The sequence below is a fragment of the Anomaloglossus baeobatrachus genome, chromosome 2 (genome assembly GCF_048569485.1).
Source record: "Anomaloglossus baeobatrachus isolate aAnoBae1 chromosome 2, aAnoBae1.hap1, whole genome shotgun sequence".
In the NCBI taxonomy this organism is placed as follows: domain Eukaryota; kingdom Metazoa; phylum Chordata; class Amphibia; order Anura; family Aromobatidae; genus Anomaloglossus; species Anomaloglossus baeobatrachus.
The window spans coordinates 492828739-492972917 of record NC_134354.1 but is presented as its reverse complement, the minus strand read 5'-3'; the positions used below and the strand labels follow the sequence as shown (position 1 = coordinate 492972917).

The window sequence follows — 144179 nt, the reverse complement described above, 5'->3', positions numbered from 1 at the left end:
CATCACCACACCGCTTATCCCGGCACCGCTGCTCGCTCACCGGCCTAGTTCCAGTGCACTCCGACCACGGCAGCCACTCCCGCTCTCCTCCCTCGGCCCCCTCTGTGCCCCCCACTCAGCGGTCCCGGCGTCTCGCTGCAGCCCGGCACTCTGCCTCATCTCTCTTGCATCCTGCACGCTTCTCCAGCTCCCGAATCTTACACATGCGCACTAGGGCGCGGGCGCGCTCTCTCCCCTTCCTCAAAGTGCCAGCGTCTCTGAAACAGGAAATGGCCGATAACAGGTACAGGGTATATAAGACTTCCTCTTCCGTATGGGCGGTGCCTGTTCAACATGTATCAGTAGCCGTGTCTCTTGTGCTAGTGTTCAGGTCCCTCTGTGTCTTGTTCCCAGGATTAACCCTGTCTCTGTCTGCAGATCCCGACTGCTGCCTGTGCGTGTCCGGTCCTCCAGCTTTCCAGTAGAATACCCGGTGTCAGACTGTTGTGGATCCCGTCATCTTTCTCCAGCCTGTACTCGTCACCGATCCTGGATTCCGCCCGGTGTCTCCTGACTGCACCTTCGCTAACCCCGGACTCCATTTGCCAACTCTAGTCATTACCTGTACCCGGTTCTTCTCAGTCCACGTCTACCTTGGAACCATCCTCCATATCCTGTGTGGACATCCTCAGACGCTAACCCGCAACACTCCCGTTTCCCGGCTGCTGCGCATCTAGGCCCTCTGGGGTGATTGCCAGACATCCTCTGTATATGGGGTTCGCTCCTGGTGGTCTCCTTGGAGGAGTCCGGTACGCGGTCCCATGGATCCCCCTCCTTGCACCGAACTTGACACTCTGCCAATTCTTCCTTGCATTAGCTCCCCAAATCTGTCAGATTGAGAGGGCATCTCCTGTGTACAGCTACATTGAGGTTAATACACATATTTTCAATTCTAGGTCTGGGCTCTTACCCATTTCAAAACTTTGATTTTCTTTTGGCTAAGCAATTTTTTAGTGGATTTGAAAGTATGCTTAGAGTTGTTGTCATGCTGAAAGGTAACATTCCTCTTCAGATTTTTAGCACAGGCCTGGGTGTTTTGTTGCAAAATTTACTGATATTTAGAACTATTCATAATTCCATATAACGTAACTAAAGTCCCAGCTCCAGCTGCCAAAAAACAGCCCCAAAGCATATTCCTGACTCTACCATGTTTCCCTGTGCGCATGATGTTCTTTTAGTGATGAATATTGTTGGTTTTGTACAAAAAATATCTTTTGGAATTATGGCCTAAAGGTTCAACCTTGGTTTAATCAGACCATAACATGTTTTCCCACATTAATGTGGCAGATTAATGTGGGTTTTGGCAAAACATAGCATAGCTGGGCTTGAATTTTTTTGTTTAAATGAAAAGGCTTCCTTTTTCCCACCTATCCCACAGGCCAGACATTTGAAGAATATAGGGATTTTTGTCACAATACCAGTATTTACCTGAAATTCCTACAACCCTTTTAATGTCGCTACTGACCTCTTGGCAGTCTTCTGGCCCAATTTTATTGTTGCCTTTTCATTCATTTTTAAAGGACTTCTACTTCTAGATATTGTTACTGTTATTCTATATTTAAATCACTTCTTAATAACTGTCTTCACAGTGTTCTGTGGTATATTTACTACCCTAGAAAAAAAATTTGTAGCCTTCTTCTGGCTGATAACTTTCAACAATGAAATCCCTTTGCTGTGTTGTAAACTGTTTACGGACCATGATGTTTGCTGTAAAATGCAATTAAGAAAATATCATGAAATTTCTACTATAACAGTAAAAACCTTATATTGAGTTAATCAGAATCACTTTAAATGATGGCAGTTGTGTACTGCTTACTATTTAGCACAGGAGTAAATGTGATTTTCTAATTCTGAACAGAACCACATCCCCAAGTATAAAAAGGGATTTACACTTATGCAACCAACTTATTTTAGTTTTGCTATTTTTATTTGTTCCCTCAAAATGATTTTACTTTGTTTCTCTATGGATTTGTACAGATTATGGGTGACATTAAAGGTGGATAAAGTTCTGAAATTATTCTTCTGCAAAGTAAGAATGCTTCCAAAAATAGAAGTGTTAATAGCTAATAGTTATTTTTATCGAACAAAGGGAATGAACAAAAGAGAAATCTAAATTAAATATTACTGTTACTACCGTGTGCATTCAAAACAACATCAAATCATCAATCCTTCCAAGTGCACTTAGACACAGTTTTGAAGGAACTTAGCAAGGAGGCTATTCCAAACAGCTTGGAGAACTAACCAGGTCTTCTGTGGATGTAGGGTTATGCAAATACTTCTGTCTTTTCAGGTAATCCCAGACCTCACTAGATGATGTTGAGATTTTGGCTCTGTGTTGGCCATATCATCACTTTCAGAACATCTTATTTTTCTTTACACTCAAGACAGTTATTAATAAGATTGGCAGTATGTTTGGATTCGTTTTCCTGCTGAAGACACCCCCCTGATCGTATTGTTACACACCTGTCGTGGATCTGAGCTTGTGTCTGCTGAATTCTGCTGTGCTCCGTGTCACGCTTTGCAAGTGGCCCAGTGTGCTCCCATGTGATCATATACCTGGGCCTACATAAGGCCTACCAAGACACACACCTGAGTCTTGGTATTAAGACTTTAAGATTTGCTCTGTCCAGACTCCAGTACTTCTTCTACCTGCTTCTCAGACTCCTGCCTGCCTGCAGTCTCAAGTGCTTTTATTACACCTTTCCAGCGTGTGCCCACACGGACCTTGGGCTTGAAAAATCCATCTCACTAGGTGAGCTAAAGCAGAATACAAAGACCATGGATTTAAATGGTGCAGCAACAACAATACTGTTTTCTTGGGATATGGAAAAATCACCTGGACCTGTGGTGCAACTGGTTGTCAGCCAACGTGAACTAGCCTAGGTTGTGTAAACCCTCACAGCCCATATGGATGCAGTAATTCAGCCTCAGGCAATCTCTTCACCAGAACCTCAACACCTACCACACCTACCACACCCTAATGTGCAACAGCCTTCTTGGGAAACAGCTATGCATGCATGTTTTAATGGTGATCCTAAGGTCTGCCAGGGTTTTGTACACTTTGAACTGTGTCTCAATTTTTTTTTCTGATCAGTGTAAATTGACATACATTTATTTTTATTGTCTATTGATGCTTTAGTGTGGGAATGAGATGATCCCATGATGCATGCTCTACTTTCCTTTCCGACTGCACAGTCAACATTGTACATGATCTAGATTCTGATTCCGATATAGAGTATGAGATAAACCAAATTATGGACTGTAAGAAGGTTTGCAGTACTCTCTTGTACTTGATAGACTAGAAAGGATACTGTCCTGAGGAGAAATGTTGGGTGCCAAAAAGAAGTTAAATGGTCCAATCTTGCTCAAAAAGTTTCACACTAAGCATCCACTTTCTTCTGTTAAGGTCTCATCTGGGAGTAACCCCAAGAGGGGGAGTACTGTTCCACATCTGTCCACGCTTTGCTCCCCTCAACCTACGTAGTTTGTTGTACTCTATTGTGCTCCACTTCAGCCTTTGCATGGTCCCATGTTATCATCTGCCTGGACCCATATAAGGCCTACCAAGACACCCACCTATGTCTTGGTAGTAAGACTTTTAGTTTTCCTGTATCTTCTCTGCTTGAAGCCTCCAATGATTCTTCTACCTGCTTTCCAGTCTCCTGTCAGCCAGCGGTCTCCAGTGCTTCTTCTACCTGCTTTCTGATTTCCAGTCTGCCTGCAGCCTCCAGTACTTCAGCTATCCATTTCCTGCATGCCCCATCTGCCTGATGCACTGACAACCATGACCAGGTGCCTACCCGGACCTTGAGCTTTGAGGATCCAAGGTATTATATGATGGATAAGTATCGGCCTATATTTGTCAGCATTGAGAACAGACATATCAACAAATTTCTATCTCTATTTGTTGAAATATAGGCCCAAACCTTTAAGGAACCTTCACCATGCTTCACTGCTACTGGTTGAGACTCATTATTGTACATTTCTCCTGCCCTTCAGCAAACAAACTGTCTTCTGATACCACCAAATATTTCACATTTTGCCTCATCAGTCCTGAGCACTCGCTGCTGCTCTGAAGGCAATGAGCGGTCACACTAAATACTGATTTCTCCTTTGTTCACTCAATTTGTTAATTGGTAAAAAATAAACTATTAACATTTCTATTTTTGAAGATATTCTAACTTTGTAACACTTTTTCTACACATGCCTAAAACTTTTGCACATGTATATTGTATCAAATGACATAAAGTTATCTTTTAGATCTGAATACTGTTATATACAATGGCACACAATTCCACAAATTTATTCTTTCAACTTACATGTCCGTAGTCCAAAGGGGAGCTATCCGACTTCAATGTCCATAGGCTTATGATGTGCATATAAAGTTGATTTTTGCAGTATACAAAGATTATGGTTGAGTAGGGGATTGACTTGCAGTGCCCTTCAACAGGCCACAAGAAGATTGTACACTCTACATTGGACGGTGGGGCATGGACTCCATGAAAATGACTTATTTAATACTGCAGCCTCAACCTTACCGACTGAGCAGCTCTTAATATGTCAAAAACAATTCCAATCTATTAAAAAGGCATTGTAGCCATGATTGTATCGGTATTAGTCCATGAAGGGAATAAAGACCGAAATAAAATCACATCCACATTACTATCATGTGCTTCTGTGCATTTACTCTTTCATTGATGACAGCCATGGAAATATAAAGAAGGTTCTTTCTTTTGCACCTGTGAATGAGCACGTGCAAGGCACAAGTTGGCCTCATCATTATTATAGCCAATCTACGCCATTGTTTCCATTAGAATTGTGTTTTTTTCAATTAGAAATTATGCCGGTCTACAGTACACAATATTCATACTGCACGATCTGTTATATGGCTGCGCTTTTGTACAGTACTGTACCATTTTCCTATCAATTTAACTTAATTTAGTCAATGTATAAAATTGCTTCACTCGTCATTCTCATTTTTTTCCCCTTGCTTCGAGAAATGGGAGCAACATTACTTTAAATAATAGATCTCTGACTGCGATACTCTATTTACTTACTTTTAGCATGAGATTAATTAGTAATCAGTCAGAGTTGTGCTTTTTATGCCACCTTTGACCTTGATTGCAATAATGATCCAGCGCTAAAGACACAGCTGGCACAGTATTATAAGAATTGAAGCTTTAAAAAATACGAATAAATTACCATTTTTTTTCTTCTTAGAAAGCAAGACCATTTTGTCATTTTCTTTGCAAAAGAGAAAAAAAAAACTGGAAACATTGGTCCCTTTGTTATTCCATTTTGCAGACAGGCGAAGTAGCATAGCAGTGTACATCTGTGTAAGTTTTTTTTTTTTTTTTTTGCAAGTACTCTACACGCATTGCACCGGAATAATTTTTACTACCACTATAGCCCAATACATTGCTATACAATCAAATCAGACCCTAACTAGAAGCAAGTTTTTCACAAAAATGATTCTCAATTTCATTTGCTTTTATCTGTGACAGTACAGCTTTAGTCTAAGTCTGCCTGTTTCATTCAAGGGATAAAAGGATTTAGAGCACTTGCAAGGATATATCATCCACATATGTAATATATTCCCTGTTCATTTTAATTTCAGGTGGTGCTGGTTGATATGCTCATAAAAATTCTTCGCTGCTGAACCATTGCATCTTCCCGCTCAGTGATTACAGTCTTTTTTCATTTTTGCTTCATTTTTTCAGATTTTTATACATTATATCACATAATATAGTAGCACAAAGTACTGCTGTTGAGTATAAACAAGTAATCATTTTTAGAAAATAATCTGTGTGCAGCAAACTGTAGTGACGCTGCGGTATGAATATAGAGAAGGATGTGCAACGTAGCATATGATGATACGGAAGATTTCAGCATTTGAATTAGCGTCAATTTATATATGATGCTGCAAAAAATGACTTGGCTTTTGAAAAAGTTATTCACAGAATTCAAAGTGACACAACATGTGCAGCCATCAAAACATATAGGTACAGAGATAGGCTGGAATCAAACGAGCATATGGCATGTGATGTGTGACGCCCTGGACTAGCCAGGTAGTCACAGACATAACACCATACACAACCCCTTCCCTGGATAGTCACACCAGTCAAACAAAAACCCTTGTTGCCTCCCTCCAGGGTCTGTTGTCCACACCAGGTGGAGGGGAGCCAGGCGGTTGGCCCCACCCACTGAGGAGTTCACAGGCCTGGAGGCGGGAAAAGAGACAGAGATTCAGTTTGGAGTTGAAAGTGAGAGGACAGAAACTGTTGGTGTCTGGGTAGGGGCCCAGACACAAACAGCAAGGTTGGCAGACGGTGGTGGCCATCTGCAGGAGTTACTGGATCTCTGTGGAACCGTAGGACCGGGGTCGGGCGGTGGCCCGCTGGTACCGAACCAGAGAACGGAGTGAAGCTAAGCACAAAGGCAGGGCCATCGGACCCCGACTAGGCTTGGAGTCGCCAACAACGGTCAAATCCGAGTGTGACCGGAACCCCAGGGGTTTCCTAACAACCAAAACCCGACAGAAGGCAACACTCCACACCGTGAGGATATACAGCCACCGCCATAGGCTAGAGATCCAAGGGCCAGCGCCTGCGGGCAAAACGGGCTCCTTCGGTACCTATACGCCGGGGAGCGGACTATTGGTGGGCAACCACAGGAGTCAGAACATTCTAACAAGGTGCAGGGAAAGACAGCCACCAACACACTGTCCGGGGAGAGCACAAACACTGCAGCCGGCTGCGGGACCCATCCATCCAGCCGTTTGGTTTACCAGAGACTCTGTGCATCTGTGTCTGAGTGAGTACAACAGTGCCATCTGGTACCGTGCCGCGCTGCCTCTGCAACCCTGCACCCCAGCCATTCAGCCTCCCCGTTACACCACCGGGCCCAGGGATCACCAACCCCTACCCACAGAGGGGACAACATTCTAGCTGCTTCCTACCATCTCTCCCGGTATCCCCGTCTCCAGCAGTGGTGGTGCCTATAATCACCACGACCCGTGGGTGGCGTCACGAACTATCTCCCAAAACAAACCACCCCCTTTTCACTCGTGGGCAAGGAGCGCTGCTCGAGTCCCCTGGTCCGGCCCACCGCTCGAGCTACCGAGCAGCAGCAGCAGCCGCGGACCCGAGCGTGGCGAGCGCGTCCCCTCCGCCAGCGACAACTTGGCGTATGTGAACAGGATAGAACCGATCTACCTACCGGTAGAAGTGCGCCTTGCAGTGCCCGCCAGCGGCATCTGGCCGAAAAATTTGAAGTGCCGCCATCTTTGCCGCGAAGATTTCCCGCTCGAGCGTCTTCCCCGAGCAGGGAAGGCGCAAAAGTGAAGCCCCACCCCCAAAGAGGAAGTGCTAGAAAGAACCAAGGGGGACGGGAAAAAGATGTCTGCGCCCGACGGAGCCGTTGGAGGAGTGGCGGTCGCAGCCGCAGCGGGGCTCGCAGTTGGAAATGGGGCAGCCCGTGCTCCAGCCGCCAGAGCGGGGGAGGCCGCGGGTCCAGTGGTCGCCCAGGTAATGCCGTTTTCCCTGCCCTATGTGCATGGTGCTACCTGGCTACCGCAGTACGATGGGAAGCCTGATGCTTTGCAGGTGTTCCGGAAAAAGATTAGCCCGGTCCTCGATTTGTATCCCTTGACTGACAGGCAACTGGCAGCGGTAGTGCTAGGGCAGCTAACCGGCGCGGCTGAGCAGGAGATGGAGACCTGGACCGACACGGACCGGGCCTCAGTGACTACCATTTTTGAGAAACTCCAAATCGCTTTTGAGACCCGCACGAAAGCAGAATTGCGGATGTAGTTTTATCAGTGCCGACAACGGCCTGCGGATAATATAAGAGACTACTGCCCTGCGCCTGCAAACAGCCCTCCGTACGCTGAAGCGGGTGGACACTATTAACGATACGGACAGCAATAAGATGCTAGTGGAAAAATTCTTGCAAGGGCTGGGGTCTGCGGAAGACCGCAAGCAACTACGGCTGTGGGCCCTGGAACACCCCAATTTGGACTTTGCAGTACTGAAAGAGCGGGCCATCAAGGCCCTGCAAGCCCCAACACCAGATGTTACTGAGGCGGCCCCATGGCCGGCTGAAACTGCTCCCATCTCAGTGGTACCTCCTCTCCCGGCTCTCCCGGCCCCTGCAGCGCCTGTCGGGATGATGGAGGAGCTGGCTGCCCAGGTCCGCCGCATGGATGGAGACCTAGCCAAGATCCTCGCCGCACTCCAGTTTCCGACAAGAGTCAAGCCCCCAGGGAGGATCCAGCTCACCGACAGCCCGGAGGACGTCCCCTGGATGCAGCGGAGAAGGACCAATGACTCGCGGTATGGGCCTCCTATTTGTTACAGGTGCAGCAAGCCTGGCCACTACTCTAGACGATGCCCGTTAAATGAGCAACCCCTGGGGCCAAGGGCCAATTCTCAGGAGTAGACACCAATGGCCCCCCTGACTGGCGAGACCGGTACGTTGGAGCTCGCCCCATCATCCCTCTGGCAGTGGACGGCATCCTGCTCATGGCCCTATTGGACACAGGATCACAGGTAACCACTATACCATATACATTGTACCAGCAGTATTGGGGTACTGATGAATTTGCCCCCCCTGATGATAGCCTGATCCTTGTCGCGGCCCATGGACTCCCTCTGACCCAGGTGGGATACAAACAAGTGACCCTGACCGTGGGACGTGCGGAGTTAAAGCACCAAGGAATGATTGTGGTGATGAATGAACCCAGTGACCATAACCCAAAAGTAATTCTAGGGACCAATGTGATGGAGCATTGTATGAGTGAGGTGCTGAGTTTGTTGCAGCAGTTGGCCACCACAGCAGGAGGAGGCCGACAAAGGGCTGTGCAGCGTGAGATCTGGGCCCTCCTATATCAGCAACAAGTGAATTCGATGGGTGGAGAGATTGGTGGAGTAAGGGTGATGGATGTGGCCCCCTTGGTAGTGCCACCCAGAAGCGAGATGATGATTTGGTGCAGGGCAGCAGTAGGCCCCCAGGGGCGCGACTACCCGGCGATGGTGAAACCCACGCCTTCTGAACACTGGCCCACGGTGATGGCGGCCAGAGGGGAGGTTGACGTCAAAAAGGGGAGAGTGCCTGTGAGAGTGCTGAATTGTGGAGAGGAGGAAGTTAGGCTTCCCCGTTACGCTACCCTTGCCAAGTTGCTTACCCTAGACCCTCACACCATTCACGAAGCCGCCCCTCCTACCTCAGCACCCCCTGCCAGTAACCATACACCCCCCGAACAGTTAGAGGAGTGGAGCCAGGAACTACATGTAGGCACTGAAGCCACACCCACGCATCACAAAGAGGGGGTATACAGGGTAGTACAGGAGGATGAACAGGTTTTCAGCAAGCACCCACTAGATTTCGGGAGGATTAAAGGGGTTCAACACCATATCCCTACAGACATACATCCACCCATCCAAGAAAGGTATAGGCCCATCCCGCCAGCACATTATCAATGCGCCAAAGACATGTTGAGGAACATGAAGGAGGCAGGGGTCATTCGGGATAGTTGTAGTCCCTGGGCAGCCCCACTGGTGCTGGTGAAGAAGAAGGACGGCACCATGAGAATGTGTGTGGATTACCGGAAGATCAACCAGATAACGCATAAAGATGCCTATCCTCTCCCCCGTATCGAAGAGTCGCTAGCTGCGCTGAGAACTGCTAACTTCTTCTCTACCCTTGACCTTACTAGCGGATACTGGCAGGTGGCGGTCGCACCAGAGGACCGTGAGAAGACTGCATTCGCCACTCCCATGGGACTCTGCGAGTTCAACAGCATGCCGTTTGGGCTGTGCAATGCCCCTGGAACCTTCCAACGGCTCATGGAGTGTTGCCTGGGACATCTCAATTTCAAAACTGTCCTGCTGTATCTAGATAATGTGATCGTATACTCCCAGATGTACGATGCCCACCTGGAACACCTGGCTGAAGTGTTCGCGTCCCTAGCCAAGTATAGGATGAAGCTGAAGCCCTCCAAGTGCCACCTGCTGAAGCCTAGGTTACAGTACCTCGGACATGTGGTGGGCGCAGAGGGTGTCGCCCCAGATCCCGAGAAGATCACTGCTATCCAGGACTGGCCGAGACCGACCACAGTGAGAGAGGTGAGACAGTTCCTGGGCCTGGTGGGCTATTATTGCCACTTCATCAAGGGGTATACGAAGATGGCTGCACCTATGCAAGGCCTCCTTGTGGGACAGACCAAGGGTGGCAGGGCCCCTGGGCCCCCGTTTGTGTGGGAGGAGAAGCATGAAGAGTCCTTTCACCAGCTAAAGACGGCCTTGACAGGAGAAGAAGTCCTGGCGTACCCCGACTACAGCCTCCCGTTCATCCTCTACACCGACGCCAGCAATGTAGGCTTGGGAGCAGTTCTGTACCAGGTCCAGGATGGGAGAGAAAAGGTGATCGCCTATGCCAGCAGAAAACTCCGGCCCACGGAAAGGAACCCCGAAAATTACAGGTCCTTCAAGCTTGAGTTCCTGGTGCTGGTGTGGGCAATCACCGAAAGGTTCCGACATTACCTCGCAGCGGCAAAATTCACTGCCTACATGGACAATAATCCATTGACCCATCTGGACACGGCCAAACTGGGCGCTCTGGAACAACGGTGGGTGGCTAGGTTGTCTAATTATGACTTCACTATCAAATACAGAGCCGGCCACAAGAACACCAACACGGACGCGTTATCCCGGATGCCCCACCTGCCTTATGGGGGGTCGGAAGAGGATGACCTCGAAGAAATTGAGTTGCCCGCGTTCCATCGGCCACCGGTCGAAAAACTATATGTCAAACAACAACAGGTGAACCTGGACCCTCTACCCAGTCAGGGATGGCAAGAAGCCCAAGACCAAGCACCTGTCGTCCAGCTGGTCAAGACCATGATTGAGCAGGGCTCCTCCGGAATGGATCCTGCAGCTCCCTCTGAGGCCCAGCGGCTGTGGAAAGAACGACCCCGGCTGTACCTGCACGAAGGGAAGTTGTATCGAGGGCTGATCAACCCGAAGACGAGAAGGTTCTTCAGCTGGTGGTCCCTCAGGCCAGCGTGCCCAAAGTCCTACAGGCATATCACGATGGCGCCGGGCATTTCGCCTGGAAGAAGCTGGAGATGTTGCTGAGAGAGCGGTTCTATTGGAGTGGGATGCGAGAATCTGTGGAGGCCTGGTGCCAAGAGTGCGGCCCCTGTGCGCTGAGAAGGAAGGATGAAGTAAGCCAAAGAGCTCCTCTACAGCCGATCGTCACTCATCAACCGCTGGAGTTGGTTGCCTAGGACCACGTCAAGCTCACACCCAGCCGGAATGGGTATACCTATGCCTTGACCATCGTGGACCACTACTCCAGATTCATGGTGGTTGTCCAGTCAAAGATTTGACCAGCTGTATCGCAGCTAGGGCATTCCAGGCCTACTTCTGTCAACCGCACGGATACCCAGAGAGGGTGCTTACGGACCAGAGTTCAGCCTTTGAAGCAGAGGTGTTTCAAGAATTTTGCCAATTATACGGCTGCAAGAAGATCAGGACCACGCCATATCATGCCCAGACTAATGGGATGTGTGAGAAGATGAACCACCTGGTCCTGGATCTCCTCAAGGTGTTACCGTTGGAAGAGCGGAACCTGTGGCCAGAAAAGCTGCCTGACCTGGTAGACATGTACAATAACATCCCCTGTAGTTCTACCAAATGCACCCCAGCGTATCTGATGAGAGCCCGACCGGGCCGGCTGCCGGTGAACCTAGAAATGGACATGGAGGCTCCAGAGGCCCTCCCTTCGACTGCTGGCTGGGATACCCGGCAGCAAATCCAATACCGACTGGTCCAGGAGTATGTGGAGAAGAGTCTCGGTCAGAGCTGAGAGAAACAAGCACAACACTTCAACAAACAAGCGCCAGCCATCCCCTTTGAGCCGGGGGATGTAGTGCTGAAACAGAAGAGAAGGACCCATAAGCTTGATGACCAGTGGGAAAAGACCCCGTTTGTCATACAGCCTACTGAATGGGAGAATGAGAAGGCTTATCTGCTCAGTCGCGACCAGGGGAGGACCACAACTACAGTTTCCAGGGACCACCTGAAGAAATGCCCTCACCTCTTGAGAGTGGCAAGTAAGGTTCCGGTTCCCACGCCGAGCGGGGAAAAGGAGAAGGAGGTGATCCACACAGTGATGGGTGATTTTCCAGCAGACTGGCCTATGCAGAACGGTGCGGTGATTGTTCCAGTGATAATGTTCCCACAACACGTGGAAGAAATGGAGACGGAAACACCCGCCAGTGAGCCTATCGAACTAGCGCCCAGGGATGCACCTATACCCCCTCCCCTTGGGTCTCCACTTGCCATATCTGACAGACGGAAAGAGGAAACGGTTGTCTCCTCTATCCCCTTGCCCGCTACTAGCGACATTGTCCTCCGAAGGTCCACACGCCCCAACCTAGGTAGGCCCCCGCTTAGGTATAGGGAAACTACCATCTAGGGGTGCAGTATATTGATTGTATAAATAGCTGAATGAATGAACACCAATCATCCGAGTTTGTCACCTGATTGTCGACAAGTTGATTATACCGGCCGTTAACAACAAGTTGGTCCCGTAGGGACTCTATTTGTTTCCGCTGGCCCTTTAAGAGACAAGGCTGAGAACTTGCAGGCCAACCACGAACTTGTGGCCTTGTAAATAAGTTGTGGGCTGTTTTCCGTTACCGCCTCCGGAGAGGCAGATTGGAGGAAGGATCCGCAGCAGAGCAGGCTGGGGTCCGGCCACCACCAGGACCGGTGCCCATCCTCCGGTGGTTAGGGGTCCCCCTGGACGTGGGGTCCCCTGAAGTGACAGCCGGGTGCGAGACACCGTGCCCGTTCCCGCTTGGGTCACCTGGAACCGAGTTCCTGCTTCCGGACTTGGGAAGAGGGGTGCTGCCCATTTCTTAGGGGCAGCATCAAGGTTTAGGTTGCTTGGGTGGGGAAGCGGATGAACATGAACCCGTCCGTTATTATTAAAAGTGTTTTTACATATGTTTTGAAACGTTAAAGTGTCATGCCTCCCATAAGGGAAGAACTAAAAATATGCTTGTGTTAAATGTTTTCCATGTTAATTTATCTTTTTCAGAAAAATAAAACCGGTGATGGATGGGCAGCCCGCGGATGGTCTGCATTTCACCAAGGGGTAATGTGACGCCCTGGACTAGCCAGGTAGTCACAGACATAACACCATACACACCCCTTTCCCTGGATAGTCACACCAGTCAAACAAAAACCCTTGTTGCCTCCCTCCAGGGTCTGATGTCCACACCAGGTGGGGCGGAGCCAGGCGGTTGGCCCCACCCACCGAGGAGTTCACAGGCCTGGAGGCAGGAAAAGAGACAGAGATTCAGTTTGGAGTTGAAAGTGAGAGGTCAGAAACTGTCGGTGTCTGGGTAGGGGCCCAGACACAAACAGCAAGGTTGGCATACGGTGGTGGCCATCTGCAGGAGTTACTGGATCTCTGTGGAACCGTAGGACCGGGGTCGGGCGGTGGCCCGCCGGTACCGAACCGGGGAACGAAGTGAAGCTAAGCACAAAGGCAGGGCCATCGGACCCCGACCAGGCTTGGAGCCGCCGACAACGGTCAAATCCGAGTGTGACCGGAACCCCAGGGGTTTCCTAACAACCAAGACCCAACAGAAGGCAACAGTCCACACCGTGAGGATATACAGCCACCGCCATAGGCTAGAGATCCAAGGGCCAGTGCCTGCGGGCAAAACGGGCTCCTTCGGTACCTATACGCCGGGAGCGGACTATCGGTGGGCAACCACAGGAGTCAGAACATTCTAACAAGGTGCAGGGAAAGACAGCCACCATCACACTGTCCGGGGAGAGCACAAACACTGCAGCCGGCTGCGGGACTCGTCCATCCAGCCGTTTGGTTTACCAGAGACTCTGTGCATCTGTGTCTGAGTGAGTACAACAGTGCCATCCGGCACCACGCCACACTGCCCCTGCAACCCTGCACCCCAGCCATCCAGCCTCCCCGTTACACCACCAGGCCCCGAGATCACCAACTCCTACCCACGGAGGGGACAACATCCTAGCTTCTCCCTACCATCTGTCCTGGGATCCCCGTCACCAGCAGCGGTGGTGCCTGTAATCACCACGACCCATGGGTGGCGTCATGAACTATCTCCCAAAACAAACCACCCCCTTTTCACTCGTGGGCGAGGAGCGCTGCTCGAGTCCCCGGGTCCGGCCCACAGCTCGAGCCACCGAGCAGCAGCAGCAGCCGCAGCCGCGGACCCGAGCGTGGCGAGTGCATCCCCTCCGCCCGCGACAGATGCGAGTGCATCGGATGTGATATGCTAATCACCCTCGGCTCCCGCTGTGCTGCCAGCGTGAGCCGAGTGTCATTCAACTGTAATCTCCCATCTCTTCCATTGTAAGCTGATGCAATTATCGCACTGCACTCAGATGTCATCTGAGTGCAATCTGATGTTTCACTCGCACCCATAGATTGTATGAGTGCGAGTGACACGTCTCTCGCTGACAATTGCACCATGCTGTGACTTTTTGCTCATCCAGAATCTGGATGAGAAAAAAGCTAACCATCTGCTCTCCCTCATTGAACAACATTGGCCTGAGTGCAATGCGAGATTTTTTCACATTGCAATCGTCCAAATCATATGCTTGTATGAGCGTAGCCTTATTATCAGTATAGGGGATAACTTACTGATCCTTGGTTGTCCCATTGAACAGAGCATCCTCTCAGTTTAATGTCTGTGCCAGAATTCTGGAGATATTCAAGTTCTTCATTTAACTATCATGTGATTTGTATACTGGCTGTCAGGTGCTAACTAAATTCTCTTCTGATTTTCCATATGTTCGACTAAGGAAGAAGATAATATAGTTGCCATGCATATTGCATTGTTACCGTCACTGGATGACCTCTTGCACTGGCTTGCAAAGCTGAATCCTAACAATGTGTATATTACCCAGGAGGAAAAAGATGGCAGTCATGAGGGCTCTCAGCAAATTCCCAACTGCCATGACAACCCATCAGACTCCGCCATCTCTTCGGGGTGGGTGAAATGGGAGACGGTCTTCTGGGGCATGGCAATTGAGCTATTTAAATGATGGCGTTTAACTGGTTAAACAGCAGTGATTAGAGCAAGCTCCAATATTGAAACTCCTGTTACAATGAGATGCCTGCTGTCATGATTCATCCATGGCTCTGCCGTTCCTGAGCCGGGGCATGTATCCTGCTTCTGAGGTTTAGGTCTTTTGGGAGGAAACTGTTCGTTCTGGCCTTGTTCCAAGCATCAAGCCACCATATCTTGGTGCTGCTGCCTTCGGGACACTGCCAGTGATATTTCTGGTACTGCTGTGTGCTCCGTTCCTATGAGTAGTTCTCTGTTTCTAGTCCGGTACTGTTTGTCCTGACCTCCGTTCTCTTTGCCTGACCTGACTTCCGTCCCTCTTGCCCGACCTGACCTCTATTTCCCTGACCTTTCCTGATCTTCATTCCTCCTGCCCATCTGTACCTCCGTCTCTTCTACCCAATCTTTCCTCCATACCTCTCTGTTCTCTGGTCTCCTGTCCTATCCCATGTTCCCCTCATCCTCCCCTGTGCTTACTTGCTCTCCCGGTATCCGACCTCGACTCTGTTCTTTGACTTTGGATAGTTTTCTCCTCAGTACATACATGATATCCCAGCATAGACCATAACTGATCGACTTTCCCTGCTTTTGTGTTAGTGACCGCCAGTGGGCTTCTGTCTAACTACACTCAGGAGCTCTATTCCTACCTCAGTCCCTGCACCCCCTAATGGTAGCTTGACACCTGCTAGATACAGCAGCATTCAACATGTGACATACTTTTGTTACCTGTCAATATAGAGTTAAATGGAGTATCAGGGATTAACTTTTAATTTCCCATAGGTCTGCAAAGCTAGAAAATAACAGACATCAATATCTATAAAAATGTCTACTGTATATAAAATATGGTATAAATCCTAAGTCATATGAAAAGGCTTGTTAAAATGCCACTTTTGACTTTTAGGATTGCTACTTCCAATAGGTGGCGCTAGAGTTGGTCTCCTTCCTGGAGAGACAATTCAGACACCAATAATCACTTTTACCAGCTCCAGTGCTGAATATGCGCTGCTGTCTCGGTCTTTGCTGACAGGCTGCAGTTGTAGTGTCTAGGGATGGGCGAACATGCTTGCCGGTACTCGGTGCTCGCCCAAGCATCTCAGCACTCGAGATACTCAGTGAGCGCCGAGTACCAACGAGATGCTCGGGTACATGCTCAGCTCCCCCTCCCTGCATGTTGGCACTCTTTACAGAGTCAGCCCACATGAAGGGATTGACTGCTACACACTGTAATATCCCATCCATGTTGGTTGTGGCATTACAGTGATTGGCTGGCCGCACTACATCATCAGGTCTATATCAGACCTGACAGCACTATGCTCGTCACGCTGATCCACAGTCAGCTAGTGTAGGGAGAGGTGCTGCTTAGCTAGGAACAGATTTAGTGTGTCCCAAAGCATGGGGGGGGAGAACGCTTCTGTTCCCTGTGCTGTCTAATCACTCAATGAGTAAGCAAAGACTGCGGATTGGTAAGCGGTGATGCCACCGCTTCCACCGTTGCTATATTAACCTAAGAGCAGGTTACTATAGCAATGGTGATCTCCGATCACCTGATTATCGGCGCCGCTATTCAACGACTCCTGCAGGAGCCGCAGGAGTTAACTCCGATTACCTGCACCGCTATTCACCGGCTCATGCAGGAGGGGGTGAATAGCGGTGCCGGGAATCAGGTGATCAGAGATCACCGTTGCTATAGAAACCCGCTTGTTAGGTTACTACAGCAATGGTGATCTCTGATTCCCAGCACCGCTATTCACCCCCTCCTGCATGAGCCGGTGAATAGCGACGCAGGTAAACGGAGTTAACTCCTGTGGCTCCTGCAGGAGTCGCTGAATAGCGGCGCCAGTAATCAGGTGATCGGAGATCACCATTGCTATAGTAACCTGCTCGTTAGGTAAATATAGCAACGGTGGAAGCGGTGACATCACCGCTTACCAACCCGCAGTCTTTGCTTACTCATTGAGCGTCGGTAATCAGGTGATAGGAGATCACCATTGCTATAGTAACCTGCTTGTTAGGTTACTATGGCAATGGTGGCAGCGGTGACGTCACCGCTTACCAAACTGCAGTCCAGGCTCACTCATTGAGTGATTAGACAGCATTGGGAGCAGAAGCATTCTTCCTCCCCTGTACTTTCTGATATACTAGAGCTGCATCAGTTACAGAAGACAGAAGACCAAGATCGTGAAAGGGTGACAGGGAATAATAGAGATGGAGTCCCTAAGTGTGTCAGTCTATTTATTTCTAATAAAGTATTTTTTCTCTGTGTGTTTTTTTTAGCCCTTTATTGGAGATTCTTAATGGCCAAGTCAAACTTGGCCTGACAGTAAAGCCTGCTTTACATAATACGTGACGCACATCCTGCCTCCCGCGGCTCCAGCCGGCAATGTGGAAGGAAAGAGGTGGGCGGGATGTTTACGTCCCGCTCATCTCCGCCCCTCCGCTTCTATTGGCCGGCTGCCGCGTGACGTCGATGTGACGCCGAACGTCCCTCCCACTCCAGGAAGTGGACGTTCGCCGCCCACATCGAGGTCGTATGGACGTAAGTATGTGTGACGGGGGTTAATCGTTTGTGCGGCACGTTCAACAAATTGAACGTGCCACACATACGATGGGGGCGTTGCAAATCGCATACAATATCATATGCGAAATTGCAACGTGTAAAGCAGGCTTAAGAATCTCGGGCTTAATATCAGCTGGTATCAAAATACTGAATAAGATAAGCTCATGCCACACATCGGGGTTAAAGAATATGTAATATTAATTAATTGTGTACTTATAGTAACTGGTGTGTGGGGGCTTACAAGACCGTAAAGATCATTAGGAAAGACTAAATGACCAAAAAAGGGGAGACCGAACAAGGATCTATAATGATTACAAACTTTATTAGTATAAAATCCAATAAAAATTACAAAAGACACCAGCCATTGACTGGAATGAAATAGGACATCACAAACTAAGCCAATATATGCACAGAGAATAACATGATGAAATTGTGACGCCTTCCCCGACGCTCGCATTTCGGCCCCTTGAAGAAGGAAGCGCAGAAACGCGAGCGTCGGGGAAGGCGTCACAATCTATAGCCTGGTGCCCGGTGTCTGGTGCCATTGTAATAATCAGGTAATTATACATTTTTACAGCTTGTACTGAAAGCGCCAGCACCTTGATGGCGTTAGAACTGATCACTGGCTTGTGATCAGGTGTTTATGTGCACTTATATATGACAAGTAATACTATCACTTATGGTTATTTAACCCTCTATTTCACATGACACTGTATATTACTACTTTTTCTTTTATGGCTGCATAATGGATTTCTATTGATCACATATATTGTGTAATACATGATATCCTGCATTGAGAAGCACTTTACTTTATATATACAGTATATATTATTTTTTTCTGAATATTATACATTTATGCGCCATATTTGTTACTTTATGCAGCACAGTTTTATGGTTTTCCATGAAGTTATAACTTTAAAGTAGTCATTTATGATTTCATCATGTTATTCTCTGTGCATATATTGGCTTAGTTTGTGACGTCCTATTTCATTCCAGTCAATGGCTGGTGTCTTTTGTAAATTTTATTGGATTTTAAAATAATAAAGTTTGTAATCATTATAGATCCTTGTTCGGTCTCCCTTTTTTGCTTATTTAATATCAGCTGGTAAAACAAAGCTGGTATTAACCCCTTATTACCCAGCATGTCACCCAGCACCAGGGCCAGTGGAAGAGTTGGATACAACGCCAGAAGATGGCGTTTCTATGAGCGCAGGGTTTTGGGGTTTTTTTTAATGAATTTAAAAAAATTGGGCTTTACCATATTTTTGTGTGCCAGCCAGGTACAGCAGGCAGGTACGGGCTGCCCCTAACCCCCAGCTGCCTATTTGTATCGAGCTGGGAACCAAAAATATAGGGAAGCCCTTTTTTTTTGTTATTTCATGAAATAATTAAAAAAAAAAAAAAAACGACGTGGGCTTTGCCCAATTTTTGTGTCCAGTCAGATACAACTAGGCAGCTGGGACTGGAATCCACAGTACAGAGTGGCCCAAGCTTTCTGCGCTCCCCTGCTGTGAATTGCAGTCCGCAGTTGCCCCAGAAAATGGCATGTTCATATAAATGCCATCTTATGGCGCTGTAACCAACTCTTCCAGCGGCCCTGGTGCCAGGTGGCTCGCTGGGTACAAATGGGGTTAGGGCCAGCTGTGTATTATCAGCTGGCCCTAAGCCCGAAATTGATGGTGTCATGCAATATTAGACATGGCCACCATGAATTTCTGGTAAAGATAAAAAAAACACAACACAGAGAAAAATATTTTATTAGAAATAAAACACAACACAATTAGTGACTGCATCTTTATTGAACTAAAGAACTCCCCCCATTCATTGTAGTCCTAAGTCAAGGGTCCCGTGATGTCCAATCCGGATCCAATATTGTTACGCCCGGGTGGTGGATCCTCTGGACCGTGCCCCTGTCACCTCCGGCGAAGCAGCTAGAGCTAACCCTAGACTGAGATAGTCCTGCAAGCCTACCAGAGGGACCAGGGACACGGTTGCCGGACCAGAAGGCGGGGCAAGGGCAGAGTCCTTCTAGAAGCAGGAATGAGGAAGTCCTTGAGGACACAGAGTTCCTGGTGCCCAGGTACTGGTGCCAGGTAGAGTCGGCAGACGTGAGCATAGTCCAACCAGAAGGAGGCAGGGGTCACCGGGTGAAGCCGAGGGTAGGAAGTGGGTTCAGGCTGGAGAAGATGGTGTAGTCTCAGCTGACAGTCCCCGTAGGACCACTCGGACAGGTTGTGGCCCAGGCCAGGATAGCTTGGCAGGACAGTCCCCGCAGGACCTCTCGGACAGGTTGTGGACAGGACCAGGTTAACTTGGTAGAACTGGTTCTGTGGAAGACACAGTGTTAATGCAAGACACAGCAAGCGGGACCTGGACTCCTAGCTATAGAACTCGTAGGACAGGCGACGCCCTCCAGGCAGGAAGCTCCTAATATACCGGACCCTGACTGATGCAATATCCTTTTAGGGAGTGCTGGGTCTATAAGAGGAGATCAGTGACCGCGCGCCCTAATGTGCATGCGCGACGCCCGGGTGCCGGAGGCCAGAGCAGGGAGCGGTGCCGAGGAGGACGTGTGGCTGGAGGCAGGGGACCTGGAGACCGGAGTGGTGAGTGAGGAACAACGTCGGGACCCGGGGAGCGTGACAGTACCCCCGAGGCCCGTTTCCCGCAACCGGGACATGAAGGCACAAATCAGAGGAGTACCCACATTCTCCCGGGGTTCCCAGGACCTATCCTCGGGACCATAACCTGCCCAGTCGACCAGGAAGTACTGCCGTCCCCTGACGGTCTTCATGGCCACGATATCTCTCACCGCATAGATGTCATCATCGACTATGGGAGGAGGAGGACTGGCATCAGAGGAGAAGGAACCGAGGACAACAGGTTTCAGCAAGGACACATGGAAGGAGTTGGGAATTCGCATGGAGGGCGGAAGCTGCAACTTGTAGGATACCTCGTTGATCTTCCTGAGGACCTTGAAGGGGCCGATGTACCGCGGACCCAGCTTGTATGATGGGATTTTGAGGCGGATGTACTTGGAGGCAAGTCAGACCAAGTCCCCAGGAGAGAAGCGAGGAGGATCAAGACGCCTCTTGTCCGCATGTTTCTTCATTCGTGCAGCAGCATGTCCCAGGGAGGTCTTGACTGAGGCCCATAAAGCGGAGAAGTCTCTGGCTGGGGCATCTGCTGCAGGTACATCGGAAGCTGGAGAGAATGGTAACGGCACAGAAGGCTGGAGACCATAGACAACATGGAAGGGAGAACTGGAGGTGGATTCGCTGACCTGGTGGTTATGAGAGAATTCAGCCCAAGGAAGGAGCGTGGACCAGTTGTCCTGGTGGGCGTTGACGTAGTGACGAAGGAAGGTGGTCATGATCTGGTTGACTCGTTTCACTTGTCCGTTTGACTGAGGGTGTTAGGCAGAGGAAAAGTCCAGAGACACCCCCAGGTGTTCACAGAGAGCCCTTCAGAAGCGTGAGGTGAATTGAGTTCCTCCGTCGGACACAATATGGGCAGGAAAGCCGTGCAGCTGGAAGATGTGCTGTATGAAGGCGTCCGCGAGCTCTTGAGCAGAGGGCAATCTGCCCATAAGAACAAAATGAGACATTTTCGAGAACCGGTCCACCACGACCCAGATGACCGTATGACCGGAGGAAAAGGGCAAGTCCGTGACAAAGTCCATGGCTATGTGTTCTCATGGAATGGAAGGAGTCGGCAGAGGGAGAAGATGACCAAAGGGCAGATGCTTAGGCGTCTTGTTCCGGGCACAGGAGGAACATGCAGAGACGAAGGCGGTGACATCCGTATGAAGAGACGGCCACCAATAGTTACAGGCGATGGCGCCCCAGGTTTTCTTCTGGCCGGCGTGTCCGACCACTTTCGAGGAGTGTCCCCATTGGAGGACCTTGAGTCGGTCAGTCTCCGTGACGTAAGTCTTCCCAGGAGGGATCTGTGCCAGAGAGACGGGAGCCACCGGGATGACCTTGCTAGGACAGATGATGGGCTGCTTTGGCTCCTCCTCTTCGTCCACCGGAACGAAGGACCGAGACAGGGGATCCGCCCAAACGTTTTTGTCCGCGGGTCGGTAGTGTAGCTGAAAGTCAAACCTGGCGAAGAAGAGAGACCAACATGCTTGGCGCGGATTCAGCCTTTGAGCGGAGCGCATATACTCCAGGTTTTTGTGGTCAGTATAGATGATCACTGGGTAAACCGCTCCCTCCAAGAGATATCGCCATTCCTCCAACGCCATCTTAATAGCCAAGAGCTCTCGATCACCAATGGTATAGTTGCGTTCTGGGGCTGAGAAGATCTTGGAGAAGAAGCCACAGGTGATCATCTTCCCGGTGGCGGACTTCTGCATAAGTACGGCCCCTGCCCCTGCGGAGGAGGCGTCAACCTCCAGGGTGAATTGGCGGTTCAACTCAGGTCGGTGAAGGACGGGAGAAGAAGCAAAGGACTGCTTCAGAGAGCAGAAGGCGGCTTCGGCCTCGGGTGTCCAAGCCTTCGGATTGGCCCCCTTCTTGGTCAGGGCGGAGAGCGGAGCAATTAAGGTCGAGAAGTGAGGGATGAACTGGCAATACTAGTTAGCAAAGCCGAGGAAACGTTGGATGGCTTTTAGTCCCGAAGGAGAAGGCCAGTCGAGGAAAGCAGAGACCTTCCCGGGATCCATCTGCAGACCTGTGTCCGATATCACATAGCCCAAAAAGGGAAGGGATGATTGTTCGAACACACACTTCTCGTGTTTGGCATATAAGCGATTCTTCCTCAGCCTCTGTAGCACGATCTGCACGTGCTCTCTATGGGTCCGTAGGTCTGGGGAGTAGATTAAGATGTCCTCCAGGTATACGACTACACAGACGTAGAGGAGGTCCCTGAACACGTCGTTCACCAGCTCCTGGAAGACTGCCGGGGCATTGCAAAGACCGAAAGGCATCACGCAATATTCATAGTGCCCGTCCCGGGTGTTGAAGACGGTCTTCCATTCGTCCCCAGAGCGTATGCGAACCAGGTTGTAAGCCCCACGGAGATCCGATTTGGTGAATATACGGGCCCCCCGGGCCGATCGAAGACTTCGAGGATGAGAGGCAGGGGGTATTTGTTTTTCACTGTGATCTGGTTCAGTCCCCGGTAATTGATACAGGGCCGTAAGTCGCCTTCTGTTTTCTTGACGAAGAAGAAGCCTGCACCAGCCGGGGATGAGGACCTTCGAATAAACCCCCGTGCCAGGTTCTCGGTGATGTAGTCAGACATGGCCCGGGTCTCAGCAGGGGACAAAGAGTATATCTGTCCCCGAGGGGGTGTGGTTCCCGGAAGAAGGTCAATGGCACAGTCGTAGGGTCGATGTGGAGGCAATACCTCCGACTCCTTTTTATCGAACACATCTGCGAAGGACCAATAGGCTGGAGGAAGGCCAGGTAAGGAGTCCGGGACTGGAGAATGACAGACGGGCTGGACTGACTGGAGGCAGTTCTCATGACAAGACAGGCCCCAGCTGATGATTTCTCCAGTACGCCAGCTGACCGTAGGTTCACGTACCCGTAACCAGGGTAAACCCAGCAGAAGCGGATGAGACATGCATGGCAGAACATAGAAGGCGATTTATTCAGTGTGTAGCGCACGGATATGCAGTTTCACAGGTTTGGTGACGAACAGGACGGTGTTAGAGAGGGGTTCCCCATCCACAGAGGATATCACAAGGGGTGTCTGCAGCAGGGTGACAGGTACTTGGTACTTGTCCACTGTGGCCTGGTGGATGAAGTTACCCGCTGCCCCGGAGTCGAGATACGCCTCTGCCGTGAAGCGGGTTTCTCTTGTTGTCAACTGTACAGTCCATGTCACTGGGTCAGAGAGCTTCCCAGTACCTAGGGTGGCCTCTCTTACCAACCCTAGGCTTTGGAGTTTCCCGGTTTCTCTGGGAAAGCACGCACCTGGTGTGCCCCATCTCCACAATAGAAGCAGAGACCCTTGGCGGCTCGTTCCGCTCGATGCTGCTCGGAGGACTGTAGCCGGTCCACTTGCATGGGCTCATGGATGGAGGAGCCAGAGAGCGCGGATGAGGAGAGGATAGGCTTCTGTGGAGAAGCAGAAAGCCTTACAGGGCACCGCTCACGGGACATTTCTTTAGACCTTTCTTGAAAGCGGAGGTCTATCCGGGTTGCAAGCGCGTTCAGGGCGTCCAAGGTGGAGGGGATGTCTCGGCCGGCCAGCTCGTCCTTGATACGACCGGTAAGCCCCTCCCAGAAGGCGGCAGTCAAGGATTCATTGTTCCACCCTAGCTCAGAGGCTAAGGTACGGAACCGGATAGCATACTGTCCCACTGTCAAAGTCCCTTGTCGTAGTCTGAGTAACGAGGAAGCCGACGCGGAGGCGCCTCCGGGTTCATCAAAGGTGGTTCGGAAGGTATGTAGGAAGTCCCAGATGTCGTTGGTTACAGGATCTTCCTTCTCCCACAAGGGATTCATCCACGCCAGTGCCTCGCCCTCCAGGTGGGACATTACAAAGGCCACTTTGGCCTGATCACAAGCAAAGAGGTGCGGCAGCAGCTTGAAGTGAAGCGAACACTGGTTCACGAACCCCCGGCAGGTCTTGGTATCCCCGGCGTAACAGGGCGGAGAAGCCAATCGGAGTTTGAGGCCCTGGGGGGGGCTCCTACGAGGTTCGTGGATGTGGCCGGGGTTGACAGGGACGTGGCGGTTGTCTGCAGCGTGTTTAGGCGGGTGTCCACTGATGTTATGAAAGCCAGCATACGAGATTGTGTTTCGCATTGGCGGACCAGTTCCTGCTGCCTTCCAGCCAACTGGGGCACTATTGCTTCAGCGGGATCTGTGGCCTGTTTTATCTGTTACGCCCGGGTGGTGGATCCTCTGGACCGTGCCCCTGTCACCTCCGGCGAAGCAGCTAGAGCTACCCCTAGACTGGGATAGTCCTGCAAGCCTACCAGAGGGACCAGGGACACGGTTGCCAGAGCAGAAGGCGCGGCAAGGGCAGAGTCCTTCTAGAAGCAGGAATGAGGAAGTCCTTGAGGACACAGAGTTCCTGGTGCCAGGTAAGATGCCGGTGCCCAGGTACTGGTGCCAGGTAGAGAAGGCAGACGTGAGCAGAGTCCAACCAGAAGGAGGCAGGGGTCACCGGGTGAAGCCGAGGGTAGGAAGCGGGTTCAGGCTGGAGAAGATGGTGTAGTCTCAGCTGACAGCCCCCCCGTAGGACCACTCGGACAGGTTGTGGCCCAGGCCAGGATAGCTTGGCAAGACAGTCCCCGCAGGACCTTCTCGGACAGGTTGTGGACAGGACCAGGTTAACTTGGTAGAACTGGTTCTGTGGAAGACACAGTGTTAATACAAGACACAGCAAGCGGGACCTGGCCTTCTAGCTATAGAACTCGTAGAACAGGCTACGCCCTCCAGGCAGGAAGCTCCTAATATACCTGACCCTGACTGATGCAATATCTGGTTAGGGAGTGCTGGGTCTATAAGAGGAGGTCAGTGACCGCGCGCGCACCCTAATATGCATGCGCGACGACCGGGTGCCGGAGGCCAGAGCAGGGAGCGGTGCCGAGGAGGACGTGTGGCTAGAGGCAGGGGACCCGGGGACCGGAGCGGTGAGTGAGGAACGATGTCGGGACCCGGGGAGCGTGACAAATATCATCTGATTGGTTTGCCGGAAGGCAAACCAATCAGTTGATGTGTCAGGTTCAAGGACCTGAATCAGATGACACATCACCTGATGGTTTAAAAGCTGTTTAAATAATCAGCTGATGCATCAGTAGAAAAAAAAAAAACTTTACTTATCTCTCTGCAGACTCCCTGTACATTCGCTGCTAAGCGAAATCAAAAGTGAACAGTAGAAAAAAAAATAGCATACTCACCTCTCTGCAGACTCCCGGGACACGTCCGATCGGCTCTACGACCCACCTGTAAGCAGCTGATGATGTCACCTGAGAGCATCATGTGATCGCTTAAACTGGCTGGGCGGTAAATAGCCAGCCGACTTTTATGAACGATCAGCTGATTCATCATCTGATTGTTTAAAAGCCAGCCAACTTTTCACCGCTGGACGTAAACGATCAGATGATGCTATTTTTTTTTCTACTGTTCACTTTTGATTTCGCTTAGCAGCGTATGTACAGGCAGAGAGAAGCTGCCACACATATGCTACTAAGTGAAAGTGCATTTCACACAAGTCACACGGGAGGAGGAACACAGGATTTTTCCTCTCCCTAATTCTCAGACAACATTGTTCCTAGCAGTGACCTGGGAGTCAGAAATGTTTACAGGGGTCTTCCGCACTGTTCTTATACATTTGTGACATTCTTACGCTTTCTGCAGACCGCCGGGGTGCTGCCGGAAAAATGCTTGACTTTCCCATAGGTTAAAAATGGAAGAGCATTTCAATATGCTCAATCCGAGCATCGAGCACCCGAGCATTTTACTGCTCGCTGATCCCTAGTGATGTCATAATGACAGCACATGTTCATGGCAGAGACCAGTGACTGACTACATTCGATATATCACAGCTGCAAACTGTCAACAAAGACTGGGGAGGTGACAAAAAGGCAGCTGAGGAAGGTGAGTCTTGGTGTGTTTGTTATTCTCTATGTCTGCAGTTCTATTAATGATTAAGGGGTAAGCCTGGAAAAAAAAACACTTAATTATGATATTATTGAGGGTGGTGAGGTATTATTGTAATATACCAGATAGTTGCACCTGGTGAGCTAGAGTGGTTACATGAATAAATAAATTATTTCTGATAGCTTAAGATGATGGCATGCGCAGATTGATGTCCAGGTGGTCTTCAGTAAAATAGCACTGTGGCTGCGCATGCACAGATTTAGATCTCAGCTCAATGACAAGATGCCAATCTGCCTATACGGCTCTGCTTATGCCATTTTACTGAAACCCACAAGGAGATCAATCTGCTCAAGCACAGCAGGCAGTGATGACGGTGCCAGTGCAAACTTTAACACAGGAAGCAGATACAGACAGCCAAAGGCAGGTGGAAGGGCCCGCTCAGGAGCCAAAGACCCCACCCACAGTCTCACCCCTCTGCCCCGAAAGCTTATTACACCCAGGCTTCGATTTTGTCAATAAGTGAAATTATGATATTGACACTAATGTGGGTCTAACATTTATGTGATGTTTCACTTGATTAAGTCGTTAAATTATTTTTTGCAGAGATTGATAGAATAATGAAAATATTAAAATCAGCTAATATGCAGAACCATCAAACAACACTGGAAACGTTTCAATTCTAGATGAGAAAATCACAGCTCTTTAACCAAGAACACCTAATGGATTTTTGACTTGATAAAGAAGTGACAGCTTGTGTTGAAAAGCTTCTGTATCTTTTATAGAAGAGCTAAAGTTATTTATTTAAAGGGAACCTGTCAGGTTTTTCCCTTATAAACTGTGGCCACCACTAGTCAGCCCTTATATACTAGATACTGTATATAAGAGCCCAGGCCGCTCTGTAAAACGTAACAACACCTTTATTATACTCACATAGGGGGTGGTCCAGTCCGATGCGCATTGGAGCGCTCTGTTCGATGCCTTGTCCATCTTGTGCGATCGCCGTTCTCCTTCCCAGCCCCTTATGCATGACACGTCCTACGTCATCCACACACAGGCCTTTATTGCACTGCTGCACATGCACACTTTGATCTACCAGAGCAAAGTACTGTAAAGCACGGCATCACTAAAGGTCGAAGACCTCCAGCGCATGTCCACTACAATACTTTGATCTGATTTGATCAAAGTGTGCATGCGCAGCAGTGCAAATCAGGCCTTTGTGTGGATGATGTAGGATGCGTCATGCACACGGGGCTAGGAAGGAGGACGGCGATCGCATAAGATGGTGGAGACGTCGGACTAAAGGGTTTTTTTACATTCTACAGAGCAGCCTGAGCTGTTATATACAGTATTCTACAATGCTCTACATAAGGGGGGGACTGGTGGTGGCCGCAGCTTATAAGGTAAAAACCTCGTGACTTGTTCCTTTTAAAGGGGTTTCCCAAAGAACAAAGTTAATTTTAATGTTGATTTTTATCAATAGATCTTGGTATAATAATAATTTCCACAATTCAATTAGTTTTAAAAAGAAAATGTTCCTGTAGTGAGATAATCTTATACAGTGGAGCCTTGGTTAACGAGAACAATCGGTTCTGGGAGTGTGCTTGTTAACCAAGTTACTCATTCAGCAAGCAAGATTTCCCATAGGAAATCATTGCAATGCAGACAATTTGTTCCACAACTTGTTAAATGTCCCATCCTGGTCCCCTATCGTGCCATTCCACACACGTACAAACACGTAAAAACACACTTAAACACGCACAAACACGCACAAACATACACAAACACACACAAACACACACAAACACACATTATGCTCACATTACCTTCCGTTCCATTGCCGGCCTCCTGGATCTTGCAGTTCGCCGGTACAGGATGTGTATCGGGTAACCATCGCGACGAGGGAGGAACTGCTGCTGCCAGAACGCTGACGTCAAAGGCAGGAGCTGCTTACCAGCGCCTGCCTTCGAGTAGCGGCTGACAGCAGAAGTTCTTCCCTATGACAAGAGTCAGCCTGTCAGCATTGTCATTTCACAGGCAGAAGAGCCTATCAGTTATTATGCCCCCGACAGAGGTAAAAACCCGCTCTGACAAAACGCTGCAAGCAGGGCAGGCCAGTACCTTTGGCGCAGAGGGGCAGTTCATGTCACATGTTCAGTTTGGATACCCAATAGTTGTACGGCACAGAGGAATCATGGAGGAGGGTTTTACGGTTGACTAGGTACTCGTATACCATCTTCCAAAACATTTCCCTGCTTATCAGAGTACCTCTCACATTAGGACCTGGGTTCTGGAAGGGTCTAATGAAATTATCCCAGAACTTTGATAGTGTTCTCCAGCCTTTGATGGACCTGGTGTGTTTCTCTCTTATATCTTCTTCTTGGTTGTCTAAGGAACTATAACTTCTACTGTCAGCATTGGCAGATGGGCATTTTTTGACCAGTTCTTCAACTATGGCCATTTTAGTAGCCCTGCAGGAAGCTGAGATGAAATGTTCTAGTTGTAACATGGGTCAAGAATAGTGAAAAACCAGTAATCAGTGTAAGCTAAAATGCATATAATGAGATGGTCATGGGAAAGTCAGTGGGACATAGTCAGCCATAGTCAGCTAGAATCCCAACAGGCAAAACTTTCCAGTTCCCACTAGAAGGACGACTCTCCATCTCCTCCTCCTCCTCTTCCCTGTCTTCCTCCTGCTCCTCCTCTTCAGGACATTTGTCAGGGAGTACTAAGCTGGCCCTAAGACTGTAGACACTACAATCACCCTGACCCTGGAGGTACCCTTGATGGTAGGAAGGTCCAGATCACCACCTTGTCTTCCACTTCTTCATTCTGGTCCTCCTCCTGACTTGTTGTCTTAACATGACTTGATGGAAACTGTGTCTCAATATCAGCATCCACTTATTGAGACAGTAATTGTAGTAATTCCTGTTCCCCACCGTAGGCTTCTATATTTGGGCATCACTGCACATGATCTCCTCATGTGTCTATTGAAACGTGCATGGTGAGAGGCCAGATGACACCATAAATGGAAAGGTAAAGAGCTCCTCGGAGTATCCCAGTGTTAGATCATTTGTCTCCTGGGACTCGCCATGGTGGATGGTAGGTGGATAAAGGTGAGGATTATGTGGTCCAGATCCTTGGCTACTGAGACTCGACCATATGGAAGATAGAGTGGTTCTGGGAAAGCATTATCTGTCATTAAGCTCACAATCTGCTAACACTGTCTGGCTTTAACAGTGGTGCCCCCCCACCACAAAATGAGAACGTAAGCTAGATCTAGATGATAAGTATGTTTGGCGTGCTCCTTCAGAATGCCAAATTTGCTTTGGTCCAAATCTATGGCCTCTGCGTGAGCCACAATCACTTCCCCATCCCTTATGTATATGGAAAATAGCGGTGTTATTAGAGACTAAAATGTATTTCAATTAGCCCTGAAAAGTACCATTAGTTGTATGTGGCAGCAGCAACATACAGAAAAGCAATGAACCCTGGCTAAATCCCTCTAATACTCTATGCCTTCTCCAGAAGATAAACTTACACTAACTGCAGACTGAGCGGTATTATTAGAGGCTACAATTTATGTAAATTAGCCCTGAAAGGAATTTTGCCTGAATTCTGTCTAAATGCCTCTGATACACTAGTATTATTAGAGGCTACAATATATGTAAATTAGCCCTGAAAGGACTTTTGCTTGAATTCTGTCTAAATGCCTCTGATACACTATTCCTCCTCCGGAAACGAACCCTACTCGACTGGCAGACTTGGAGCGGTGTTTTTAGAGACTAGAAGCTATTTAAAATGGCCCTGAAAGGACTTTTGCTTGTACGTGGTAGCACCAATTAGTGTACTGCAATGAGCCCTGCCTAAATTCCTGTAGTATACTATCCCTACTACTGAAGTGAACCCTACACTAATTGCACAATAAGAGCAGTATTATTAGAGAATAGAATGTATGTAAATTAAGCCTGAATAGGACTTCTGGTTTTACATGGTAGCACCAAAAGGTACTGTAAGGCAATGAATCCTGCCTAAATGCCTTCAATACAATATCCCTACTCCAGAAACTAACCCTACACTAATTACAGCTAAGATTGGAATTAGTATAGAATATAAACTATTTGAATTACCCCTAAATAGTACTGTCAGTTTAATGTTGCACTATCAGGTACTGTAATGCTCTAAAACACTATCCCTTCTCCAGCAGAAACTCTCCCTACATTATTTCCAAATACAGTGTGCCAAGCATAGTGTCACCAGGTCTTACATACACTTGATGATGCGATGCGGCCAGCCAATCACAGTAATGCCAGTAGCCAACATGGCTATAGCATTACAGTGATTGGCAAGGCAATCGCTACATGTTTAGTGAATGAAAATCAACCGCTAAACATGCAGGATGGGAACTGGAGCATGAGACCTGAGTGCCATAATACTCAATCAAGTATTGCGAGTCTCAAGAAGCCCAATGCTTGATCGACTGCTGAGTACTGCCGAGCACACTCGCCCATCAGTAATATTGAAATGAAAGCTGGTGGTTTTTGAGGGTTTTTATGCCAACTTTGAAGCTATTGTAGAGTTGATGTGCACTGACCTTTTTCACCTAATTATGAAAATCTGCACCTTTTGATTTTTTTGTTTTGTTTTTTGGCACAAGCCTCCTAATGAATATTGTACACCCTCGTTCACCAATTTATTATGCCCCAAATACCCATCCATGTCCGGCATAATCCACGGAGGTCCCGCGTCGCTTCCAGCTCTGCTACATGAAGGTGACAGGAGCTGCAGAAGAACACCGCCGCTCCTGCCAGATCCACGCAGCAACTGAGGTGAGTATCGCGATCATCTGTGCTGTCAATGAGGTAACTCGCGGCCACCGCTGGATCCTCCACCTGTGACAGCAAGTCGCCCGAGTGACAGCGATGAAGTCAAAGGTAAGTTGCGGTCACGGGGGGGTGGACTCAAGCTAGCCGCGGGTAACCTGAGTGACGGCAGCGCTAATCACGCTGCTCACTGCAGTCACTCAGGGGATTAGCGGTCACCGGTGAGTCCTTCATGGGTGACCGCTAATCAGTATGCGACACAGACAGAGCTGCGGTATGACAATGAAGTCGGGTGAAGTTCACCCGAGTTCATTCTTAGCGCGCAACTCTGTCTGCTGTCAGCGGGTAATCAAACACGAGTTTTGACATTAAACACGGACATTTCACATGGAAAAAACATTCACATGTCAGTTAAACATCACACGCACACACGGGCATTACATATTCACACACGGCTAGCATACGCCGGTCTCACAAAGCCCACACGGACCATAAAAACAGACAAAAAAACGGATCACAGACCTGAAAAACGGCCCGTATTACACGTGCGTGGTTTTAACGGATGTGTCGGAGGCCTAAGAGATTCAGACTTCTATCCAGCAGAGACTACTTACAAGGCCAATTTTTATCAAAAATGTCTCGTTATATTCCTTTAATCACATGAAGTGTGCCAGTGTCGTATAGTGAAAAACAGCCCCACACGATGAAGTACCCACCTCTAAACTTCACTGTTCGTATGGTGCTTTGGGGGTGATTATACAGTGACTTTTATCCTCCAACCATGGTGTGTGTTGTAGAATTCAAAGAGTTCAATTTTGCTCTCATCTCACCAGACTAAATTCTCCCAGTATTTCACAGACTTGTCTAAATGTTGTTGAGTAAACTTTAAATGTTCTTGAACATGTTTTTTGTTCAGCGATGGAGTTGTGCATGGTGAACGTGCATACAAGCCATGGTGGTTGATTGTATTGCTTATTGTTTCTTCTTTGAAGTAATTGTACCTGTTGATTTCAAGTATTTTTGTAGCTTTAACAGTGGTGCCCCCCCACCACAAAATGAGAACGTAAGCTAGATCTAGATGATAAGTATGTTTGGCGTGCTCCTTCAGAATGCCAAATTTGCTTTAGTCCAAAGCTATGGCCTCTGCGTGAGCCACAATCACTTCCCCATCCCTTATGTACATGGAAAATAGCGGTGTTATTAGAGACTAAAATGTATTTCAATTAGCCCTGAAAAGTACCATTAGTTGTATGTGGCAGCAGCAACATACAGAAAAGCAATGAACCCTGGCTAAATCCCTCTAATACTCTATGCCTTCTCCAGAAGATAAACTTACACTAACTGCAGACTGAGCGGTATTATTAGAGGCTACAATTTATGTAAATTAGCCCTGAAAGGACCTTTGCTTGAATTCTGTATAAATGCCTCTGATACACTATTCCTCCTCCAGAAACAAACCCTACTCGACTGGCAGACTCGGAGCGGTGTTTTTAGAGACTAGTAGCTATTTAAAATGGCCCTGAAAGGACTTTTGCTTGTACGTGGTAGCACCAATTAGTGTACTGCAATGAGCCCTGCCTAAATTCCTGTAGTATACCATCCCTACTACTGAAGTTAACCCTACACTAATTGCACAATAAGAGCAGTATTATTAGAGAATAGAATGTATGTAAATTAAGCCTGAATAGGACTTCTGGTTTTACATGGTAGCACCAAAAGGTACTGTAAGGCAATGAATCCTGCCTAAATGCCTTCAATACAATATCCCTACTCCAGAAACTAACCCTACACTAATTACAGCTAAGATTGGAATTAGTATAGAATATAAACTATTTGAATTACCCCTAAATAGTACTGTCAGTTTAATGTTGCACTATCAGGTACTGTAATGCTATAAAACACTATCCCTTCTCCAGCAGAAACTCTCCCTACATTATTTCCAAATACAGTGTGCCAAGCATAGTGTCACCAGGTCTTAAGGTACCGTCACACTAAGCAACTTACCAGCGATCCCAACAACGATAGGGATCGCTGGTAAGTTGCTAGGAGGTTGCTGGTGAGATGTCACACTGCGACGCTCCAGCGATCCCACCAGCAACCTGACCTGGCAGGGATCGCTGGAGCGTGGCTACACAAGTTGCTGGTGAGCTCACCAGCAACCAGTGACAAGCCCCCAGCGCAGCGTGGAAGATGCTGCGCTTGGTAACTAAGGTAAATATCGGGTAACCAACCCGATATTTACCTTGGTTACCACCGCACGGAGCTACACGTGCAGAGAGCAGGGAGCAGCGAACACTGAGCGCTGGCTCCCTGCTCTCCTAGTTACAGCACACATCAGGTTAATTACAGGATGTGTGCTGCAGCTACATGTGCACAGAGCAGGGAGCAGCGCACAATGCTTAGCGCTGGCTCCTTGCTCTCCTAGTTACAGCACACATGGGGTTAATTTCCCGATGTGTGCTGTAGCTACATGTGCACAGAGCAGGGAGCAGCGCACACTGCTTAGCGCTGGCTCCCTGCTCTCCTAGTTACAGCACACATGGGGTTAATTTCTCAATGTGTGCTGTAGCTACATGTGCACACAGCAGGAGCCGGCACTGACAGTGAGAGCAGCGGAGGCTGGTAACAAAGGTAAATATCGGGTAACCAAGGACAGGGCTTCTTGGTTACCCGATGTTTACATTGGTTACCAGCCTCCGCAGAAGCCGGCTCCTGCTGCCTGCACATTTAGTTGTTGCTGTCTCGCTGTCACACACAGCGATCTGTGCTTCACAGCAGGACAGCAACAACTAAAAAATGGCCCAGGACATTCAGCAACAACCAACAACCTCACAGCAGGGGCCAGGTTGTTGCTGGATGTCACACACAGCAACATCGCTAGCAACGTCACAAAAGTTGTTCGTTAGCAGCGATGTTGCTAGCGATGTTGCTTAGTGTGACGGGGCCTTTACATACACTCGATGATGCGATGCGGCCAGCCAATCAAAGTAATGCCAGTAGCCAACATGGCTATAGCATTACAGTGATTGGCAAGGCAATCGCTACATGTTTAGTGAATGAAAATCAACCGCTAAACATGCAGGATGGGAACTGGAGCATGAGACCTGAGTGCCATAATACTCAATCAAGTATTGCGAGTCTCAAGAAGCCCAATGCTTGATCGACAGCTGAGTACTGCCGAGCACACTCGACCATCAGTAATATTGAAATGAAAGCTGGTGGTTTTTGAGGGTTTTTATGCCAACTTTGAAGCTATTGTAGAGTTGATGTGCACTGACCTTTTTCACCTAATTATGAAAATCTGCACCTTTTGATTTTTTTGTTTGTTTTTTGGCACAAGCCTCCTAATGAATGTTGTACACCCTCGTTCACCAATTTATTATGCCCCAAATACCCATCCATGTCCGGCATAATCCACGGAGGTCCCGCGTCGCTTCCAGCTCTGCTACATAAAGGTGACAGGAGCTGCAGAAGAACACCGCCGCTCCTGCCAGATCCACGCAGCAACTGAGGTGAGTATCGCGATCATCTGTGCTGTCAATGAGGTAACTCGCGGCCACCGCTGGATCCTCCACCTGTGACAGCAAGTCGCCCGAGTGACAGCGATGAAGTCAAAGGTGAGTTGCGGTCACGGGGGGGTGGACTCAAGCTAGCCGCGGGTAACCTGAGTGACGGCAGCGCTAATCACGCTGCTCACTGCAGTCACTCAGGGGATTAGCGGTCACCGGTGAGTCCTTCATGGGTGACCGCTAATCAGTATGCGACACAGACAGAGCTGCGGTATGACAATGAAGTCGGGTGAAGTTCACCCGAGTTCATTCTTAGCGCGCAACTCTGTCTGCTGTCAGCGGGTAATCAAACACGAGTTTTGACATTAAACACGGACATTTCACACGGAAAAAACATTCACATGTCAGTTAAACATCACACGCACACACGGGCATTACATATTCACACACGGCTAGCATACGCCGGTCACACAAAGCCCACACGGACCATAAAAACAGACAAAAAAACGGATCACAGACCTGAAAAACGGCCCGTATTACACGTGCGTGGTTTTAACGGATGTGTCGGAGGCCTAAGAGATTCAGACTTCTATCCAGCAGAGACTACTTACAAGGCCAATTTTTATCAAAAATGTCTCGTTATATTCCTTTAATCACATGAAGTGTGCCAGTGTCGTATAGTGAAAAACAGCCCCACACGATGAAGTACCCACCTCCAAACTTCACTGTTCGTATGGTGCTTTGGGGGTGATTATACAGTGACTTTTATCCTCCAACCATGGTGTGTGTTGTAGAATTCAAAGAGTTCAATTTTGCTCTCATCTCACCAGACTAAATTCTCCCAGTATTTCACAGACTTGTCTAAATGTTGTTGAGTAAACTTTAAATGTTCTTGAACATGCTTTTTGTTCAGCGATGGAGTTGTGCATGGTGAACGTGCATACAAGCCATGGTGGTTGATTGTATTGCTTATTGTTTCTTCTTTGAAGTAATTGTACCTGTTGATTTGAAGTATTTTTGTAGCTTTTTTGTGGCTTTTTACACCTATTTTTATTCTTATGTGCAATACTCTTTCCCTGTGTTATTTTTCATTTTCAATGTTAAACAGAATAATACAAGTGTGAACAAGTGCAAGACTAGAATTCAGTATAATCAAAAATTAAAAAAAAAATTAGCTGCACACTGAAATGCTGTAAACATTGAATAGAGAAATTTGGAACTACAATATTGCTATTGAAGCTATGCTTAATAAATGAGATACTTAGCATACAAACACATCCAATTCATAAGAGCTCAACAGCCAGCGACAAGGTGTATCTCTTTGTTAGTACCCTAACCTAATATCAAGGCTCTCCCAGGCTTAAGGTCTACAATTTTATGGGCAGGAAGAATGCAGCTTACATTGAAAATGCCTTAGGCTGATAGAAGGAGTGCTCAGTCAGAGAGGAGTGTACTACAAATGTTAAAAAATTGACCAGCACCTCCAAAGAGAATAAGTCAAATGTGAACAGGTGCAAGACTTGAATTCCGTATGAACTCTCATGAACTGGCCAATTTGTCCACTAAGTATCTCATTTTTTAAGCATAGTTTCAATAGCATTATTTCAGTTCCACATTCCTATATTCAGTGTTTTCAAGTATAGGATTTCAGTGTACAGTTATTTTATTTTTATTTTTCATTATGACACATAATTTAAGTTATGAATATTTGTCGTTTGATTTCTTTGTCTAATTTAATGGGTTACTATTTCCGCCATCTAGTGAAAAATTCATGTCAAAAGCACCTTTAGAAATTGGTGACGTATTCAATACTTATTTAAGCTGCTGTATGTGCCCCAAGATGCAGCCAATATATATTGAATAAAAAATGAAACACACCATGCCTTTCAACGTGAGATAAAAATAAATTTATAAATAAAATGGGTCATTTAGTGCCAAATTAGGATATAATATCACATTAAGATGTTAATCATGGGATAACCCAGTTAATCGTCTCACCGGGATAAATATAAATTTTAAACAAATGAAAAACCCTATTTATTTTTTTTGGTAATATATAGGGATAAGCAGACCCATGCATGTTTGGGTTAGCCTGGTTCAGCCAGACTTTAGTTAAAAGTTTGGTTCGGTGCTTGAAGTTGACCCCAAATCCCAGAGAGGTCAATTGGGATCTGAACTTCTGTGCTGTAAAATGGCTAAAAATGGTCATAGTAATGGCTAGTGGACTGCAAAAGGAAGCAAAATGGGGTGTAGAGCTGGAAACAAATATGGATAGGGAAATTACTTAAAGAGGTTCAGTCAACATAGCCGTCATGGGTAAATAAGAAGCAAATGAATAAAATAAAATTTTAAGAGTGCCGCCACAGAGCCAATTTTTCAGCTACAGTATCTTACACTACACCTCCTGCAGGTAAAAAGCTCATAGTTGGATTTGGGAAGCTCTCCCCCACAGAGCAACAATTTTAACCCCTTCATGACTAATGATGTACTAGCATATGTGTCCCACGGATACTGCGGGCTCTGGCAGCGAGCCCGCAATAATCCCTGCACAAGTGTGCTGATCTGATCAGCAGACATGAGTAACTAGAGGCGCGGGTAGATCCTTCAGTGCCTGTTAACCTCTTAGATCATGCTGTCAAACACTGACAGAGCTTTTTAAAGTGCCGTGGGGAGGATTGTGCTGTTCCTCGCCGCTATCAGCGGCCATGTGACACATTCACGGGGCACCCATGTGTTACCATAACAGCGTGGGGTCAGATGATGACCTATGATGATGTCATGAATCACTTTCTGTGAGAGTCAGCACTCACAGGAACACAGGATTTCTTCTGATCAGAGGGATTCTGAAGCATTCCTTAGGGATTAGTAAAATCAGTAAAAAAATTTAAAAAAAAGTTTAAAAAAAATAAAAAACCTAAAAGTTCAAATCACTCCCCTTTTGCCCCTTTGAAAATAAAACAATAAAAAATACATATGTTTGGTATCACTGCATTCAGAAATGCCCGATCTATCAACATAAAATCAATTAATCCGATCAGTACACGGCATAGCAAGAAACAAATTCCAAATGCCAAAATTCCGGGGGGTTTTTTGTCTCCCTGATACATTGCATTAAAATCCAATAACCGGTGATCACAACATCACATCTACAACAACGTGGTATAATTAAAAACACCAGCTCAAGATGCAAAAAAAAAAACAACAATGAGTCCAAGATCCTGAAAAAATTAGATCTCTACAGGTCTCATAAAATGGCAACAATAGCGCAATTCATTTTTGGATAAATCTCTGAATATTTTTCACCACTTAGATAAAAGTAAAAGTATACATGTTTGGTATCTACAAACTCATATCAACCTGAGGCATCATATTAAAATGTCAATTTTACCATATAGTGACCATCATGAATAAAAGAAAAAACAAACATTGTGGAATTTCACTTTTTTCACAATTTCTCAACATTTAGAATTATTTTCCCATTTTCCAGTACATTATATGGTAAAAAGAATTGTGTCATTCCAAAGCACAACTTGTCCCGCAAAAAATAAGCCAATCTATAGCACCATTGATAGGAAAAGTAAAAAGTTATGGCTCTCGGAAGGGGAGAAAAAAATGAAAAATGGACAATCGCCGGGGGGGTGAAGGAGTTAAGAGTGTCCCTATAGAGCCTGATTTCAAAGTTTACCCACACATCGAAAATTTAAAGCGTTTCCCCATAGTACACCAATGTTAAAAATGCCCCAACAGAGCCTGTTTTCAGAGTTCATCCAGACAACCAAAAGTGTCACTATAGAGTGACTGTTTTCCCAGTTCTCCCACAGAGCCAAAATTTCGGCTCATTTAGCGTACATTATAGCTGCTGCAGTTAAAAAACTTGTAGTTGGATTTGGGATCAGGATGGCTTGGAAGAGTTCCCAAAGAGCAACAATGTTAAAAATGCCCCTACAAAGCCCGTTTTCAGAGTTCACCCAAACTGCTAAAATTGGAACAGTTCCCTTACAGAGCAACACTGTTAAAAATGTATTTTTTTTTTTTTATCTTCACCACCTTGGATTAAACCAGCAACATTTTAAATTTGTGTCCAGCAGCCTCCTAGCTTTCCTAGCTGTTGAGCCACTAGGATTGATAAATACAATTATTTTTTTTTTATTTTTTTTTATCTTCACCACCTTGGATTCAAACCAGCAACGTTTGAAACTTGTGTCCAGCAGCCTCCTAGCTTTCCTAGCTGCTCTAGCTGCTCTAGCTGTTAAGCGACTAGGATTGATGCTTCAATGCTTCAATTTGTGCACCAGATCTACATAAGAAACTTGATCCGTTAATAAATGGACTTTTCATCTTGCATCAGCATTATATGGGACGGACCTATGCATCATGACATGGGAGGTGTATCTTTATCGGATATAGCATCATGACATGGGAGGTGTATCTTTCTATTGGATATAGCAATCATCTTTCGGGAACACTGGCTAATGAAGATGCCTCATTCATCTGTGCTTATTATGGAAATTATGTTCTGCCTTTAATGGGCTGTATTGTAAAATTTGGAAATTATTTAATTGAATAGATTTATTATGATATTAAATGTTTTAACTTCTCCTTTTTGAAGGGGATATTTTGAGAATACTGTGTATTATATACATGTTCACCTTTTTTTGAGTGATGTAAAATTCAATGCACTCTGTGTTATACTGCTAGGATATTCTACAGTTATGGCCAAAAGTTTTGAGAATGCTACAAATATTAATTTTTACAAAGTCTACTGCTTAAGTTTTTCTAATGGCAATTTGCATATACTCCAGAATGTCATAACGAGTGATCAGCTTAACAGCAATTACTTGCAAAGTCAATATTGGCTAAGAAAATGAACTTTAACCCCCAAAACACTTTTCAACATCATTGCATTCCTGCCTTAAAAGGAGCAGCTAACATTGTTTTAGTGATTGTTCCATTAACACAGGTGTGGGTGTTGATGAGGACAGGGCTGGCAATCAATCAGTCATGATTAAGTAAGAATGACACCACTGGACACTTTAAAAGGAGGCTGGTGCTTGGTATCATTGTTTCTCTTCAGCTAACGATGGTTATCTCTAAAGAAACATGTGCAGCCATCATTGCTCTGCACATAAATGGCCTAACAGGGAAGAGTATCGCAGCTAAAAAGATGCACCTCAGTCAACAATCTATCGCATCATCAAGAACTTCAAGGGGAGAGCTTCCATTGTTGCCAAAAAGGCTCCAGGGTGCCCAAGAAGGACCAGCAAATGCCAGGACCGTATCTTAAAACTGTTTCAGCTGCGGGATCGGACTACCAGCAGTGCTGAGCTAGCTCAGCAATGGCAGCAGGCTGGTGTGAGTGCTTCTGCACGCACTGTGAGGCGGAGACTCTTTGAGCAAGGCCTGGTTTCAAGGAGGGCAGCAAAGAAGCCACTTCTCTCCAGAAAAAACATCAGGGACAGACTGATATTCTGCAAAAGGTACAGGGAGTGGACTGATGAGGACTGGGGTAAAGTCATTTTATGAATCCCCTTTTCGATTGTTTGGGACATCTGGAAAATAGCTTATTAGGAGAAGAAGAGGTGAGCGCTACCACCAGTCTTGTCTCATGCCAACTGATAAACATCTTGAAACGATTCATGTGTGGGGTTGCTTCTCAGCCAAGGGAATCTGCTCACTCACAGTCTTGCCTAAAAACACAGCCATTAATAAAGAATGGTACCAGAATGTCCTCCAAGAGCAACTTCTCCCAACTGTCCAAGAGCAGTTTGGCGCCCAACAATGCCTTTTCCAGCATGATGGAGCACCTTGCCATAAAGCAAAGGTGATCACTAAATGGCTCATGGAACAAAACATAAAGATTTTGGGTCCATGGCCTGGAAACTCCACAGATCTTAATCCCATTGAGAACTTGTGGGCAATCATCAAGAGATGGGTGGACAAACAAAAACCAACAAATTCTGGCAAAATGCAAGCATTGCTTATGCAAGAATGGACAGCTATCAGTCAGGATTTGATCCAGAAGTTGATTGAGAGCATGCCAGGGAGAATTGCAGAGGTCCTGAAGAAGAAGGGTCAACACTTTAAATATTGACTTGTTGCATTAACTCATTCTAACTGTCAATATAACCTTTTGGTACTCATAATATGATTGCAATTATATTTCTGTATGTGATGTAAACATCAGACAAACACAATTAAAAACCAGAGGGCAACAGATCATGTTAAAATATAATTTTGGTGTCATTCTCAAAACTTTTGGCCATGACTGTATATTAAGTATAAAATCCCCCTTTTATTAATAATACATCTGATATGGCATTTGTATTTGGGATGTCATTAGCGTGTTCTGATCAGTACTCTCCTATCTCCCGTTATGTATGTCCTGCCCTCTTCTTTGCCCTCATCTAAGATGCCTGCCGCAGCGGTGCGCATGCGCAGTGGCACCCCTATCATGATCGTGATGGCATGACTCGGGTGACCCATGTGATGACACAGGAAACGTCCGTGTCACTTCCAGGAGTGCCCGATGACGCGGCCCTCTGCTGGGGTCCTGCCCCTCCTGCGGCCAATGACAGCTGACAGCAGCAGTATGAGCGAGATATTTAAACTTGGTGTTTATTAAACACATCACACCACGGCCCCCCGAGCAAGATATCGAAACATGCGCGTCGGGGCACGTTCCTTTTTAGGCTTATTGAACCAGTGATCACTGACCGTTATTTTGAATTTTGGCTTTCTGAAAATCTGGGGCATTATATCAATATGGGCATTTTTCATTTGAAAACCTCCTCTGGTTTTTTGCTATATTTCAATAGAAGGATTATTATAAAGATGAATATTTAACATATTGGCCTAAATCCATGTTTTTTACATATAGAACTGTTTTTTTGCAAGGAAGTGGTATTTGATTTATTATTTATGGTCATGATTGACCAGGACTATTTTTTCCCCTTTTGGGTCTCTTGATATATATGTATTGTCTAAGAGTATAGTCCGTCTATATACTAATTTGAGATGGTTCCATTTTCTGTCCCTATTTGCATAATTTATGTAGTTAAAAAACTTGTAGTTAGATTTGGGATTGAGCTAGCAGTCCACCATGAGGCTTACTACCACCACTCCCAGCCCCTTTGCCTCCCTGATTGTGTTGACTGTTTGTCCTGGGGGCCTGAAGCATTTACTATGAAAAAATCAGTGTTCAAAGCAAGCAGCCATGCAGGCATACTCCAGCTAATAATAATGTAATAGGACTGCGGTTCTGTTTTTTTGTTTGTCAAAACTGGGGCCATGATTAATAGTGTGACCACCCAGTAATCAGTACTGGTAACAATCCAGGCATCTCAGCAGTCATTGTGCAGGCACCACAACATGTGTACCAGGCTGCCCAGAGGCAATGACAAGCTGTCCTCGGTGGGAGGTGTATCGTCTGTGTCATCTGTATACCCCAAGCCATGCTACAGTGATGCACGCGAGCTGCTTTGATTGCCACCCTACTCTGAACATGGTTCCTCCTCATCCTCCAAAACAGTCCCCTGGCTGGACAGTTGAGTACCTGGCCACTGTTGGTACAGGAACCCAAAACCTGAGCAATGTGTGGACGACTTGTCTAATAACCCTGTGAATGTGTACAAGGCTCTATTAGGGCACACTGCACCAGGTTCTATAAGGGTACTGTGCACCAGGCTCTGTTAGAGCACCCTGTTCCAGGCCCTGTTTTGGCATTCTGCACCAGGCTCAATTAGGGTACTGTGTATCAAGCTCTGTTAGGCCATCCTGCACCAGGCTATATTAAGGTAGCATGAACCAGGCTGTATTAGGACAGCATGCACCAGGCTTTAATAGGGCAGTATGCATCAGGCTGTATTAGGGCAGTATGCAGCAGTCTATATTAGGGCTGTCTGCAACAGGCTGTTACGCGAGTCTGCAACAGGCTGTATTACAGCAGTCTGCACAAAGTTGTTAGGGCACTATGCACCAGACTATATTAGAGCAGTATGTACAAGGCTGCAAAAGGCCAGTATGTTCCAGGCTGCATTAGGGATGTCTGCTCCAGACTTTATTAGGGCAGTATGCACCAGGCTGTATTAGTGCAGTATGCAGCAGGCAGTATTAGGGAAGTATGCACTAGGTGTATTAGGGCAGTATGGAACAGGCTGTATTAGGGCAGTATGCTCCAGGCTGTATTAGGTGGTATAGATCAGGAACTGAATAAAGGTGGAACTACAACCCCTGGCAAAAATTATGGAATCACCTGGCTCTGAGGATGTTCATTCAGTTGTTTACTTTTGTTTAAAAAAAAAAGCAGATCACAGACATGGCACTAAACTAAAGTAATTTCAAATGGCAACTTTCTGGCTTTAAGAAACACTAAACAAAAATCATGAAAACATAATGTGCTAGCCAGTAATTTTCAAGACCAAACAGGGGGAAAAATTATGGAATCACTCAATTATGAGGAAACAATTATGGCATCATCCTGTAAAATTTTGATTCCCAAAACTAACATATGCATCAAATAAGATCTGCTCGTTAGTCTGCATCAAAAAAGGAGTGATCACATCTTGGAGAGCTGTTGCACCAAGTGGAATGACATGAATCATGGCTCCAACACGAGAGATGTCAACTGAAACAAAGGAGAGGATTATAAAACTCTTAAAAGAGGGTAAGTCATCACGCAATGTTGTAAAAGATGTTGGTTGTTCACAATCTTCTGGGTCTAATATCTGGACCAAATACAAACAACATGGGAAGGTTGTTAAAGGCAAATATACTAGTAGACCAAGGAAGACATCAAAGCGTCAAGACAGGAAACTTAAAGCAATATGTCTCCAAAACAAGAAATGCACAACAAAACAAATGAGAAACGAATGGGAGGAAACTAGAGTCAATGTCTGTGACTAAATTGTAAGAAACCGCCTAAAGGAAATGGGATTTACATTTCAGAAAAGCTAAACAATAAAAAGATGACTGCATTAAGAGAAAATGAAAATTTCCACAGTCATTGATGATATGGGGCTACATATCAGCTAAAGGCACTGGGGAGATGGCTGTCATTACATCTTCAATAAATGCCCAAGTTTACATTGAAAGTTTGGACACTTTTCTTATTTCATCAATTGAAAGGATGTTTGGGGATGATGAAATCATTTATCAAGATGATAATGCATCCTACCATAGAGCAAAAACTGTGAAAACGTTCCATGAAAGAAGACACATAAGGTCAATGACATAGACTGCAAATAGTCCGGATCTCAATTCAATTGAAAATCTTTGGTGGAAGTTGAAGAAAATGGTCCATGACAAGGCTCCAGCCTGCAAAGCTGATCTGGCAACAGCAATCAGAGAAAGTTGGAGCCAGATTGATGATGAGTATTGTTTGTCCCTCATTAATAAAGTGCATGCCTCAGAGACTGCAAGCTGTTATAAAAGCCAGGGGTGGTGCAACAAAATACTATTGATGTATTGGAGTGTTCTTTTGTTTGTTTGTTTTTCATGATTCCATAATTTGTACCTTAGAATTGAGTGATTCCATAATTTTTTTCCCCTGTTTGCTTTTGAAAAGTAACCATTACTGGCTAGGACATTATGTTTTCATGATTTTTTTTTTTTTAGCGTTTCTTAAAGCCAGAAAGTTGACATATGAAATTACTTTAGTTTTGTGCCATGTCTGTGATCTGCTTTTTTAAACAAAAGTAAACAACTGAATGTACATTCTCAGAGTGAAGTGAGTCCATAATTTTTGCCAGGGGTTGTATTTCTACGCTGCTGTAGGAATGACAAAAATCCAAAAATACTGAAATTCTACGTGTTTCAAAGTGTGTCCTCTTCATCAGGAAAATCCAGCTGATTACGTGCTTTGATACTGGTTGTGTGTTACACACAAGGTGAGCACTATTCCTTATCACCATTCATATGTTTATTGGGTAACACCCTATTGCACTTTCTATCCCTAGCTTTTACTAGGCTATATTAGGACAGTATGCACCAGGCTGTATTAGGGAAGTATGCACCAGGCTGTATTAGGGAAGTATGCACCAGGCTGTATTAGGGAAGTATGCACTATGCTGTAATAGGGAAGTATGCACCAAGCTGTATTAGGGAAGTATGCACCAGGCTGTATTAGGGAAGTATGCACCAGGCTGTATTAGGGAAGTATGCACCAGGCTCTAGTAAGGAAGTATGCACCAGGCTGTATTAGGGAACTATGCACCAGGCTGTAGTAGGGAAGTATGTACAAGGCTGTATTAGGGAAGTATGCACCAGGCTGTATTAGGGAAGTATGCACCAGGCTGTATTAGGGAAGTATGTACAAGGCTGTATTAGGGAAGTATGCACCAAGCTGTATTAGGGAAGTATGCACCAGGCTGTATTAGGGAAGTATGCACGAGGCTCTAGTAAGGAAGTATGCACCAGGCTGTATTAGGGAACTATGCATCAGGCTGTAGTAGGGAAGTATGCACCAGGCTGTATTAGGGCAAAATGCAACAGGCTGTATTAGGGCAAAATGCACCAGGTTGTTAGGGCAGTATGCACAAGGCTATTAGGACAACATGCACCAGTTTGTGGACACTATGAACAAGGCTAAAATAGAGCATTCTGTATGAGACTCAGACATTCTCAGAATGGCTTTGCAACCCATGATCTGGGATCTATACAGAGCTTGTGCACCGGTCAATCATCAAATAGTTAACATGACTGTGATGGGTCCGGAAGTGCCCACAGCCAAAAAGCTTATTGATTGCCTGCCCTGCACCATTTGGGTTGGCTCTTCCTTTAAAAATATAAATAGTATTGTAAAAAACAATTTTTTTAAATTAACCCCTTCAACCACAGGCGATTTTCCCTGTTTCGTTTTTGCTCCCCTTCCTCCGAGAGCAGTAACATTTTTATTTTTCTATCAATATTGCCATATGATGACTTATTTTTTGCAGGAGAAGTTGTATGTTTGAACAAAACCATTAGTTTTACCACATAGTGTACTGGGAAAAAGTAAAATAATAATAAGTACAGTGAATTTGCAAAAAAAAGTGCAATTGTATGATTGTATTTGGGATATGTTATTCACTGTGTGCACTACATGGTTAAACAAACATGTCAGTATGATGCCTCAGGATGGCATGAGTTCATAAATACCAAACATATATACTTTTACTTTTATCTCAGCGGTTAAAAAGATCAGAAGTTTGTCCAAAAAAAGTAGCGCTTTTGGCACCATATTCTGAGACCTGTAGTGTTCTCATTTTTTGGGATCTGGGGCTCAATGATGGCTTATTTTTTGTATATTGAGCTGGCATTTTTTAATCCTACCATTTTGTGCAGATATTAAGTTTTGATCACCTGTTATTGTATTTTTTTTTAAAATTTGGTGGACCAAAAAATTTAATTTTGATGTTTGGAATTTTTTCTCGCCACATTGTGTACTGTGATCAGATTAATTGATTTTACACCTTGATAGATTGGGTATTTATGCCAAATATGTATATATATTTTTTAATTTTTTTTATTTTCAATGGAGCGAATCAGGGTGATTTGAACTTTTAGTTTTTTTTTATTTTTTAATATTCTTAAATACTTTTTTTTACATTTTTTATTTATTTTACAATTTATTTTCCCCCATTGGACTTTATGGATCAGCACAGCCCGATCGATTGTTCATTTCTGTTGATCAGAGCTGCACAGCTCTGATCAATAGAAATACAGTGTTCATGAGAGAGCTGCCAATCTGTTAGCTCTCACAGGAAATATTTGATGGTCATGTCAAGGGTTCATCACATGACCCCAAGCTATCATGGCAACCATTGGTTCCCCATGATCATGATGCGGGGCCTCTGATGGTGGAAAGAGCGGCCCAATCCCTGCTGCAGCCATTTAAATTGCGATGTCACATTTTGACAACGCAATCTAAGTGGAAAGTAGGCACATGTGGATCGTGGATCCACACGAGCCTGTTAGCCCCACATGACAGTTGTTCAAATCTTCAGACCTGTGCAGGGATCAACACCAGCTCACCGCAGCAGCTTGTTTGTGATTACCAGGACATGACAGATGACGTACCAGTATGTCATCGGTCATGAAGGGGTTAAATGTTTAGGGAAAAATTATATAAAGTATGGAAAATAAGTGTTTGATACACTGACGATTTTGCAAGTTTTCCCACCTACAAAGAATAGAGAGGTCTGAAATTTTTATTGTATGTAAACTTAAACTGAGACAGATGGAATCAAGAATAAAATACATAAAATCCCATAGTATGATTTTTAAATAATTAATTTGCATTTTATTGCATGAAATAAGTGTTTGATCACACACCAATCTGCAAGAATTCTGGTTCTCGCAGACCAGTTATTTTAAGAAGCCCACCTTCTATGTACACGATACCTGTATTAACCCCTTCACGACCGGCCGATTTTTCGCTTTCCGTTTTTTTTTTTGCCATTCTTCTTTTGAGAGACGTAACTTTTTTATTTTTCAGCCAATATGGTCATGTGAGGGCTCATTTTTTTGCAGAACGAGCTGTACTTTTAAATGAAACCATACCTTTTACCATATAGTGTACTGGAAAACGGCAAAAAAATTCCAAATGCAGAAAAATTGCAAAAAAAGTGCGATAGCACTTTATGGTAAAACTGATGTGTGGGTGCGATGCCTCAGGTCAGTGCGAGTTCGTAGACACCAAACATGTGTAGGTTTACTTTTATATAAGGAGTTAAAAAAAAATCGGAAGTTTGTCCAAAAAAGTGGAGCACGTTTTACGCCATATTCTGTGACCCATAGCCTTCTCATTTTTTGGGATCTATGGCTCAGTGATGGCTTATTTTTTGCGTCTCGAGCTGACATTTTTACGGTACCATTTTTGCGCAGATGCTACGTTTTGATTGCCTGTTATTACATTTTGCGCAAAAGTTGTGGCGACAAAAAAACGTCATTTTGGCGTTTGGAATTTTTCTGCTGCTACGCCGTTTACTGATCAGATTAATTGATTTTATATTTTGATAGATCGATACCAAATACCAAATGTGTATATATTTATTTTTTTTTAACCCTTTAATTTTCAATGGGGCAAAAGGAGGGTGATTTGAACTTTTAGGTTTTTTTAAATTTTTAAAAACTTTTTTTTACTTTTTTTTTATTTTACTAGTCCCCCTAGGGGGCTATAGCGATCAGCAATCCGATCGCTCTGCCCTATCTGCTGATCATAGCTATACAGTTTTAAACAGCAGATACGCTCACTTTCTGCTTCACTAGGCTCTGGGCCGAGTGAAACTGAAAGTAGTTCATGTCTAGCACAGGAGTCACATGACCCTGTGCTACCATGACAACTACCGGAAGTCACGTGATCACGTCACGTGACTTACGGTATTGGGCGGTACGTAAACGTTTACCGCAATCGCGATTATAATGGCGCTGTCACATATTGACAGCGCCATTTAAGGGGTTAAATGGCACAAGCAGATAACGATTCTGCTCGTGCCTAGCAGGCACACATCTCAGCTGTGAAAATCAGCTGAGATGTGTGCCGATCACGGCATGCTGCCGGCAACAGACCGCGGGCAGTAACATTATGACCGCTAGCATGGAATATTACTGCCCGCGGTCGTTAAGGGGTTAATTGCACCTGTTTGAACTTGCTAACTGTACTTGTATAAAATACACCTGTCCACACACTTAATCAATCACACTCCAACCTCTCCATCATGGCCACGTCGAAGAGCTGTTGATGGACACCAGGGACAAAATTGTAGATCTGCACAAGGCTGGGCTATAGGATAATAGGAAAGCAGCTGAGTGAGAAGGCAACAACTGTTGGTGCAATTATTAGAAAACGGAAGAACCACAAGATGACTGTAAATCTTACTCAGTCTGGGGCTCCATGCACAAGCTCACTTCGTGGAGTAAGGATAATTCTGAGAAAGGTCAGGAATCAGACCAGAACTGCAAAGGAGGAGCTGGTCAATGATCTGAGGAGAGTTGGGACCAAAATCTCAAAGATTACCGTTAGTAACACGCTACGTAGTCATGAATTACAATTCCGCAGGGCAAGCATGTTCCTCTTATGCATAGGGGACATGACAATTGCACTGTATTGATGGGTGGATGGATGAGGTCTTGCATCGTGAGATTTTGGCCAACAACCTCCTTCCCTCAGTAAGAGCATTGAAGATGGGTCATAGCTGGGTCTTCCAGCATGACAATGATCAAAAACACACAGCCAGGTCAACTAAGGAGTGGCTTTGTAAGGTCTTAGGGCGGCTTTGCACACTATGACATCGCAGGTGCGATGTCGGTGGGGTCAAATCGAAAGTGACGCACATCCGGCGTCACTTGCGATGTCGTAGTGTGTAAATCCTAGATGATACGATGAACGAGCGCAAAAGCGTCGTTATCGTATCATCGGTGCAGGCTCTGACATTTCCATAATGCCGGTGCCACGACAGGTACGATGTAGTTCCTCGTTCCTGCGGCAGCACACATCGCTGTGTGTGAAGCCGCAGGAGCGAGGAACATCTCCTTACCTGTCGCCAGCGGCTATACGGAAGGAAGGAGGTGGACGGGATGTTTACATCCTGCTCATCTCCGCCCCTCCGCCGCCATTGGCCGCCTGCCGTGTGACGTCGCTGTGACGCCGCACGACCCGCCCCCTTAGGAAGGAGGCGGGTCGCCGGCCAGAGCGACGGTCGCAGGGCAGGTGAGTGCATGTGAAGCTGGTGTAGCGATAATTATTGCTACGCCAGCTATCACAAGATATCGTACCTGCGACAGGGGCGGGGACTATCGCGTGCGACATTGCAGCATCGGCTTGCGATGTCGCAACGTGCAAAGCCCGCCTTAGAGTTGACCTTGCTAGTCTCCAGACCTGAAGCCAATAGAAAATCCATGGCGACAGCTGAAACTCAATATTGCTCAGCGATAACCCCAATACAACTCATACATGCAGGAATATTGGACCATATACATAGGTATATTGGACCATTTATGAATGTGAACCATATGTATAGCAATAGTGGACCATTGATGAACTGTACCTATAGGGATATTGGATCTTTGATAAACAAAATTTATAGTGATATTGGACCAATGATGAAATATATGCATATGGGTTTTGGCCCACTGATGAACTATATGTATAGGGTTATTGAAGCACTAATGAACTATAGTTTTTATTTATTTATTTTACTCACTTATATAGTGCTATTGTGATGCCCTAGCCTATCAGGTTGTCACAAGGGTGCTGTGCAATCTCCCCTTCTGCATGGTACCCGCTCCTCCTTGGTTATGGGTCCTGTCAATTTGGTGTTGCTACCAACAAGTGTACATAAATCCTCAGGAACACTCTGCACCATACCCACCAACCACCCATTGTCAGCCTGAGGGGAATAGGGCCACCCAGATGGAGGGATGGAATAGGGAGGGCAGAGCTGTTAGAGTTGAGTAGAGTTAAGCAGTGAGACAGCGGTGACTGGACAGGTCACTCTGTGGAGCTGGGCTCCTGTACCCGTCCCAGGTGCCAGACGTTGGCCTGGCCAGAAGGAGCTGGAAAGCCGGTCACAGGGGGTAGTGACAAGGGGTATGCTGCTGCTACAGAGAGCAGGCCGGCGGCCTTGTGCTACAACCGGGCAGGGGCCAGGGCATGACGGGGTACGCGGACCCTAGGCTGGGAAGAAGCTTCATGCAGCCCAGTAATTCACCCGACGGGAACGGAGTCTTCAAGAACCATTCCCTACCTGCTCCAGAATCGGGGTACTAGCGCAACGAGGGGGATAGGACTTCCCACAATCGTCCAGAAAATCCCAAGCGTGAACCCTGAGAGCAGGCTCACCTTGCTAGCCACGCAGGTGAGCGGGACCCGAGAAGTCTTAGGCGAAAGGGATCCACCAAGTTACACACAGTGCGAAGGGACAAGGCTTCAGACCAACCAGCAACACCAAAGGGGCACGGACCCAGCGTGCTCAGCCAAGAGAAACAGAGCATTCAAGAGTTTGGTTTACCTGGTGTCAGCATCAGTGACTTTGGACTGTGTGAGTACCCGATATCCCCTTCACCCCCGACCTGTTCCCCACTCCATACATCACCGGGCCCCGGGACACCAAACCCCCTACGCACGGAGGGGTTAAACATCCTGCTGCTTCAACACCGTCACCGGGTTCCCCAACAGCAGCAGTGATCTCTCACATTACCATGCACCATGGGTGGCATCACGAACATTATTGCATTCACCACCCAAAGCAACAATCCCCCGTTTTTATTTCCGAGGTAGCCGCACGACCCCACCTCGGATCCGGAGACCCTTCGAGCCACTGTGGATCCGGGTCCGAGCAGCCCGTCGGCTGTCGCGGGGGCAGCACACTATTAATTCAAACTCTTCACGGATGTGATCATCACTGTCCACATTGGGGCTCACAATCTAAATTTCCTATCAGTATGTCTTTGGAGTGTGGGAGGAAACCGAAGTACCTGGAGGAAACCCACGCAAACATGTGCAGAACATACAAACTCCTTGCAGATATTGTCCTTGGTAGGTATAGGGATATTGGACCACTGATGAACTGATCATATGAAGATATTGTATCTTTGATTAATCAAATATATATCAATGTTGGACAAATGGTGAACTATATGTATAGAGATTTTGAACCATCGATGAACAATATGTATAGGAATATTAGATCACTCATAAACTGTACACATAGGGATATTAGACGATAGATGAATAGAGCTAATCGAATGCCCCAAAAACCGGGACCGGCGGATCACTGCCAGATTTTAAAAAGAGTACCATCCACTCTGGAATCTGGTCAATGGGGACCGGAATTCGGAGATTAAAAATGTTTGTGGAGATCTGCTACATCTCAGAGCAAGCAGCCATAGACCACGACTGCCAGCTCTGAGTGTAGCCTATGACTGAGCCACAATGAGTGATGACTGCAGCAGAGACTGTCACAGGCTGAGGCGGCGTGTCAGCCTGCAACCAATCACAGATGAGAGGACAGCCGGTGGGCGAAGAAAACATGGAAAGCTGTGTGTATGCGATGGACAGTACAGGAAGTGAATCGCGACCCAGAAGCAGTGTGCCACCATGACACCGAGTCACGGTAAGCATGAAACTCTCATTTATTTCTTCTTTTCTTTATTTTACTTTAATTGCCGAATCCAGATCGTGCACCCGGAATCCCAAGCACGGGTTTGGCACCCAGAGAGCGTTGAAACTGTGCGGATCCAGACTTTTACAATCCAGATCCGCTCAGCCCTATCCTATAGATGAATCATAGGTATAGGGAAACTGTACCACTGATGAACTGTACACATAGGGATATTAAATGATAGATGAATCATAGGTATTGGGATATTGGACCACTGGTAAACCATATGTACATGGGAAGGGCTCACGTGATGCTAATATTGCGAAATCTTGCTCGTTTCCCGAGTTACAATTTTTAAAAAATGTTAGCTTGTCTTGCAAAATGCTCTTAAACCAAGGTACTCTTAATCCAAGGTTCCACTGTATATGCATATTAGACCATAGATGAATCATATGTATCATTGGTGAACCATATGTATAGGGATATCAGACTATTCATGAACCAATCTATAGGGATAGTGGAGCAAAAGTGAAAAGCTTTTATTCCTGGTTTTGGTCCTACAACCTGCCTCCCTTCCACTTATGCAAAAAAACACATAGTTTTGGACCTGCATTGGGACTATGTTTAATGGATGTCAGACGATCAAGCTTTCCAGTTTAGAGTGACAGCTGATGTGATTCCACTTTAGTAACTAGCTAATGTACACATGCATAACTAGTATACCAATAACAGTTAAAACATGATTATATTAGCATCAGAAAATGTCTAATTTTATTCAAAGTATTTCACAAATTACAACTCCCTCTCTGATCCTTTGCTTTTCATTTTAATATGTCTTTTTTATTATATATGACAGGTATAAAAGGAGCGCTACTCAGTCAGGCAAAGGAATATACATTTAACAATAGTGACAGTTAATAATTTAACTTTGAGATTACCTGGCAGGTACACCATGAAGTAATCATACTGTAATTGCAATAGACAGTGTCTATCCAACAAAGAAAAATAAATTAAAAGAAAGATAAGTGAAGAAAAAAAACACCACTGATTGCTCCACGACAGAATTTCCATCTTGACTGAATAGTAATAAATCTGTCATTATTTTATATATAAAACTTATGATTGGGGAAGTCAGTTAATGTATTACTTGTTAATGCAAAATATTACATTTGTCTTTTCTTAACGAGTGACTGGAAGAAAGGAGTGAACGGTGACACACACTGTTAAAATAGGATGAGGATGATTATCACTTATATACTATGTATCATGCTAAATGTAAACGCATATATTAAGGTCTGCAAGAGGATATCAGAAACTACATATGGAGCCATAAACCAACAAACTACCACCTCCTCCTTTTATTTTAACAGGCAATGTGATAAAAATATTGAATTATTCTACAAAATCAACCACAAGTTGTAAAGCAGAGGACACAATCCACCATAATGTTCAAATAGTGTTTTTATTGTTTTTTCACTTACATAAAAACTATATATTTTTTCATATATATAAATACAATACCAACCACCATACCTGACAAAGCCCGCTTATATAAAGTACCCAATGTATAAATTCCCAAACTGCTACAACATTCTTCCAACACACAGGGCGACCTTACATCTGCCCTTAAGCAGGCTTTACACGCTACAATTTATCTAACGATGTGTCGGCGGGGTCACATCGTAAGTGACGCACATCCGGCATCATTAGTTACATTGTAGCTAGCGTGTGATACCTCCATGCGATTGCTATTGAACGTTAAAACGTTGATCGCATGCACGTCATTCAATTACTAAAAATTGAGCGTCAGGTGGTTCAATGTTCCCGAGGCAGCACACATCACTGTGTGTGACACCCCGGGAATGATGAACAAAGCTTACCTGCGTCCCGTGGCTCCCGCCGGCAATGCGGAAGGAAGGAGGTGGGCGGGATGTCTACGTCCCGCTCATCTCTGCCCCTCCGCTTCTATTTGCCGGCTGCCGCGTGACGTCGCTGTGACGCCGAACGTCCCTCCCACTCCAGGAAGTGGATGTTCGCCGCCCACATCGAGGTCGTATGGAAGGTAAGTACGTGTGAGGGGAAATAATCGTTTGTGCGACACGGTCAACAAATTGAACGTACGATGGGGACGGGTCACATCGCATACGATATCGTATGCAAAATTTTAAGGTGTAAAGCAGGCTTTAGCCTTATATATCATACACACCTCTATCCACAACAGGTTCCCCCGCTAATCTGCCCATGGCTGCATTAAGTAGTTAAATTCACACACAGCGGTTATACTGCATTTTTTACAACCAAAGAAAAAAAGTTATGACTGCCACTTGTCAGTCACTTAACACACTTAATCCAATAATACCATTAAGGACTAATGGCATCCATAAATATTAGAAGAAAAACTGGTGATTCCAACAAATCAGACAGGATCAGTTGATTTTCTCATGTGAATGGGAATGCCTTGACTCTACTCTGAGAGCAGATGTCAAGGGAAAGAAGGATCAAGAATGTTGTATTTTAACATGCTTAAAAGGAACCTGTCAGGTACAATATGTACCCAGAGCCACGAGCAGTTTTGGCTGCATATTGCTAATTCTTGCCTAACCGTCCGTGTATACACTACCGGCATTCTGAAGCGTGGTCACAGCGAACACAGGTATGCGCATCACCGCTGGTGATGCTGAATTGAATAGCATGTTAGTTTGTGCTGCCATGCTAAGAGGGGGACTAGTCGGGAGATATAACTGCCCTTGGGACTAGTCCCCGCACTCATTAGTATTAGATAAAAGATCTTTGGAAATACTTTTTCTGAAGATCTCTTAATCTATGCTAGTGTATACAGGGAAGGTTAGGCAGGAATTAGCAATATGCACCCATAACGGCTCGTGATTCTGGGTGCATATTGCACCTGACAGATTCCCTTTAATCCATTGTTCTTACATCAGGGTTGTCAAGTTGATGGAGGCACAGGGTAGTCATGGAGAATAACTGTTCTCTAAACATGGGTACCTTTAAGGGGTACTCCGGGGAGATAAAAACAATTCTTCTACTGGCCATACTTTCATAAACTCCCAAATGTCCTGTCACAAACTCCCTGTCAGACTGTCATAGGAGACTGATTAATGGATTTTAAGTTAACTCATTCTGAAATGTATTTATGAAACCTACTTGTAAAAATAAATTATAGCTCTAATTAACTGCATTTAAGTAAAAAAAAAAATGGCCCAAAATGTTAATCCCTTACTATGACTACCAACTAGAGATGAGCAGATTGATCCATAAAGGATCAAGTTCGAGTTGAATTTCCTGAAATTCGTGGTTTTAAGCTCATTTGAAAAGTCTGAGATTTGATTTGCGGTTCATAAAAAAATACTTGCCTGGCACTAGTTCCCACACTGTTAAAGCCTCAGAGAGTAGGTTAAAGTCTTTTTGTGTGGCCACTCACACTTACCCATATTTGCCTGCAGCTATGACCTCTAGTGGATTCTCATACCTTGTACAGTGGTGGTTAGTTCCAGGGCCATCATAAATATAAGCGGTTCCCAGTGGAGCACAGATTGTGTGGCACCGTCGTTTTCTTCAGAGGCCCTGGATAAATCTCTCTCTGCTGCTCTGGTCAACAGGGTCCTCTATCTTGCGCTCTCTCTCTCCTCTCTAAAGTATAAGCTTTTATGGTTTTCAATGTTCTCTCTCCATTCCTCCACTTGTAATTAAAAGCTTTCCAGTATTGAGAGACGCAAATTCTGTACATTGAATTTTGGTGTAAAATTTGTCAAAGTTGCCGAATTTGAATTTGCAATAAATCTTCTTATCTCTGCTTCCAGTGTCATTGATCAGAATAAATGTTTTTACAATGATTGAAAACTTACTAATAACAACTTTCTCATTGAACATAAATATGATCCTTGCTAATAACCTCTGATAATATAGGCAATGTTCACAGAACATTTTTCTTTTTTGTTATGTTTGACATTAGAGCGTAGTAATAACATATCCATAGGCTAACGCTCTACTGACGGAGGATTCTTTTGGGTTCCATCAGGTTGGAATGCTTCAATATGCCTTTTTCTGTATTTGGAAGAGGAGCAGACTAGGTCACTCCTATAAATGTATACAGCCCAATATATGGTGAAGATCTGAGGTTGTGGGTTGTATTAATCACTTAGGTTAGTGATTGCAATTATTCTTATTTTTCCGTCTATAGTCTTACAGCATCTCCGGGTAGATGGCCAAAACAAGAGTTCCTAGTCCACGAGATTCCAAATAGAGACATGAAGTTCCACTGCACCTGTACCAGGCAATACCCAATGTCTCCCAACTATTGGTTGGGCCACAGCTTTTGTATCTCCCACTGGTATGGTTTGCAGCCACTGCCTATACTCCTCCAGATGAGGAATACCATGACTGTAGCATGTGTATCCAGCTGCAGCTGGCAATAACCCCCTATCCCCTCATCAGTATTCTAAGTACCTCAAGGCACCACACAGGTTCGAGCCCGGCCCCCGAGAAACAAGCCCCAATACTAACTGTGCATTGTTGAAGGTATTTTACTGAGACCAAGACTCTCACCTAGGACTGCATATGCTCCTCAGATACGATGATAAACATTAGTGGATAGGGGGAGTTTGCTACTGTATGTGATACACTCAGAGTCTTTTCTTACTGTATTTCTTCGGAGTCTTGATTTAGTTGTTTTTTTTCCTGGTCCCTTAAATAGTAATGATTAGCATCTGTAAATTGAAGGTCAAATTTCTCTGAGCTATTTCTGGCATATGTGCAGTGGTAATGTACCGCCCCGCGGACTCGGCTGTGACCGCCGAGCCGCTCGGATCCGTGCTCGTACTACGGGTGGTGGCTCGAGCGTCTCATGGACCCGGGGGTCACGTCGCTCTGCAAGGGGGTTGGCGCTACACGCAGGGATTTGGGTGTTTGATTTGGAATGACAGTTCGTGACGCCACCCACGGGTTGTGGTGATTGTGGACACCACCGCTGCGGTGAAGTTGCGGGGATACCGGGAGCGGTGTAATGGCGCAGCTAGGTGTTGACCCCTACGTGGGTAGGAGTTTTTGGTACTGAGGCCCGGTAGGAGAGGTACGGGGTGCAGGGTGACTTGTTGCAGTGCAGTGCGGTGCGGTGCCTGATGGCACTGGTGTACTCACTCTGACACAAGACACTGGAGTCGCTGGTAAACCAAACGGAGTGATGAACAGGGCCCGCAGCCGGCTGCAGCTTCTTCCAGATTAGGCTGGTGGTCTCCACCTTTCTCCTGCACCTCTGTGTAAATGTTTTGACTCCTGTGCCTAGACACCGATAGTCTACTCCCCGACTGGTATATGCCGTCGGAGTCCGTTTGCCCGCAGACACTGGCCCTTTGGGTCTCTATGCCTTGGCAGTGGCGTTACCCGGTATGGTTGGACTGTTGTCTTCTAAAGGGACTTGTGTGGGGTAGGTCCTTAAGTCCAGCCCGCAATAAGTTGATTTGACTCGGCCCTGTCGATTCAGGGCTTTGTGCTGGGTCTGAGTACCCTGCCTGGTGCTCCGGTATCCAGTTGGCTCCCCGGCTCAGTTCCGGCTGGCCACTACCCTGCCCTGGTCCCTTACGGTTCCACCGGTCGTATTCCCGGTCTCCTGCAGGCAGCCACCACCGTCTGCCTCCTTGCCAATGGTGACTGGGGCTCCGACCAAGTCACCAGCTAGTCTCTTCTCAGGGCACGGACACAGAACTGCCCGTGACCTTGACTGCTCTCCACTTGCACTAGAACTAGACAGAGAGAGAGGGGAGCCAGCACGATCTGAAAATGGCATGCATCATATAAAAAGTGCAAATTCACAGATTTATTCCAACTGTACTGTAATATAAATGAGATTTTTAGCAAATAATTGATCAATTCTTTGAGCCACCCCTGCCAACGTCACGGCAAATCTCAATAGGGGGGTCCTACTCTATATTCTGTATTTCATGTGCCATGCGGCCTCCTAGATAAAGTTAAAAGCAGAACCATAATGGAGCACACATACCTGTAACCTGTATATATAACCGCTTCTATGTTGCAAAAGAGGCAATTGTGGATAGAGGCCAGCCCAGGTCCCAGCATGTGGAGCAAGCTCTACACATACCAGGACTACCTGCCTCCTTGCCAATGGTGACTGGGGCTCCGACCCAGTCACCAGCTAGTCTCTTCTCAGGGCACGCACACAGAACTGCCCGTGACCTTGACTGCTCTCCACTTGCACTAGAACTAGACGCAGACTGACTGTTTTTCCTGCCTCCAGGCCTGTGAACTCCTCGGTGGGCGGAGCCAACTGCCTGGCTTCGCCCCCCTGGTGTGGACATTAAACCTGGAGGGTGGTGACAAGGGTTTTAGGTTGGCTGGTGTTACCTAACCGGGAAGGGGATGTGGTGTAGTTATGTGTCTACCTGGGACGACCTGGATAGTCCAGGGCGTCACAGTAAGACCCATCTACAACTGTCTTGAAAATGGGGTTCAATCACCTTGCACCAAAGATAGAGAGGTGACAACATATGCATTTGTATCACCCAGGGATATGGGGTACTCGGTGTTCTGGGCAGTACAGGTTTTGGGTAAGTCATGGTGGTGGATGTTACCCGGTTCCGTGCCCTGGGCCCTTTTTGTAATTGGGATATTTACAGGGGAAAATAAGATAATGTTCACATGTGACGCCATTTGTGGTGTTGCGGCTAAGTGTAAGGAACCGCCTCTGCAGAATGTCTCTACTGGGGTTGGTGGGATTGGCAGCTAGAATGGCAGACCCTCCGAAAGTAGGGTTTTGCCCCTGAGGGTGTATGGTGCAGTGGGCATCGGAAGAAGGTAGTCCACACAGGTGTTCAGTGCAACTGGTTTACTTACTGCTGGTAGATGTTGACTGGTTGCCTGAGGCCAGCTGGTTTCGCCTTCAGGTCCCCTTTGTTCCAGTGCCAGTCTGGTTCTCTGGTACCTTCTTCCCCTGCACTTGTCTCTAGTAAGTGGGTCCCCGTGGTATGGAACCACTGGGGGTCCCTGTTCTGTCCATCTGACGGTAGCCTGAACCTTGTGGGGTTGGAAACTCTGGTCCTGTCCCCGTTTCTCCCTTTGCCACTGAGTCTTTGGATTCTTTAGGGTCAGCAAGGTCCTTAATGGTCCCCTTGCTGTGCAGGTGTTAACAGGTCGGCCTAGAGCTCTTTCCTGTCCTAGTGTCCTGTACCCCGTCGATGCTTAGTTCCCGAAGTACTCCACCGGCAACCTCTTCTCCTGGGTACCAGGTCACCGTTAACACGCGTCAGACCGTCTCCTCTGTCAACTCTCTCACTCCACACTGTACAGTGTACTCTGTACTCTGTACATTGTACTGTCTTCCTGTGTTCTGACTCTCCTCAGTCTGCCACTCCCTGCTGGTCAACTAGTGGACTGGATTGGCTCCACCTCTAGGCAGCCATCCATTGGTCCTACCCTAGCTGGGTACCATTGTATGGGGGATTATTGGGGAAAACTGGGATTACGTGGGTTTTTGCTGGTACCAGCACTGGGGTTCTGGGTCCCCAAGGGGGAAAGCCCTGTATCCTTGTGGGGATGCAGAACCTTGTAGCACCCTGTTGGTTTCAGGGGCGCTACACATTTCTCTATTTCTCTCTATTCACTTTTATGGAACCTCTATTAATTGCAGGGTAAGTGTGCTCCAAATTTTTCAGAACTCCCTTATAAACAAATGCAGACTGCCATATGTGCGATCCATGTATCATCTCCATCCACAACTGCACCTCATGTCCAAGAGAGATATAGGTACCAGATGGGGGAGCCACATCTATGTCTTGTTCATATGCCATAAATGCTTCAGATGAGAAAAACCCTTTAATAAACAGTTACTAATCATTAGAGTAAACCTCTTGCAAAATTATCTAAGCAAAAGCATAGCATGTGCATAAATATTTCCCATTTCCAAAACTAACAATTTTTACTATAAGGTCTATATTTCTTTCAAAAAGCTTAACAATCATACCTGAAAGTTATACTATGTTTTAAATACAGATTATAGAATTATCATAAACAAAAGTAATATGACTTTAACAAAGGCGCATGATTTGGAAGAAGTGATTCTATCAAAACTTTAGATGAATTAACTGATTCAAAATTGGATTTTTTTAAGACGAATGAACATATCTATACAATGTAAAGCGCTCAATCTATTTCTCTTAATTCACCCAGAACATTTTAAAGAGCTATGTGCAACGAACCTTCCCGCTTTATGTGCAAATGGGAAGTAAAATTACATATGCATCAAAATTAGTAATGGTAAAAGTTCTGAAATGTTAAAGCCGTGTTATTTTATGACTCTACTGATGTATATTCGGAGAAGGAATATCCATGGTTTATGGTTCAAATCCCATCACTCCGATCAGCGTACCAAAGACAGCTTTTTATCATGCAAGTGTGACACCTAGAGGACAAACAGAGAGTGACACACTGATAATCTCACCAGTCATAAAACTGAATACCTTTTTTTATAATCCACTACCTCAATTTTAACCCTCTTTATTAAATTGACCTTTGGGTGCTTTACATTAAAGGAAGGACAATTTTTTTTATTTAATAATTTACATATTTTTAAAACATATAGCTTTATTATGTTAGTAAAAGGTGTTGTTATTGTGTATGATGTATTAAAAGGAAGCTGTCATAATAGTTGTGGCTATAAAACTACTTTTAGAACTATATAGGGCTCATGAGTACATATACAGTATCTCCCTGGTAAAATTGATGCGTAAATTAAAAAAAATGGTGCTTATTGCTTAAAGCTTTTAGTGGTGACGGTGATGGGCAGTGAGGAGTATTCATGCTCATTGATGGCCACCCATTCCGGCACAGCTGGCACTGACTTCACATGCCAGACAGGATGGCAGAGTGGAAGGGCTAACAGTGAAGCTGATTAGTCAGATTTTCACCAATTCACACACAAAAAGAACCAGAAAAAACAATTAGAATAAAATGTTAATCTTTATTAAGAAATGTAAATAAAATCAGGCTGTCATAATAAGACTGTGCACAAGGTGGCGTACCAATGAGGTGAGCAACAAGTGTCCGGTCATAGAAATAACATCACTATTAAAGCCTAAAGTGGGATAAGTAATACCAAGAACCACAGTATGAAAAGTCAGAGTATAAGACCCTGTGGCCAGAGGACAAACCCAAAGTGGCAGATTATACAGTAAATATTAAGACCGGAGAACACCTTACTCACCGCAGAAATGGCGCCAGGTCCCGCCTACGCACGTTTCGGCGCTAGCCTTCGTCTGATTAGTCAGATGGCTATTAGGAGCAGTATTATAACTTCCATATCTCCAGCCTAGTAAAAACAGCAAATTCAATAGGAGATACCTGTAAAAGTATTTATTAGCCATGTAACATCTAATGGATTAGGCTGGGTTTGGCAAATGCCAAGAGAACATTACCTGCCAACTTGCCCCATTACATTGCGACAACTGTAAAGTCTAATAGGGCCCTTATAATGCTATAAGGTAGTTTTTCACAAATTGACTTTGGCCACTCAGCTACAGAGTAGGGACAACCTAATACTTAAGCATATCATAGCAGTGAGGAAAATAAGTATTTGATACACTACTGATTTTTGCAAGTTTTCCCTCCTACAAAGAATGGAGAGGTCTGTAATTTTTATCATAGGTACACTTCTACTGTGACAGAATAAAAAACATTCCAGAAAAGCACATTGTATCATTTTCAAATAATTAATTTGCATTTTTTTGCATGAAATGCTATAAGTATTTGATACAATAGAAAAATAGACCTTAACATTTGGTACAGGAACCTTTGTTTGCAATTACAGAGGTCAGATGTTTCCTGTACTTCTTGACCAAGTTTGCACACATTGCAGTTGAGATTTTGGCCCACTCCTCCATACAGATCTTCTCCAGATCTTTCAGGTTTCGGGGCTGTCACTGGGCAACATTGAGTTTCAGCTCCCTCCATAAATTTTCTATTGGATTCAGGTCTGGAGAATGGCTAGGTCACAGCAGGACCTTGAAATGCTTCTTACAGAGCCACTCCTTAGATGTCCTGGCTCTGTATTTCTCTCTATGACTGGTTGCATGTGGGCAGAGACCTGAACTATCCAATTAGTGACTTCCATTGGGGTTCAGATCAAGTGCGGGTTCCAAATTATCTAAACTCCAACTGAACCCACCGAACAGAACGTCCATGGGTTTGCTTATCTCTGATTGACAGTCAACTTGGGTTTCTTACATTTTTTAGTAATTGCACCAACAGTTGTTGCCTTCTCACCAAGTTGCTTGCCTATTGTAGTGTAGCCCATCCCAGCCTTGTGCAGGTCTACAATGTTATCCCTGGTGTCCTAAAGGCCCCGTCACACTAAGCAACATCGCTAGCAACATCGCTGCTAACGAACAACTTTTGTGACGTTGCTAGAGATGTTGCTGTGTGTGACATCCAGCAACAACCTGGCCCCTGCTGTGAGGTCGTTGGTTGTTGCTGAATGTCCTGGGCCATTTTCTAGTTGTTGCTGTCCCGCTGTGAAGCACAGATCGCTGTGTGTGACAGCGAGACAGCAACAACTAAATGTGCAGGCAGCAGGAGCCGGCTTCTGCAGAGGCTGGTAACCAATGTAAACATCGGGTAACCAAGAAGCCCTGTCCTTGGTTACCCGATATTTACCTTTGATACCAGCCTCCTCCGCTCTCACTGTCAGTGCCGGCTCCTGCTCTGTGCACATGTAGCTGCAGCACACATCGGGTTAATTAACCCGATGTGTGCTGTAACTAGGAGAGCAAGGAGCCAGCGCTAAGCATTGTGCGCTGCTCCCTGCTCTGTGCACATTTAGCTGCAGCACACATCGGGTTAATTAACCCGATGTGTGCTGTAACTAGGAGAGCAGGGAGCCAGCGCTCAGTGTGCGCTGCTCCCTGCTCTGTGCACATTTAGCTGCAGCACACATCGGGTAATTAACCCGATGTGTGCTGTAACTAGGAGAGCAGGGAGCCAGCGCTAAGCGGTGTGCGCTGCTCCCTGCTCTTTGCACGTGTAGCTGCGTGCACTGGTAACCAAGGTAAATATCGGGTTGGTTACCCGATATTTACCTTAGTTACCAAGCGCAGCATCTTCCACGCGGCGCTGGGGGCTTGTCACTGGTTGCTGGTGAGCTCACCAGCAACTTGTGTAGCGACGCTCCAGCGATCCCTGCCAGGTCAGGTTGCTGGTGGGATCGCTGGAGCGTCGCTTAGTGTGACATCTCACCAGCAACCTCCTAGCAACTTACCAGCGATCCCTATCGTTGTTGGGATCGCTGGTAAGTTGCTTAGTGTGACTGGACCTTTAGACAGCTCTTTGGTGTTGGAGAGGCTGGAGTGTGATTGATTGAGTGTGTGGACAGGTGTCTTTTATACAGATAACAAGTTCAAATAGATGCAAATAAAAAAGGTAATGAGTGCAGGGTAGGAGGGCTTCTTAAAGAAAAAAATAACAGGTCTGTGAGAGCCAGAATTCTTACTGGTTGGTAGGTGATCAAATACGTATTTCATGCAATAAAATGCATATTAATTATTTAAAAATCATACAATGTGATTTTCTGAATTTTGAGGGGATTCTGTCTGTCACAGTTGAAGTACCTAAGATAAAAATTACAGACCTCTCCATTCTTTGTAGGTGGGAAAACTTGCAAAATTGGCAGTGTATTAAATACTTGTGTTGTCACTGTATATACTTCAAACATTACTTGATCAGTTTGGGGAAGGCCCTTTTCTTTTCCCCATCACAGAGTACGAAGCAAGGAAGATAAACCAATGGATTGGTGAGTTTGATGAGGAAGAACATGAGTGGCACTAACCTTTACCCCATTGAAAATCTTTGCAAAAAAGTAGAACAGAAATAGCCAGTCATGAGCCATCTCGTTCAATATCAGTGTCTGACCTCTTGCTCCTTTAGAAGAATGGGAAAACCTCCCACAAACACACGCCAAACTCTTGTAGAAAGCCTTCCGAAAATAGAAGATATTATAGCTGCAAAAGTGGATCAACTCCATATTAATACCCATTGATTTATAATAGAATGTCATAAAAGCGCCTGTATAGTAGGTGTAATGTGTAGGTTTCCCAAGATTTTTGTCCATATAGTATACAGTGTGTCCACCCATATCCTGTCCACAGCCATTAACTTGAGAACGGCGTCAGCTATAGGAATAGAAGTGGTGTCTAGGTATAGTAAAGTAGCCATGCGCTACGCAGTGAAACCACTTATAGCGCCACCTGGATGAAAACAACGGAGTTAGCATTTTTATCTCGAAAATGGAACGAGATAGATAAAAAAAAGTAAATTATAAAATTGTAGGGCATCATCAATTCAATACAAATCGACACCTTGCATACAGAAATGCTATGATATGAAACCCATGACCCCCCCAAAACATTGAATGCTGGTCACGCATATGGAGCTCATTTAACTTTGATGCTCAAAGTGGCCACCGTCAGCTGCAATGCACATCTGGACTCTGGACAACATACTGTATCTTGCTGCACGTTATGCAATATGGTAGGTGACACGTTTGCACAAGCATCTGTGATACGTCGTCGTAGGTCCTGCAATGTTGGTGGAGGGGTCACATACACCTTCTATTTGATGTGACCTCACAGAAAGAAGTCCAATGGTGTCAGGTCAGGTGAGCGTGGAGGCCACTCCACGCAGCCACCATACCCAATGACTTGTAGGAAGGTCTCCATGAGGTATTGCTTCATGTCCGCAGCCTTATGAGTTTTACACGTTCTAACCATAGCATTTATGTATGCAAGGTGTCGATTCGTATTGAATTGATGATGCCCTACAACTTTGTACTTCACTTTTTTTTTCTATCTCCTTCCGTTTTCGAGATAAAAATGCTAACTCCATTGTTTTCCACCAGGTGGCGCTATAGGTGGTTTCATTGCGTAGCGCATGGCTACTTTACTATACCTAGACACCACTTCTATTCCTATAGCTGTCACCATTCTCAAGTTAATGGCAATGGACAGGATATGGGTGGACACACTGTATATAATAAGTGTAAAAGAGAGTGAACCCCTACACCCTTATAATTATCCTTTTTTTTAACCAGCACATTGTATTTGTTAACAGTTGCAATTAATATTATTCAACCCCCAATACAAATTAGGATAATAATTATCTATTTTCAATAAACCAATGAAACAAGAATAATTTTTTAGCTCCCAAAATAAATTTAACAAGTGATTTCGCCAAATATCACTTTTAATGACTTGTGACATCACAGAATTATTGCCCCTCTTCATGACAAGCATTTTTAGTACTTAGTAGAGTACTCTATGGCTGTTATGACCTGATACATAGACAGACAGCAGCTGATAACTGATCTGATAACGTTCCTAAAGAGTCTTTGTCTACTCCTCATGGACAAATGCCTCCAAGTCATTAATATTTATCATTTTGTGTCTTGCAACCGCCTTCTTCAATTCCCACTAAAGAATTTCCATAGAGTCTAAATCAGGCCACTGTATTGGCCACTCCAGATACTTTGAGGAGTTCAGGAGATAGAGGGTGGGGGAATGCTGTTTATGATAGCTGCTTGTACTATTGATGTTTGCAAAGTATGTTGAAAGAACAGTTCCTATTAAACAACTGATTTTAACCTCTTAGCAACAATAGACGTACTGGGTACGTCCTGCCTCAAGTCGGCAAACTCACTGCCAGCTGCCAAGCTGATTTGAATAGCTGACTTGTGCGGCTATCAGGCACAAGTGGATCCACTATCCATTCATGCCTGTTATCTCCTTGCATTGCCGTTTACATCCCAGCCACGGTGATTCACCTTAGGCCTGTTTCACACATCAGGGATTCTGGTACTTTTGTGCTTTTTTTTAAACGTACCAGAATCACTGACATATGCTGACCCATTATAATGAATGGGTCTGCTCACACATCAGTGATGTTTCACTGACCATGTCTCCGTGCAGCGTACACGCGTGTCCGTGATTGCCGCACAGAGACATGTCCATTTTTTCTGGCATCACTGATGTCCCACGGACCACGCAGTGGTGTGATCTGTGAAACACGTGCCAGAAAAAAACGTGCTTTTAAAATAAAAATCATTTTAACTCACCCGGCTTCAGCCACGCTCTCTGCAGCCCGTGTAGCCTGCTGCTTCTGAGCCGGCTCATTACTGTCGCGCATATTCATGATGCACAACACAACCGACCCGGAAGCAGCTGCTGCGGGGGTCAGCGCCGGCCGGATGCTGCACCGCGGGGGCGATCAGCACCATGGAGAGCGGGAGCGCGCACAGGTGAGTTGATTTCTAAGTGCAATCACGGGCCACGGAGAACGGAGCCCGGATTGCACTTAGACAACCCACGTGTGCCGTAATTCACGGCACACGAAGGGACATGTGCGTGTTTTACTCGCCAGTGAAAAACGTCAGTGTTTTTCACTGACGTGTGAAACGGGCCTTAGGGTTAAATTTCCTCACTACATATCTACTCTGAATTCCTTGCTAGTAGAGATGGGAGAACTCGAAGATAATTGGGACTGGACTTGAACCCGAACATGTGCCAGGATGCCAATCCCCATATAATTCTATGGGGACCCAAACATTGTGCTGTAAAATGGTGTAAAATGGAAAGGGCTAGGGGGATTAGAGCAGGAGCGTTATATTTACAGAATCTCCCGTACGGCTGTAACACTACTTGTGAGGCTGCTCATTACCCTCATACATATTCATTGCTTTCCCACCCACAACCACTTCCGACATCTGTGATTGGTTGCAGTCAGATCGCGCCCCCACCCTGTGTAACGGCGTGTCTGACCGCTTGGAATCATACACCCTTATAATGATACATGCACAGATAAAGCATATAGCTACAGGCTGCAGCCCCCAGCCGTGTGCTTATCTTGGCTGTATATCAAAATAAAAGGGACCCTATGCGGCACTTTTTTTAATTATCTAAATAAATCATTTAAAAAACGGTGCACAGTCATCCCTCCTATTTTGATCCCCAGCTATGACATCTAGGGACTGGTATTCTCAGGCAGGGGAAACCCATGGTTATTGGGCCACCCAGCCTAAAAATAGCAGCCTGCAGCCACCCAGAATTGTCACATCCATTAGATGCGACAGTCCCAATACTTTTCCCTGCTCATCCCTATTGTCCTGGTGCGGTGGCAATTGGCTAATATAATGTGTTAATGAGAGCTCATAGCTACCACTAAGCCCTAGATTAGTAATGGGAGTCATCTATGATTACTTATACTATAAGTGAAAAGAAATAAACACAAACCCAAAAAATCCTTTATTTGAAATAAAATACAAAAAGCCCTCTTTGTCCAATTTATTAACCCCAAACACCCAGTTCCGGTGTAATCCACATAAGGTCCCAGGATGATCCTGATCTGCTAAATACTGAAGTCACAGCACGCGAGCCCAAAACCTGACTGCATGTTGTGGCTTCAGGCAGAGACTGACTGAGCCACAGCTGTGAGTGGTGACGTCACTCAATTTATCTGCGGTCACAGATGAAGGTTTCCACAGTAACTCACCTGTGATCGCATGTAAACTGACCTCAGGTGACCTCATTGAACTCAATAACCTTACCTCAGGTGAACACATTGACTTCAATGAGACCTGCATCTCCTGGCAGAAAATGCAATTTTTTGCCAAGAGATGCAGTTAGGGTGCTGTTTATACACCAAATTCCTACACCAAATTTGTATTTTCTGGCAAAAAACACATCTAAATGTGATGCTATATTGATGTGCTTTTTGCCAGAAGATGCAGATTTGGTGCTGGAATTTGGTGTATAAATTTCAACACTTAGGGGTACTTTGCACGCTGCGACATCGCTAGCCAATTGTAGCGATGCCGAGCGCGATAGTCCCCGCCCCTGTCGCAGATGCGATATCTTGTGATAGCTGCCGTAGCGAACATTATCGCTACGGCAGCTTCACACGCACTTACCTTCCCTGCGACGTTGCTCTGGCCAGCGACCCGCCTCCTTCCTAAGGGGTCGTGCGGCGTCACAGCGATGTCACACGGCAGGCAGCCAATAGAAGCGGAGGGGCGGAGATGAGTGGGATGTAAACATCCCGCCCACCTCCTTCCTTCCTCATTGCAGGCGGGACGCAGGTAAGGAGATGTTCTTCGCTCCTGCGGCTTCATACACAGCAATGTGTGCTGCCGCAGGAACGAGGAACAACATCGTACCTGTCGCTGCAGCGAAATTATGGAAATGACCGACACTACACAGATCACCGATTTTCGACGCTTTTGCGATCATTTATGGGTGCTTCTAGGCTTTACACGTTGCGACGTCGTTACCGGCGCTGGATGTGCGTCACTTTCGATTTGACCCCGACGATATCGCAGTAGCGATGTCGTAACGTGCAAAGTACCCCTAAATCTGCATCTTTTGGGAAAAAAATGCACAGAAACGGTTTTCTGCTAGGATATGCAAATTCAGTCCAGAAATCTAGTGCAGACATTTCAGCACCAAATTTGCATCTCCTGACAGAAAACTACACCAAAACAGCATCAAAACTGTTTGTTGTGCATATATTGTGCATTCTTTTGCCAAGAGAAGCAGATTTGGTGATAAAATTTATACACCAAATTCCTGCACCAAATCTGCATCTTCTGGCAAAAAAAAAACGCATCAAAACGCAATGTGGTTTTGATGAGATTTTTTTCACCAGGAGATACAGTTTTGGTGCTGAAATTTATACACCAAATTCCAGCACCAAACTGCATCTTCTGGTAAGAAATGCATCAATATTGCCTCAAAACCGCATTGCTTTTAGATGCATTTTTTTGCCATAAGATACAAATTTGGTGCAGGAATTTGGTGTATAAAATTCTCTTAACTATTCTATCTGTTCTTTCTATTGTATCTATCTATCTAGCTATGTCTATAAAATGATAATGGATCTGCTAACGAATACATTGACTATAATGATAATGGATCTCTAGTGGCTAGGTTAAAAAAGTGATCCGTTTGAACAATCCATTAACAGATCCATTGTTTGTAGTGATGGGCGGAGCCAGATTGTAAAAGTGTGATTTTCATTCGAGGCTTGGTAGAAAATAGTGCATGCTGCTTTTTCTTTTTATATGGTTTTTATATCTGTGTAAAAAAAATATCAGCTTAACAGCCCTAATAAATTATATTGGTAAGTGCACTTACTAATTGTTAATTTGACAGTACAAGTCTATATAATATGCTCATCTGAACAAGCCCTAACTATGATTTCAATTTGCAAACTTTATAAGCAACTTTGAGGCTTTGGCTACCATTCAAGCAAAAAAAGTTTATTATAGTACAGATATAATCCACTGCAAAAATAAAATAAGTTTAAAAAAAACTTCAGCAATCAGAATACAATATTTGTTACATCGCAAGAAATGTAATGAGTCTGACGTTCATTATTCTTCTGCAGAATACAATTCACGTGCATACTGTACATGACAGATTATTTAAGACCTTTCTACATAGTTGACATTCAACTCAGTGTCTCTTCGAATCGGCATTGAGGTTCCTTTCCATCAACTGACTCTGGTTTATATTCTTTAACGGGAACCTGTCATGTAAAAAAACACTATTAATATGGGGACATGGGGTTAATCTGCAGATTAATAGAATTCTGACACCATGCAGCTGCTGCACTGAGAACCTCGCTGGCAGGAGGAAATTAACTTTATTCCTCCCAGCAGCCTCCTATTTTCAGTCATAAAGGCACGTTCAGCTCAGCTTCAGTTACTTCTCTGTGCATAGTGAGTGGGGGCTGTAACTATGCTCCCAACACTGTCTGAAAGCCGGTTCAATATTGCATGAGTACAGACCCAACTGTCAGTCAAGTGTCGGGAGTGTGGATACCGCCACTGACAGCCGGGTCAACATTGCATCAGTACAGACCCAACTGTCAGTTAATGGTCGGGAGTGTGGATACCGCCACTGACAGCTGGGTCAACATTGCATCAGTACAGACCCAACTGTCAGTCAAGTGTTGGGAGTGTGGATACCGCCACTGACAGCCTGCTCAACATTGCATCAGTACAGACCCAACTGTCAGTCAAGTGTTGGGAGTGTGGATACCGCCACTCACTCACTATGTAATAAGCAGTGACTGAAATCGCACCGGCTGCACATTTATGAATTAAAACACAAGACTATCGGGAGGAATAAAGGTTATTTCCTCCTGGCAGTGGGGTTCTAAGTGTGGTGGCCGCACATCGTCAGAACGCTACTACCTGCAGATTAACCCCATATCTGTAGGTCAAATGCATTTTCACATGACACATTCTTCTTCAAGAAAAGATTTAGTTAAAACATGATTTAGTGATGTATTAAAGGTAGAAATAATTACAATGAAACACAAACCATGGTGTTTGACCAGCTTAGAATACAATAGTTTTTGGCAATTTACTATTATTAACAGTCTATTAAATACCGTCACTTAATGCTCAGAATTGTGCATGGTGATTTTGTATGATTTGAAAAATGCTTCTATCTTATCAATACCAACTTAACATAAACAAAATGTAGCTCTAAATACAGCGGAGACGAGAACAACTCAAGTGATGACTTCTGCAATATGTCCTGGTATGAAATCACAGACTCCCAATGTACTTCTTGCACGCTTCAATGGTGAATCTGTAAGACCCATTTCACACATTAGTTTTTTGCCATCAGTCACAATCCGTTGGCTCGATGGATCCATCACAGATTGTGGAAAAACTGATGCGCTGGATCAGTTTTTCGACGGATCCAACTAGCGGATCCGGTGAAAAAACAGATCCGTCGCATCAGTTTTTTCATCCGCTTCTTCCGTTTTTTCGACGGATCAGTTTTTTAAAAATGCCCAATGGGAGGCTCCCAAATGTTATTGGCTACTGAAAACCTATATATACAGTGTTTTATACCCCATCTTTGACAGGTTGTAGAACAGGTGGCAAAAATGGAAGGTGTGATTGCGAACATTGTGAAGATCTATGTGGATTTTACTTTTGAGGTGAATCATTTGGAAGCGATTATTCTTGAAAAGGAGCAAGAAAGACAGCGTATTATGCATCTGCCCCGGCGTCGTTGTCGGATCCACCAAAACATAGCACTGAGAATGACACGTGGGGTGTATTCTACACAGAGATTTGTATTCTACAAAGAGTTACACAGCTCTTTATTGAAATACAAGGACAGTAATGAAAAAAAAAATAGCTTGCCCGGACACTGCAACTCCCGCTGGCTGGACTCACGCTGGCTGGCTTGCTTGCTGGGACATTGATGAGTGAAGTCCTACCTGACAGGTTTATATACTTTTCCTAATTGGGGGTTGACTGGTTAATTTGAAACAAAATAATAAATTGTAGCATGCTCAGTTAAAAAAAACAGAATCCATCGCCGGATTCCGTCATTTGACGGATTACGACGGATCCAGTGCCCATAGGCTTCCATGCTACCAAACGATGGACAGTGACGGATCCGTTGCTGCCCGATTTTTCGACAGACAAATAATGTTACTTTGTCCATCGTCTTCATCCGCCGGACAAACAATTTTCGATGGATCCGTTGAACGACGGATGAAACGTGAGGCCATCCATTGCAATCCGTCACTAATACAAGTTGATGAGCAAAAAACAGATCCAGCAACATGTCGCCAGAACTGTTTTTTTCAAAATTCTACGGATTTTGACTGACATCAAAAAACTGATGTGAAAGGGGCCTTATCTGTCTCTGAATGTCTATGGATTACTAGAAGTTTGGAAAGACTATTGGTACTAATTGATGCAAAACCAGTGAATAGATTAACTTTCTGGAGTTGTACCCCTTCAGAAAACTTTGTGCTATAAAAAACAAAACTATTACTAATCCTCCATATCTCCGCAGATGCCGCACTCTCTTTTTTTGGCTGCTGTGATGACCCAGAGGAGGTAAGTAATAGTTTGGGTGTTTTTTATAACTAATTCAGCCTATTGTAGAAAGGTGAATATATTGAAAGCGTACACTTTTTGTACTGAATGCCACTGATAATGTTGTCTATATGGATTACTTAGAAAGTTGATAGGTATGAAAATTTCCAGGACAGCTTTATGATTTTGTTGTTAGGGTTAGGTAGGATGCCACAGTCCTTGAAGAAGAACTCCACATCTGTTACGATAGGCCGTGTAGTGAATCAGCTGTTGCGTATTATTAGCCACTGAGCAAAAAATTCAAAATGAGATAATGGGTAGCAACCTTTCACTTACTCCGGAAATATGTTTAAAATTTAACTTTTAATAAATCCACTAAAATGTGATATTTAATCACAAGGGACAGACACTAAACACAGAAAAAAGAAGAAAATGGCCCTCCTGTTTCGTCATAGGATATGTATAGGCCAAAAGCAAATATGACTAACACCGCCACTGCAATAGGACTTTTGTGACCATAGTCATAGGTGCCACTTAAATTAAAGTCCACTATCAGTAAAGCAACAGATTAGTCTTACCTCGTTTTATACTAGTAAAACGGATTGGTCTCACCAAATTCGTATGGGTGCCATTCTTTAAATCACTGGGGTCAATTGAATACCCCTTTATAAGATCAGGTGTACCTCCAGGTGCACCTGATCTTATAAAGGGGTACTCAATTGACCCCAGTGATTTAAAGAATGGCACCCATACGAATTTGGTGAGACCAATCCGTTTTACTAGTATAAAACGAGGTAAGACTAATCTGTTGCTTTACTGATAGTGGACTTTAATTTAAGTGGCACCTATGACTATAGTCACAAAAGTCCTATTGCAGTGGCGGTGTTAGTCGTATTTGCTTTTGGCCTATACATATCCTATGATGAAACAGGAGGGCCATTTTCTTCTTTTTTCTGTGTTTAGTGTCTGTCCCTTGTGATTAAATATCACATTTTAGTGGATTTATTAAAAGTTAAATTTTAAACATATTTCCGGAGTAAGTGAAAGGTTGCTACCCATTGAATCAGGTGTTGCCCAGCACAATGAAGGGCTTTTTGTAAAAGAAACAATAAAAGATTGAAGAATCTCAGCATTGCTGCAGTTTTTGACTGTTGTATGTGAATGCAGTTTACTATGTACGGTACTATATATAACTCTACTTATCAATAAAGCTTGTCCAGATGTCCATTTTCTACATAAATGAATGCTATATAAACTAACATAGTTGTACGGAATATTTTCTCTGATTGTACCTTATACCTAGAAAATAAATATGTGTATATTTGTGAAGAAAAGCACATGTAAGTGCATGAGAATATGGCAGAGTCACCGAGGTTTTCTTAGGCAAAGCCACTCCAGAAAAAAACAGTGGACTTTTTCCTGAAGCGGCTTAGGCTATGTTCACACACTGCATCTTTTCTAACCACAAAGATGCAGCGTTTTTGGCCCCAATAAACGCACAAAAAATGCACCCGTGGAAAAAATGCATCAAAAAATGAGTGAATTTTTTTACGCGTTTTGAAGAGTTTTTAACTTATTTTGCCCAATGTGTTTTTTAGGTCAAATCTATTGACTGGAAGGACTCAAAAACTATGGAAAACGCAAAAAGAATTGACATGCTGCATCTTCAAAAATGTAGCCAAGATGCAGCCAAAAAAAGATGCCCAGTGTGGATAGCAAAATTGAAATCTCATAGACTTTGCTGGGAGAAGGAAATGCATGCATTTCGGTGCATCTTTGTGACCTCAAAAATGCACCAAAAATGCAGTAAAAGATGCAGTGTCTGAACATAGCTTTAAAGGGAACCTGTCACCAGGTTTTTCGCTTATACGTTATGGCCACCACCAGTAAGCTCTTATATACAGCATTCTAGAATACTATATATAAGAGCCCAGGTCGATCTGGATAACATAACACAGACCTTTATTATATTCACCTGGGAGGGCAGTCCGGTCCGGTGCCTCCTCCATCTTGTGCTGTCACCATCCCATTCCAAACCCCGTGTGGCTGACATGTCCTACATCATCCACACAGACGCTGCCATTAAACTCCTGCGCATGGGCATTTTGATCTGGCCTGCCAAGCGCAGATCAAAGGTGTAGTACACATGCACAGGTGGCCTTCGACCTCTCCTTGCGCCTGCGCATTACAGTACTTTGCTCTGCTGTCAGCAGGCTAGATCAAAGTGTGGATGAGCACAATGGAGGCCTCTGTGTGGATGACATAAGAAGCATCATCCACACGTGGCTGGGAAGGAGGATGGCGACTGGAAAAGTTAGAGGAGGCGCCGGACTGTGATCAGCGACGCCCATTGGATCCGACCACCCCTAGGTAAGTATAAAAAAGGTCTTTTTAACGTTCTACAGAGCGGCCTGGGCACTTATATACAGTATTCTAGAATGCTGTATATAAGAGCTCACTGGTGGTGGCTGCAGCTTATAAGAGAAAAACCTGGTGACAGGTTCCCTTTAACACCATTATTTTTGCAGCAGCTCTGCCACCGGTGTATTTTTTCTGCATTTGACCTATCAAAAGGGTGTGACTTTCTAGTAAAAGCCACCCAAAGAATGAACACGCTAGTTCTTTTAACCAATTCACGATTTCAGAACCCGGAAAACTTAAAAGAACTAACAAAAGACTGCATAAGTCATTTTTACATTGCTGTGCATTGTTTATTTTGGTTGTTTCACAGCACTTCTTCAGGCAGGTTCCATGCGGAATATGCTTGAAATAAATGTGTATACAAACCATAAGACTTTAGGTGGCAAAAACCTAGGGACAGACTCCCTAAGGGAGGAGGCTACAAATGCAGTATTCTTACAGCCAGACACAAGAAAATGAGGAGAGGGACATGGCTGATCTTTAGGGATATAGTCTTCAAAATGTATATATAATTGTAATCTAACATAGTAGAACATCAATTGAAATAAATGGAGAAAGTGTTTAGATATTTTTTCAACTATTTATGCACTGTTTATTGTTCCTTTAACTAAGGTATATAATTGTAAAGCGTTGCGGAATATGTTGGCGCAATATAAACAAAAATTATTTTTTATATTTATATTATACATATACAGTATATATACTGTGTGTGTGTGTGTGTATATATATATATATATATATATATATATATATACATATAAATTATTGAATGTTCTCAGTGAGAGGAACAATATTATAATCTTGGGATACCTTTTAATGGCTAACTGAAATAAAATAAAGTGATGTTACAAAGCAAGCTTTCGAGACATCTCAGGTCCCTTATGGCCCATTACAAAATCTGAGGAGTCTATTCCAGAGATTCACCAGACCTCTGATCCTACATGGATATTGGGACAATAAAACTCTCACACCACTAATCAAAGCTAATTAAGGATTCACTTTCTAAGCTTAGTGTTTATTTAAATGTCTTTTATTATGCCATCCCTCTGCTCTGTTTGTGAATAAATTTCTTCAGATATTTTGTCATACCATGCCTGAGGAAAAGACCTGAGATGTCTCGAAAGCTCGCTCTGTAACATCAATTTAGTTTATTTTAGTTAGCCATTAAAAGGTATCACAAGATTATAATTTTGTTTCTCTCACTGAGAACATTCAATAATTTTTCAACTGGCTAATATGGTACGAAAACCTTTTCACTTGAAACTATATATATGTATATATATATATATATATATATATATATATATATATGTACACATATACGAGGGGCTACTGATAAGTCTTTAGCTTTGTGATTTTTTTTTGTTTCTATGGTAACAAATGTTATATCCCATGAAAGCCTTATGTGTCTAATATATGTCTTCAAAATTCAAAAGTGTTTGTTCCATATGGCAACAGTTACATAGTTACTTAGGTTGAAAAAAGACCTAGGTCCATCTAGTTCAACCTTCCTCCACCAGTTGTACATTTAGTCACTAAGTCATTTATAACCAACAATGTTTTGTGTACTGAGGAAATCATCCAGCCCTTTTTTAAAAGCTGTTATAGTATCTGCCATTACTACCTCTTGTGGTAGGGCATTCCACAGTCTGACCGCTCTAACTGTAAAGAATCCTTTCCTATTTAGGTGTCTACAAATGTATGTGGGGAAACAAAATAGCGGAGACTAATGCGATATTCACAGCAAGTGAGAGCAGAGGAGTGATAAAATGATTGTTTCAGCAAGGAAAGTCCGTGAAGGATATTCATGGTGATATGTCGCAGACATTGGGGGGGATCAATGCCCTTCATATACCACAGTTAAGAACTGGATTGCTAAATTTAAATCGGGCCACTTCTGCACCAATGATGAGGAATGTCCCGGACGACCGAGAGTTGGTGTTCTATAGATTGTCGTTGCTGTGCACAACCTCATACTGGAGAATGAACGAATTTCAGCTAAAGCAATAGCTGACATCATGCGGATTTCTCATGAACGTGTTTGCATCATTATTATCCATGAACATTTGGACATGAGGAAACTATCTGCACAGTGGGTTCTCAAATGTTTGACAACAGATCAAAGAAGCGTGCGAGTGAAAACGTCCCAGCCTATTTGTCAGCATTTCTGCACTGATAAGAACTTCCTGGATCGACTGGTCACTATGGATGAGACCTGGATTTAATTGTATGACCCTGAAAACAAGGGACAGTGAAAAGATTGGAGGCACAATGGTTGTTGTCTTCATCCAAAGAGGTTCAGGGTGAAAAAATCAGCCACTAAGGTGATGGGGTCTGTGTTCTGGGATAAGGAGGGTGTGCTGCTAGTGGACTACCTTAAAAAGGGTTCCACCATCAATGCAAGATATTACATTGAACTTTTGGACCAATTGAAGACCGCTCTGAAGGTCAAAAGGTGCGGCAAGCTCTCTAAAGGAATCTTGTACCTGCAAGACAACGCCTCCACTCACACTGCACAAGCGACCACAGCAAAACTAGCACAGCTGGGCTTCCAGTTTGTTGACCTCCCACCTTATTCACCAGATCTAGCTCCCTCCAACTATCATCTGTTTTCAAACCTAAAGAAACACCTCAAGTGTACAAAATTTCACACCATTTCTGATGCCATGGCTACGGATGCCTAGTTTGAGGCACAAATGAAATTTTTTGCTTGGCTTACAGAACTTGGAATACTGATGTAAGAAGTGTTGACATCAGTGGAGAGTATGTGGAATAAATGTAAAGTTTCATCATCCTACTTCTTTCTGGGTAAAGCCAAAGACTTATCAGCAGCCCCTCGTATACATAAATGCAGCGGGTGAAATAAATATTAAACACGACACCAATTTTTTAAGTAAATATATTTCTAAATTAGCTATTGACATGACTTTCTCATCAGATGTTTATAGCAGCCCATCCGATCCACACAGGCAAAAAAATCAGATGAGACCAGAAATTAACTCTTTGAATGTCATACAACACATCATGTTTGAAGGCCTTTAACATCATAATAACAGTGAAGTTTGGAGGTGGGAACATCATGGTGTGGGGCTGTTTTTCAGCATTTGTAACTGGAAAACTTTACAAAATTGAAGGAACAATAAATGGATAAAGGAATCGAGAAATTCTTGGTAAAAATCTGCTGCAATCCACCCGGATGATGAAGTTGAAATGAGAGTGGAAATATCAGCAAAACAATGATCCCAAACACACAGCCAAGAAAAGTCACAAATGGTTCCAAAAAAAAGAAAATAAAGCTGCTAGAATGGCCCAGCCAATCACCTGACCTGAATCCAATAGAAAATGTATGGAAGTAACCAAAGCTCAGCATTCATAGAAGGAGCCCATGGGACCTTTAGGATTTGATTGTTTGTGTGGAAGAATCATCTTAAATCACACCTGAGCAATGCATGGGACTAGTTTCTTTATACAGGAGGCATAGCTGACATTACTAACAAAGGCTTTTTTACAACAAATTAATTAAATCTCAGAAAGCATGTTCAGTACTTTTCCCTATTCCATTTCTCATTATTACACATAACCTAATTTATGGACACCTATGGTTTGATGTCTTTGCATGAGTGGGTCAGATGGGTTGTTCCCAACATTTGGTAAGAAATTCATGTCATTAGCACCTTTAGAAGTATATTTACTTACAAAATTGGTGATGTGTTTAGTTCAGTACTTACTTCACCTGCTGTATCTATATATATATATATATATATATATATATATATATATATATATATATATATATATATATAAAATAAATATATACAGTATATAAATATAAGTATACATCTTCACTGTATTGCTTACACACTCATTCAGGGAGGACGCAAACAATAAAGTGCACCTCCTGTTATGCAAAGAAATAACTTCAATGCTTTAGACTGTACTGTAAGTTTTTTCTAAAGCCCTTTTATTTCAGGTTTTGCCCTTAGCAGCATAAGCTCTGCTGTTTACGAAGTTTTTGTCTCCAATGCCATAGAATGTGAATATACAGTGCTGTGGACGGAAACATAGGGGACAGTGCAGACAATGGCTGATCCATGCTTGTATTAGGGGGGGGGAAACAAAAGGAAGTGATTTTAATAGAAAATGATTATGGTGCAATATCCTGTAGTTAGGCATAATATGTCTACATAGCTGGAGGTACATTTTAAAGGTTCAATATCCCCATCTATTCTACTACCACTTCTGTAACTATCATAAAACAATATCACTTGTAAATATAACTCAAAAATGTACAAATATACTTGTAATATACAGAAATAATGTCATTGCTTTAACTACTAATACCAAGAATGTCACATATTGTGCAGCTAAGAAAATTCTCTGGACGATCTGGCAGAGAACCACTATATATATATGAATCATGACTGCTGGCATTGAAACCAAGTGAACAACTGTATTCTATTTAAAGCTCTGAAAACTACATCCATGTGAACGTTGGGATGAGAACAAGCAGCAGACGAGAGGATGAAATTACATCCTCTCCTCTTTCCATATAATGTATTTAGCACATTTCAGAACCACACTCTGTAACTTAGCTAATATTTTCATGAGCCAACTACTGTGTATTTGGTCTTAGGCAAACAACAAATAATGTTAAGTGACTAAACAAAGTACAGTACCAATTGACAAATGCACATTAAACTTCCTGGAAAATTTACTTCCAAAACTGCAAATGATTGGGTCCTCTATTATATGTGAAGAGTTTTATTTCTGAAACCTTGAAGAAGTCCTAACATGACTAGGTTACTTTGTATGGACAACAATAGTGTGCCCAACTAAGAGAAACAGCATTCCTGCCAACAGAGAAAAAAATATTCCAAATGGTGCCAACATGAAGGACCAGCCATAGCGAATGTCCACCGTGAAACCTGGGCAATCCTCTTGTTTCATGTCCTGGTAACTCCTCACATCAGACACGCTCTGAACCCAGATGACATGCATCACCACCACAAAAGAGAAAAAGATACCTGGAAAAAAACAAACATAGTTTGAGTTATTTTGTAATATATTGATATGTCTCTGATATGTTGCTCTGTTATTATTTGCGCCTTGTCTTTCACACACTGTTGTTGTAAATATGATTTTTTTTTTATTTTTATTTTAAAAAAAAGAAGGAAAGTGGTGAAAACTATAAAGTATAAACTACACTTCTCATCATTGAACTTGTAACACCAAAAAGGAAAAGTCGTGGATTTTAAGATATCACAGGAATTATAAACATGACAAATAAGATGCAAATGATGAAAAAATGAACATAAAAGTATCAAAACAACTCAATTTAAGCAGTATTAAGTAAGCCACATACAGAAATATTCAACGTTACACGCCTCGGCTGCCATCAATCAGGTTATTAATTGTTGTCTGAGGAATGTGCTGACATGCTGAATGCACTTGGGCGTGAAAATCATCAAGATCTGCTGCTGGCAGCTCCCTTTCAAATTGCTGACCAATGATGTCCCAATGTCTGGGGCACTATGGAGAAATGGTAGTTAGATTTTATGAACCTGTAAAGTACATAGTGACATTAGTAAGTTAAAGCGAACCTGTCCCTAGATTTGTGCTGCCAAAACCTCTGTCGACATAAATCAGAACCTGGCTGAACAATTATTTCATGTCTTGAAAAGCCAGCCGAGAGACGTGACTTGTCCAGCTGGCCTCCCTCCACCACAGGATGGATTCACTTTTGGACTAGAAAAGAAAGTGTTGCAAGCTATGCTATTCTTGCCATCAAAAGTGACAGAATGTGAGCCTTAGGCTTTCTTCACACATCAGTGTACTCGGTACAAGTGCTATCAGTATGCAGTCCATTGCATTTGTCGCCTATGTGTTAGTGCACTTGAGTGATTTTACCCAGAGACCAAAAATCTAAGCATGCACTAGATTGATCCTTTTATGGACCACAATATTGCATGCAATAGCAGGCAGTGTGTGTATGGTCAATCACACAAACTCAGACAGCTGCAATAATTTGAGCGTTTTAAGCTCTTCAAGACTGCTAAGCTGGTTATGCAATTATTTATCTTCTTTTCTACAGTATATAGTTGCATATTTGTCACGCAGTGACTACCAAGTTTCCGTGCAGAAATAAAGGAACCCCAGTGAGCGCCGCAACAAACAGGGCACATTGGGAACACGATACAACAGTAGGCCTGGCACTAGGTAGAGGGGAGTGAAGTCACCTCCTACACTCACCTGAGGCTCATCCCTTCAGTCCCTAATGTCCCTATGTGGGTTCTTTCACCCCATCGTGGTTCATGTGCCTACGCCCTCACTTGCCCTGAACTCACCCTGGCTAGTGAGGAGGCCAGTGAGAGAACTAATCTCACCACTTCGATAATCCAACACACGGATAGGAATACGGATGGGGGAAATAGTCACAAAAAGGAAAACACTCCAAGCAACTCCAATGGGGCTAACACCATAGCTGCAATTGTCACAAAACTTCAGCTACTTCTAGAGAGTGGTTTCTTCTAAAGGGGTCAGAAAAAGAATAACGAGATTCTATAACCCGCATCAGATGTCAAGACATGTGACTGTTTATAGTGAAGGGTAGTAGTCACAAAGAGTTGCACCTGGGATTAAGGCTCCAAAGGATAACCAGATAAGAAAGAGTCCTTAATCCTTAAAGTGAGAAAAGAAAGCAAATGCATTTCAACATCAGCTGCAGACCTGCACACAATAAAGGGCTGTGACCTCCTGGTCCAAGACTCACCAGAGGTCCCTACAAAGCAAGGCATACCCATGACAGTAATTAGACATTTACCATTCATGGTTAGGAAAGCTAGGTGGCATCTTCTGTGGTGGCTGCCACCTTGTGTAATCAGATATACAATAACTGTAATTTCTACTATTAGAGATTCAGTGTCTAGATTGATTAATATTATTCTGCAAATTGCTGGAGAGTGTTTGTTAAAAATTCCAACTGATAGTTATGTTATACCAGAAAACAATATGGAAGCATGAAAAACTGCATATTTGACTTATATATTAAATCTCACACATAAAGGAATAAATGAGTATCTAAGGGCGCCGCTAACAAACAAAATGTGTGTTTAGTTATATGTGTTTTCTGAAGCACATAAATATGAATGTGTCCGTGAACAACCCTTTGATACAATATTCTTGAAGTTTAATACCATCACTATTAATTAAAATTGATATTTAGAAGAAAGCAATCAACTGTACGTTTTGAACAGACATTACAGAGGAAGTGTAAAATATTTGGAGGGGGGTAGAAATCTTTAATTAGGATGGCTTTTAAGTAAATTTCTTTTCATATGTATTTGCAAAATTCCTTCTTTAAGAAAAAAAATAAAAAAAATACATCACTAACTGCAAAGGTTTTCTTCCTGTCAAGACATTGCTAGTGGAAACATGTCTAATGAGCTGAGACCCCAAAAAGATGTTGACATTTGATTAAAAAGGCCTAAGATGTAAACAGATAATTCATTAATGATCTTTCATGAAATGTTAAAGACTTTAATAAAGTAATGAGAGTGAACTTTAAGTCCTCAGTTTTAAAATCAATGTGTCACTTTCTGCTCTGTTTAGTTTCAAGGCATTTATATTTCATGAGTCTCTAATGTACGTAGTGACATTGGTAAGTTAAGCAAATATTCAAGAAAGGCATTTCTGTTCACTATAACATCCCCAAAAAACAACAATTATAAAGTGAAGTAAGAACAAACAAATCACAAAATAATAAGTCTAGATTGTTCTTACAATAGACTTTATATTCCTTGACTTTAACATAACACTTCTGTAAAAAATTATCTATTAAACATTAAAAACTCCAGTAAATCACTCTAAAGTCTATGTGCAAACAGAGTTTTTCGAGGCGTTTTTAGAGTAGAAATTGAGTGGAAACTTTCCAAATCCTGCTCTAAATCATAAAACTCCTAAAAACGTATATTTTCTGTCCCAATGGATATGAATACAGAGTATTTTTAGTTTTTGGAGAGGATGCACCAATTTGTTTTAGGAGGATTTGGAGAATTTCTGCTTAGTTTCTTCTTTGTAAACTTTTTGGAAAACCTATGCAAAAACAGTCAAAAGTATGAACATTAGCAATTCTATGTAAAACTGACTTGATGTGCAGGTGTTTAGGTTCATGAACATCTTTTAATTACTTTAGGTTTCTAAAAACACTAATCGGTTCAAAGAAGTGACGTCCATTCTACTGGCATTTTTTACTCAGAAGAAACTTTGTACTTCATAATACAAGTCAATCAGAAAGCTCAAAAGATGTATGGAAGACAACTGGATGTTTTGGGGGGCATTTTGCTATCGCTTTTTGTTAAAAAATGTTAGCTTTTTTTAATTATTCAGAGGAGTGAAAAAACATACTGCGAAATGACAGTAAAATCGACTTCATAAAAACCATGGGAAAACCTAGAAAAAAAACTGACAGTGACTAACACCATGCGAAAAATGCTCAGGAAACGATAGAAAAAATGGCATCAAAGATGCTTTAGGAAAAAAAATTCTAGTGTTTCTTAAAGCATCTTCTGCTTGCAACATTTGTTAGTTTTCGTGACTGTAAACATATGAATCCTCTCATCACATGCACTGTGCACCATGACTATTCGCTGGTTTCATAAACCTTAGGGCTACAGACTGCAGCCCCCAGCTGTGTGCTTATCTTATATATCTTATGTGGCTTTTTTAATTATTTAAATAAATAATTTATAAAAAAACACCATGGGGGTCCCCAATACTGATACCCAACTGTGATAAAGCAGACAGCTGGAGGCTAGTATTCTCAGGCTGCGAGGACCCATGGTTATTGGCCCCCAGCCTAAAAATAGCAACCTGCAGCTGCACAGAAATGTAGCATACATTAGATGCGACAATCCCGGCACTTTACCCGGCTCATCCTGATTGCACTGGTGCGGTTGCAATCAGGGTAATCAAAAGGGTTAATGACAGCTTAGAGCTGCCACTAAGCCCTAGAATAGTAATGAGAGGCATCTATGAGAGCCCCAAATTACTAATTTGTAAGTATAAAGAAAAAAACACAAACATTGAAAAATCCTTTATTTTAAATAAAATACAAAAAAATCCACCCTCTCATTGCAATTTATTAACCCCAAACACCCAGTTCTGACGTAATCCATACAATGTCCCATGACGGTTCCAGCTCTACTACATACTGAAGTCATAGTGCGTTGACACAGAACATATCCGCACCCTGTGGCTTCAGTCAGAGACTGACTGAGCCGCAGCTGTGAGTGGTGACATCACTCAGTTTATCTGCGGTCACAGCTGGAGGTTCCCATGGTACCTCACCTGTGACTGCAGGTATACTGACCTCAGGTGATCTCACTAAACTCAGTGACCTCCCCTCAGGTGAACTGTGTTCACCAGACCTGCATTTACTGGCAGAAAAAAGGGGGTTTTTGCCAAGAAATGCAGATATATTGCTGAAATTTATACACCATATTCCTTCACCAAATCTGCATCTCCTGGCAAAAAAGCGAATCAAAACACAATGCGGTTTTAATGCAGTATTCATCCGATTTTTTTGCAATGAGATGCAGATTTGGTGCAGGAATATGACGTACAAACTTCAGCACCAAAACTGCATCTTTTGGCAAAAAAATACGCAAAAACAGTTTTGACGCTGTTTTGGTGTAGTTTTCTGCCAGGAGATGCAAATTTGATGCTGAAATGTCTGCACCAGATTACTTGACCAAATTTGCATTTCCTGTCAGAAAACCCCACCAAAACAGATTCAAACCAAACCAAAAGATGCAGATTTGGTGATGAAATTTGTATACCATAATCATGCACCAAATCTGTATCTCCTGGAAAAGAATTAGCATCAAAACTGCAGCATGTTTTCATGTGTTTTTTTTGCCAGAAGATGCAGATTTGGTGAAGGAATGTGGTGTGTAAATTTCAGCACTTAAACTGCATCTCTTGGCGAAAAAACAGTTTTCTTCCAGGAGATGTAGGCCTCTGAACTCAGTTCACCTAAGGTGAGGTCACTAAGTTCAATGAGGGTATCACAATATAGGAGAACCCTATGCCAATTTTTGAATTTATTTATTTTCACACAACTGCAGACACACAGACAGCGCGTGTGATTCCAAGAAGACAGAGATGCTGTCCCGCAGGGTGGGGGCGCAGTCTGACTGCCAGTAGGCGAGCAAAGCAGTGAATTTGTATGAGGGTAATAATCAGCCCCAAAAGTAGTGTTACAGCTGTGCAGGAGACTCGGTAGTATAACACTCCTGCTTTATTCCCTACTGTCTTTCTTTTTCCTTTATTTGTTTTATTATCCAGATGGCCAAATTCAGGTAGTTACATGGAGTTGCTTGAGAACTTCGTATCTGGGGTTGGTGCATGGATACTTGGTATCTGGCACGGATCCCAAATTTTACAGTCCAGGTTAGCCCATCCCTAGTAGCCAAGTATAGCCATAGGTTATATACTGTATGTTCAAAATAGTATGATACAACATGAAGAGTGAATCTCAAAATTGCCATAGACATGTACGATTAAGCACAGATATAAAGTCAGGTCATAAACCAAAATGCCCTATAAGGGATTTGTCCCAAAGACAAAAATATTAGCTAAGTCTATGTCAAAATTAGAAAAACTCACACTGAGTAGATATCAGCATAGCTATGCATCACCACTTCCCCAATGCTTGTTTCAGGGGAACTTCATCAACTTGTGTGTGTTGGGGAGGAGGGGGACGGCTTTTACACTGCCGTGAGCCAATCAGATGTAGTAATAACTTGTAGCAGGCAATGGCAGTTAGGGACAAAGGTCGATTGTGGTGCATGCGTCCTGAGTGTGCAGTCCACACATGGGAAGTCCAAACCCCAAGAGGTGGAATGCACTCATTACAAGCCCTCAAAAATACATCGTGCACGTGTACAACCCCAGATGTAGGGGTCCGGACACCCTGTGCACCTGAACATGCACACTGGACTCTTTTTCACATCTTCTATTAATTTCCCCCATCCTGGTTCCAATCTTGTAGTTATGTCTGCCATCCTGGTCCCCATCTTGTAGTAATGTCCCCCAGCCTGGTCCCCATCTTTTAATAATGTCCCCATTCTGATCTCCTTCTTATAGTAATATCTATTATACTGGTCTCCTTCTTGTAGTAAGGAAAAAAGAGAGCAGCAAGATCCAGTGGTAAATATGTACAAATAATCTTTGTCTTCAAGTAAAAAATATTATTTTATTCCAAATTTCATTAAAAATTTAGTGTTCCACAGCATGGGGCAAAAAAAAAGCATAACACTATGGCTGGATCATGATGAAGGCGTAAGCTGAAACATGTAGCCCGGAGGATTGCCACCTTGTTCTATGCCCATGTTGTGGAATACTACACTTTTTATGAAGTTTGGAATAAAATAATATTTTTTACTTGAAGACAAAGAATATTTGTACATATTTTCTGCTGGATCTTGCAGCTCTCTTTTTTCCTAATTCTGGACTGTGTGGCTGGCTTCCATCCTGTTTCCCTGCAGTTATCTACCCACTTTAGAAAGTACTCCACTAACCTCCACGGACACCGGTAAGCTGGCAAACAAACACTTTTATACTCTTCTTGCAGTAAAGCTCCCATTCTGGTCTATATCCTGTAGTAATGTGCCAATTCTCATCCTCATCTTGTAGTAGTATCCACTATACTGGTCCCCGTCTAGTAGTCATGCTCCCATCCTGGTCCCCATCTTGTAGTAATATCCTCCATTCTGGTCCCCATTTTGTAATAATGTACCCATACTGGTCCCCAACTTGTAGTAATGTCCACAATTCTGGTCCACATCTTGTAGTAATGTCTCCCATCCTCATGTCAGCTGTCTGCCTATGATTGGCCAGAGGCTGATATTCGTATTGCAGTGCAGAGAGCAGATCTCTGCATCGCAATACATTTCAATTGGATGCGTGACCGAGGATGCACATTCAGTTGAAAAGAAGGGCTGGCATTAGCCCTAGACTGGGCTGCGATTGTCTCAAGAACTACCGTGCCAGCTGGCTGCAGCATGATGGTCCACATGAGGCCCACATGTTTATGACTCCTGAACTATTGGTAAGTCTTCTTATATACTGTACGTCACTTCTGTTTTGCACTGGTACAATTTTTAAGTTTAGAAAAAGCTGAAAGAAGGGAACATTTTCTGTATATCACCAGCCCACATTCTCTGTTAGTCACGTGCATGTACTGATGTGACAGTATGTTACACAGCTTCTCAACAAAGTGACTTAAGGATAATGAAGCAGATAATTAGACAACATCATTGTTGTCACTTGCCAGTTGCCTTTTTTCAATATGTCATCAGTGTCCTGGTAATTAGGTACACCACCACAGGGGTGATCCAAATGTAATTTAAAACATTCAACAAACCAGTCAATGTCACATTGCAGACAACAATCTGACATTGTTCCAGTAAATGTAACATAAAAAAAAGAAACATCATTACAAATACTCTTGTTTTTAAAGCACTACTCCAGCATTTTTTTAGTGTTGGAGTGGCACTTTACAACTAAGCCGTCTGCCCCCGGTCATAAACTTACCTTCCAGTAGCTTCACCTTTTACCAATGCAGCTCAGGTCCCTCGGCGCTATCTGGTGACTGTAACTTCTGACAGGACGGAAGTCAGACATTATATCACAAGGTCTCAATGCACTTCTATGATGGTGTGCCGGCGATAGAGGGTGAAGTCATTGGAAAGTGAGTATCAGACAGGGGTATGGGGACTTACATTTAACCCTTTACCGCCGAATCATATTTACATTACAATTCTGACCAGTGTCACTTAATGTGGTACTAACTCTGCAACACTTCAAAGGATCCCAATGATTCTGAGAATATTTTTTCTTAATACATTTTACTTCAGGTTAGTGATAAATTTAAGTTAAAAAAAAAAAAATATTTGATAAATTTGTAGAAAAAAATTGAAAATTTCGCAATTTTCAAATTTTAGTTTTTTTTTAACTTTTAAATCATAGAGTTATGTCACACAAAATAAATGATAAATAACATTTCCCACATGTCTACATCAACCCAATTTTTGAATCACATCTTGTTTTTGTTAGGGAGCTAGAAGGGTTAAAGGTTTATCAGCAATTTCTTATTTTTCCAGCAAAATTTACATAACCAATATTTTTATGGACCACATCACATTTGAAGTGAGTTTAAGGGGCCTACGTGACAGAAAATACCCAAAAGTGACACCACTTTAAAACTGTACTCCTCAAAATGCTCAAACCACATTTTTATGATTATTAATCCTTTAGGTGTTTCATGAGAAATAAAGCAATGTAGAAGGAAAAAGTGACAGCAGCATTTAACACTCACCAGCAGAGGGACTTGTGACTCCACCTGCCGATAAGTGCTCACCCACGACATGGGGCATCAATGAGTTATCATGGTAGTCGGGAGTCTGCTGATGAACCCCATGCCTGTGTCACGCTCCCCGGGCCCTCGGCTCCCCTTCCCGGGTCTCCTGTCCCGCTCCCCGGCTCACCTGCCACGCTCCCCGCGTCCCAGTCTCTTGTGCCCGTCCTTCCTAGGCTCCCTGGCCGCCGATCCCGGCGCCCGACGGCCTCCCAGGCCCTGGCCGGCTCCCCTGCGTCCTCCTCTCAGCCTCCTTCCCTGGCTTCTGGCACCCGGGCCGCGCGCATGCGCATTAGGGCGCGCGCGCGGTCACTGACCCTTTCTTAAAGGGCCAGCGCCCATTAACAGGAAATGAGGTTAGACAGGTACGGGGTATAAAGGGGGTTCTTGTCCAAGGGGGCGGGGCCTGATCTTCGTGTTTTCTGAGCTAGGAGTCAGGTCTCCTTGTGTTTTCCTGCCATACTTACGTATCTCTCTTCTAGAGCTGATCCCGCCTCGCCATCCAGTCCTGCTGAATCCCGAGCCTCGCACGCTGTCCGTCTGCCATCTGACAGTCCGTACCATCTCGGATCCCTGCGGTGACCCGTCATCTCGCTCCAAAGGTTCCGGACCCCGCCTGACATCATCTTGGCTTCCGAACCTGAGCTACGTCACCCGGACTGCCATCTGTGACTCCGTGGTCCCAGGGACTCCTCCGCTACCTTCACTTGCACGGACTGTTCTGCTGCCCATCAGTGCTTCAGCTACCGGACTCCCTACCACCATCTTAGAGTTCGGCCCAGTGGATCCACCTCCTGGGTCTGCCCGACCGCCCGGCCCTGACAGTAAGATCAGGCCATGGATCCCGCTGCAGCACTATTGGCCCTGCAAGAGGAACTCCAACGCCAGCGTGAAGTCCAGACCCGCATGCTGCAATTTATGACCTCCGTGGACACCCGCCTGTACACGTTACAAGCATCAATGACGCCTGCGGCAACCAGGTCCCCCACTAGGCAATCCACGGCTCCCGCACCAGTGGCAGCCGCGTCGGATGCCTCCCGACTCCGTTTAGCGTCACCACCTCGTTATGCTGGAGATCCCAAGACCTGCAGGGGCTTCATAAACCAATGTTCCCTTCATTTCACGCAGCTGCCACATCTGTTCGCCTCCGACCAAGCCAAGGTCGCCTTTATAATGTCTCACCTGGAGGGCGAGGCACTGGCGTGGATGAACCCCTTGTGGGAGAAGGAGGACCCCATGACCAAGGATCTTCAAGAGTTCCTGCAGGCCTTTCGCAGTACCTTTGACGAGCCGGGACGCGCCTCTGCGTCTGCTTCATCACTTCTCCGCCTACGTCAAGGAACACTGACGGTGGGCCAATACGCCATCCGTTTCCGCACTTTGGCTTCTGAACTCGGGTGGAATAATGAGGCCCTGACAGCCGCCTTCTGGGAAGGACTTTCGAGTCACATCAAAGATGAGTTGGCGGGTCGTGACGTGCCCTCCACCCTAGATGCCCTGATTGCCCTAGCCACTCGAGTGGACATTCGTTTTCAGGAGCGCTCCAAAGAGCTGGTTCGTGAGCGACGTGCGGTACGGCACTCCTCCCCGCCACAGAAATCCTCTGTGCCACAGTCATCAACAGCTGGGATTCCTGTCCACGAACCCATGCAGGTTGACCGAGTACGACAGTCTGACCAACGTCGAGCAGAGCGGCTCGCCAAGGGCCTCTGCTTTTACTGCGGAGAGGGCACACATCTCCTACGCTCCTGTCCGGAAAGGCCGGGAAACTCCAAAGCCTAGGGTTGGTAGGAGAGGCCACCCTAGGTGCTGGGACTCTCTCAGACCCAGTTATGTGGACGGTACAAGTATCAACAGGAGAGACGCGCTTCACGGCTGAGGCATACCTCGACTCCGGAGCAGCAGGCAATTTTATCCAGCAGGCCACGGTGGACAAATACCAGCTGCCTGTTACTCTACTCGAGAAGCCCCTACTGATTGCCTCGGTGGATGGGAGACCCCTCTCTGATACCATCTCCTGGATCACCAAGCCGGTGGAACTGCGTATCGGTGCTCTGCACACCGAGAACATCTCTCTCTACGTCCTTCCACACATGTCCCATCAAATCCTGCTGGGACTTCCTTGGTTGCGAACACACGAACCATCAGTCAGCTGGGGTACTGGCGAAATCACCCGTTGGGGCTCTGCCTGTCATGAAAGATGTTTAAAGTCTATACAACCAGTCCGACGACCTCCGGTTCCTGAGTACCTACCGGGTCTGCCCTCGGCCTATTGGTCCTTCGCGGACGTTTTTGACAAGAAGGAGTCTGAGGTACTTCCGCCACACCGTCCCTACGATTGCGCCATCGACCTGCTCCCAGGAACAACACCACCTCGAGGACGGATATATCCGTTGTCTCCAGCCGAAACCAGGGCCATGTCCACCTACATCACGGAAAGCCTGGCAAAGGGATTCATCCGGAGATCCTCCTCTCCTGCGGGAGCAGGCTTCTTCTTCGTTAAGAAGAAAGAGGGTGACCTACGCCCATGCATTGACTACCGGGGCTTGAATCAGATTACCATAAAAAACAAGTACCCCCTACCGCTCATCCCCGAATTATTCGATCGGCTCAGAGGAGCCCGTGTGTTCACCAAACTGGATCTTCGGGGTGCCTACAACCTAGTTCGTATCCGCTCTGGAGACGAATGGAAGACCGCGTTTAATACTCGCGATGGGCACTATGAATACTGCGTGATGCCCTTCGGTCTGTGTAACGCTCCTGCCGTATTCCAAGAACTGGTGAACGACATTTTCCGGGACCTCCTCTACGTATGTGTAGTAGTTTATCTGGATGACATCCTTGTCTTCTCTCCGGACCTCCAGACCCACAGAGAGAACGTAAAGCTGGTTCTACAAAGACTGAGAGAGAATCGTCTCTACGCCAAATATGAAAAGTGCGTCTTTGAGCAGTCTTCTCTTCCTTTCCTGGGATACATCATCTCGGGTACTGGGCTGCAGATGGATCCAAAGAAGGTCTCCTCCATCCTCCACTGGCCTCCCCCTTCTGGACTGAAGGCAATCCAACGGTTCCTGGGATTTGCCAACTACTACCGCCAGTTTATCCCTCACTTCTCCGCCCTGACTGCTCCTCTCTCCGCTCTGACCAAAAAGGAGGCTAATCCAAAGGACTGGTCACCTGCGGCCGACGCCGCGTTTTGCTCCCTGAAGCGAGCATTCGCCTCCTCTCCTGTACTCCACCGACCGGAGTTAAACCGCCAGTTCACCTTAGAGGTGGATGCCTCCTCCTCAGGAGCCGGAGCAGTGCTCATGCAAAAATCCTCCTCCGGGAAGATGGTGACTTGCGGTTTCTTCTCTAAAAGCTTCTCAGCACCTGAACGTAATTACACCATCGGTGACCGAGAACTATTGGCGGTCAAACTGGCTCTGGAGGAGTGGCGCTACCTCCTGGAAGGAGCAGTGTACCCTGTGATTATCTACACGGACCACAAGAACCTGGAATACCTGCGGTCCGCTCAGCGACTGAACCCACGACAAGCCAGGTGGTCCTTATTCTTTGCCAGGTTTGACTTCCAGCTTCACTTCCGACCCGCAGACAAGAATATACGCGCTGATGCCTTGTCTAGGTCTCTCATGCCTCTGGAGCAGGAGGAAGAGACTACCCAACCTATCATCTCTCCTAGCAAGATTGTTCCGGTGGCTCCTGTCACTCTGGCCCAGATACCACCCGGGAAGACCTATGTCTCTGAGACCGACAGGCAAAAAGTGTTACACTGGGGTCATGCCTCGAAAACAGCCGGCCATGCAGGCCAGAAGAGAACATGGGGTGCGATTGTACGCCATTACTGGTGGCCATCCCTTCGCACGGACGTTGCCGCCTTTGTCTCTGCCTGCCCCTCTTGTGCCAGGAACAAGACGCCCAAACACCTGCCCTATGGCCGTCTTCTGCCTCTGCCGATACCCTCAGTTCCATGGCAACACATAGCGATGGACTTTATTACGGACTTGCCAGTATCATCCGGACACACAGTCATATGGGTCGTGGTGGATCGGTTCTCCAAAATGGCTCACTTCGTCCCTATGCCCGGACTGCCCTCTGCTCAGGAACTCGCGGAAGCCTATATACAACATATCTTCCGCTTGCATGGCTTTCCTTCCCACATCGTGTCCGACAGAGGAACTCAGTTCACCTCCCGCTTCTGGAGGGCTCTCTGCAAACATCTGGGAGTGACTCTGGACTTTTCTTCCGCTTACCATCCTCAGTCTAATGGCCAAGTGGAAAGGGTCAATCAAATCTTGACCTCCTTCTTACGTCACTATGTCAACGCCCATCACGACGACTGGTCCACGCTTCTGCCTTGGGCTGAATTCTCCCATAACCACCACGTCAGTGAGTCGTCCTCCAAATCTCCCTTCCATGTCGTTTACGGACTGCAGCCTTCCGTCCCGTTGCCTATATCCCCTTCTTCGGATGTCCCTGCTGCTGATACTGTAGCCCGTGACTTCGCTACCATTTGGGACTCTGTCAAGGCGTCCCTTGGGCGCGCTTCCCAGCGGATGAAGAAACACGCTGACAAAAGGCGTCTAGATCCTCCGTGTTTCTCTCCTGGTGACCTGGTCTGGCTTGCTTCCCAGTACATCCGACTGAAGATACCTTCCTACAAGCTGGGTCCTCGCTACATCGGGCCGTTTAAGGTCCTCAGAAAGATCAATGAGGTCTCCTACAAACTGAGGCTTCCGACCACGATGAAAATACCCAACTCCTTCCACGTCTCTCTACTCAAGCCGGTGTTCCTTGGTCCCTTCTCCGCTGCTGCCAGTCCGGCTCCTCCTCCTATTGCTGAGGACGACATCTATGCGGTAAGGGATATCGTGGCCATGAAGACTGTTCGTGGCCGGCAGTTCTTCCTGGTGGACTGGGAGGGGTATGGTCCTGAGGATAGATCCTGGGAACCCAGGGAGAACGTGGGCTCTCCTCTGATCCGTGCCTTCATGTCCCGGTTGCGGGGAGGGGGGCGTGGGGAGGGGGGTACTGTCACGCTCCCCGGGCCCTCGGCTCCCCTTCCCGGGTCTCCTGTCCCGCTCCCCGGCTCACCTGCCACGCTCCCCGCGTCCCAGTCTCTTGTGCCCGTCCTTCCTAGGCTCCCTGGCCGCCGATCCCGGCGCCCGACGGCCTCCCAGGCCCTGGCCGGCTCCCCTGCGTCCTCCTCTCAGCCTCCTTCCCTGGCTTCTGGCACCCGGGCCGCGCGCATGCGCATTAGGGCGCGCGCGCGGTCACTGACCCTTTCTTAAAGGGCCAGCGCCCATTAACAGGAAATGAGGTTAGACAGGTACGGGGTATAAAGGGGGTTCTTGTCCAAGGGGGCGGGGCCTGATCTTCGTGTTTTCTGAGCTAGGAGTCAGGTCTCCTTGTGTTTTCCTGCCATACTTACGTATCTCTCTTCTAGAGCTGATCCCGCCTCGCCATCCAGTCCTGCTGAATCCCGAGCCTCGCACGCTGTCCGTCTGCCATCTGACAGTCCGTACCATCTCGGATCCCTGCGGTGACCCGTCATCTCGCTCCAAAGGTTCCGGACCCCGCCTGACATCATCTTGGCTTCCGAACCTGAGCTACGTCACCCGGACTGCCATCTGTGACTCCGTGGTCCCAGGGACTCCTCCGCTACCTTCACTTGCACGGACTGTTCTGCTGCCCATCAGTGCTTCAGCTACCGGACTCCCTACCACCATCTTAGAGTTCGGCCCAGTGGATCCACCTCCTGGGTCTGCCCGACCGCCCGGCCCTGACAGCCTGTCATTACAAATCTGTTGTGAAATCAAATCTAGTGTATCTAGTATTTTGAATGGTTCTCGATAAGGTACCACAAATAAGATCAGTACATAAAATGACCAATGACTAGTAGAACATACATTAGGTCAATAACTGGCTCAGTGATAGGAAGCAGAGGGTGGATTAAACTCTAATGAGTCACCGGAACCAGTGGGGTATAACAGGGGTCAGTATTGGGTCCTTTTCTTATTATTACAGTTAACATTTTAGATGACATACAGATTATAATTTCAATACTTGCAGATGATACTAATCTCTGCAAATTAATCAAAAAAGAATGATAATTTAATACTACAGAGACATCTGAGAAAGCTGAAGGCTGGAACCAAGAAATGGCAACTGAAGTTCACCATAGATAAAGTCATGCAACTAAGCAGAGGAAACAAACTGAACAGTTATGTACTAAATAGTAAACCCCTGGGTAGATCTGTCACTGAAAAAGACATGGTTTTATTTGTGGACAGCAAACTCAACATTCGTGACTAGTGACAGGCAGCTGTCGCTAAAACAACTAAACTCATGGAATGCATTAAAAGAGGCATGATAAAAACATAATTACACTTCTAGTGAGGTCACACTTGGTATATTGTGCATAATTTTAGGTTAGGACTTGACTGAAATAGAACAGGTGCAGAGAAGAGAGACCACAGTTAATAGGGGCGTAAGTGGACAGCAGTATCAACAGCAGTTATCAAACATTAGGTTATTGAGCTTGGCTTAGGGGTTATCGAATAAAAGTGTACAAATGTATGAACATTACAAAGATCTTTCTAATTATCTATTTTTATATCTACACCTGCAACAATGATAAGGAGGCATCCTTCACAACTAGAGGAAAGAAACTGGGACATACAACAACTGCGGCAGACTACACGGCCTCTGTGGGGCCCTTGAGTCAATGGGTCAGATGCCACTTGGCACAAGGCCCCTTTCCCAGCCTATCATCATGTGGATACAGTAAACTACATTTTATGTGTGCTGCGCCAATTAAGCATTTAAAAAGGGGGCGTGACATGAGGGAAGAGAGGAGTGTGGCCATTGAACACATCCTCATCACACTGATGAGCGCGCTCACTGGCTGGTGTCTTTGTGCTCTTGCACAGCGCTCCCCAGTAGTGAGTGCTTATCTGTAAAGTTAGGGGGTCCAGCCGCACAGCAGACAAGGGACAAAAGTGGAGCAGGTGGAGAATGACTCACAGCATGTTACAGTAAGGGACGAGAGTGGAGGGCTCATAGCACAGCAGGAGGAGACACCTTTTGTCAGTCCTGTCTGTGCTGTGTCACCTCTAGTAATGGGTGAACCCAGACTGTAAAAGTCTTGATCTATAAGGGATATCAAATATCCGTGCAACGACCCCGGGCCCAGAGTTCTCAAGGAACTCCAGGTAACTATCCGGATCCGGCTACCCAAGTAATTAAAAAAAATAAATAAATAACGGAAAAAGAAAGAAAATAGGAATAAAGCAAGCGCGTTATACTTACCAAGTCTCCCATGCGGCTGTAACACTACTTTCGGGGCCGCTCATTACCCTCATGCATATGCACTGCTCCCCCCACCCACCAGCAGTCCCGACGTCTGTGATTGGTTGCAGTCAGACTGCTCCCTACTCGATGTCACAGCCTGTCTGATTGCTTGGAATCAGATATGCTGTGTGACTCTCTATTGTTTTGTAAAAATAAATAAATTGGCATAGGGTCCCATCATACTATGCTATCCAGCACAGATAAAGCATATGGCTACAGGCTGCATCCCTCAGCCATGTATCAAAATAAAAGGGACCCAATGCTGCTTTTTTTAAAATAATCTAAATAAATGATTTTTAAAAACAGCGTGCAGTCCCCTTCAATTTTGATATCCAGCCATGATAAAGCCAACAGCTGGGGCTGGTATTCTCCATGGTTATCGGGCCCCTTAGCCTAAAAATATCAGACTTCAAAGTATGTAGAAAAACATCCAGCACCATAACAGGAATCCAGCCAGGAAGATGAATAAAAATTCTTCTGTTTTAGTTAGATCATAATGTTAAAAAATACATACAAAATTAAAACATGGCCAACCGTTTGGTCATGTTTTTTAATTTTGTATGTATTTTTTAACATTATCAGCTAAATAAAACAGAAGAATTTTTTATTCATCTTCCTGGCTGGATTCCACTTATGGTGCTGAATGTTTTTCTACATACTTTGAAGTCTGTTCCCCTGGGCCTCCAACCTGTTGATCCTTCGTGCATCAGATTTTTTTTATTTTCAAGGCATACAACGGTAGGCTGAATCCTTTTTTTGTTTTTTGGTTTTGCCTAAAAATATCAGCCTGCAGCTGCAAAGAATTGTTGCATCCATTAGATGATCTCAGCACTTTACCTAGCTTATTCCAATTGTCCTGGTGCAGTGAGTGATATCAGGGGTTACTGACAGCTCACAGCTGCTACTAAACCCTAGATTAGTAATGGGGAGTGTTATGGATGGTGTTTCTGTCGGCTGGGTTGCTGCTGGTTGTGAAGAGGTTAAGATTCTTTCTGAGGATGCTTCTGGGCTCCCTCTAGTGGCCAGTGCTGGAAGTGTGTCAGGTTCTTTGCTTGTCACTAAGACAGGTGTAGGGCCTGGTTCTAATCCCAGTAAGTCAATCATGTCCAGCCCTTGTGTATAAAGGAATGCATTCGGCCTCAGACTGACGCTGGTGATATTGTTTTTTTGTGTTAATCTATCTCTCCCATATGGTGGTTCAGTGGTTAGCACTGCAGTCTTGCAGCGCTGGAGTCCTGGGTTCAAATCCCACCAAGGACACTATCTGCAAGGAGTTTGTATGTTCTCCCAGTGTTTGCGTGGGTTTCCTCCGGGTACTCCGGTTTCCTCCCACACTCCAAAGACATACAGATAGGGACTCTAGATTGTGAGCCCCAATGGGGACAGTATTGCCAATGTATGTAAAGCGCTGTGGAATTAATAGCGCTATATAAATGAATAAAATTATTATTATTATTATCTGTAGTGAACAAATCTTGAACACCTGGTCCTTCTGTCATGTCGGCCATGTGCCAGTGATATGCTGGATGCTTCTTCAGTGTGCTCCAGCTTGTTTTTTCCCTTGGAGATCTTCAGTGCTGTCTGCTAAAGTTTGTCTGCTTATTTTGATGCAATTTTTGCCTTTTTTCCTAGTCATCTTGATCGTTTTTCCTGAGACTGAATGGTTTTCATGCATTTTTCTCTTGTGTGCAATGTTTATTTGATTCTATTTCAATTTGTTTTGAAATGCTATGGAAGCTGTTCATTCTCAGTGAAAAAACGCATAGTGGTATTTTTTCTCTCTGTCTGGACATGGCTCTACATTTTTTCGCTGAAATATGCATTTATGTTCCATTGTGCTCCCACTGGTGATCTTTAACAAAGGAACATTGCTGAGAATCCAGTGAAGGCTTTTTTCCATCATTTTTTTGCATATTCACTTTTTGTTGTCCTTAGTATACCACTTTAACGTACTGCTCACTATTAGTGCTGTTGGACATTGAATATTTTTTCTTCCTATGGCATTTGCTACTAAGCCATTTTTCGTAACAACCTATTTGGATGCCAAGAGTTCCCTGATGTAGTGCGTGGAGGATCGTGTGGTCCTAAGGGAATCTTGATCTTCAGGAGTTGGCATATATTAGGGTTTTTGCTGGCTGCACCCAATGATCAATCCTATCCTTTTGTGTCTTAGTTAGCAGGGCCTCTCTTTGCTCAAGTCCATTCCTAACCAACTGTGCATAGTTTGCTTCCTATAGCATCGTCAATATATGTTGGGGGCTTTATCTATCTCTTTTGGGCTACTCTGAGGCAACATAGGATTCCTTTCTTCATCTTTGAGGCTAGCTGGCTTCTTTGGCAGTGACAAGGTGTCTAGGTAGAGTAGGCACGCCCCACCGCTATTTTTAGTTGTGTATATATAGTTAGGTGGTTGCCGCCTGTTAGTTTCCATCCACCCTTGTGCTCTATTTTTGGAGTTTACCTGGCTTTTAACTCCTGGACTCTTGAGGTAGTAGTTCATAGTTCTTGGGTTGCCTCTATCTCTGGATAGGGAATGAGTTTACCCTTGAATGGGATATTTACAGTAATGTCAGCGGTCTCCTGAGTCCTGACCATAACAGGGGAGGATCTATGAGACCCCCCCAATAAAATTCTGGAAGTGAAAAGAAATAAATGCAAACATCGAAAAAATCCTTTATTTGAAATAAAATAAACACCCTTTTTCACCCCTTTATTAACCCCAAACTCAGTTCCGACATAAACCACACAAGGTCCCGCGACGATTCTGGCTCTGCTACATACATAATGAAGTCACAGCACGCGGGCACATAACACACATGCTGTGTGCTTCAGGCAGAGAGTGACTTAGCTGCAGCTGTGAGCAGTGATGTCACTCAGTTAATCTACGGTCATTACTGGAGGTTCCCACAGTCCCCCTCCTGTGACCACAGGTAAACTGACCTCAAGTGACTTCATTAAAGGGGTTATCCAGCTTATTTTGCCTTGTTTTTGTCATTTCACTATTGGGCTACATAGGGGCAGGTAAGTATATAGCAACTACCTACCTGCCCTGGTGTCAGCCCCTTTCTCCCGGCTCAGAGCGGTCATGTGACCGCTCCTTCTGTGATTTTACTGCTTTCTGTGACGTCACGTCGACAGGGGCAGGCCCTTGTTGATGGGCAACACAGCAGATGACGTGTAGTTGCCCTGCTAGGCAAGTACAGTGCATGGAGTCTCCACACCCTCCCTCCCTCCCTCCTGTAGTGCAGTGGTATGAAGTACTCTGCCCATAGGCCGCATGCGGCCGGTCCCTGATGCTGCTTACGGCATGCAGGCTCGTGGCCTCCTTGCTAATCGCTGCCTGTGATGGGTCCGCACAGTCAGTGCTTTATATCAGAGGACGGATTCCCGGATGCTGTGCGAAAGCGAGCTCTGTATACAGCTACTGCAATGATCAGCCAACGGCCAATCATTGGTCAGCAGCTGATCATTGAAGAAGGTGTATAGAGAGCTCACCCTGCACACCCCCTGGGAATCTGTCCTCTGATATAAAGCGCTGTCAGCATCGGCCCCTGCGGCGCGCAGGCTGATGGCCCCCTTGCTGATCACTGGTGGTGCAGGGGCCACAGCTAACAGAGCTTTATATCAAAGGACAGATTTCCGGGTGCTGCGCAGGGACAAGCTCTGTATACAGCTACTTCAATGGTCAGCCGGTGTCCAATCAGAGGCCAGCAGCTGATCACTGGAGAAGCTGCATACAGAGCTCATCCCTGCGCAGTGCCCGGAAATCTGTCCTCTGATATAAAGCTCTGTCAGCGGCAGCTCCTGAACCAGCAGCATTTAAGAAGCAGGAAAAAGGCAACCGAGGAAATGAGGAGAGGTGAGAAGAATTTGTCTTTGTCTTCTGTTTGCGTGTGTGAAGAATGGCACAATAGGCGACACTACTACAGGATGGAGCATTACTACAAGACGAGGACCAGGAAAGGGGACATTACTATAAGAAGAGGACCAGGAAAGGGGACATTACCATAAGAAGAGGACCAGGAAAGGGAACATTACTATAGGATGAGCAGGATGGGCACAATACTACAGGATGGGCACAATACTATAGGATTGGCATAAGGATGGGACACATTACTATAGGATGGGTGCAATACTACAGGATGGGGCACATTATTATATTATGGGGACAAGGATGTGCACATTACTACATTACATGTGCGGTGGATGTGAAGTGAGGTGATTGTGATGTCACAGATGAGAGGTAGTATCACTGCTCTGTATTTCCAATGCTGGAGCCATCAGTGCTGAGCAGAATACTGACAGCAAACAAGTGTGCAAGGGAGGGGCTTGACAGTGAGGCTGGGCGGTGCCAGCTCTGACTGTGAGGTTTGGCAACCAAGGAAAGAAAAAAGTCAAGTTTGCTTGAGCTGCAGGTAAATAAAGAGCTGCAGAGAATAAAGTGATAATTCAAGAGGAACAAAAGTTAAAAAGCAAAAAGAAATAATGTAGGAATGTTTTAGATGACAATAAAGCACAGATTAGCTTAAAAATGTTTTGGGAGTTTATGTCGGACAACTTCTTTAAATTCAGTGACCTCACCTCAGGTGAACTGAGTTCACACACCTGCATCTCCTGGCAGTAAACTGCGTTATTTTTGCCAAAAGATGTAGATATGGGGTTGAAATTTATACACCATACTTCACCTGGTCAGCGACGTCGCTGTGACCGCCGAACAATCCCTCCCTCAAGGGGGAGGTGCGATCGGCATCACTAAGCGGCCGGCCAATAGAAGCGGAGGGGCGGAGATGAACGGGACGTAACATCCCGCCCACCTCCTTCCTTCCGCATTGCCGGTGAACGCAGGTAAGGAGATGTTCGTCGCTCCCGCAGTGTCACACATAGCGATGTGCCATGCCGCAGGAATGACGAACAACATCGTACCGGTGGCAGCAGCGATATTAAGGAAATGAACGACGTGTCAACGGTCACCGTTTTGGAACGATTTTGCGATCGTTGATCGTCGCTCATTAGTGTTACATGCTGCAATGTCGCTACCGGCACCGGATGTGCATCACTAACGACGTGACCCCGACGATATATCGATAGCGATGTCGCAGCGTGTAACGTACCCCTTAGGAGGCTCCAGATTGCTATACACATCTTTTCATAGCAATATGAGTATTTCCTATTTTTTGGGAAAATCCGGTGAAGCCTGCAAATATGAATTTCAAAAGATTCCCTCATCTCTAGTTACACACAGGTAGTTTATCCCAGAGCTTTTCAAATTACGAGTTGAAAGAAGAGCAGTAGAAAAAGTATAACACTTAAGGTGCTGATAACCCATGTTGTGTCCTTTAAATATGGAATTATATGCACAACAGTACACACAAGACATCAAAATATAGTATGTGATGTGCTTATCAGACTTTCTTACCTGCAGTAATAAAGAGGCCACCTCCTGCTTTATAAAGTCTATAGCTTACAAAAGGAGCTGCACAGATGATGATGAAGCCTCCAGCCACAACTGTGACCACACCGAGAAGCATGAAAATGTTCCAAAATCCTCGATATACTAAAATGAAAAGATGAAATGCATCATAACAAACAGAAAAACTGTGTATCATATATCTGAAAGCACTTCTGTAGACCAAGAAAATTCACATGTGCAATGTTAGAATACAGATTTGGTTTGAAGGCTATTCATTAACACAAGGGGCTGAAATACTGTTTCAATATGTCACAAATAAACAGAATGAAAATAATTTTGTCTCTAGCTACAGTGTATCACAAAAGTGAGTACACCCCTCACATTTTTATAAATATATTATATCTTTTCAAAGGACAGTACTGAAGATATGACATATTGATAAAATGTAAAGTAGTGAGTGTACAGCTTGTATAACAATGTAAATTTGGTGCCCTCTAAATAACTCAACACACAATCATTATTGTCAAAACCACTGTCAACAAAAGTCACTACACGATAAATGAAAATAGCCAAATTGTGACAAAAAGTGCCAATATTTTGTGTGGCAATCATTATTATCAAGCACTGCCATCCACTCCTTCATGATGACATTACAAAGCTGGTGAATCTTAGAGAATTTGCATTTGAGGACGTCCCACAGATGCCCAATAGGGTTTAGGTCTGGAGACATGCTTGGCTGGTCCTTCCCCTTTACTCTACCAAGGAAGTGGTTGTCTTGGAGGTGTGTTTAGGGTCGGTATGTTGAAATTCTGCCCAGCAGCCTAGTTTCCGAAGGGAGGGGATCAAGCTCTGCTTCAGTATGTCACAGTACATGTTGGCATTCATAGTTCCCTCAAAGAATTGTAGCTCCCACAGCTGGCACTCATGTAGCCCAAACTATGGCACTCTTAAAACTATGCAGAAGGTAGGAGAGGAAAAAGTGGGCTCAGCACTAATCCAGTAAAAATGTAAAAAACTTTATTGGTATGCTTTAAAAATTGTACCTGGAAACACACCGTACAATATGTGCCAAAGGCGGAACTTTACGCGTTTCGGACTTTAATATCTAAAAACAAAAGAGTCCTTATGATTCAAAGTAGTTACCTACTAATTTTGAAAGTGTCCCCAAGTGCAGTGGCAAAAACCATCAAACACTACAAAGAAATTGGCTCACATGAGGACCGCCCCAGGAAAGGAAGACCAAGAGTTACCTCTGCTGCAGAGGATAAGTTTATCTGAGTCACCATCCTCATAAATCACAGGTTACCAGCAGCTCAGATTAGAGACAAGGTCAATGCCACACAGAGATCTAGCAGCAGACACATCTCTAGAACAACTGTTAAGAGGAGACTTTGTGCAGCAGACCTTCATGGTAAAATAGCTGCTAGGAAACCACTGCTAAGGACAGGCAACAAGCAGAAGAGATTTGTTTGGGCTAAAGAACACAAGAAATGGACATTAGACCAGTGGAAATCTGTGCTTTGGTCTGATGAGTCCAAATTTGAGATCTTTGGATCCAACCACCGTGTCTTTGTGCGATGCAGAAAAGGTGACCGGATGGACTCTACTCTACATGCCAAGTTCCCACCATGAAGCATGGAGGAAGAGGTGTGATGGTGTGGGGGTGCTTTGCTGGTGACACTGTTGGGGATTTATTCAAAATTGAAGGCATACTGAACCAGCGGCATGCTATTCCATCTGGTTTGCGTTTAGTTGGGCCATCATTTATTTTTCAACAGGACAATGACCCCAAACACACCTCCAGGCTGTGTAAGGGCTATTTGACTAAGAAGGAGAGTGATGAGGTGATACGCCAGATGACCTGGCCTCCACAGTCACCAGACCTGAACCCAATCGAGATGGTTTCTGGTGAGCTGGGCCTCAGAGTGAAGGCAAAATGGCCAACAAGTGCTAAGAATCTCTGGGAACTCCTTCAAGACTGTTGGAAGACCATTTCTGGTGACTACCTCTAGAAGCTCATCAAGAGAATGCCAAGAGTGTGCAAAGCAGTAATCAAAGCAAAAGGTGGTTACTTTGAAGAACCTAGAATATAAGACATATTTTCAGTTGTTTCACACTTTTTTGTTAAGTATTTCATTCCACATGTGTTAATTCATAGTTTTGATGCCTTCAATGTGAATCTACATTTTTCAGAATCATGAAAATAAAGAAAACTCTTTGAATGAGAAAGTGTGTCCAAACTTTTGGTCTGTACTGTATGTGTATGGAGGCAAGAAGGAAACAGTCCACACCGGTATTGCAATTTTAACTTGCTTTTTCCTTTGGGCTTTGTACCTGGACCCTCTGGTGCCGGTTACAGGTGTTTCCGCTCCCCTTGTTCTCCATGCCAGCTGTGACCTGGGTTGGCTGTCCTCCGTGCACACTTGTTGTTGATGGGCTCCCGTGGCCTAGAGCTTCTTGGAACCCCTCCATTTTCTGCCTTGGTCCTATTGCAGGCAGCCAGGACTATTTAAGGGGTTCAATCCCCGGTCCCCTCTTCGCTGCTGATGCATCAGACTCTTTGGGTGGTGAGGGACCCTGGAGATCCCCTCACTTGGCAGATTTAACAGTTGACCATAAAGTGTCCCGCTGTCCTAGGGTCTGCACCCCGGCTTGTGTGGGTCCTGTGAGCCTTGGTTCCAGACTTCCACAGGCGTCCCGTGGTTCCTGGAGTATTACACTTCCATAGGTAACCCACGGTTCCTGGAGTCCTGGTTCCATACTCCCCAGTCCCTCACTCCTGTTACAGCACTTCGTTGTTACTTCAGGTCTTTTCGTTTCTTTCTGTACTTTCACTCTTAACTCTACTTCCACCTCTCCTCTCCTTGACTTCACACTTAACTGACTCAAACTTTGCTAAACACTTCCTCCCGCCATCTTCCCAACTGACCACTGGCCCCTCCTCTTGCTGGGTCTCTCCCTACAGATTTGGTGGCGACTATCCAATCAGTGCCCATCCCTTTTACTTGTTGCTAGGCAGTCTCCCAGTCTGTAATTAAAGTTGTGTATGTGGCCTGAGGGTGCTGGTGTGTTGACTGGCATGGATATCCTGGGGTTTGGGTTTCCACATTCACATTTTGTGGCACCTGATACCTCAAGGGTGCTACATTCTCCTCACCATGTTGCCACCACACATGGTTGATACCATCAGAACCAAATAAGGTCGGGACAGAAGTGGTACTGTGTAGTGTTTATGTACATAATAATACAAATACTGAGATACTGATAATAATACAGATGAGAATTACACTCAGTATAAAGAATAGGAGAAGTGGTACTTTGCAGAATTACACCCAGTATACAGGACAGAAGGAATGGTACTGTACAGCATATACTTTATATATATACTGTGTATATATATATATATATATATATGTCGCCCAGGGCTATGGGGTACTCGACCGTATATTTACGGGGATGCTGTGTCATGGGTGAATGCTGGCCTTTGCCCGGTTCTGTGACCCTGGTGACACTTTTTTAATGGGGAGAATTTACAGGGGAGATTGAAGTCATTGGTGTGATGCCACCTGCGGGTTGCGGTTAAGATGGTGGAACCGCCACTCCTGAGTTGGTTATCCCTAGGGCTGGTGGTAATGGCAGCTGTGGAGGTGAACCGTGGGTTGTAAGTTAACAGTCTTTACTCACAGTTGGGCCCTTGGATGGCTGGTTCAGGTCTCTCTAGTTCCAGTGCCAGTTTCATGACTCGGTTGCTCTGTCCCCGGCACCCTCAGTGTGGTTGGCTCCCCGTAGCTTGGAGCTGACTTTGGGGCCCGACTGTCCTTTGGCAGTCTTCTCGTCAGTACGGCGGGCAGTGTGGACTCTGTAGGGCCGGTCTGTGTTCCGAACCCTGATCCGCTCGTTACTGCTGATTCCCCGGAATCTGTGGGTAAGTGAGGTCCATGAAGGTCCCCTCACTATGCAGGTATTTGCCAGGCCACGTGAAGCTAATGCCTGACCTAGAGCCCTGTGTCCCATCGGTGCTCTGGTCCCAGTGGTACTCGGGTGTACCTACCCTGACGACCACTCTCCTGTGCCCCCGGGTCACCGTTACACGACCCAGCTCTAGGCACGTCTCTCTACACTTCTACTCTCTTCGACTCTCCACTCTAGTCTCCTCTGTGTCCCCTCCCACCAGGCTGTCTAGTCCCCTAGACTGGCTCCGCCCTCTAGGTGGCCATTCCTTTGGTGTCTGACTAGCCAATTACCCCTGGTGTTGATTGGAAACTGGGATTTTGGTATGTGCAGATATCACTGGAACTGGTGTTCCAGGTCACTGAGGGTAGGCTCTGCATCCTGGTGAGGATGCAATACCTAGTAGTGCCCTGAGTGGTTCAGGGGCGCTACATATATATATATATATATATATACATATATATATATATATATATATATATATATATATACGGTATATCTATATATATTAGAGCCGTCGTAATTACTCGCTAATCCCGCTCCCTTCCATCACCACACGCGGCTCCGCCCCCCACCTATTACCACACACGGCTCCGCCCCCAGCCCATTACTACATGCGGCTCCACCCCCCACCCATAAACACATGTGGCTCTGCCCCCCGCCCATTACCACACGTGGCTCCGCCCCTTGCCCATTACCACACGTGGCTTCTCCCCCCACCCATTACCACACGTGGCTCCTCTCCCCACCCATTACCACACGTGGCTCCACCCCTTTCCCATTACCACACGCGGCTCCGCCCCCCTGCACATTACATACACAGCTCTGCAACATCCACACTCTAAATCCCTCCTGACCCCATACAAACTTCATCTCATCCAGCACCATGACAACCAGCACAGCAAAGTCCTGCATATACTGAGGAACTGATCATGTGACCCCTGACTCCTTCCCTTTATGTGACATCATCACAGGTCCTGTGAGCACAGAGACAAATCCTGTAACCAGCACAGCAGAGTCCTGCATACACTGAGGAACTGATCACGTGACCCCCTGACTCCTCGCCTCCATGTGACATCATCACAGGTGCGGAAAGAAGGTAGATCACACAAGGGATTGCAGTGTAACTGGTTTCGTTACTCACAGCGTTGGTATGGCTGGTACCCCGAGGAAGGCTGGTCCTGACCACTGGTCCCCTTAGTCCCAGTGCCGGTGTGGTAACCTGGTGGCTTCTTTCCCCTACACCTGTCTTGGCTTGGTGGGTCCCCGTGGCTTGAAGCATCTTGGGGTCCCCTCCTGGTAGTCTCTCAGTCTTAGTACATATGACAGGTAGCTTGAACCCTGTGGGGTTGGTTTCTCTTGTCTTGTTCCCCAGTTCTCCCATTGCTACTGTGTGCCGAACTTTACGGTCAGTGATGTCCTGGATGGTCCCCTCACTGTGCAGATTTTATCAGGTCTGCCTGGAGGTTTGCATGACCTAGGATTCTGTACCCCGTTGGTGCTATGGTTCCGGGAGTACTCCACCAGCAACCACATGCCTGAGCCCTTAGGTCACCATTACAGCGTAACACTCTCCTGTCAGTGCGGTTTCGTCCATCTCCACGCACTTCCACTTACTGACTGTCTGACCCCTCCCACCTGGTTGTCATCTAGTGGATTGGATTGGCTCCACCCCTAGGTGGCCATCCATTGGGTCCAACCCTAGCCTGTCACCAGTCTTTGAAAATGGGGAAAAACAGGTATTATATTGAATGTTTGGTCTTCTGGGTACCAGGGGGTAGTGCCTTGTTATGATTCAGTGATCGAGGAGGATCAAAGGGATAGAAACTAGGAAACCCAGAGAATCACCAGAGTGGTTGGAAACTCAGTTGACTGCAGACCTGTAACTGACAACACAACTAGAAGTAGCCATGGGACGTGCCTACGATTACCTGTTCGCCTTGACACAGCCGGAGAGCTAATTGTTCCTAAAGAGAGAAAAACAAGGAAAGCTAATCTGCCTCGGAGAAGTTCCCCAAAGATTATAGGTAGCCCCCAAACATGTAAAGCCGGTGAGACAAGATGAAACACAGTACACAGGTAGAGAACAGATTTAGCAAAGATGAGGCCCAAACTATCTATATAGGAAAAGACAGAAAAGAGCACTGTCTGCAGCCGCGCAAAACCCTAACAAAAAACAACACACCTGATATGAAAAAACTGAGACCACACGATCTCTCCCCCACTATATCAGTAATCTGGTGTTACTGGGATCCAAGCAAAACACTAATATAGAGGAAGAACTAAAATTAATACCAAGCATGACAAAACAAAAATACATTGCAGAATATGGAGGTGGGTACACAGACATTCCCAGCAGGGAATAATCCAACTCCACCCAGAACTCCACACAAATCAGGAAACAAGCCTTAATACCACAGAAATAAAAACGACAAGAAAGTGGAAGCAAAGCAGCAAATGGTACAAAGAGAAAACTTATCTGCAAGAAGTTTAGGTGGAAACAGAAGATAGGGCAAGCTCCAAAATGTCCACAGCACCACAGGAGACAACATTGATCACCGGCCCAGACAGAGAGAACACTACTCAGTCATATAGGCCTAGTCTGAGCAGCCTGATTTCCAATCATCATCAGCTGTCTGGCTTCTGTTAAGCAGACTAACTCTACTACCAGCACTGGCCACAAGAGGGAGCCCCAAACCGGAACCCAGTCCAAATGTGTTCACAACAGCGCCTGCATCTTTGACAGGGTGCAGTACCTTGTAGCTCCTGATGGGTTCAGGGGAGCTACATATACAACTAGCTGTATATAGATTGGGGCGCTGTATATGTGGTGCCCCTGAGGCTTCAGTCACCACAGGGTACTGCACCTCATTTAAGGTGCAGTGTTCATCTCAAGTAAGGAGGGAGTTAATCACCGGTGTTTCCACATTCCACCTTACATACAGCTTAGGAGCCTTCTCACTGGAGAGTTGGACTAGGAAAGACTGGGGGGTGGCCATCACGAGGCATGGGACTTTCCCGGTCACTAGGACAACCACCTGGGTGGCGGGCACCACTCGTGGTAGAAGTAGGAGCAACCACACACTCTCGACAGTCAAGTTGGGACTACAGTTCTGGTGACACAACACCACTTTCTTCTTCTCTTCTTTCACGGGACCTGAGGCTTGGAGCAGAAAGCTCAGCCCGGGTTCCTCACTCCTGGAGGGGCATCTCTTGGAAAGGAAACTTTCAAGTACCGGTGGCTACTTCTAACTTAACCGGGATTGGCTGGATCCCACCACAGCGGTGACTGGTACCTAACGGGCAATCTAAAGACAGTGAGTAAAAGGCCTGGAACCACAGCAGCTGACTCAGCCTTTTGATTACCGTCGCCCCGCGCTTCGGTGCCAAAAGCCACCACTACTCCCCTCATCATCCTCCCCGGGGTCCGCTCCACCTGTGGGGAGCAGAACCATCCTTGCTGCTATAACCAACCGCCCTGAAGGACAGCGACAGCAGAGGCAGCTAATACCTGGCCGCATACCGCAGGTGGCATCACGAGACAATCATCTTCATTCACTACTACCCCCATCATCCCATCCATTCCCCCTTCCGGGGTCACGAAACCGGGCAGGCCACCCGTGACATTCCTTGACCCTTCACCAGCCTGGTGACAAGTATTCCCCAGGCCCCGTGGGGTGTTCCATATACCCTTGGGTGCAGCTGTATACCCTTTGAGGAAGGACACCTGTATACCACTGGGGGGAGGAGAGCTGTATACCATTAGGGGAGAGCTGGATACCCTTGCGGGGAGAGCTGTATACCAGGGAGGTGAGCTGTATACCTTGGGGGGAAGAGAGCTGTATACCCTTGGGGGAGATCTGTATATCCTTTGGGGGACGAACAGCTGTATACCCTTGGGGGAGGACAACTGTATACCTTTGGGGGAGCTATATACCAGGGAGGATAGCTGTATACCCTTGGGGGGGAGCCGTATAGCCTTGAGGATGAGAGCTGTATACCTTTGGGTGAGCTATATACCAGGGAAGTGAGCTGTATACCCTTGGGGGGAGAGCTGCTGTAGACCCTTGGGGGAGAGCTGTATACCGGAGGAGAGCTGTATACCCTTGGGGGAGTGAACCTGTATACCCTTGGGGAGAAAGCTGTATACCCTTGGGGGGAGGGGAGCTGTATACCCTTGGGGGGAGGGGAGCTGTATACCCTTGGGGGGAGAGCTGTACACCCTTTGGAGGAATGACAGCTGTATGCCCTTGGGGTTAGGACAGCTGTATACCTTTGGGGGAGCTATATACTAGGGAGGTGAGCTGTATACCATTGGGGGATGAGAGCTGTATACCCTTGGGGGGAGGGGAACTGTATACCCTTGGGGAAGAGCTGTATACCCTGTGGGGGAATGACAGCTGTATACCCTTGGGTATACTATCTTGTGATCGGATCACAGATACAGAGAAGAGAGAGAAAGTAATCTCTCCATCTTCTACACTGCCTGTCTATACGTATATCACACTGCACTCGGATGTCATCCAAGTGCAGTCTGATGTTTCACTCGTACCCATAGACTTGTAAGGTTGCATGTATTGTAAGGCTTGCAGATAATTGCAGATTGTCATTGCAAGTCTCACATTGCAGATCTGAGCTGTATCACTTACTAACATTGGACCAAGTGCAGTGCAACCCCACAATTTGTTACGTAGTTAATTCTGAGCTCATTGATACCTCACATGTGGTCAGAAAACTCAGTTTGGATAAATGTCAGGCCTCGGAAGAGAAGGAGCACCATTTGAATTTTGGAACACAAATTTGGCTGAAATAGATTGTGGGCACCATGTCATGTTTGCAGGGCCCCTAAGATACATAAACAGCAGATGCTCCCCACAAGTAACCCCATTTTGGAAACTACACCCCTCAACAATTTTATCCAGTGATATCATGCGCATGTTGAAGTTACATATCCTACATAATACTTGATAATATTAGGTCATCATATTGAGAATCTTCAATTTTATCATGAAAATGTTGCTTTAGCCCCAAATTTTTCAGGTCTCCTCCTGCTTCCTATGCTGTTGCCAAAGGCAGCACATGCACCCTTGCATCCTTTTCCCTCTTCAAGGCCGTGGGAGCATGCACAGGCACAACAGAAGAGGAGCCTACCTAGCAGCAGCTCACCGCATGCGAAGCAGACTGGACTCTTGGAATGAAGGCACCCTCAGCAACACATAGGAGGAGAAGCAGCAGCAGGAGGAGACTATCTTCAATAAGCACCAGAGATAGCATCAGAATCAGCGCCTGCACTTAGTGAAGAGCTGATTAAATACTTGCCAATAATACTGTGCATACGTCAAGCATAAATGTAAAGGCGGCGCCGTGGGCATAAAGGCCAGGCCAGCATACAAGGGCAGATACAGAGGGAGATGAAGAATGCAAAACCCTACCCACATAGTCCTACCCTGATGCACACGCCAATCAAATGAGCAGTGTATTTCTGGAACTTGGATTAAAGATTTTTCAGCAATCAAGCACACAATCTGTGAAGTAAAGGTATCATTGCATTCAGCTTCCTTGCGCCAGGGTGGCACTGGCTTTACTTTATATAGCAAAATTCTGGTTGGTTCCTTTAAGAATTGGAAAATGCTAAGATGTGTTGTTGTACTCTGTCAAACCACAAAATGCATATAAACCACTAGTGAACCCACTCAAATTTAAACAGTCAAAAATTACAGATTTGACCCTGGGCAGAATCTCGGGAGAATCTGTAACATAAAACCCTAAAGCTTAGGGTGGCCTTACATGCTGCGATATCTGGCCCGATATCGCTAGCATGCGACCCACCCCCATCGTTTGTGCGAAACGGGCATATCGCTGCCCGTCGCGCACAAAATCTGGAACCCCCATCACACATACTTACCTGCATAGCGACGTCGCTGTGACCGGCGTACCGCCTCCTTTCTAAGGGGGCAGTCCGTTCAGTGGCACAGCGACGTCACTAAGCGGCTGCCCAATGAAAGTGGAGGGGCGGAGATGAGCGGGACGTAACATCCCGCCTATCTCCATCCTTCCGCATTGTGGCCGGAGCCAGGTAAGGAGATGTTCCTCGTTCCTGCGGCGTCATATATAGCGATGTGCACTGCCGCAGGAACGAGGAACAACTTCGCCCCTGCGACAGCAGCGATAACTGGCAGCGGACCCCCATGTCAACGAGGAGCGATCTTGGACGTTTTTGCAACGATCCAAAATCGCTCCTAGGAGTCACACGCTACGACATCGCTACAGCGGCCGGATGTGCATCACAAAATCCGTGACCCCAACGAGATCGCTGTAGCGAAATCGTAGCATGTAAAGCCCGCTTAAGACCCCACTTTGCGTTTCCACCTGCGTTTAGGTGCTTTTTAGGTCTGTTTTGAGAAGCACCTTTTTCATGCCAAAAGGCATGCGTTTTGATTTCACAGCAAAGTCTATGGAAAATGGGGATTTCTAGACATCACTTTGCGTTTCTAAACGCTGCGTTTAATTTGCATATTTTGTGGCAAAAACCATGCGTTCAAAGAAGCAGCATGTCAGTTGTTTTTGCCATTTTGGGTGCGTTTTATTAACATTGAAGTCAATGAGAAATGGCAAAAACCAAGATTCCTTCAAATTCCTGCATTTTACCTGCTTTTTATGTGCAGAAAACATGTGTTTTGGACTACCAAAACGCATGCTTTTTGGACATTAAAATAATGATTTCATATGTCCCTTTACACACACACATAGTCCGACAATTAAATTAAAAAAAATATATAATTTATTGATAACTTTGCAATTTTGTGTCTTGATGTTCAAAACGCATCTGTCAAAACGCAGGTGAAAAAAGCATGTAAAAAGCGCTGAAAACGCATCTAAAACGCGGTAAATACGCATGCGTTTTCAGCGCTAAATTTCGGAAAAAGGCAACTTTGGTCAAATCAATTAAGCCCAAAACATGCGTTTAGAACTGCAAGTAGGTGAACGCAAAGTGGGGTCTTAGCCTTAGCCTAAGGGCGGCTTTGCACACTATGACATCGCTGGTGCGATGTCGGTGGGGTCAAATCGAAAGTGACGCACATCCGGCGTCACTTGCGATGTCGTAGTGTGTAAATCCTAGATGATACGATGAACGAGCGCAAAAGCGTCGTTATCGTATCATCGGTGCAGGCGCCGACATTTCCATAATGCCGGTGCCGCGACAGGTACGATGTAGTTCCTCGTTCCTGCGGCAGCACACATCACTGTGTGTGAAGCCGCAGGAACGAGGAACATCACCTTACCTGCCGCCAGGGGCTCTACGGAAGGAAGGAGGTGGGCGGGATGTTTACATCCTGCTCATCTCCGCCCCTCCTCCGCCATTGGCCGCCTGCCGTGTGACGTCGCTGTGACGCCGCACGACCCGCCCCCTTAGGAAGGAGGCGGGTCGCCGGCCAAAGCGACGGTCGCAGGGCAGGTGAGTGCATGTGAAGCTGGCGTAGCGATAATTATCTTGGATGACATTTGAGTGTGATGTGATTTTCATAAAATGTCAGAATGGAGAAGGTGGAAATTTTTTTTTCATTACACCATGTAAGAGAAAAATGGACGACACTCGGAACACACTTTGATCTAACTCTGATCAAAGTCTAAGATTTATTGGTCCGTTTTTCTCGTACGTGGAAAAATTGGACACGTGACTGAGCACTTACAATGAAACAAAACGTGTTCAAATTGCCTCCATTTGTGCTGGTGTCTGTCTTTTCAGTGGAACATAAGAATGCAGTTGACCATACTTTTATGGCCATTTGAATAAATGGACACTGCAGAAAAGGAACGCAAATGGAGTTCACTTTAAGGGCTCGGTTCCACTTGCGGTTTGCATGGATGAGTGCAATCTGATAAAACATTGGATTCCTCTCACTGTAGTGCAAAACTATGGGGCAGTGTCCATCTGTGACTGATTTCTCATACCATATTGGCATGAGAAAATAATCGCAGCATGCTGCGTTTGGCAGCGAGTCTTGGCTCACGCACCCCCATACAAGTCTATGGGAGAATGTGAAACATCACACTGCACTCGCATTTTATCTGACCGCAGTGAAACTATGCGCAAGTGGAACGAAGGCCTAACTCTCTTTCTTTCATTGGAATATTAGGCACAGTCAGTTCATATGGAAGCTACAGATGGAAACCTCTGCTGAATGCAGAATGTAGAAAATTGGTCACAACTTTAGGTGGACACCCACCATCTCTTTAAGGCTCTTTGCTCAGCAATGAAATAATAATAATAATAATAATAATAATAATAATAATAATATTATTATTATTATTATTATTATTATTAATAATAATAATAATTATTTTATTTACAAAGTGTCAATATTTGCTGCAGCTCTGTCCAATGAGCCATACAGTACAGTGACATACAATTACGAACAGATACAATAAAAACAACAGAGTTGGGACCAACTACAAATTAAACCTCTGTATCTGTGGCCTGGTTATGAATCACATTTATGGTAATACAACATAAAACAACCATTGCTGATGAAATTATAAAAAAAAAATCTTTCTATACATACCAACTGCGGAATGATATGCTGTAGAGTTACTGTCGTCTCTGGTCCTTGGAAATGGGGACAGGTAGGCATGTGTGCAATTCTTAGTTGGAGCTTGATTTGCTGCAGAAAAGATTTAACAATTTCAGAAAACAGAAAAAAACAACTACAGTAAGGTCTTCACAATAAATTGTCATAGTTGTAGTTCTGAATGACTCCATTACCATGTAATATATTGAAAATTGGGAGAAAAAAATTCCAAGATGAAATGGTGAAAAAAAAAAAAAATAATAAAATTGCAATTCTATCAGGTTTTTTAGATTTATTTACATGGTATTTGTTGTTCAGTAAATATGACCTAGCAATATACTGTAGATAAACACAAGTATGGCAATAACCAAAGGGTTTGGCGTGTTTTTTTTAGCATTCGGGGGTTCAAAAATGAAAACTTTGTAAAAAGAATTTTTTTTTTGTCACAATTTTTTGAGTTGTATAGCTTCTTTAATTTTTCCGTTGATTGAAGTCTTGTTTTCTTTTCATAATGAGCTGTAGTTATAATTGGTAACATTTTAGGATACACCATTTAAACACTATTTATTGCATTTTTAGAGAACAGCACAGTGCCTTAAGGCTGTGTGCGCATGCTGTGGATTTACCGCGGATTTTACTGCGGATTTGCCGTGGATTTGCTGCAGAAAATGTGTCTAATATTGCTGCAGTCATTCCCCAGCAAAACCTATGGGTATAAAAAAATGCTGTGCGCACACTTTATACCTGCAGATTTACCCGCGGAATTTCCACTGCGGAATTAATGGGCATGTCCCTTTTTTTCTGCAGGTACCTGTGGTTTTTGCCATAGATAGTGGTAAAAATCCGCAGGGACCAACCGCAGCAAAACCACATGCGGATTTCATTGTGGTTTTTTACCGCAGGTGCGGGATTCTTTAAGAGGGTCTGGATTTTCCTTGAGAAAAAGTCACTTTCTAGTGCGAACATGGCCAAAAAATGGCAATTCTGTTTTTTTCTTTTTTTTTTCTTTACGCTTTAAAGGCTGCTTTAGACGCAGCGACATTGCTTGCGCGGTTGCTGGTGAAAGGACCCGCTCCCGTGGGTTGTGCGTCATGGGCAAATTGCTGCCCGTCGCTAACACCCATCACACATACTTACCTGCCTAGCGACGTCGCTGTGGCTGGTGAACCGCCTCCTTTCTAAGGGGGAGGTTCGTTTGGCGTCACAGCGGTGTCACTAAGCAGCCGCCCAATAGAAGCGGAGGGGCGGAGATGAGCGGCCGGAACATCCCGCCCACCTCCTTCCTTCCTCATTGTGGGCGGCCGCAGGTAAGGTGTTGTTCATCATTCCTGCGGTGTCACATGTAGCGATGTGTGCTGCCGCAGGAACGACGAACAACCTGCATCCTGCAACAGCAATGCTATTTGAGATTAGAACGGCGTGTCAACGATCAACGATTTGGTGAGTATTTTTAATTGTTAACGGTCGTTCCTTCGTTTTACATGCAACGACGTCGCTAACGAGGCCGGATGTGCGTCACGAATTCCGTGACCCCAACGACATCTCGTTAGCGATGTCGTTGTGTGTAAAGCCCCCTTTAAGCTTACAGGTTGATTAACTTTATAATTTCATATATTGGACTTTTAGAGATGCAGCAGTATCAAATGTGTTTAATATTATTTGTTTTATTTATTTTTGGATGGCCAAAAGGAGGGGATTTGAACTTTTCTGGGTTTTTAAAATACTTTTAAAAACATTATGTGTTACATTCCACTTTTTTTGTCCCCTTAGGCTGTGTGACAACAATGAGTTTGTAGTGAGTTTTTGACGCTATGTGTTTTTGCTGCATCGGAAACGCAGTGTCTTACAGTTCCAGCAAAGTGGATGGGACTTACAGGAATCTCATGCACACTGCGCTTCTTTATTACTCAGTGTAAACTGACCTATGGAGCGTTTCAAATGCGCAACATGTCAGTTTCTTTTGCCAGGATGCTGAGTTTTATGTGCAGATTTTCCCATAACCTTGCATTAGATGTAGAAAATCCACAAGTAAAAAACGCAAATCCGGTTTAGTACATTTTACAAAAACATGTAATCCACAGTTAACTGCATCAATAAAGTTTTGTCAAAGCCAAATGCCAAGAAGTAACAAAAACAAGCAGCTTTATTGAAAACATTACATACCAACAAAACCGCAGCTTCAAAGATGAGATAAAAACACACGTGAAAAAACGCACACGAAAACGCAATACAAAAATGTAAGTGACTTAAAAGGATATTCCCATCTCCAAGATCCAATATGCTGTAGCTGTAATAATAATAATAATATTAGCAAATAACTCCAATTAGAAATGTATAGTTCTCCTGGTTTCACTGCTGCTTACCTCATGTTCAGGGCATTGTAGGACCTTAGGTATCCATGGTTATGACCACAAGCAACTATCTAAATATGACTATATGTGTGGTTGTAACCATGGATACTTAAGGTCCTGCAACTACATATTAGGATAGGATTTTGTAGATGAGAATAACCCTTTAATTTACTTAAGGCCACATTCACACGATTAGTTGGTGTTATTTTTTACCTCAGTGTTTAGAAGCCAAAATCAATAGTGGGTAATAAATACAGAAGTGGTGATGTGTTTCTACTTTTACTTCTACTATCTATCTATTTCTACTTTTCCTCTCATTGTTCCACTTCAGGTTTTGGCTACAAATACTGAGGTAAAAACGTGTGCACGTAGCATAATAGGGCGAGAAATGGTGCAGAAATTCTGCAACATCAAACAGTCACCAAAACCGCATTGTGTGAACATAACCTTAGGTACAGCGTCGGACTGGCTACCGGAGGAATCTCCAGTAATGCCAGACCTGGATTCAGGTACCTGCATTGCACTCCGGAGCTCTCACCTGAGCTCCGGAGTGCAGCCGAGACTGTACCGCGAGCGCCGAGTGATTGATTTCCCAGTGCTCGCGGCTCAGTTCATGAGAGCTGCAGACAGGCTGGGCTGAACTCCGGAGTTCAGGTGAGAGCACCGGAGATCACCGCGGCCTATCTGCAGCTGACATGAACTGAACCGCAAGTGTCGGGGAATCAATCACTCAGTGCTCTCGGTGCAGTCTAGGCTGCACTCCGGAGCTCAGGTGAGAGCTCCGGAGTGCAATGCAGGTAACTGAATCCAGGCCTGGCATTATTGGAGTTTCATCTGGTAGCCAGTCCGACGCTGCTTAGGTAAATTAGGTTACTTCCATTTCATCAGTGTGTTGTTTTCCATGTGTTTTTATTTAGGTTTTTTTTAAGCTGTAGCTTTTGTTGCCTGTTAATATGTCATGATTTAAATAAAGCGGTTTTGTTTATCATGCTTCCTGGTATTTGGATTTCGGGGCACTTAACCTAACCCATATAATTAACTGTGTAAAAAAAATTAAATACAATGGCAAAATAGTTTTTTGTTCACCTGATCTCACAAAGAATGGAATAAGTCACATGTAACCCAACATGATACCAGTAATAAAGTCAAACTCATCCCAAAAAAGGGTAACAATGACAATAAAAAGGTTAACAATGTTTCGAACTTTAGGATTTCAGGCTTTATATCTCACCATCCACTGCAGCTTCAAATGTGAGACCTAGTGGCTGTGAGTTGCGGTAACCTTTTACCGACTACCAACTATTGTGAGAAGCTTGTAGAAGGGAAATGGTACAACAACTAATGAAATGTATGTACATTTTTGACTTTGCAGAAAGTAATAAAAATGCCCTTAAACATTCTCTCTCTCATTATTCTGGCATTTGGCAAATATAAATAATTTTGGTTCCTAATTGAACAGGAAAGATATATTCTGATTTCATGTCAGATAGTGAGAAAAACATGTATGTGTCTTTTTAGATAATGCATGCAAACTTCTGTTTTTTTATATATCCTGTATATACCGTATTTTTCGCTTTATAAGACGCACTTTTGTTCCCCCAAATTTTGGGGGAAAGTAGGGGGTGCGTCTTCTAATCCGAATATACGGATTATATACTGCAGGGTCCAGGGGAGGTGGGGGCCGCTCTGGAGCCGTGCTGGAGGCTGAGGGAGGCTGGTAGAGGCAGGTGAAAGCTGCGGGCAGCAGCATTAGATCTCCTGCTCCCGCTCATATAATATGCACAGCCGCTGTCCATCACCGTGGTACTGAAACCGCACTGTGGTGATGGGCTGGGGGAGCGGCGCATATTATATCTGCCTGTGTTTCCCTTTGATCGCACATGCCCCCTGTGTTAGATATGGCCCCCATGCTGCTGCCCATAGTAAAATAAAACACTCTTTACTCACCTCCTCCTGCGTGTCTCCCCGGTCTCCCTCCTGCTGCTGTGATCAGGCACGCAGAGATATCTCTCTGCTGTGCCGATCACATGACCGCACCGAGAACCAGGAAGTAGGAAGTGCAGGAGACAGGAGGAGCTCAACCCCACGGAGGGAGACACGAGGCAGGACAGTGCTGGAGAAGGTAAGGAAAGAGTTTATTTTACTAAAAGCAGCAGCATGTGGGGCGATATCTAACACAGGGTGATGTGTGCCAGCCACAGGGGGCCATGTGCCAGCCACAGGGGGCCATGTGCCAGCCATAGGGGCCATGTGCCAGCCATAGGGGCCATGTGCCAGCCACAGGGGGCCGTGTGCCAGCCATAGAGGATGTGTGCAAGCCAAAGGGGACATGTGGCATCACTGATGGCCGTGTGTCAGCCACAGGAGGCCGTGTGCCAGCCATAGGGGCTGTGTGCCAGCCATAGGGGCCGTGTGCCAGCCATAGAGGACAAGTGCCAGCAATAGGGGACATGTGGCATCACTGGGGGCTGTGCGCCAGCCACAGAGGGCTGTGTGCTAGCCATAGGGGCCGTGTGCCAGCCATAGAGGACGTGTGCCAGTCATAGAGGACTTGTGGCATCACTGGGGGATGTGTGCCAGAACAAGGGTGCTATATTGAATATAAGGTCGCCATATCCAGATTAAGCGGGCTAATTTTAGGATGGGGGGGCTATGAGGGACATATACCCTATATGATTTGTTAGACGGACACTGGCATTATAAGACGTACCCCATTTATTAAAAAATTCTCTATTCCTTCACTAAATTTGGGGGTGCGTCTTATAATCAGGTGCATCTTATAAAGCGAAACATACGGTAAATATTTTTTATTGCTTTAAAGGAATCTGTAAGAAGCTTTTTTTCTACTTCATCTGAGACCAGTATGATGTACGCAAGAGACCCTGAAACTAACGATGTATCACTTAGTTTACTGTGTGTAGCGGTTCAGATACAATCAGAGGTTTTATATTTAGCGTGTAGCAGAGCTCAGAAGGATGCCCTCCCCCACACCAAGGTCTCAATGTACAAAGCCTATAGACAGTGAGCTGCTAATCAAATCACTGCAGAGTTCGTGCCAGACTAGCTGACCTCTAGCTGACCTAGTCCAGCAATGATAATCTCCTGAAGCTAGAACAAATACTCCAGGGAAACAACACATAGTGTGATAAGAGACACATTGCAGAAATCAGTGTGTTAACCCCCATATCATGTTGTTTTCAGATAGCAAAAACCTGCTGAGAGGTTCCCCTTAACTGCGCTGACCCAATAAATTTAAAGGGAACCTGACAGCTTAATAATGCTACCCAAACCATGCACGGCAGTCAGCCTAATCTGTGGAACTCCACCCCCACCACTAATTGGTAGCGTGCTCACAATGCAGTCTACACAGGAAGCTGCCAGTCAGTGGTGGGAGTGAGATTGTATTTAGCCTAGAAGTCTTAGATTTGCAAGCTCTACATGATAAAAAAGAATTCTATCAAGACTACACCAAGCAGTCCAGTAAGTGATACATCCCTGGAATTAAGCTGTTTTTATTTATATGTTACTTTAGGAATATATAGCAAAACCCTGCTGTCAGATTCCATTTAAAACTATTAACTAAGCCCTACTTATTCTTACTCCAGCAGATCCCAGCACATCCTGACTATTATAAAGCTATTGGAACGGTGATACACTGCCACTGCAGATATCTACTGCTGACAGGGCCTCCATGATCGCACATTGTGGTGATCTGGAAGGACGAATCGCTACGCAGTCTACAAGTGGCATGGGGATCTGGAACATCAGCTGGACCCCAATACAGCTACCCAGGTCTATTTACCTGTTTTGAGGGCAAACAAGAGGATGATGAGATTGATGGTCTAATCAATCGAACACATCTTTCTATACATCCCCTGATGAACCCCGACATGCCGGGGGGGGGGGGGGAACGCATCGGGATCAACATCAGTCCTAGCCGATAAGTACTGGGACCGTTAGGCCTATAATCTATACATGTGGGTTAGGACCCTAATCATACATATCCCCTAAACACTATAGCCAGATGGTATTCTGTGCAATTGGGGATTGACATATCTTGTTTGGGACCAGGGTCTGACCACAGATATCTTCATGTAATGACATATGACTGTGTAACTATCTCAGCACATTGCACTTCGTGGTGGTTTAGGTTATGTGATAGCAACAGGGGCAAATAAGGTCAGCCGCCGAGGAACGGGGGCACCCAAAACATTAAGGTGAATTAAACCTCCGTTGTCAGGAAGGGATTAGATTTAGGGAATATCAGGCCCTTTCTCCTGAACATCGTGATATTAATTTAACCTGACAGTGCCTTAAATACAGTAGAAGCGACACTCTATTGCTCACTGCCCCATCCAGAACCTCATCTAGCTTTTATGCACTTCACAACATTTGTCTGTGACCTTACAATTGGGTATGGCCCCTGTGTCCATATTGATAAGCCTGCTTTACATGTTACGATTAAGCATACGATATCGTATGCGATCGTAACCGTCCCCATCGTATGTGCGGCACGTTCAATTTGTTGAACATGTCACACAGTCGATTAAAAGCTGTCACACGTACTTACCCTTCCATACGACCTCGATGTGGGCAGCGAACGTCCACTTCCTGGAGTGGGAGGGACGTTCAGCGTCATATCGACGTCACGCGGCAGCCGGCCAATAGAAGCGGAGGGGCGGAGATGAGCGGGACGTAAACATCCCGCCCACCTTCTTCCTTCCGCATTGCAGGCGGGAGCCGCGGGATGCAGGTAAGATCTGTTCATCGTTCCCGGGGTGTCACACACTGCGATGTGTGCTACCTCGGGAACATTGAACAACCTCACGTTCAATTTTTAGCAATTGAATGACATGCATGCGATGAACGTTTTAACGTTCAATAGCAATCGCACGTAGCTGTCACACGCTACAATATAACTTACGATGCCTGATGTGCGTCACTTACGACGTGACCCCACCGACACATCGTAAGATATATTGTAGCGTGTAAAGCCTGCTATAGGCGGCTATTTTAACCAGAAATAATAAACATAATGTTTTAGAGGTTTTTTCCTTTGGTTTGATATAGTTGATCCTCTTTGATTAGATTATTTATGGTTTTGATGACCCAGCACATGCTGTTCTGGAGGTCTGTGTCATGACTGAAAGACTCATTGTCCGCTTGTTTAGTCAACTGTTCTCTGAGGCCTCTGATGGGATACAACAGTAAGCGGACTGTAATGGCATGTTGTTTCTCTAAAGTACCATTCTAGTAAAAAGACAATTGAGATCTCAGTCTCATGATAGGCCTCAATGGTCATGTTACCGAAGAACAAGACATCATTTTTTTATATATACTACAGTGGTGAGTATACCTTACTTTTACTGTTTTAAAGAGGAACCTCAAGACCCACCTCTTCCAACAAGCCTACAACCTACAATAGCCCTCAGTCCAGTAGACCACTGCGCAACCAGCTCTGTCCTCACCTATTGTACCATCACCCATTCCCTGTAGACTGTGAGCCCTCGCGGGCAGGGTCCTCCTATACCAGTCTGTTTTGTACTGTTAATGATTGTTGTACGTATACCCTCTTTCACTTGTAAAGCGCCATGGAATAAATGGTGCTATAATAATAAATAATAATAATAATAATAATAATAATAAATACATTCTCGAAGTTAGGGATGGCAATTGGCGTTTTTTTCTGCTCATTGTTTAAATCAGGTTTTTGTGTAACATGTATTCTCTTGCAATAACTAAAATGAGTAATCTTTCAATTTTCACAGTGGCTACTCTTCTTTCTGTCATTCAGGAAGAGTTTACAGGAGTTTCCTTGTCAGCAGAGGCAAGATTACAATGACAGATATCAACACCTCTATATACTGCTGACAACACAAGTTCTACCATTCACAACAGCAATGTCACAGGTGACCCAGCTCCTCCTCCCTTTACAATGACCTTTTCTTATGATCATTAGACATTTCAATATAAAAGAGAAGGTCAGAGTCTGTTCATTGTGGTTATGTACATACAGTATGCATTTCCTGGAGTTAAGGTGGTGTCACACACAGCGACGACGACAACGACGTCGCTACTACGTCACCATTTTCTATGATGTTGCAGCGACGTCCCGTCGCTGTCGCTGTGTGTGACAACCAGCAACGAGCTGGCCCCTGCTGTGAGGTCGTTGCTCGTTGCTGAATGTCCTGCTTCATTTTTTCGTCGTCGCTCTCCCGCTGTGACGCACACATCGCTGTGTGTGACAGCGAGAGAGCGACGAAATGAAGCGAGCAGGGAGCAGGAGCCGGCGTCTGGCAGCTGCGGAAAGCTGTAACCACTGTAAACATCGGGTAACCAAGGGAAGACCTTTCCCTGGTTACCCGATATTTACCTTCGTTACTAGCCTCCGCCGCTCTTGCTGCTAGTGCCGGCTCTTGCTCTGTGCACATGTAGCTGCAGTACACATCGGGTTAATTAACCCGATGTGTACTGTAGCTAGGAGAGCAAGGAGCCAGCGCTAAGCAGTGTGCGCGGCTCCCTGCTCTCTGCACTGTGACATGTAGCTGCAGTACACATCGGGTTAATTAACCCGATGTGTACTGTAGCTAGGAGATCAAGGAGCCAGCGCTAAGCAGTGTGCGCGGCTCCCTGCTCTCTGCACATGTTGCAGCACAGCGACGCGTGTCGTTATGATCGCTGCTTCGGCTGCTGTGTTTGACAGCTAAGCAGCGATCATAACAGCGACTTACAAGGTCGCTGCTACGTCACAGAAAATGGTGACGTAACAGCGACGTCGTTGTTGCTGTCGTTTAGTGTGACCCCAGCTTTAGGCCTAAGCCAAATTGCATGAAAATCGGTGCAAATGAAGTGCGATAAAAAAATCTCATTCCACTCGGACCAATATTAGCCTATGTGTCAGCACCCATGAGCTATTATTTTCTCAGCCCTAATCGGACCGAGAAAACAATCGCAGCATGCTGTGACTGTAATGCGATGCTCTTTTCTCTCGCACCCATTCAAGTCTATGGGGCGAGAGAAAAATCGCACTGCACTCGCAGTACAACGATGTACCGCGAGTGCAGTGCAAGAATGGCAATAGGAGAGAGGGAGATAAATCCTTTCCTCTCCTCCGTGCCGGCCCGCCCCCTCCTCAGCGCTGGCCCGCCCCTCCTCAGTGCCGGCCAGCCCCCTGCAGCTGAGGTCCGATTGCACGATCGGACCTCAGTTGCAGGGACACTCGCATGACACTCGGCTCTGCTGTACTGCCAGCGTGAGCCGAGTGTCATGCGAAGGGGTCGCAATAATCCCCGTGTGGCCCCAGCCTTAGGCCTCTGTCATACTGTTCGTGCCTCCGGTACGTGTTTGGCAGTTTTCTCACGTACCGGAGACACGTACACACGTGGACCTATGTATTCCTAATCGTTTGGACACACGTAAGTATTTTGGAACGGAACGTGTGCCCGTTCCGTACTTACATGTGTCCATGTGTTTCTCATGCTGACATGTCCGTTTTTCTCCGGCATTACGGGTGTCACACGGCCCGCACCCGTACCACATGGATGTAGTGTGGATGCGGTTCCGTGTGACACGTGACGGAGAAAACTCACGTGTCAGAGACAAAAACAACAAATCTTTACTCATCTTCTCCTGCCCTTCTGTGTCTGCCGCTGCTGTCACTTGCTTCCGACCGCCGCTCATTATGCTCATTTAATATTCACTTCACTGCGGCCGGAAGCAGCAGCAGCGGGGAGGCGGCAGGGCTGGATACCGAAGTTTAGCACCACGGACAGCGACACCAGGGACAGGCGAGTTGAAAGTTCTCGTTCTCCGTGTGTTATCACGGATAACATACGGAGAACACACGCAGTGCCATAAACACGGCTCATGGAGGGGAAAACGCACCTTTAACACGTCCATGAAACACGTGCGTGATTTTCACGGGCGGGTGACAGAGGCCTTACAGGAAGAGAGTCTAAAAAAGCCTCAGTGGTCAGTGTTAAAATTGCAATATAACAATTGTTTTATTTTAATTACAGATTGTGTTATGGAAAAAAAAGATAAAATAATGTAAAGATACATTTAACACAAAAAACTAATAGGCCATATTCTTATGATAGCTTCCCTTTAAGCAGCAGTGAATTTGGATATGGTAAGGCTGTGTTCACATGCAATGGTCATGCTCTGGCTTTTTAGCACAGCAGCCTTTTACGTCCACTGCTATATTTCCACAATTTCCTTGCACAGTCACTTAAAGGGACTCTATCAGCACAGAATGGCTGTTCAAGCCAAGTACATGTGCTCAATACATCATGGCAGGGCCAATCATTTATATACACCTTCCCACCGGCTTGTTTTCCCTTCTATCTCCACTTCATCGACTTATTTGATTGTCAGCTCTGGCTTCATAAAGGAAACAGAGATAGAGGGAAAACAGGAAGGTGTGAACATGGACTTAAAAGTTTAGCAATGCCATCATGCACTGAGCACCTATACAGTGCCTACAAGTAGTATTCAACCCCATGCAGATTTAGCAGGTTTACACATTCGGAATTAACTTGGCATTGTGACATTTGGACTGTAGATCAGCCTGGAAGTGTGAAATGCACTGCAGCAAAAAAGAATGTTATTTCTTTTTTTATTTTTTTTTTTAAATTGTGAAAAGTTTATTCAGAGGGTCATTTATTATTCAACCCCTCAAACCACAAGAATTCTGTTTGGTTCCCCTAAAGTATTAAGAAGTATTTCAGGCACAAAGAACAATGAGCTTCACATGTTTGGATTAATTATCTCTCTTTCCAGCCTTTTCTGACTAATTAAGACCCTCCCCAAACTTGTGAACAGCACTCATACTTGGTCAACATGGGAAAGACAAAGGAGCATGCCAAGGCCATCAGAGACAAGATCGTGCAGGGTCACAAGGCTGGCAAAGGGTACAAAACCCTTTCCAAGGAGTTGGGCCTACCTGTCTCCACTGTTGGGAGCATCATCCGGAAGTGGAAGGCTTATGGAACTACTGTTAGCCTTCCACGGCCTGGACAGCCTTTGAAAGTTTCCACCCGTGCCGAGGCCAGGCTTGTCCGAAGAGTCAAGGCTAACCCAAGGACAACAAGGATGGAGCTCAGGGAAGATCTCATGGCAGTGGGGACATTGGTTTCAGTCAATACCATAAGTAACGTACTCCACCGCAATGGTCTCCGTTCCAGACGAGCCCGTAAGGTACCTTTACTTTCAAAGCGTCATGTCAAGGCTTGTCTACAGTTTGCTCATGATCACTTGGAGGACTCTTAGACAGACTGGTTCAAGGTTCTCTGGTCTGATGAGACCAAGATCGAGATCTTTGGTGCCAACCACACACGTGACGTTTGGAGACTGGATGGCACTGCATACGACCCCAAGAATACCATCCCTACAGTCAAGCATGGTGGTGGCAGCATCATGCTGTGGGGCTGTTTCTCAGCCAAGGGGCCTGGCCATCTGGTCCGCATCCATGGGAAGATGGATAGCACGGCCTACCTGGAGATTTTGGCTAAGAACCTCCGCTCCTCCATCAAGGATCTTAAGATGGGTCGTCATTTCATCTTCCAACAAGACAATGACCCAAAGCACACAGCCAAGAAAACCAAGGCCTGGTTCAAGAGGGAAAAAATCAAGGTGTTGCAGTGGCCTAGTCAGTCTCCTGACCTTAACCCAATTGAAAACTTGTGGAAGGAGCTCAAGATTAAAGTCCACATGAGACACCCAAAGAACCTAGATAACTTGGAGAAGATCTGCATGGAGAAGTGGGCCAAGATAACTCCAGAGACCTGTACCGGCCTGATCAGGTCTTATAAAAGACGATTATTCGCTGTAATTGCAAACAAGGGTTATTCCACAAAATATTAAACCTAGGGGTTGAATAATAATTGACCCACACTTTTATGTTGAAAATTTATTAAAATTTAACTGAGCAACATAACTTGTTGGTTTGTAAGATTTATGCATCTGTTAATAAATCGTGCTCTTGTTTGAAGTTTGCAGGCTCTAACTTATTTGCATCTTATCAAACCTGCTAAATCTGCAGGGGTTGAATACTACTTGTAGGCACTGTATATGGTTTGAACAGTCATTCTGTGCTAAGAGTCCCTTTAAACCCTTACCGCCGAAGCCTGTTTTCACCTGACCAGGCCAAATATTATAATTATGACCAGTGTCACTTTATGAGTGTTACGCCCACCGGTGTTGAGGTGGTTAGCAGGAGCGGACCCACTGGAACAAAGTGGGACCTAGGGTTACCTTGACATAGGAGGGTAGGAGGGGCTTAACTAAGTGCCTACGGGGTATTTTCCAGAGCCTCAGATGGTGAGGATGGGCTTAGTTGCCGTTTGATGCCAGGTGCCACTCCCAGGGTAGCGTCAGGGTCTGTGGCAACTGACCCCGACGACGGGAACATTCGCAGGTACGGATAGGTACCTAGTCTCAAGTGCAGGCGAGATGGCTGATTCATATTGGATGGCTGAGGCAGGCAGATACGGAGAATAGGTACAGGTTAGCAAATATAGGTGCAGGTGATGGGCAGGGTATCAACAGGACCTGACAACTAGCTAACAAGTCAATAACAAATTAATAGGATGCCTTAAGTACCTAGTGCTTTTACTACTGTTTAGGCGCTCGTCAGGGCTCAGAAGGGAAGAAGCACCATTCCATTTTTGGAGTGCAAAATCAGCTGAAATAGATCGCGAACTCCAAGTCACATTTGCTGAGTCCTTAATATGCCTCAACAATGACCACATTTTAAAAACTACACCCCTCAAGGAATTTATCTAGATGTGTGGTGAACAGCTTGAACCCACAGGTGCATCACAGAATTTGATAATGTTCAGCTGTGAGAATGAAAAAATACATGTTTCCCACAAACATGTTGCTTTTGCCCAAAATTTAAAATTTTAACAAGTGAAACAGAAGAAAATGGACCATAAAATTTGTTGTGCAATTTCTCCTGAGAACGTTGATACCCTATATGTGGTGGAAAACTACTGTTTGGGGGCACAGCAGGGCTCTTAAAAAGGAAGGGGCACTATTCAACTTTTGGAGAGAAAAATTGTCAGAATAATTATAGGTCACCATGCCATGTTTGCCGAGTCCCTGAGGTACCTAAACAGTGGAAATCCCCCACCAATGACCCCATTTTGGAAACTACGCCCCTCAAGGTACTTATTTAGATTTGTGCTGAGCCCCTTGAGCCCACAGGGGATTCACAGAATTTTATAATGTTGAGTTGTGAAAATGAAAAAAAACCAAAAAACATGTTGCTTTTGCCCCAAATTTCTTTCTCGTAAATTTCATTAGGGGACATAGAAACCATTAGATTCTCTGTCACTTAGAGGGTGACACTATTATTACATAATAAATGAAAATTGGCTCCTCCCCAGCAAACTATACCTCGCCAGTTAGCACAACAGCACTTACCTAAGGGGAATGTTCAGTTGCATATGGCCTCAGCACTTTAATTTGCTGTCTAGCCTTTTCCACTGTAAAATACTTGATTTTGATTTTGAGTTATGTTATAAAACTACCAGATGGAAACTCATCATAATGTTTCTCTTATCTATAATGTGATCCTCTAAAATATCATAAAAGGTGTGTGTGCATTAAGCATAAACATACCATACTATACCTGGATATGCCTGAGCATTCACATTCTAGTTGAATATGTCTGTATACAGATATTGGTGGAATACTAATACATTGTTTGAAGGATATCAGAAATAAATATATATATATATATATATATATATATATATATATATATATATATATATATATATATATATATATACTGTATATATATATATATATATATTATATAAAGCTCAGTGTATGTATGTGTGTATGTTTGTATGTATATATGTGTGTGTGTGTGTGTGTGTGTGTGTGTGTGTATGTCCGCTAAAGGAATTTGCACCATCGCATTTACAATCACGAAATTTTGCACAGACAGCCCATGTGACTCAGGGAATGTAATGGACTACGTTTTGAGGGGAAAATGTAACCATGTGCTTTACAGTTACTCTCCAAAATCCTGCCTCCATTAAACTGAATAGAGGTGGGAGCTACAGGCTATTAATAGCAACTGCCAGTGGTTGCTATAGGAACAAAATAAACTGTTAATATAAGAAGCTTATGTGTGAGGTAATATGGATGTCGGTGGTGAGACGAATAGAGAGAGACAGAGACACAGACAGACATACGTGGAAAGAGACAGCCCTGGAAAGAGACAGACAGGGAAAGAGAGAGACAGACAGACACACACTTAGAGACAATATAAGTAAGGATGGTTGACCTTAGGGAGATCAACATCCAGCACCGCGGAGCACCATCACGTGTTTTCTCAACACAGTGATTCTAGAGCAATGCCCCCTGGGAAATATGCAAAACAAGTAAGCCATGGAGACACCATCACATGTTTCTCAACGCTGGCAGGTAACTAGCCAGGTCTTTCATCGGGGAGGAAAAACCACGGGAAGGGCAGTCTCCAGTCAAGGAAACCGCCTATGCCAAACATGGTATCCATCCACAGACAGCTGTTTCGGGGTATTTGCCCCTCATCAGTGTGGAGTAGGAAACTGGCTTGTGGGAGCAATGCCTAGTAGAAGACTATATAGGTAAGGATGGTTGACCTTAGGGAGATCAACATCCAGCACCGCGGAGCACCATCACCATCACCATTATGGAGCACCATCTGTTAACACGTGATCGCGCTAGTAGAAGACTATATAGGTAAAGATGGTTGACCATAGGGAGATCAACATCCTTGTTTTGCATATTTCCTAGGGGGCATTGCTCTAGAATCACTGCGTTGAGAAAACACGTGATCGCGCTCCGCGGTGCTGGATGTTGATCTCCCTGAGGTCAACCATCCTTACCTATCAAAGGCAAAGCAGCTATATTTAAAAGATGGCATACCAAAAAGAAACAAAAACTACAGCATGAAAAATGCTATAAAAGCACAAGTAAAAAATGCACTCAAAATGCAAATGAAAAAAACGGCAGTATCCTAATTTCCATAATAATAAACCTCCTAACTTTAGAAGAGCAGAAAGAGGGAACAATTATGCTACTCGCACCATGGCAAATTGTGATCATGCCCCTAGCCACACCCAGTTATATTTCTTTCTACTGTGGCAGGAGGAGAAGTCTGAGGGGCGGTGGTAGTGAGAGACAATCAGTAGACGCCCGAGACTGCAGGGTGTAGACGCAAATCAGGGACTTTCCCTCTATCCAGGATAGTTCGGTCTAGAGATGAACGGTCAATTCTTGGGTCTCCAGTCCAGAGTCCAGGTCAGTGGTAGCCAGCGGCTGGATGAGGGGCCCATGATTCTCTAACCTTCTGGTGTTCCTGAAGCAGCTTTTGATTTGCCAGGGCTGGTGCCACGTTGTTGTGTCCCATGAATGGGAACAACCTGTTGTATATAATTCTTGCATTGCATATTTTTCCTCCTATCAGGAAATTCCTTTATTGTTGCTAGGTAGATTAGACTGTATGAAGTTTGTCCCTATGTACCTCCCTTAGTTGGCTTCTGTATAGAATGCTCCTCCCTTCTCCTTCAGTTAGTCTAGAGAAATCATTGCTGAAGAGACATGTCTGCAACCCTGTACAGATTATTCCTTTTCACCTGCCTTTACTTTGTACTTAATACAAGACTCTAGAAGAAAACTACAGCGTTTCTCCTTGTCTACCTACAAGTCATTGTTGGGCTGAGTTAACACTATCTGTGGAAGCCGTAGAGTGAGTAAACCATACAGTTATCTAAGGGACTGATAATTAGAGCGGTTGGATTCATTGCTACTAGGAAGAGACAGAATAGTGAAAAGGATTAGCTGTGACCGGGATTAGTATACATATATCAGTAAATAACCTGTTTCCAGGAGTGCTATACTGCATACAATCCAGAGAAAGGATTACCCCAAGGGGCTGATAACAAGCCACAGCATAAAACTTTATAGCAGCTTCAGACAAAGTGCCCTGTAAAGTATTAACCTGTTATCAGAACTGTGTGCAGCTATAACCAAGAATCCCCCATAAGCTAATTGTAAATTGCAGCCAGAGACTCAGTAAATACATCCTGCAAAACAGGCTGCTGGCTGCAGAGATTGCAACATTGTATTGTTTCCCTGACAACCAGCGCAGAGCAGCATTCACCATTCCTGATGGAGTCAAAGAGAGCCCTCTCACTACCTGCTTTAAAGCAACAAGAGGAAGACATGGACTCACACTTACATTGCAGTGAAAGATCTAAGCGGTTGACCAAACCAACATGGAAGGTTAAAGAGAACCTAGAAACAGCCAGAAGTGAACTATTTACCCAGACAGCATTATTGTGGCAAAGAGTGCAAAAACAAGTGACTGTTTTATCTGTGCCCGGTGCTCATGAGCTACCATCAGAGGGAGCCCTGGAACAACTGTACTCAGCATACCGGTCCTACAAAGAGATTTGTAAAAAATATTCCTCTACCCTGCTGAGAGCAAATACGTCTGAGTCTGAAAAAGAACTACAGGACTTCCAACAGCTTAATGCTGAACGAGACCGCACTGTGCGCGACATTGTGAGCAAGACTGAAGCAAAAATTGCGCAAATGTCAGGAGCGGCATCGTACAAATCCAGGTCCATTAAGAGCTCAAGGCACTCACTCAAATCAGGCTCATCAAGGTACTCAACCCTCAGCGAGCAGCTCATAAAGGCGCGCGCTGAAGCAGAAACAACAAAAGTACACGCCATCTTCGCCCAGAGAGAAGCAGAGATGAGAACAGAATCTGCACGCAAGGAAGCGGAGATGAAAGCAGAATCTGCACGCAAGGAAGCAGAGATGAAAGCAGAATCTGCACGCAAGGAAGCGGAGATGAAAGCAGAATCTGCACGCAAAGAAGCAGAAATTGAAGCCCTTCAGAAGGAATGTGAACATGTGGCGGCCATGGCAAGGATAAAAGTCTTCGAGCAAGCTCTGGGTGGGAGCCAGGAAGGCAGCGCCAGTTTGTGTGATCTCGACACAGAAGACTCACTTAAGCGTACAAGAGATTACGTGCTGAGCCAAGCCGACGAACTGCCAACTACCATCAACATTCCCGTCAGTGCTAACACTTCTCCAGAGCCTCAAGACACTGATCCACCTACAGCTTCCAGCCTTCCAGGTCAGTCCAATGCACCTCAGACTTTCAAGCCTGAACCAGCTTCATATTCCAATGCACAGCCACACTCTGCGCATCAGCAACCTCCGTATGCCCATGTCTACATGCAACCTAACATGCCGGCAAGGCGCTACACTCCCAACAACCGTGTAGTTCCAGACCCGCATACAACAGAGACTGTACACACCAAACCGGCGGTCACTGGTCTAAACGCCTACGCCACTCCGTACTTTCCCATGTTCCCAAACCACGAAGCTACGAACAACGCAACCAGCATCACGCAGTCAGCAAATGTGCCCCAACTATCGGAAAGATCAGACATGTCCGACTTTGCGAGGTACATGATCCGCCGAGAACTCACCAACACCGGTCTCACAAAGTATGACGACCAGCCTGAAAACTACAGAGGGTGGAAGTGTGCCTTCAAAACCGCAACGCGTGACCTTGGCATTACGGCTGCTGAAGAGCTGGACTTGCTAATCAGGTGGCTAGGGCCACGGTCTACTGAGAGAATCAAGAGACTCAGATCCGTCTACATCAGCGACCCAACAACTGGTCTCGCAACCGCATGGGACAGGCTAGAGAAAGGCTTCGGCAGTCCTGAAGCAATTGAAGATGCATTGCTGAAACAACTATACGACCTTCCCAAAATATCTAGCAAGGATGCTTCAAAGTACCAGGAACTCAGCGACCTGCTGTCCGAGCTCCAGCTGGCCAAAACAGACACACACCTACCTGGCCTCAGCTACCTGGACACCGCTCGTGGGGTGAAACCCATAGTCGCCAAGTTACCTTACAACGTGCGGGAAAGGTGGACTATGGTAGGAACAAACTATAAAAAAGAGCACCAAGTCTCCTTCCCTCCATTCTCCTACTTCTGCGAGTTCATCAACGGCATCGCGGAACGTAAGGCAGACCCCAGCTTCACCTGTGGAGAACCAACCGGCTCCACTTCACCAGCTCCCGGATATGAGAGCCCTCATCAAAATGACAGAAAACGTAGGGGCCCAGTATCAGTCAAGAAGACCGACGTTCTACCACCTACACCATCAGCACCAGACAATGGCACTGAAGGCGGGAAGGCGGAAAATCCGAACCGCCAATGTCCTATTCACAAACTGCCACACCCCCTGAAGAAGTGCATTGGCTTCAGGAAGAAACCCCTTCAAGAACGAAAGGAACTCTTGAAAAGGTTTGGGGTATGTTTCAGGTGTTGTGCCTCTACAGAACACCTTGCCAAGGACTGTAATGTTACTATTAAGTGTATGGAGTGTGACAGCACAGATCACGTACAAGCGCTGCACCCATCTCAGCCTGATCCTGCACCTACACCTTCTCCTACCACAAGTCATGGCGGGGAGAGTACAGGCCAAGCTGCGAACCACCTCACAGTATCCTCCTCGTGCACCGCAGTCTGCGGAGAAGATCTCTGGGACAAGTCTTGTGCGAAAATATGCTTAGTAAGGGTATATCCCAAAGGTCACCCAGAAAGGGCCGTGAAGGTGTACAGCATCCTGGACGACCAGAGCAACAGGTCACTCGCCAGGTCTGAACTCTTCGACTTGTTCGGCTTAAAAGGAAATGCCTACCCTTACACACTAGGCACTTGCAGCGGCATCTCAGAAGCTTGTGGAAGAAGAGCCAGTGGTCTTGTGGTAACATCTCTGGAAAATACCGTAGAGATACCTCTACCGACACTCGTCGAGTGCAACCAGATACCGGCTAACCGGGAAGAGATTCCAACGCCAGAGGCAGCTCCTCACCACCCTCACCTGAGAACTATCGCCAGCAAGATCCCACCTCTTGATCATAGTGCAAAAATCCTGATTCTGATTGGAAGGGACATCCTCCGGCTACACAAAGTACGCCAACACATCAACGGGCCACACGATGCGCCATTCGCTCAGCGCTACGACCTAGGCTGGGTGATCATAGGAAACATCTGCGTAGGCAAAGTGAAGAGTCCCGACGCGATCTCCTCCTACAAGACGCACATCCTCCCAAACGGTCGCGGCACTCACTTTCAATCATGTCCGCATCACTACGGGGTGAAAGAGAGGCTGAGCGACACCAGGTGGCGACAGCAGCCTCCCGACTGCGCGGACGCATATCATCTCTGGGATGACGACTTCGGGTCAACAGCGTTCGAGTCTACAAACGAAGACAACAAATTGGCTCCGATGAGAGAAGACAAAGAATTCATAAATATTATGGATAAAGAGTTCTCTCAAAATGACTCTAACAGTTGGGTAACCCCATTACCCTTTCGGTCTCCAAGGCCAAGGTTGCCAAACAACTCCCAGCAAGCAACCGCAAGGTCCTCCTCTCTAAAACGCACTTTGGAAAGACAACCGGAGATGGAGAAATGCTTTGTCGAGATTACGCAAAATATCCTCGACAGAGATCATGCTGAACAGTGGCACCACATTCCCACCGAACAAAACCCAGCCGACCGAGGAACGAGACTCACTGCTGCATCCAAACTCGGCGACAACATGTGGCTGACACCTCCAAGTATCGTATACGAGGAGACCTGCGATAACTACGCCGGCAACATGTACGAGCTGGTGGAACCAGAATCTGACAAGGAAATTAGACCGGTTGTCTCCGCTCACTACACTTCAGTACCATCAAAACAGAAGTTGAGATCTCATCGCTTCAAGTGCTTCTCAAGTTGGTCATCTGAGGTACGAGCCGTAGCTTGTCTTATTCACATTGCTCACTGTTTCACCAACTACAAGTCTTCAACGTGCCACGGCTGGCACATGTGTGTGATTCGTCCAGTCACCGAACTCGTGCTATTTTTACCAAAGGAGGACGTTACATGAACTAACTTTGTCGTTGGACACTGCCACGGCGGGGAGCGTACCTTTCCTTACCCCTGCTGTACGGAGACACAACTGTCCGTGTCTAATGAACCTTGAACTTTTCCTTTGGATTAAAACTTTTCCGTTGGATTATTGGGTTGGAGGAAGAGTTGGCATGTTTGCGGCTTCCCCAATCTGAAGATGGGTTTGTTGAACTTGAATTCATGTTTAACATTTTTCTACTTTTTCATTTTTTACGCAAGGACAATGCGTCATCAACAAAGCATGGACTTGAATTCAGTGCATTACGTTGCATTTTTTTGTGTTGTCTCTTATCTCGTTACAGGTTCGTGACATTGAGGGACAGGATCGACTCCTTACGTCGTAAAAGGACTTGTGAAATCATATGATTTCAGACGGGGAGTGTTGTGTCCCATGAATGGGAACAACCTGTTGTATATAATTCTTGCATTGCATATTTTTCCTCCTATCAGGAAATTCCTTTATTGTTGCTAGGTAGATTAGACTGTATGAAGTTTGTCCCTATGTACCTCCCTTAGTTGGCTTCTGTATAGAATGCTCCTCCCTTCTCCTTCAGTTAGTCTAGAGAAATCATTGCTGAAGAGACATGTCTGCAACCCTGTACAGATTATTCCTTTTCACCTGCCTTTACTTTGTACTTAATACAAGACTCTAGAAGAAAACTACAGCGTTTCTCCTTGTCTTCCTACAAGTCATTGTTGGGCTGAGTTAACACTATCTGTGGAAGCCGTAGAGTGAGTAAACCATACAGTTATCTAAGGGACTGATAATTAGAGCGGTTGGATTCATTGCTACTAGGAAGAGACAGAATACACGTTATCTGTGCATCCTACTCATCTCTAATTGTGACCTATGGATTTATTTTTTGTCATTCATTCTATAGTTGTAGAAGCCAGAACTTCCTTATTTTTATATAACTTCGCTAAACAATATCTGTTTTTTTGTGTCTGTAAGACCATGTTCACATATTGTAAGGTTTTCGCACCAAACTATGCAATAACAATCTTCTCTGATTATTGCTGCATTTTTTTGCCTTTTCCCCATTATTTCATACATTTTTGGACATGGAGCCGCATTTTTAAGTATTTTTATAATACAGAAAAGCTTTGATTCTGTATGTAAAAAAAGTAACTGCAGTTTTTTACAAGCATTTTTTTATGCTCCACATCAAAGACTCAAGAGAAAAAAAAACACCAAAACCGCACAGTTCAGCAGCATCTTTTGATGCACAGTGGGTGAAGGTCACATCCATTTTACTTGGACAGTTAAAAGCAGTAGAATTTCTGTGCAAAAAAGAAAAAGCAAAAAAAACCAACAAAAAACAAAACACTACATTTACCCTTCATGTGAACACAGCCTAAATGTCCTACCAAAGTGGATGTGATTTCATGAGAAATGAATTCTGCCAATGGTGCATCTAGAGACGTGTTTATACTGTGTGTTTTGGGTACATTTGTTTTCTCTACACGTTTCTATGGAGAGCCGGAAAAAAAAGGCAGTTCAAAAGGAAAAAAAACACCATTGCATTTTTTTAAGTGCAGAATAAAAGATTTTCTGTAGTATTAAAAAGAAAACAAAAAGCATTAAAAACGCAGATTTGCATTTACACCAAAAATGCATCAGTAAGGGGGAAAAAAATCACAAAAGAAAAGCAGCAAACATGCAATAATCAGTGAAGAGTGTTATTTGTGGTGCAGAAAACTAAGAAAACTAAGAAAAAAGCAGTAGAAAAAAAACCACAGCATTTATGCTTAGTTTGAACACGGTGTCAGTAGTACATTTTTTTATGCAATTTATAGAGAAAAAAAATTAATCATACCATTAGAGCCTGTAGCCCATCACTTTAGCTGAGGTTGTAGGCTCAAGTCCCAAGACACTCATAAAAAAGGAGAAAATTAATTTTTTCTTATTGTTTTTTATTACTTTTTAGTAATTCTATGGGAACAAAAAAAAAATATGATTTTTCTTCTTCACCGCTAGAATACATGAACCTAGAAATACACTACTATGAACAGAAGTATCTCTATGTACCTGTATAATTTTCATCTGCGTACATTACCTGCAATAAAGCTCAAGATTACAAATTCACCTATCTTCCTCAATATGGGCTGTGGCTTAAGTTAAAGGGGTTATCCGGCTTATTTTGACTTTTTTTATTATTACCCTATTCAGCTACATTGGGGCAGGTAAGTAGATAGTGAGCACTTACCTGTCCTGCTGTCAGCACCTGTCCCCCGGCTCAGTGCGGTCATGTGACTGCTCCTGCCGTGATTTTGCTGCTTCCGGTCATTTCATGTCAACATGGGCAGGACCATGTTGACATGCAAATCTGTGAACAGCTTGTTGCCGCCCTGCTGGGCGGGTACAGTGCGTGGAGTCCCCGCCCCCTTCCCTGCACCCTCCCACACATTCCCCCGCACCCCGTACTCTCCCCGCCCATGGTGTCACCGCCAGCACCGGGCCCCCTGCTCAGGATAGCAAGAGTACCCGTGCGGTCTGTGTCCCGCTCCAGCCCTGCGGCTGCCTTCATTGCAGTATCAGCAGCTTCTCACACTGCAGTGCTGGCAGCCACGGGGATGACGAGCGCTGTTGTCAGGAAGTTAGATGAGATCATTACCTACTGTCATGATCTTCGCTTCACTCCTGACGTAAGCGCTGTCACTGCCTTCTCTGCCCACTGTGTTCTCACGTCACTATGGTGACGTCACGGGCAATACTGATGAGAACGCGGCAGGCATAGAAGTCAGTGACAGTGCTGACGTCAGCAGTGCAGGAGATCATCACAGCAGGTAATGATCTCATCTAACCTCCTGATGGCAGCGCTCGTCATCACCCTAAAGTGACCTGGGCTGACCTCATGATGTTAGCTCAGGTCACTGCATTGCTCTCCCAGACAATGGGGAACATTCTGTTCTTCATTGACTGTAACAGTGACTATGGTATGGATCGTTGTGGGACCCCCTTATTGGATTACGCCGGACCCGGATTTTTTTTTTTTTTTCAATAAATTGGTGAAAGAGGAAATGTTTTGGGGAGTGTTTTGTCAAATAAAACTTTTTTTGTTGTCTATTTTTTTTTATTACTGACTGGGTTGGTGATGTCAGGTATCTGATAGACGCCTGACATCACGAACCCCAGGGCTTGTGCCAGGTGACATTACACATCTGGCATCAACCCCATATATTACCCCGTTTTCCACCGCACCAGGGCGAAGGGATGAATTGGGGCGAAGCGCCAGGATTGGCACATCTAATGGATGTGCCACTTCTGGGGCGGCTGCAGCCTGCTATTTTTAGACTGGGAAGTGTCCAATAACAGTTGACCTCCCTAGTCTGAGAATACCAGACCACAGCTGTCCGCTTTACCTTGGCTGTTGATCCAATTTGGTGGGGACCACATGTTTTTTGTTTTAAATTATTTATTTAATTTAAAATAACAGCGTGGGGTGCCCTCTGTTTTGAATTACCAGCCAAGGTAAAGCTGCCAGCTGTGGTTTGCAGGCTGCAGCCGTCTGCCTTACGCTAGCTGGCTACAAAAGATATGGGGGACCTCACGTTGTTTTTTTTTTTAATTATTTATTTATTTTTTGGCTAAATACAAGGCTAAGCACCCTTTAGTGCCACATGAAAGTCACATAAGGGTGCCAGCTTAGAATATGCAGGGGGGTGGGACATTATATATGTCTTTCTCATCTATTATCTATCTATCTATCCCTCCATTCATTCATCCCTCTATCTCTCTGTCTCTATATCTATCTATTAATCTCTATATCTACTCATCTATTTATCTTTCTTGCTGCTTCCATTTTTTGCGGTCCGCAAAAAAAACGGAAGGCACACGGATGACACACGGATGCATCCGTGAAAAAAATGGACCATTTTTTGTCGACCGCAAAAATGGAATGGTCATGTGAATGTAGCCCACATGTGTTCCGTATGGGGGTAGTGGTCGGTACAGAACGATGGTAAGGAGGGGGGTCGGTGTAGAACGATGGGGGGGGTCGGTACAGAGCGCTGTGTATATATATATATATATATATATATATATGTTTATATGTGTTATGTGTGTGTGTGTGTGTGGGGGTGCAGAGCCCGATGTGGTGGGGGGTGCAGAGCCCGATTTGGTGGGGGGTGCAGAGCCTGATGTTGGGCTGTTATTTCCATAATAATGCCAAAAACGCATGCTTTGATTTTGACAAAAAAAAAAATGCGTTTTGCATCAAAAAAGCATGTAAAACGCTAGAAATTTGTTTTAGTATGCGTTTTGATAATTCTCATTGACTTCAATATTAGCAAAATGCTGCCAAAATGGTAAAACAAATTGACACGTTGCTTCTTCAAACGTAGAGATTTTGACAAATTTTTGACACCAAAAACGCTGTGTTTTTAAAAGCATTGTGCGCACAAGGAAGCCCTATTTTTCATAGACTTTGCTTGGAAATCAAAACACATACAATTTTGCATTAAAACGCTGCAGTTCAAAATGCTGCGGAAACGCATGAAATAACGCAACGTGCACACATGGCCTTAACCCCTGCACAGGGATTTGGAATTACACAAGGTCCAGGAGATTGCTGTCTATGGAAGGCTGCAATCCAGGAAAGAGTGGTCGTCAGGCAGGGTCCAAACCAGGAGGCACAAAAAGGGACAAAATCGTCAGGCAGGAGCGTAGTCAGGAAATCAGGCAGACGTCAAAACCGGAGATGGTGGCGTGGTACAAAAACAACAGGCATTAGTCAATGGGCAGGCAGAGGTCAAAACAGAACAGGAACAAGACACTAGCAGAAATACCAAACTATCTCAGGCAGTGACCAGCAAACAAGAGGGGGGATTAGAAGGGTGTGGTGTCTTCCCATTGGCTGTGGCTGAATGGTGATAACTTCAGCTGGAAGACACAAGCCACATACAGTCAACCAGTGGAACTGCAAGTCCCAGGTAAACCCAGCTTAGTGGATGAGCGGAGCCTGCACACACCAGAGCCACTAACACTGACTCCTCTCCTATCACCAGCACAGTCCATGGCGGGAATACGGCAGTGTCTGGTGTCCGAAGTAGAAGTCGCAGGAGCGGACTCTGGTGAGGACGTGACAAATTCTAAGTGAGGCTAGGGAAAAAGAGAGATGTTTATGTCTGTGCAGAGGGACTCAAGCCATGCCCCAGAGGATGAGAGGCTATGAAGCCCACAAGGAGACTCAGAAAAAGTCGAGACAAAGCTCTGATGTGCTAGGACTGTGGGACTAAGCCCCCAAACCAAAGACAGGCCTGCTCAATTCAGGAAGGCTGGGAAGGCTTCAGTATGAAATAGGTCACCATTAACTCACTAAAAGTAAAAAAAAGTCTTTGTGGGCACACAGTCTACACTTCTGTATGCATTGATTAAAAGAAACCTGTAATGAAAAAAATGCTATTAACTTGCAGATTTTGCAGGGTCATTCTGCATGTTAATAGTGTATAAAGATCCAGCCTGACTTCACCGTGCTTCAGTCTCGGATATCGGCCCTGCTCTGGCCGCACAGCAATATATGAAGAAAGTAATCCAGCTGAGTGCTCACGGTGATTTATTCAGTGCAATACAGACAATGCACAGAGACGTTAACGCGTTTCTGGCTTAACGCCCTTAATCCATAACGTGGAGCTCCCCATCCTGAGAATATCAGCCTTCAGCTGTGTGGCTTTACCCTGGCTGGTATCCAAATTGGGGGACCGCACATCGTTTTTTTTCCAATTATTTATTTTTTTTTTTAATGCTCGATATAGACACGCACACCGGCGGCTGTGATTGGTTGCAATGAGACAGCTGTCACTCAGCGTGGGGGCGTGTCTGACTGCAACCAATCATAGGTGCCGATGGGCTGGGGAAGCAGGGAATACGTGATGGATTAATGAGCGTCCGGCATTTTCAAAAGCGGTGAAGCCGCCAAAGTGTGAACGCCGTGCAGCGCAGCGCCGGTGATCGTGGATCGGTGACTATGAGAGAGGGGGTGAGAGGGAGAGACCAACTTGGACAGAGAGAGAGATAGAGACATAGAGAGAGAGACCGTCCGACAGACCGACAGAGAGAGAGACGAAAGACCTGCCTTTATGTTAACAAAAATGCAGATCGCAACAATAATGCAGTGCAAACGCACTGCTTAACATTTTGACAGTATTTTTCTACAACTCATTGATTTCAATGGGTGCAAAATGCTGCCAAAATGGCAAAAACAATTGACATGTTGTTTCAAACGCAGAGATTTTGACAAATTTTCAGCAACTAAAACGCAGCGTTTCAAAAAGCATCGTGCACACAAGAAAGCCCTAATTTCCATAGACTATGCCTGTAAATCAAAACACATGCATTTTTGCATTAAAACGCTGCAGTTCAAAACGCTGCGGAAACGCAGGAAAAAAACGCAGCATGCACACACAGCCTTAGAGTCCTGCTAATGGGAGGAAATTAACTTTATTCCTCTTGGCAGAACCAGTTTTAGGTTATGTGCCCACAGGAGATCATACCTGCGGACTTTCCAGCAGGTATTTCTGCAGGTTCACGCAGCAACTCCCTGGAATCTGCAGCTATCCATTGCTGTGGTATATCTGCAGAGTTGTTATGGTAAACCTGCGGAAACAGTGCGTATTTCGTGCGGATTTCCTGTGGAATTCCCGCCTTGTATCTCCATAGTGGAGCGGGAATTCCGCAGATAATTCCGCATGAATAATGTACATGCAGTTACGTGCGGCTGCGGGAAATCCGCTGCATTTTCTGCAGCCGCAAATACTGCAGCATTGATACAGCACTTCCCAAATCCTATAGGATAACATGGGGAGTGTCTGTACTTGCGTAAACCCGCAGATTTATCTGGAAAATCTAGAAAATCTGCGGGTCTTCCGTGGCAAAATCCACGATTACTTCTTCCCATGGGCACATAGCCTAAAGCCTGCTTTACACGTTATGATTAAGCATATGATATCGTATGCGATCGTAACCGCCCCCATCGTATGTGCGGCATGTTCAATTTGTTGAACGTGTGGCACAAACGATTATTTGCCGTCACACGTACTTACCCTTCCATATGAACTCGATGTGGGCGGCGAACGTCCACTTCCTGGAGTGGGAGGGACGTTCGGTGTCACATCGACGTCATGCGGCAGCCGGCCAATAGAAGCGGAGGGGCGGAGATGAGCGGGACGTAAACATCCTGCCCACCTCCTTCCTTCCGCATTGCCGGTGGGAGCCACGGGATGCAGGTAAGATCTGTTCATCGTTCCCGGGGTGTCACACACTGCGATGTGTGCTACCTCGGGAACATTGAACAACCTCACGTTCAATTTTTAGCAATTGAACGACGTGCATGCGATGAACGTTTTAACATTCAATCGCAATCGCACGTAGCTGTCACACGCTACAATATAACTTACAATGCCGGATGTGCGTCACTTACGACGTGACCCCACCGACACATCGTAAGATATATTGTAGCGTATAAAGCCCGCTTTACAGTCATGGGGGTGGTTTCAGTCACCGCTCATTGCATAGTGAGCAGTGGCTGTAACCACGCCCTCAGCAGTGACTGAGCTAAATTAGCATTACAGCTGGTGGTCAGTCTGTGCTGGTTACAGCCGCCTCTCACTATGCAATGAGCGGTGACTGAAGTCACGCCGACCCAACCCTATGACAGAAAGCAAGTGTGAGGCATAAAATCCCTTTCTTCCTGGCTCAGGTTTGCACGCCATCAGAATGCTATTAACCTACAGATTAAAGGGGGCTTTACACGCAGCGACATCGCTAGCTATGCCGCTCGTGAAAGCACCCACCCCCGTCATTTGTGCGTCAAGGGCAAATCGCTGCCCATGGCGGACAATATCACTAGGAGCCGTCACACATACTTAACTTCCTAGCGACGTCGCTGTGGCCGGCGAACAGCCTCTTTTCTAAGGGGGCAGTTCGTGCGGCGTCAGCGGAGGGGCGGAGAGCAGCCGTATGGAAGTCACACCCACCTCGTTGCCGGAGGACGCAGGTACGGTGTTGTTCGTCGTTCCTGGGGTGTCACACGTAGCGATGTCTGCTGCCTCAGGAACGACGAACAACCTGCGTCCTGAAACAGCAACGACATTTTGAAAATGAACGACGTGTCAACGATGAGTGATAAGGTGAGTATTTCTGATCATTAGCGGTCGCTCGTACGTGTCACACGCAATGATGTCGCTAACGAGGCTGGATGTGCGTCACGAATTCTGTGACCCCAATGACATCTCGTTAGCTATGTCATTGCGTGTAACGGGGCTTTAACTCCATATCTGCACGTTAATACCGTTTTTTTACATGACATGTTCCCTTTAAGCTTTATTTAAATAAAACAAGAAACCCTTGTTAATGAATTAATTTTGAGTGATTTGTACATAAGACACCAATACTAATTATTAAAATCAGTGTGATATGCTATATGATTATATTTAGGGATAATTTGCAAAAAAAATCTTCTGAAAATATGTTTTGTTAATATTACTTAGTTGCTATAACCCAAGAACCTCTCATATGTTTAGATTTAAAGAATACAATACAATACATGCATAAATAAAATTGTTACCAGGAAATGAAACCATGTTTTAGGTTTTTAGGGTTATCGTATCTGTGATACAACAAAAATAGTATGAATGATATCCAATAAGTCAAACAGTATATGGAATATGTACGGTATCTTACTGATCCAAAAGGCAGTTATGGTGTTATTATCTGTTCCTACATCCCCATGAAACCAGCATCTCCAAAAGAAGCCTTCATGATGAAGTAAAACTGGGTCAACAACCTACAGATAACAGAAATAATACGTTAATACTACAGAAACACAAATAACAACAAAACAATTCAACAATAAAAAAAAACACTAACCCCATCTTGGTTTTTTGAACATTTTTCAACCTCCCTGGCAAGCAGCCAATAGTCAGATCCAAATGCCACCAAAAGGACTAAAATTCCCAAAGCACCAAAAAGGCCACCAAAAAAGATCCCGATGCTGAGCTTCATGCTTTATGTGGATAGCAGATTTTTTGTATCGCAAACAATCCCTATCAGATGAGATTTTCCTCCTCTGTTTGTTACGCAGTATGTCTTCTATCAGTTTGCAGGCAGTTAACTAGTACAGTGAAATACGGGTAAGGCATTCTATTTTGGGATTTTGATTAAGCATCTCTGCTATGTAGCTATGACTAGGGAGTGTCCAGTCAAAAATAACTGACCTTTTTTCAGAGTCAGTGGACGGCATGAAGGCTAGTTTCACTTTATCCACTGGTAAAATACATACAATAATATTCATACCAGTTTGTTCAACTATTTCAGTGCCAATTATTTGTTCTTTGCTACATACAGGACTGGATCCTACTTGAGCACCTACCACACAAGTGCCGTGTTTATCCACAATACTCTGCTGCAACGGTCATTCATTTGGATAAGTTTTCTGTGTTAAACTCCATCATTAGCTACAAATTTGGTTCTATCATTTTATTGTGTCTAGTCCTATTTTGTGTATTATCACCCATTAGGATATCCTACATTTTCATATTTTTCTTTTTTCCACCTTCTGTCTCATATCACGTTGTTTCAGGATATTCACCGCTATTCTGTTCAGATCATATCCTGGCACTATTCTTTTATGTATCCTCTTTACAACACCTTTTTTTCTTTATTGATAATCCTCCACTATCAGTCTAATCACTGCATCTCATCTCGTAGCTTTCATCTCTTTCTTCCTTCTTTTTCCTCCTTTTTATTACTCCTAATTCCTTTTCACTCCATTTTTCTTTCTATTTTCCTTTTTTTGTTTTTTTCCAATCTTTGTATTTCCTTTTTATTTTCTCCCTTCTTCCTGTTTACCATCTGTGTGCCTTGAGATGGTGTTCTCTGCAGAAAATATTGTTCAGTTCAAGTATGCATTCAACTTTCATTAACATGTTTTTTTTTAATTTTTGATTCTTTGATGTATGACTTTTACTTATATCTTACTGTACAATCATTATGTACCGTATTTTTCTATTTATAAGACGCACCTGATTATAAAATTGGTGAAGGACAAGAGAATTTATTTTTTTTAATGTTAAATGGGGTCCGTCTTATAATGCCAGAGTCCGTCTAACAAATCATATAGAGTATATGTGTCTTATAGCCCCCCATCCTATAATTAGCCCCCTTAATCGGGATTTGGCCCCCTTATATTGACTACAGCCCCCTTGTGCTGGCACACATCCCATACAGCTGACACAGGTCTCCTATTGCTGGCACACATCCCATACAGCTGGCACAGGTCTCCTATTACTGGCACACATCCCATACAGCTGGCACAGGTCTCCTATAGCTGGCACACATCCCATACAGCTGGCACAGGTCTCCTATAGCTGGCACACATCCCATACAGGTGGCACAGGTCTATTGCTGGCACACATCCCATACAGCTGGCACAGGTCTCCTATAGCTGGCACACATCCCATACAGGTGGCACAGGTCTCCTATTGCTGGCACACATGCAATACAGCTGGCACAGGTCTCCTATTGCTGGCACACGTCCCATACAGGTGGCACAGGTCTCCTATAGCTGGCACACATCCCATACAGGTGGCACAGGTCTCCTATAGCTGGCACACATCCCATACAGGTGGCACAGGTCTCCTATTGCTGGCACACATCCCATACATCTGCCACAGCTCTCCTATTGCTGGCACACATGCAATACAGCTGGCACAGGTCTCCTATTGCTGGCACACGTCCCCCTGTGTTAGATATGGCCCCCATGCTGCTACCCATAGTAAAATAAACTCTTTCCTTACCTTCTCCAGTGCTGTCCTCCCTCTTGTCTCCCCCCGTGCGGTTCAGCTCCTGCACTTCCTGGTTCTCTGTGCCGGTCATGTGATCGGCACAGCAGAGTGACATGATCTCTGCGTGCCTGATCACAGGGGCAGCAATGAGATCGGGGAGACACCGGGAGACACGCTGGAGGAGGTAAAGAAAGCTTTTTTATTTTAGAATGGCCAGCAGCATGGGGGCCATATCTAACACGGGGGGGGGTGGACATGTGCGATCAAAGGGGGGCACAGGCACATATAATATGTGCCGCTCCCCCAGCCC

At 45.2% G+C, this 144179-nt stretch overlaps 1 protein-coding gene across 1 annotated transcript; it reads right to left on the bottom strand.

Annotated features, from left to right (window-relative positions):
* Nucleotides 1-74075: 74075 nt before the first annotated feature.
* Nucleotides 74076-142203, bottom strand: TMEM182 (transmembrane protein 182). The gene is made up of 5 exons (XM_075336485.1): nucleotides 141954-142203; nucleotides 141768-141870; nucleotides 112735-112833; nucleotides 100226-100363; nucleotides 74076-79063 (listed from the first exon to the last, which is right to left on the bottom strand). The coding sequence occupies exons 1-5, from the start codon at nucleotides 142086-142088 to the stop codon at nucleotides 78840-78842; spliced, it is 699 nt and encodes a 232-aa protein (XP_075192600.1). The 5' UTR covers nucleotides 142089-142203; the 3' UTR covers nucleotides 74076-78839.
* Between the last annotated feature and the right edge of the window lie 1976 nt (nucleotides 142204-144179).

What these genes read in the sequence shown, in the direction of transcription:
- TMEM182 (XM_075336485.1), bottom strand. Translation starts at nt 142,088, where the DNA reads ATGAAGCTCAGCATCGGGATCTTTTTTGGTGGCCTTTTTGGTGCTTTG. An exon ending in CATAACTGCCTTTTGGATCA is followed by an intron (nt 112,834 to 141,767) that starts GTAAGATACCGT and finishes TCTTTTCTGCAG; the next exon opens with CAAATCAAGCTCCAACTAAG. An exon ending in AGCATATCATTCCGCAGTTG is followed by an intron (nt 100,364 to 112,734) that starts GTATGTATAGAA and finishes TTTTCATTTTAG; the next exon opens with TATATCGAGGATTTTGGAAC.